A 144,179-nucleotide genomic window follows, 5' to 3' on the forward strand; every position below is an offset into this window, starting at 1 on the left:
ATGGTACTTGATAGTAAGCTGCCTTCAAATCCATAGTGGTAAAATATTTTGCCCTGCCCAGCATCGCCAGAATGTCATTATTATGTGGCAAAGGAAAACATTCTACCACAATATTCTCATTCAATAATCTGAGATTGACACACAATCTAATTTGTCCACGTTTTTCCCTTGTAATAACTATTGCAGAAATCCATTCTGCAGCATCAACAGGAGAAATTATGCCATTCGTACATAACATCTTTATCTCCTCAACTCATCCAGCACACTACAGACCTTGTATGCTACAGGAACAGGTCCTTTTTAAGGGGTCATTTTATGTTCATAGCCTTCGACTTCACCTATTTTATGAGTAAAAACATCACACAATTCATTCAAAAGAATTGCAATGTTATCTTTGTAGTTTGCACTTTAACCGCATCTATGCACACATAATGTAGGAGGATGATACACAGCAAACACATAGTATGCGTACCATTTTGAATAGGAAGAATATGCAAATAGCCACATCCGACCTCAATAACATTCACATATCATACAGAAAAAACATTCTAAACCACATAAATACAAGCTACACCCACAGCCATGTCCCCTTCTGCTTGTGCTGCAGGTTACCACAGAGTCAGACTTCCTCCACACCACTGTAGCTGCAGACCATCATGCTCAAGAGGAAGATAAATTACACAAAGGAGGAACCAGACATTGCATTCAGCCTTGTAGTTGACAGCAGTTGTGAACGCTATGGTCTGCCTTCACACTACCTCGTGGCATCTGTGATGAGAAAAGAACATAACCAATAGTGGCAATGCACTTGGGCTGGAGGTATGTAATATAGGTAAAATAACGGAAAAATGGCAAGATGGGAGAAGATATTCAAAAGGTAGATTTGCCAGGATAGAGGTGGCAGCTGTTGTTCCTGGTGTTGGACTCGTATCCCACCTCCTACTCACCCCAGGGACATACTATCTCCATAAGGAACTCAACCAACTGCTGCCGATTGTGGAGACCACAAACTTTAAGGCAGGTAAGGTCAGTCATAAGTTCCGATGCAAAATATGTCGACCCCACAAATGTATCAATGCCTCACAAAGATCATACACGTCCATCAGACTCACAAGGTGAAGCGCCACATATATGGCATGCCACACACAGACTGAACCAAAAATTGTAACACAAATAACTGCAAACCATCATGTCCACCAGGAAGCAACCCTTTTTTCCATTAAAATCATCCCCTTTATTTTTCCTGGATCCTGTTCATACACAGTGCTGGAACTAATAGCAGAGGCTACAGTAGAAGCCACCCTTAGTGGGCCAATAGCACTATCAGGACCTATCTCAATGCAAGCCTCCCTCATTCAGCCATGGAGGTTTCACATCAGTGTCACTCATAAACATACTCTAAAGACAAGTGCAACAGGTCTGTTTGTGTAGCAACATCACTTCTATTTCCCACAATCACCATGTTAGTCTCTGCACACCTTATACTAATACATTGTAGGAAACTAACACAGACTCCCATAAATTATGTTTATATCACCATTGCAGGACCTGTATTGCTAGCCCCTCAGCTGCCTTCCACCTCCATCGCTGTTGGTACTGTGGTAAATAATTTAATTACCGGGACTTAATTTGATACAGAAACATAATAAAATAGCTCAGTAAATAAGAGGCAGAATCCGTGGTATTAGAGGTTCGGAATGGGCTTTATTCCAATGGTCGATTATAATCGGTTGCTCCAAGTTCCATCACCACGGGGGTTCAGGAAGTGAAGTACATACATTATTGACAAGAAATGACTTTTATAGAACATACATTACAATGAAGCGAATGCGGTAGGCGTAACAATTGATAAGGAAAATGACGATTCACATGCGTAACCAAAAATGGGCGTAATAAGGAGTAAAAAGGAACATAATTGGTTATGATGTCATATATAGGTGGATCTATAAGATAATACTTGGCATAGATGCGCGCGCAGCAGCATGACGTGTGATTGACGCGCAACTAGGGGGTGAAGGGGACTTGACATTTAGCTCTACATGTGGAGACAAAAAGTCTGGGGGGTCAAGTCAACCTAATCCCAAATCATATCTAACATCCTATGTTTAAAGAACTATGTTATCCACAAAAGAAGGACTCTCGGACAGAATCTATTCTATACTGCCTGTGCGTGCGTGTACAAGCGTCTAAGTGTCTATATGAGATGCAAGGGGCAGAAACCTTCCATGGTAACAGGGCTATGAATTACTTGCATAAAGACAGAGAAGCCGAGCCTTTGCTCGGTAGCTGGAAGAATGTTTACTTAAACTACTAGACAGGAATGCATCGGCTGAGGAGCGAAGCAGATAACTCGAAGGTGAAATACAGTTCTTGGCAGAGAATAGGCTGATGTCAGGCTTCGTGAGCCGCGCAGAGAATGAGACAAAGTTCATGGTCACAGATGCAGGCTCAGACTGGAGTTTTCAGAGGCAGAAGGCAAGAAGAGTTTGATGACAGAATCAGGGCCTACTTGTCTGGACTGTAAAATGGCATAAGTGAACCATATAAAGCCGGTGGCCTTTCATACTTAGGAATGAAATATCCGACCTATTCATGGCGGATCTGACAGAGGACATGTTGACGGTGGACGCACATGTGTTTGCGTCTTCATAACTGGAACTGGAGGGAACATACATGTACTTGTGATTCATACATGAAACCGTTGGGGTCCAAGATAGGGGACATAACTGATCAGAAAAATCCATATTTCCACATTCCCTCCTTGTCCCCTACTTGCCCGTTAAGAGATATCAATCTTCATCAATCCATTGATCTGTTCATATAACATCATTTGTTCTTCTTTCTTCTTCCGTGACGAATGAAATCTTGGTGGTGGAATACACGATGTGGCACACAGACCACAGATCGCTGGTCCACATTGTAGACATAGACAGCAACTGAATAGTATGAGAAGGCCAATACCTAGGAAGGATAGAACTCTCCATCCCCAGGCTGACATCACACTCCAAAACCAACCGGACCAAGTCCAAGTGCCTGGGTTCTGGTGTATCTGGCTTACAATCTTATGAAGGCGAGTTATGGCTTTATATACAGATGGCGAATTTTCTGGTATGAATACGCAGCAGCTTGATCCGATGACCCTACAAGCTCCGCCCCTATCAGCCAGGATGACGTCAAGGACAAGACGATTTTGAAGCACAACAATCCGCATAGCAGACTGCTCTTCTGTTAAATTGCCTAAAGCGGAAATAGTTTCATTCACTACTGCTTCAAGGGTTCTAGTTAATCTACGTATCAGCTTACTATTAGTAACAGTACCTATATAGGGAAAGATGCCTTTATTAAAATCTACATACTTGTCCCATGCGGTCTCAGTGTAATCGACTATTGGGAGATCTCTCCGTTCTCTATTGTGTACTAAATTAGTATTTCTGTGATAATCAGGAGGAGCTAGGAAAACAGGTGGCAAAAGGAATCCGATGTAGCAGGTACCATCCCAATCTAGAGGTAAACGCATATATGCAGTCTGACCACATATAAAGTAGGAGTGGCGAGAAGCTCTAAATGAAGATTTGCCTTGATCACTGAATTCTACTATAGTAGTGCATTTACTATGGCCCATATGTATGGAACCAACTTTTCTTACACACAATTCACCCTTCGCTGGGAATACTGACATGGTGGGTAAAACTAGTTCAACTTCGGATTCGACATTTAGGATCATGAGATTAGGTGTAAAATTACCTAATCCATATACTTCATTTTCTAGATCAGTTCCTGTTCCTTTGGGGTGACCCTCCTTGTCAGGGTAACAGACTTTGAATAAAACTAGGTTCAGATTTCCCCATGCCCAATGGTCTTGATAAACTGCTGTGTCTGAGTCTATGGAATTGATTAAACTAAACCATGCTCCACAGGAGCCATTATGTGTAAACGGATGTGGAAAGAAAGGCAGGACTCCTTCATAATTCTGATAGGGAGGGAGCCGGCCACACACCCAACAATTAGTAGCATTACTAGTCTGATGGGAATGATGTAACATACTAATGAAAGTGTTATTGCGCAGCGCAAGTCTATAGGACAATTCATGCGGGGGTAGGTCACTAAAAGAATGTTCAGCAGTAACATTGTAAACATTTCTGGCAATAGGGTAATATATGTGCAACAATATACTTGCAGTAATTATTAAAAGACTTAAGAAAAACAAGATTAATAATGTCACTATGCAATGACTACGCAGTGATTTACAATACGCCTGTCGTTTCAACATTTTTCGCGATCTTCCATGATTCAGGTCTAAGGGATACATGTCGGAGACAGATTCAACCGCTTCACCTTGGAGAGGACTTAAACAATCAAATCGTCCGACGGTCTAGGCCTGAGTTTTAGTTTATAAAGTTCCTGACTGTTGGCCTCAGCCAAAGGTAGTTTGGAGTCAATGGGTGAAGACACACGAGGTGGGCTATTTACATCTGCAGGAAGTCCATGAAATTTCTTGATATGACTTGAATGAATCCAACCTTTTCTGCCCTCGATCTTCACGGCTGTTCTTGTGGTCAGCAGGACCAACTTGGGTGACTTCCACCTGGGCTCCAGCTGAGTCTTTCGGTCAAAATTCCTCACAAGAACGAGGTCTCCCGGAACTACGTCATGGGGTTTCACCTCAGTGTTGTCGGGAAAGGCTGCAGCTACCTGTGAACGACAAGATTGTAGTGCAGACATCAAGGAAGCCAAGTAATCTGTCAGCATATTACAGTCAATATCAGTTATTTTGCGTGGTATAGGCGTCCCCCACATATTTGGTGGTCTGCCGAAGATCACCTCATACGGGGATAGCCCTGTTCGAGAGTGTGCTACCATTCTCATGTAAAAGAGTGCAACTGGTAACGCTACTACCCAGTCGACACCTTTCTCTCTGCATATTTTGGACAATCTGATTTTCAGAATCTGATTATGTCTTTCTACGAGACCTGCTGCCTCGGGGTGTCGGACACAGTGGAATTTCCACTGATATCCTAACAGAAGTGAAACATGTTTCATTAATTCGGATGAGAACGGCTGGCCGTTATCTGAATGAACAACACGTGGTAAACCGTATCGTGGGAAGAATTCTCGAACCAACTGTTTGGCAGTAGTCGGGGCAGTGTAATCTGAAACCGGGTATGCCTCCGTCCAACGGGAAAGAGCGCAGACAACTACGAGAACATATTTGAATCCTCGACATCGTTCCATCTGGATATAATCCATCTGGAGTACTTCAAAAGGGTGATTAGGAGGATGAAATCCACCTTGTTCTACGGGAACGCTTTTTCCTGGGTTGAACTGGCAACAGATCATACAGGTACGAACTTTTTGTTTGGCTGCTGCTCGCAAATGTTTATTGAACCAAATGTGTTGAATGCTGTCTAGCATAGCTTTTTCTCCTAGATGTGCTGGACTATGTATAGTGTTAATTATAACTTGGACCATTGAATCAGGAAGGAACCACACAGACTTTTCCTTCATCATCCATCCTTGGTCCGTTTGGATCCCTCCTAATTCAGTCCATTTCTTTATTTCGTCTGGTGTAGCATGTGTCTGTATGTCAATTACGTCAAGAGTAGGATCTTTAACTGTCATACAATGTGTCGGCATCGGGACTATTGTCTTTGTCATGTCGGAGGTTTGAGTTTGAGCAGTCTGTTTAGCTGTTCTGTCGGCTAGATCATTGCCTTGAGAAATGATATCAGTAACCTTCGTATGAGCCTTACATTTCATAATTGATATTGCAGTGGGTAGATGTATTGCATCTAATAAGGCATGAATGAGGGGTCCGTGCTGAATGTGGGCACCGTGGGAAGTTAAATAACCTCTCTCTCGCCACAGCACGCCGAAGTCATGTACAACTCCGAATGCATAACGTGAATCAGTGTATATGTTGACTTTTTTATTTGTGGCTTGAATACAGGCTTGTGTCAGAGCGATAAGCTCTGCGGCTTGAGCTGACAAGGTATTTATGCGATCAGTTTCAATTATTTCAGTGTCTGTTGTGACTGCGTAAGCAGCCACTAACTCTCCTGTATTTGTTCTCATACATGAACCATCTACATACAATGTCAGGTCTGGGTCCGACAATGGAACATCGGTTAAGTCTTGTCTAGGTTTCGTCGTTATTGTAATAACTTCAATACAGTCATGGGCTAGTGGGTCTGTTCCGATTACAGGTAAAAGTGTGGCAGGATTCAATGTGTTACAACGTCTGATTTCTATATGTGGCTGAAACAATGTTAGTTCGTACCCAGTGAGTCGCGCAATAGTCAAGTGTTGTGTTTGCGTTCTATTTACAAGAACCTCTACTGCATGTGGTACTTGAACTGTCAATGGATGTCCTAACACTATGGCATCGCTTTGTCTGATTGCTAAAGCTGTCGCTGCCACTGATTTTAGGCATGCAGGCAAAGCCTGAGCTACGGGATCTAATGTACTAGAAAAATAAGCACATGGTTTGTGTGCTCCTGCTTGTTCCTGTGTGAGTACTGACAAGGCAGTACCTTCGCGTTCTGTAACAAAGAGTGTAAACTGTTTTCTGTAACATGGCGTTGCTAAAACAGGTGCTTGACATAAAGCTTTCTTTAGGCTTTCAAAAGCTTGTGTATGTTCCTGAGTCCAAGGGAGAACAGTCGATGTGGCTGCCTCCTGTGTTGTCAACTGAATGAGTGGTTTTGCTAAAAATGCATACTGAGGGATCCACTGCCTACAATATGAAGTGAGGCCTATGAAAGCCCGTACCTCCTTTTGTGTCTTGGGTATTGGCATGTTATCTATTAACTGAATGCGGTCGGGTGTAAGCTGCCTTCCCTCCTTGGACAGCGAGTGTCCAAGATAAACAACTCGCTGGACACAGAATTGCAGCTTAGAAGGGGACACCTTGTGCCCCTTTTCGGCTAGAAATTGTAAAACTGTCAGTGATGCTTTCTCACATTCGGGTTCGCTTCTCGCGGTGATCAGTAGATCATCGACATATTGAAGCAGAGCAGTGTTAACTGGCATGTGGATACTGTCGAGTTCTCGTTTCAGTGCTTGGCTATAGATGCTGGGGCTTTCTGTAAATCCTTGAGGTGCGCGTGAGAATTTAAAGCTACGCCCATTTAAACTAAATCCGAACAAATATTGGCTTTCCGGATCTATTGGGACGCTGAAAAAGGCATTCTTGAGATCAATTACAGTAAAGAATGTTGCTTCGGAATCAATAGCTGTCAGTAATGACGAGATATCTGGGACCACAGGAAATTGTGGCACAATGCATTTGTTTAATTCGCGCAGATCAATAACCAATCGATATACTGGCGGGGCCTTTGGATCTGTTCGTTTAAGAATCGGAATTATCGGTGAATTACATACATTGGAGTCTGTTTCCACAACCACTCCTTGGGCAATGAGCTCGTCAATGATTTGTAGTAAAGCCACTACAGCATCTGGTGGTAACTTGTATTGTCGCATTCGTGGTAGTACCACTCCTGCCTTTAGTGTGACTCGATATGGTGTAATATTCATGCAACCAACATCAGTAGGGCCTTGTGCCCATAGATGTACAGGTAAAGTCTGCAGTCGGGGATCCATGTCTCTAGACACATAGTGACCTTTAAAATCACGTAAAAACAATCTTACTCCTTCCGGAGAACAACATATTATAGCTCCTAGAGCTTTCAGTGTTTTTATTCCTAACAAGTTTTCTGGACATGATTTAGTAAGCAATAAATCTGTAGTTCGGGTCAAGGGTCCTATCGTAAGTGGAAGAGGCTGTGATACTTCATTAACAATAGGTTTTCCTGAAAAACCAAGGGAGATATTCTGTGAGCCTGAGAGGGGTGCCCCTGGAACTTCACTACGTTTTATGGTTGTTCGACTTGCCCCTGTATCGAGTAAAAATTTTCTGTCTTGGCCTAATAATTCACTATGTACATAAGGTCCTTCTTGATCTACAGGGATCTCGATAAGGGGTAAGTCAACTTCCCTCTCTAGGCTGGTTCATGCGTATCGTTGGTAATCAGGATAGTCGTACTGTGCGGTCTGGTACAGTTGTCGTGTCGTGGTTTGTGTGGTAGCAACGGGCAGCGCTGGTGCAGCTGGCACAAACTGTATAGACTGTGGTGGAGCTGGCATGGACGGTGCATGCTGCGGAGCTCCTTGTTCATTCTGATCCTGTCTAGGTGGACGTGGTCTTTCTTTTGTATTACCTATGGCGATATTATGTTTCAAAACTGGACAATCGTGTACATAATGACCTGGCTTTTTACAATAGTTGCATGTCCCTTTTACAGGTCCTGTTGAATCACTGGAATGTGTCGTACCCTTTTTATGTCCTTCAGCTGGAACTGTCTGGGAAACTAGCATTTTCATTTTCGTGTCTTTCATGCGTCTGTGTTCATGTTCTTGTTCCTCTCTAATTCTATTGTGATGGTACTGTAACATTTGTAACATTTGTGATGGAGTGTTACCTTGCCAGGTACTCTCGAATTTTAATACTCTATTCTTTACTTGGGGCAGGGCATTTTCTACTAGTTTTGTCACAAACAGATGCGGGTATGATTCGCTACTTGCTTTTATGCCACTATTTATACCAAAACATTTTTCAAATCGGGCATAGTAATCACTAGTGTCTTCATCTTGCTTCTGCTTACAGGCTGCAATTGTACCCCAATCTTCCTTTTTCGTAGTTAATAAACGTGGCAGTACCTGTACTAATAAACCTGGTAGCGCTTTAGTTTTATCCCCAAGTCCTGCTCCTGCAGTTCGGGCCTTTTCTTCCGCTTCTAATACTGACCATTCTATCTTTTGGTCTCCTACCTCCCACTCTTTTTCCCTGAGTTTCTCATAAATGCCAGCAGGCATCAATACCTTTAATATTGTCATAATGTCGGGATAGGTATACTCTCCCATGAGTAACATGTCTTTAATTTCTCGGTGAAAACCCGCTGGATCTTTGTCATGACTGGGTACCACTTTCTTCATTTCTAACAATTCTATTTTCGATATGGGCGTATATACAAATACGCGTTTAAACTCATTGTCCTCGCCTTTTATTGGGTGCACTTCTCGTAAGGGATTCTGTCTATCCATGTAATACGTGGTTCTTTCCTTGATGGGCAATGAGACACGTTCTGAACATACAAAAAGAATATACTGATTTCTTGATTCTAGAATTTCTTTGATTAATTTAGTACCTGAACCTCTCCATCTATTCATGAGCAATTCAGTCAATATGTCAGGTAAGGGACCAGGGTCCGAATGCTGACTCTGATATAGTATAAGGAGTTGTTGAATCATATAAATCCCAGCTAACCGCTGTTCATCTGGGGTGAGATTCAAAAATGTGCGTGCTACTGTATCATCACTATATTTTCCGGGACTGTCCACCCAATGGACAGCTGACCTAGCTAAATCTTGTTCATCCATAGAATCGAGAAAATGATAACCCCTTCGTTCTCGGAGTAATTTGTCGGCGGCTTGGAACGAATGCTCGTTAGACCTTATATTAATTATAGGTATTTGGAAATTCCTGTTATTATCTGGACATATCGGACGTATCGGGTCAATAAGACATCTATTACTATTACAAGATCTTCCTCTACCTACATAGGCTATGGTGTCTGACTGTCCTGCGGGCAGTCCTGACCCTTCCTCCTCGCTTTGTTCGAACTGGTCTACCGCTAATCTTTCTTCGTGTAGGCGTTCTATTTCTTTACGGATCTTTCGGCACATGGCTATTATACAATTTTGCTTATCATGTCTACCTTCTGATATATTCTGGCTCCATCTGGTAAGAATTTGCATTGCTTCCGGGTCTACCCCCGGTCGGTCTTGATTTCTGATCACACAATTTATGAGGAAACGTAACAGTTCCCCCTGTATCTCCACTTTCTGGTATTCCATAGCTCTGTTAATACATTCTGAATCTCGCCCTGTTTGGACAAAATGATATATTTTATCTAGATGCGCAGTCATTCCTGGTAACTTCCCTAAATACACTGCGGCTCGTCTGATACGCAATGATGCCAGGGTCATTTCGTCCTCTTTGCCGGGCACAGGGTCATATCTACAATCTACAAGAAGTTCCTTAAGCGTACGGGCATTTATGAGTTTGGGGGTACGTGAATGTGCTGACTCTTGAAAGGTAAGTTTATTTATTCTGGGTGGCGTAGAAAAAATATTGGTAGCACCTCCCGTAGCCCCATCTGGGGTGTCGGGTGTGAAAGGATTCGTTGAACGCGACACAGCAACTATAGGTGTGGACACAGCTATAGAAGTAGCTGTAGGAACAGATGCAGAAACAGATGTGCTTGCCGGAACTTGTGACACGATCTGTTGCTGTAGGGATACGGGTACTGGATCTTGGCGTTGAACCTCCCTGGTATGCGGTCTATGTGGGGCGGAATTAGCATATTCGGGAGCTGCGTCATCTAAATATGAGGAAAGAAAAACATCTTCTGCGGTTCTAGGATGCCCCTTAGGATGTACCTTTATTGGGAATAATGGGGGTGGCAAGTCTTTCGGTATTTCTGGAGTAGCCTTAGGTAATCCTTCGGCCAGAAGGGGATACATACCATTCATAAGGGCATTTCTTTGTCTGTCTACTTGTTCTGATTTCACTCGGATACCTTCTTCAATTAATAAATTTTCTCGAACTTTATTTGAACTCTCTTTATTCTTTTCTTCCTGTCGGAGTGCTTTTTCTGTACGTCTATGAGATTCTTTACGCCATAACTCAACGGCGTCTTTCTGTGACTGTCTGACTTTCCTTTTCCATAACTCTTCCTCTACTTTCATGATGCACTCTGCATCCCAGGTTCCCGCTGTGGGCCACCTCTGACTTTCTGGTAATTCCTTGGTGTAGTCTACCCATAAATCAAGAAATAATATAGCGTCTAAGCCATGTTTATGATACATGAAGTACCCTGGAGTGTCCCTAGGAGGAATAGGAACGGCTTCTTCGAGTACCCCTTTTCTTGTAGTGATCTGTCTTAGTTTCGAAAAGAGCGGCATATTGAGAACTGATCTGATACTTGATTTTGAACAAACTTAATACAGTAAACACGATAATGAACAGTCATTCACACCACAATATGCAGAACGTACTTAAAACATTTAACATATAACATTTACCTGAGCAATCAATAATGATGACGGTCTAAGGAAAACTTAAACACAAAAACATAATACTCGACTTTAACTGATTTATTCTGAATTTATATACTTGATATACTAGATATACTGCTAAACAGTACAGATACACTGCTGAAACAGTGCAGACCGGATTTGTGTACCCAAACCCGTCTTGACCGGCACAACCTATGTGCACGTCAGAAATGCCTCCCCAGTAATGGTACTCACCGGGTAGCTTCGGAAACGGAAGGCCTCGGAAACTGAACTGAACTTGAACCGGACTGGACTCGACTCGACTCGTCGGAAACTGGACTCGACTTCGGACTTCGGGAACTGGTGGGCCTCTGTATACCTCGGATCTTGCTCTCTCAGCTAGGCTCTGGTCGGGATACTTCGCACTTCTCACCGCCTCGTCTGGGTGTTGATCGCAGCCTCAGTCGCCCCCGCTTGACCGGAGGGAGATACAGGAAATCCTGCTGGTACGCGTTATTGTCCGTCCAGCTGTGGCAGGAGACCGGGCCTGCAACTCACCGCCGGCGCGTGAGATGAGAAAGTGTCCCTATTCGGGCGCCATTCATGTGGTAAATAATTTAATTACCGGGACTTAATTTGATACAGAAACATAATAAAATAGCTCAGTAAATAAGAGGCAGAATCCGTGGTATTAGAGGTTCGGAATGGGCTTTATTCCAATGGTCGATTATAATCGGTTGCTCCAAGTTCCATCACCACGGGGGTTCAGGAAGTGAAGTACATACATTATTGACAAGAAATGACTTTTATAGAACATACATTACAATGAAGCGAATGCGGTAGGCGTAACAATTGATAAGGAAAATGACGATTCACATGCGTAACCAAAAATGGGCGTAATAAGGAGTAAAAAGGAACATAATTGGTTATGATGTCATATATAGGTGGATCTATAAGATAATACTTGGCATAGATGCGCGCGCAGCAGCATGACGTGTGATTGACGCGCAACTAGGGGGTGAAGGGGACTTGACATTTAGCTCTACATGTGGAGACAAAAAGTCTGGGGGGTCAAGTCAACCTAATCCCAAATCATATCTAACATCCTATGTTTAAAGAACTATGTTATCCACAAAAGAAGGACTCTCGGACAGAATCTATTCTATACTGCCTGTGCGTGCGTGTACAAGCGTCTAAGTGTCTATATGAGATGCAAGGGGCAGAAACCTTCCATGGTAACAGGGCTATGAATTACTTGCATAAAGACAGAGAAGCCGAGCCTTTGCTCGGTAGCTGGAAGAATGTTTACTTAAACTACTAGACAGGAATGCATCGGCTGAGGAGCGAAGCAGATAACTCGAAGGTGAAATACAGTTCTTGGCAGAGAATAGGCTGATGTCAGGCTTCGTGAGCCGCGCAGAGAATGAGACAAAGTTCATGGTCACAGATGCAGGCTCAGACTGGAGTTTTCAGAGGCAGAAGGCAAGAAGAGTTTGATGACAGAATCAGGGCCTACTTGTCTGGACTGTAAAATGGCATAAGTGAACCATATAAAGCCGGTGGCCTTTCATACTTAGGAATGAAATATCCGACCTATTCATGGCGGATCTGACAGAGGACATGTTGACGGTGGACGCACATGTGTTTGCGTCTTCATAACTGGAACTGGAGGGAACATACATGTACTTGTGATTCATACATGAAACCGTTGGGGTCCAAGATAGGGGACATAACTGATCAGAAAAATCCATATTTCCACAGTACCTTCTTTCTGTGCCATGTAGACAGGGCTCTCAGATCTCAAATCTGACAGATGACAAAGCCTTGTAAGTATTCGGTCACAAAATAGTGCAATGCATGCTTGGTATAGCACACAGCCACCTACATGTACACATCAATGTCTGTGACTAAAACTAGCGTTTTCAAAGGGTGTTTCATATAGTTATGTTGTATATGTTCTTACAATTGCAATGTCTACATTTCCCTCAAGCAACACACATCCTGGTCATGACTCCACTGGTGTAACCAAACCTTAGTTATGCAAACAGCAAAAGCGTGTGTGCCAAGATGTCCTTAGAGTGTAATTTGGAGCATTGCGACCCCGTCTTAGACCAGTGAAAGCTCCTGGTAATGTAAATCGCTTAAAAGCCGGCATAGCCCTAATCTTACACCACAGAATGATGATATTTTAGTTGCTGTTGAAACACAGAGTGTCATGCCAGCACAAGTGTCACTGTGATATGCTATATCCATGAGGCTGAAGGAAAGTGCGTGCCTCATTTTGCCAGCATCAGTCATGATGGGCATCATGTATTAAAGGCACATGTTCTAACTATCTGTACATCTTTCCTCTTTATGTTCTATATGTTCTGTTTCACATTCATATGACATAATGTGTGTTTGCTCACAGCTGCAGTCATTCAATGTCAAATAGTCAGACCACCCCTGTCCACCCACCAGCCTGTCTCAGAAGGTCCACTGAAACAGGATATCAGTTTGCTGACATTCAGCAGTCAAGTATATCTGCAGCCTAGAACCTTAATAACACTGCGTGACCTAATGCAAACAGTAACACAGTAATTCAGTAAAATGTGAACTAACACTAACTTACACACGTTGATGTTAAGAGGGCAGGACATGAGTGATAACTTCTTCTAGGGACCCATGTCCACACCTAAATCCCAGAAATGTCAGAAGGTATGTAACGAGAAAGCCTACTCTGTGCCAGCTCATCTACACACAACACAAGAAAGGAGGAGATGATTGTTGGAGCAGCGCCAAATCTCTTGCCTACTACTGTGTCACTGCTGTGCCCCAGGGACCCTTGTCAGGATTTCTTACAGATTGCAAGTCTACGGGTACATGAATCAAGACCCCAGGTGCTTGTTATAGTTATACAGGACTCGTATTCACCAACCACTATATAGATACCCCTGATAAAACCATTTTCCACCCTTCCGCTAAGGTGCAATTCCAGTGTTGTATCCAGCATTGCAGAAACATAATTCCTATGTTGAACAGTAGTCCTTTCCCATCCAAAATTTGCCCCATCGTAGCTCCCAAATTCAGCCCATTAACTTCTGTGGAACAAGCTGACTACTTGAGACAACCACATGTGGCGCTGTTGACTTGGGAAAGGGCAGCTTTGTTGGAGAAGGGCTTTGATGCCTTGCAAGACTCCATGTACCATAGTATGTCAAAAATGGAGGATTCCATGCTCTCCTTCACCAGACATCCGTTGACTCTCAAAGAGCAACTGCACAATCTAAACCTCCTCAAATAGAGCACAATCACAGCCCACAGTACACTTGGTCTTGCACTGGGAACGTCGATGAGGTTGCGAATAAACGTAGACCTTGATTATGAGTTGCACAGTACTGGTAGGGTGTAAACTCTGCAAGTTAAATGTATATTACTGTGTTGTAACACTGCATCAGTACTGTGCAATTATGATTCAAACATCATGGAATGTGGAATAACTGTTGGACCCAGATTTACCAGGCATAAAACCACACAGAATTTCCAGTTCCATGAGGTTTAAAACACACATTTAGCACCTACTCTGGGCAGGTAGTAAATGCGTGTGGGGGCTACTGTGTGGGTTGTGAGTTGTGTGTAGGAGAGTGAAGGGCAGATTAGTTTTGGAAGGGGGAAGCATTGAATGTTCCTTCTTACCAGAAAAGAAAGCTGGGGACGAGGCTTGGCGAATTTTGCAGCCAAAGCATTATTCCATTATACAAGGCAGACTTACCCTCTGGTAGAATTAGGTCTGGGGAAAACCAGGTGCAACAACACCATCCAATTTGTGACCGGGCGGAGCAGAATTTCGTTCGGTAATACTGCCCCACCCGAGTCTTAATCAGGGCCATGGTGGCATGATGAGCTCCTCCAGCTCCTTTAGGCCCTAGCTGGGTCATGCCCTTAATACTACTGGCGACCAATAACTACCTGTACGTTCTTGAAACTCTACTCCACTGCTCCCAATGAAGAACTTGATGCCAGTTCCACCACAAGACCTGTTATGTGTTATGTTATGTTATTAAAATTTATAAAGCACACGATTACCATTCCGGTGTCCTGGCGCTAAGCATTAACTACCTAAGCAGATAACATACCTAATATGTTATGTTATTAAAACCTGTACTGTTTAACCAAGGATGTGAGCTTTCCCGCCCCTTTTGGATGTGGACACCAAACCCCTTTACCTTGAACAGCCATCACTAATCTTTCGCAAGCACAACCCCACTGACATGACCTTATCCTTTCTGTTATGTGCAAAAGTGACAAACGTATACAGGGACATGTTCTCACCACACTGTATGTCGCAATAAAATATTTGCACAAATGGTAATAAGCCTTCCCTCACTTGTTGTGCATTGGTGTTAGTACATGTACATATGTGTCGGGAGCTTTGTGACTCGCTTCCTCCTTTATCTCTGTCTCATTGGTGATGGTGGGTGCTCACTGTTGCCATGAGCATCTTCTCTTGACCGGATCCTGCTGTTATTCCCCTGTCTGTGTGCTGCCCAATGTGCAGAACGCGAAAGGAAAAGGTCATTGGTCCAGTTGTATGCATCAAATGACATTTTAGACTACATCTCAGGGTGGATGTCATGCGTGCCCCATTGTTACAGTAGTCATAGATGTTCTTCCTGTCCTGAACATGTACCTCCTTTCAGCATCAACACCTTTCAACATTAAAGATGTAAGATGTACACCCAAAAATCAAAGCTACCATGGCCTTGGTTACCCAAGCCACGTGCCACAACCAAATTGTGAATGTTACACACATATATGACTGCCTAAAACTTAATAAGTCAGTTCAGCATATTTGAGTGTCTCCTGTCTATCTCAATGTATGGCAAAAAATGTATGACACAAAATACTACAAATTTAGAAAAGCTACACATCACAGTGCATGACATGTACATTAATACATTACTTGGCATTGCATTGCATAGTTTCTCACTACTACGGTGCTGCTAATAAGTCTCTAGATGAGTATGGGTGTCTGATGACGCCGTGATCAGGACCCTCCTCTGCAGAGGAATGCACTAGGAGACGTCGTTATTTTAGCACCAAAGCGGCCTTTGCACATGCTCCCGGCCCCTTCTATTAGCAGGGTCACCTGACCAGAGACGCCTGTGATGGTTGGGTGCAGAGTGTAGGTATAGCACACTGCTGGAACACTAGAATGTGTCCAGCAGGACATTACACTCCCCAGGATGTTCAGGACCTTCATCCTGCACCATAGGAGGAAATCCACCCAGAGCTATCAGACCTCACAGCCCTTTCACTTGATAACTCTAGTTTCACTGTGGTACCTGCTGATAGCTTGCTATTACACCAGCCATGCTCTGTTGCTCATCAGGGTCCTTCAACTCCATAATGCCCGAGGACCCTATTGAAAATTACCTGCTTCACTCTTTCCACTTCTTCCTGAATGAGGTTAGGGACCCTCTCATATCTTTCCTCAACCATAATGGGGACAATAAGAGGAAAGCACCAGTAAGACAAAGTTAGATTTCGGTCAATGATGTATTAGAGACAGGATTTTATTAGTCACTTTGTGGTACCTACAGTTAGTGTAATAATATGTGAAATGGAGTCATAATTATGCTTTATTGGGTCTACTAGAAGGGTAAAAAAAGTAAACAGAAAGGACTACACACCTAAAACATCTGTCAGATTGACATAAAAATGTTTTTAAAGGTTACACCTATTTTATATAAGTGTCCATGTAGCAGGTTATTAGTCCACATATGTAAATGGAAGAAGGAGGATCTGACACAAGTTCAACACATTTGTTTCCTACAATGCAACACTTTTGTGGTACTGAGCACGTAGTGTGTGGTTATTTGTGTTGGGTATTCACATGGTTATTACTGATTGTTGCATCATGCTGAAACAGACAATGGTGTTAGGTGGACAGATTTAGAAATCACAATTTATCATTGACCAAAGACTGCCAACAAAAACCAGATTTGTGTTGAGCTTATGTGAAAATCCACAAATTTGAGACTGGGCCATCTTGGAATTATTCACTGGGCCGGAGTGTTGGGCGTTTGTCTATGCGTGTGCCCCGTCACATGGCCAAACACACAACATGCAAGATTGATTTTGCACAATATGTCAGGGAAGTACATTTGCATCCCCGGTAACATCGCGACATCTGAAGTACCACCTGAGGATACCAAATGAGTGCTCTATCGGATGAACTTGTGTGTGATATTTTATACCTGCATTTAGGAACAATGATAGGATGTCTGATGATAGGATGTCTGAAAAGGATGAGGAGGTGGGGAGGGGGCCAAAACAGAACACTTCCTTCAAAAACGGATAGGAAAAACTGGATTACAGTTATCCATTTTTCATTCACAGGTCTTCACATTTATTTATTTATTTGGCACATTAATTATTCCCAAGGGGATCTCTCGGCACCATAGCAGCGATGGGCAGTTCAAAATACAATTTTGAGGTTAGAGATTAAACAGCCAGGGTTTCAGAAGCTTTTTAAAGAGAGTGAAGTCAGGGCAGGCACGGATGGACATGGGTAGCGGATTCCAGTGATACAGAGCCAGGAAAGAAAAGGAGCTACTCCCAAATCTGGTCGTACGAATACTTTTGGGGCGTAACAGCAATAGATTACTAGATCTAAGCTGGCAAGCTGGGTTGTACGGCTGTAGTTTATTTTTAAGGTAACAAGGTCCCTTTCCATCCAAAGTTTTGTAGGGGTTTCGATGGGGAGCGCAGTGGTAGATTATGGATAAGGCGTGCTGCTGTGTTCTGCACCACCTGGAGCCTAGCAAAAAGGCTTTCATTCATTCCGACCATTTGGGCGTTTCCGTAGTCGAGGCAACTTACTATCAAAGCCTGGACTAAGGTTTCCCTGGTCTGTAGAGCGGTCAGCTGAAGCACTTTCTTAAGCATGCATATGAGACCAAAACTGGTTCGAGAGATGCTTTTGACGTGCTCATTCATGGAGAGATTTTCATCTCAGAGGACTCCTAAATTCTTTACATATTTTTTAGGTGTCGGTGGTGATCCCAACTCTAATGGCCTCCAGTCTGCAGACCAGACTGAGTGGGTATTCCTGAATAGAAGGTTCTACATCTTATTCATCTTAAGCTATAAAAAGTATGTAGTCATCCATGAGGCAATTTTTAGCATACAATCCTTAAATTTAATTTTAGTGAGTGTCGGATTCAAATCCGAGGTAATGACCAGTCGAGTATCATCAGCCAAAGAGATAGTTTCAGAACCACATGACCTAATGAGTTTTGCCAGGGGGGGCCACATAAATATCGAAAAGAGTAGGGCTCAGAATTGAACCCTGGGGCACCCCTTTATCCAGGACCATGGATTTTGATGTGTCGTCACCCATCTAAACAGAATGGGTGCGCTCAGAAAGAAAGATTTCCATCCATTTCAGAGATTTACCACCAACACAAATCTCCCCCAATCTTTGAGCTAGAATTTGATGGGAAATGGTATCAAAAGCCACTTATCCAGGAGAATTAGCACAGCTGAGGTTCCTTGGTCTAAAGCAAGTTTGATGGTATCAGTGACCTCCATTAAGGCTGATTCCGTGCTATGAGATGCACGAAAGCCTGACTGAGAAGGATCCAGCAGGCAGTTGGATTCTAAATGGGACACCATTGTTGGTTCACCAGTGACTCTAAGATTTTAGATATAATAGGGAGTAGAGATATAGGTCTGTAATTTAGCGTATCCAGGGGATCATCGGTGGGTTTTTTAAGAAGAGGTTTGATACATGCTGTCTTCCATTTAAGTGGAAGAGTTGCTAACTGTAAGAAATGATTACATAGGTCTGTGATGGGGGTGAGCAATATGGGGTTCAAAATATTCACATGAGGGGGGGGAAGGTCCAGTGTGGAACCAGTTTTTATTGTGTGTAGTTGGACCAGTACTTGTTCCGCTGTAACAGGATTGAAAAGTTCCAAGGTAGGAGATTGAGAGTTAATCTTGACTTCCAGAGATTCTAGAGTTATTGGTATCATGCTAGTTGTGAGAGTTGTAGATGTTATTAATTTTTTTTTTCGAAGTGCACTGCAAGATTGTTGCAATGTGATTAGGATGTAGTTATTATAGGATTGCAAATGATCGGGTGTGTAAGTTCACTAAGGATTTTAAAGAGCTCTGCTATGTGAGTCCTTGTAGCAATGTTACAATACTTAATGTATTTCCTTAGGGCTGTTTTGTAAGCGAGTTTCCCCTATCCTGAGTTGGATTCCTTCCATTTGCTTTCCAATTTCCTACATGCGGATTTCTCCTTTTTTTTTTAGATATTTGGAATATCAGGGTCCAGGGGGATTTTCCCTTTTCATTTTAGATACTTTTAACGTGGCAATAGTATCTAAGGCCTATATAAATGAGTCTTCAAAGGCTTGTAGTGCAAGATCGGTGTCTTCATAGCCAGATTCAATAGAAGGAACAAAGGCAGAGAGAAGGGTGGAGGGAACCACCTTTCTCTAGGATCTTGTGAATTTCATGGCATCACGGGGGCACCCTTTCTGAACATCTAGGAGGAACTCTAAGAAGTGACCGGTCCACGTCTGTTCGACTGGTGGGTCCACCACTAGATTTGTGGCATCTGTAAATACTAAATGGAGGGTGTGCTCGGCTGCATGTATAGGACCTGATACCATTTGGTGGAGCCTCAGTGATTCCATGTCTGCCAGGAGACGAATGGTATCCGGGTCGGATTGGTTATAAATAAGGTAATTAAAGTCCCCCAAGAGCAGAAAATGATCTGCTGCTAGTATATGAGGGGCTAGCCGCGAGCTTCGCACCAAAATCTTTTTTTTTCCACTAGGCGAGCGATAGACCAGCGCCCCCTTCCAGATTGGATTAGTTGAGGTTTTTAATTGGAATATTATAATTTCCAACCCAGGGGTGAAGCAGGAGTCCAGAGTATCAACTCTTAGAGGATTTTGTGTCGCAATAGCTGCTCCTCTTCCCTTTTTGAGCTGTCTGTCGCACCTAGTTACCCTATAGCCTTCAGGAAGCGTTATCGCTATGGATGGAGAGGAGTATGAATTTAGCCAAGTTTTAGTAATGAAACATAGATCTGGCTTCGTTGTTCTGAAGCGTGCTTAGGAATAGAACAAGCATTTAAATAAGTGCCCTGCAGCTGAGGGGAGCTGCGAATGGCCTTGTCCAGATTAATGCTGTTGCAGCTAATTGGAGATTTGCTGGTTACGGGATCATGTATTGAGGCCCCAAGGGCCCTGTACTTGGCTTGGGGTGGGGGTGGGGGGGGCGTGGGGGGGGGGGGGGGAAATAGGCCCAGAATAATGATGCTTTGCAAATAATCTATTCTATCGGATAGGTGAAATTTCTCACCGCAAGAAATCCTAAAGGTGTGCTTTCCTATCTCTGTACACTCCAGACTTGAGTATGATTTGTGGGACATGATTTACCCAAAAAGATGCAGCCTTCCTGGCAGCTGGCGGCATCAAGGCGCGGACGGCCGCAGACGGGCGCAGACAGGCTTGCCTTTGGCGTGCCGGCATCACGTCCGCTGCGCATGTCCGGGTCGGTCTCCTATTAAATAGGAGAGTAGAGCCCAGGAAGATCTGAATGCAAAGAGTAGAGCGCCAGTTGCCCAAAATGGCGGCAGCCGACGTCCCGAAGTTCTCTTTCCAGGGTTTGCTCGCTCCGCTCAAACAGCACTCAAACAAGCCGCGGAATGAAATCAGGGCAAGAGTTAAAACTGAAAGCTGAGAGTTCAAAGCTATTAAGATTCCGTAATTAGAGGTATTAAAAATGAATCTAAATAAGGTTTAAAATGAGAGTAATTGTGAAGTGTCTCCACCTTGCTATCAAGGTGTATCATTTTACTCACAATTTGCATCAGGGGTTATGTAGAAAAGAGTGTTGTGAAGTGTGTCAGTCACTGTGATAATGCACATGTGTGACAGGTTGTCATCTAAGATGGCTGAAATGACCCATGTGTGCAGTTAATGGCTTTCAGCACAAGGGGAAATCTGTTATTTCATAAAATAACTGTGCCACCCATTGCCTACCATGCAGTTTCTGCAGCATGGTGATGTACTGTTGCACTCGACTGGTGATACAGGCCAAGACCTGGAGTTGGCACTGGGATTGTCTTGCCTTTAACATGACAGCCACAATCCGACAGGTTCTCTGGAAACAAACAACCACTGGCCAGGAAGTGAAGTGCAGTCAGTACCTTCACAATACCATATCTAGAAGCAAGCAATATATTCCCAATAACTGTTTCTCCGACAACCAAACAGAGTGACCCTCCCCTGCATATCCTATCTCTCTTTTACAGGCCAGTGTTCCTGAGGATAATGGGCAGCACAACAAACACTGATGCTGACATCGTGGAAAAGTTGATGTGCTTGTGACTGGCTTACCTATGGTGCTGACCTGCATTTCATTGTCCAGTGGGTTGATGAGAAACAGCTGGGTAAGAGAGTCAATTACGCCACTCCGACATCCCTCTTTGATTATGTACCAAGAGTGAGTATGGATTTTAAAAAGTTCAGTTTTTGCTATATACATGTTTTGCAATGTTGTTATGTGTGTTGGCAAGTTATTTGTTTTGTGTCTTCTTGCAACCTTATATATATGATAGGTTATCTGATAATATGTTTATGCTGTATAACACTCTGTTTTGTATATCTGTTGCTATTTTACTGCCTAAGGGTGAGTGCATATAGTTGGAGCATTTACCTTTTGTTCCATTATTTTGTTTATTCCCTGCCTCGACTGGTTTGTGTGTGCTTTCATTGCAGTGCCTACCTGTGACCTGTATATGGTGTGGTAGTTCCTTCATAGCTGTGTGGCCTGTATATAGTGTGTGAGTTACTTCAAGGGTGGGTGGATGTAACTTCGAGCCTGCTTGAGTATCTTTTGTGAATTGAGCCTTACTTTTTAGTTGTGTCAGTGCAGTTGCAACCCCCCTCGCCCTGGCACCCCACTTTGATTTTCCACTTGCCATAACTGCTTCAGGTGACGTATATTCACCATTTTTGTATCCATCCCCCTGTCCACACCCACACGTACACCTTGGTAGTGAGGGATTTTTCATGAACAAAAAAGGTGCAAAATAAGAGTCCATGGCCCAATAGGGAGGCAACCAACATAACTCTGCAGTGAGAAAAGAGATGGCCTGAGTTAGATGATAACAGAAAATCCTGTGTTTGGTGGAGTGAGTGCTACATCCAGAGGAGGCCCCACTGACAGAAATTCTGCAGTCAGATACTCCTCCTGCTTTCGCACTCCATTCCCAGATTGGCAGATTTCCCAGTTCCATTCATTTTTAAATAAGGTCGTAAGCTACCCCTTTATTTCATCGGTATACTTTCCAAGTAAGCCTGGAGCTAAATGCTGACTAGTGAAATCTCTATAACTCGCAGCAAAAGACCCTCTTTTCTTTCAGGCTAAGGTTAAGGCCAAGTCTTCCTCCACTATAAAGGATCTGCTCCCTTCTGAGGCTCAAGAAAGGTGGATCCAGAGGATGACTCAGGTGTCAGTCAAATCAGTCCAAGTAGGCCCAGGGTGGAAAGTCCATAAGATCATTTTAGGTTGGCTTGTGTAGTATTTTACCAATCCAAATATGTAAAACTATCCCTTTGACATTTTCTTGCTCGGCATGGATCGCAGTGTGCTAATCATGTACCTAAACACTTTGCTAGAAAAACAGACAGTTGAAGAGAGCAGATTCAGAGTGTTGCCGCTGTTGTAGGGTGTTCTATGCAGAAGCTGCTCGCCACCTAAATTTGGGAACTACCTAGAGTTTATTGCTGCCTTTTTTCCATATTTTTGCGGCCCCCTAAACCTGAAAGGGCATTGTTTTCACTTATACCGTCAAAGCTAAACCTCTCTAAAGAGCTGTAATGACAGCAAAACATGTGCAGTGGTTGCGTTGACTCATTCCAGGTTGGCTTGTGTGGTATTTTACCAATCCAAAGATGAAATACTGTGCCTGGAGAGGTAAAAGGCCTTTGTCATTTTTCAGTTCGGCAAGGATGGCATTTGCTAATCCTATGCTTAAAGACTTTGACATGTCAAAAGACTTTGTCACTTTCTAACTTGGCATGGATGGCACTGTGCTAATCCTATGGTTAAAAACTTTGCTAAGGTGAGCAGATTCAGAGAATTGCTGGTGTTATAGGGTTCTCTATACAGGAACAACTCTCCACCTAAACTTGAGACCTACCCAGAATTCCCTGCTTCCTTTTTTGCATACTTTATGTGGCATTGTAAGCCTGAAAGTCTATTGTTTTCACGTATACTGCGTGCTCTCGAGTGTCTGGACAAAGCTCAGCCTCTCTGAAGAGCTGTAATGACATCAAAACATGTGTCATGGGTTGTTTTTACTCATTCCAGGTTGGCTGGGAGGTATTTTACCAATCCAAAGCTTTAATAGCGTGCCAAAAGTGGGAAAAGGTGTTTGTTATTTTTCAGCTCCGCACAGATGGCACTTGCTAATCCTATGCTTTAAGACATTGCTGTAAAAATGGCATAAAGACTTTGTCATTTTCTAGCTCGGCATGGATGGCACTGTGCTGATAATGTACCTAAACACTTTGCTAGAAAAACAGACAGTTGATGTGAACAGATTCAGAGTGTCACTGGTACTGTAGCGTGCTCTATACAGGAGCTGTTTTCCACCTAAACTTAGGGACTACCCAAAGTTCCATGCTGCCTTTTTTGCATAGGATCAAGGCCTATGAAACTATTGTTGTAGTGCCTTTGGTCCACATGGGCCTCTTATATAACAGGTCCTGCCTTACAAAAACCAAAGAGGATTACTGGAGTTGGACAAGGGTCCTTCTAGGGATGCCAGCTGCGGGTTACCCATTGCCATGTACTGGAGATCTGTTTGATCTTCCTTAAATCCAGTAGGGACTCAGCAGAGCTGGATTTTTGATATTAGCTCTATTACACCTGGGTACCATACCTCAAGCATCTGGGCACTCCCATCTTCTAACATCACATGCAAATGTTCTGTGATAATGACATCTCTTTGATTTCCTCAAATGGAAGGGGTGGACAGCATGCTAAGACAGTACTCTGTAGCAAGTAGGGAATACTAAGTCAAGAATGTTCTTACATGTGGAACCTTCAGTGCTTTAAGGGATTATTGGTCCTGTAGCTACAGGAGTTATAAATAGAGCAAATGGATTCATTTGGTTGCCATTCACAGTAGAGCCCCAGTATCAAACTTATGATGTCTTCCTGTTGCTTTAGATGCAGACTTCTGTGAGACCACTTTTTGCCATGAGAGATTGAATGAGAATGTTTCTGGATTAGGAGGAGGAGCTAGTAAGAATATTAGCTATAGCACAAATTGGGGATCCAGGGCTTGCAATCATCTGCAAACAACACTAAAAGCCTACCAGTGAACCAACGCATCTTACAGTGCTGTCTTCTGTAGAGAACCACATTTATTGAAGCCATCATGGACCCCTTTCCCAGGATAAATGCACTTTTAGATGTTCATCTCTTGACCTGTCGTCAGCTGAGCTTTTTCAGTAATTGGCCCCTACTTTGGAAAATCAAGTGTATGTGTATCAATTGCTGGCTCTGTTCCACAAGAACTAAAGTCAATAGTAATCACTCTGCTTGTAAAGAACTCACTTTAAATCTTGGGGGCTGATTTTGAGTTTTGTGGGAGGAGATAAGTCCATTGGTATGGTGGAATACTTTACTCCCGCCATAACCAGTGTCCTCCACACACCAAATTTAGACTTATCCACCAGCCCAGCGAAAATCTCTAAATATTGTCCGGAACCTCTATCACAGCAGGGATTGTCAATGTTATAAGCATTTGACGGGCAGCTCCATCAAACATGACATCCACACTTCAAACTTTTACTATGTTTTAAGTTTGTTTACAGGAATTTGATTTTTGAAAAAAGTAAAACTAATAGCCCCCAGGGATGTATGATGATACAACGCAAAGATTTACAACGCATGCCTTTACAACAAAGTTTTTACATCGCAACATCCATTACAACGCATGATTTTACATCGCATGCCATCACAACGCATTTTTAGAAACTATATTTACAATGTATTCCATTACAACGCATACCATTACAACGCATATTATTTTTAGGGCAACAGTAGGGTAAGTGTTGGATAGTGTAGGGGTAAAAATTACTATTCCCACTCCAGTGAGTGCAACAGTAGGGTAAGTGTTGGATAGTGTAGGGGTAAAAATTACTATTCCCACTCCAGTGAGTGCAACAGTAGGGTAAGTGTTGGATAGAGGAGGCTTAAAAATTACTATTCCCCATTACTTACCTTATATTGCGTTGTAATGGCATGTGTTGCAGTGACATGCATTGTAGTGACATGCGTTGTAGGGACATGCGTTGTAGTGATATGCAATGTAAAGGAGCGTTGTAATGGCATGCGATGTAAAGGATGTTGCATTGTAATGACTGCGTTGTAAAGGTTGTTTCCCGCCCCCACGCCATGGTAGTTGTGTCCCATGGTGCGGGGGTTATTAATTGATTCTTTTAGTGTCCTCCACTGCCAGGAATAATCCAGCGGTGATGAATAGCAAAAAAAACACATATAACACTCTAAATGGGGTAGACAATGTTACACATGAATCTCCAACAACCCATACTCTGGCAGTTGTTGTCAGATTATGTCAGCAACGGACCCAGAGTAGGCTCCTTTGCTGACATACTTAAGGTACGCGTGACTATAAGTCAGGTGGGCAGACCTTCAGTTTGGAGAAGAGAGTACTACATTGCCATTGCAACAGGATCTCCAGGAAAATATTAAAAGTCAGAACCACACCAAATAGTCACTTCTATAAGAAGCCCTGTCTCTATTCTCCCACACTTCAGAGTCTATTGCTGCACAATAGCCTCAGTAATGCTAGTGGTACACAAAGCTAGTTTGGCAGGCTACATCCAACCTCAGCAACATTTAGGACCGGAATATGATAGCGGTGAACCTGCCACCGGCACCCTGCCGGTGGCAGGTTCATCACCATCGTGGGCCTATTCTCTGCCCGCCAGATAAGGATGGAGGGCGGAGTGCTGGCTGACGGAAAGCCCGTCTGCCACGGGTATGACACAAGCATTAGTTACGATTGCCTGTTGGACCCGGCCAGCATACATAGAATGGTGGTGGTGCCTAGCAGGCACCGTCCGCCACATTAGGATGCTGCATTCCACCAGCCTTTGAATGGCGGTTCCTCTGCCATTCAAAGGTTGGCAGAGATTGACTTTGGGGACCCGTTGTGGGCCCCCCTTGTGTAGGGGGAATGTTATTGTGCACTTGGGGGGCACCTATGGTGCCCACTCTAAGTTCCCTGCACCAGGTGGCTGGTACCGCATGGTGCCTGCTAAGTAGTGCAGGGAAATGCACAACATGCATTTTTGCCATTGTGGCTGGTGCTGCAGCCAGCAGCACCCGCCACAATGGTAGACATGCACAATGCGACTGCCACAGTGGTGGTCGCATGTGCGGGACTGCCGCCATATGGTGGGCAGTCCCGATTTCCGTGACGATGGCAGACGGACTCAAGTCCGTCCGCCATCGTAATCACCCCCATAGTTAGGGGCAATCTCAAATAAATTCTGTTGCCATACACATACAGGCCACACTCTCCACTGGCATCACACTGTCATCCACCCAATTATCATGCACATTTACTTGTGATGCATACCAAATCTAGCAAAAGGAACCAGCCATGTAACTTGGGCAGAACGCTAAGGGCAAGCTTGGTAGCTACTCGCTTGCACATGGAAAAAGGCCTGTCCTGCATTTATGATCCAAAAATATATTGACACCACTGCCAAGCTTATGTCAGCTGGCCACAATGGCAATTCTCCCTTGTCCAAGGAAATGATGCTTGTTGCCCACATCTACACTACAGGCCCTGCTCTGGGTCTGCAGTAAGCCTTGGTCCCAGTTGTGTACCTCTTACATACATTCAAGCTGAAGCTGGATTACTCAAGAAGTAAGGAATGTGTCATATGAGTAAAACACACAATAAAGATGTGCCGGGGAAGGCGAAATGCAATGGTGTAATAGAAAAGTTGGCATTAGTCGTTGTCTCACTTATTCGAAACAATGTGATTTTAAATACCTATGTTATGCTGCATGATGTTAAAGTCCTGTTTACCTAGGCATCTCAAATATTCTATGCACAGAAGCCATTAATCAGCAACGTTTAACAGATGCAACTTGTCATGTAATTTAATGCATCGGTGTCAAAATGTGTAAATTCACTTATGCTGTCTGATTTAATGCCTGTAATGGTAAAAAGGACCAAATCAAAAAAGTTCAGTACACAAATTTAAACAAAAAAAAACTAAGCCTTGGTCCCAGGACACAGGTATGATTGTTATGCATGTGGTACTCAAAACAAATATCAGCAAACCATACAGATATGCAGTTAAGTAACTGAGGTAGGGGTACACAATCGCAGAACCAGGCAGAGGACATTCCTTTCCCAATATTCATAACCCTTATTCTATTAATACATGTAATCTCTCCCAAATCTGCTTTGTGCCTGCAATAATCAGATACACATGCCAATGATTCCCATCATTAGCAGTCTAAAAATACGTGAACTCTAATTTCAAATACCAAGTCAAATAGCACTTTTAGATTTTGTTGATGATGAGATGGTGGAGACCAACAACTAGTTGAACAGGGTGAGGATGACTACCAAATGCTCACCACTTTTAGACTTTACCCTTCGGCCTATCTGAACAGCCACCAGCCCACCAAGGTTATTAAAAATCTCACCGAAACTAGTGAATCTAAACTTTTTTTTTTTGTAAATCCTCATTTATACAATCTTTATGTATATGGCAACAGGGCCACCTCTTAATCGTGCACGGGGGAACGCCCAGGGAGACGAGGTGAGGCCATGTCATAAGAGTCAGCAAATTCCATTGAGTTTGGGACAACAATGTACCGCCATAAAGAAACTCGTGAACTTGCTTGATCGTGTTGTTTTAAATCATTGGACGTCCCTACCTACCCTACCAATTAGCCCTATCCCAGAGTTCCCAATATTTCGCACGTTTGCTATTACCTCTCAATTCGTCCAGATTTCTAAACTTGATCACTGCTCTAACCCAATCGTCTACTTTAGGAGGTGATGGAAGAATCCAATTTTTACACACCTCCCATCTAGCTAGTAACATAGAAGTGAATAGAAAATGATTCTGATTTTTACTTAAATTAATGCTAGAATCATTGATGTCTAAGATGCCAAATATAATAGTAAAAGCGCTTACCTTGACATTGGTGTCTAAGACTTTATCAACAATCTTACCAACTGCGTGCCAATAAGCGTCAAGGTGAACGCATGTGTAGAACATGTGAATGTCATTAGCCTTCATCTCACCATATTTAGGACACTTTTTCGTCACCTGTGTATTCATCTTTGACAATTTTTCGGGTGTCCAATACGACCTGTGCAAAGTAAAGAGATGATTTCTCCTAAGAGGTGCAGAAACAATAATGTGCCATAATAAATTGCAGGATACTTGCCAAGAATGTTGCAAGTCTTGAGCCGGAAAGGTTTTCTTCCACATGACATCGGGTATGTCATCAGGTGCCAATACCACATCGATACTTCTTTTCGAGTTGGATTCTTCTGTATATCTTCCTCTAGCTTGCCGCAAGGGTCCGGTAAAGCAACTTGTTCTCTAGCCCAGCTGGCCATCTGGTAGTATTTAAATCTCGATATTTGATTATTAGTTCTTTCCACTAAAACGTCCCATCATTTAAGATTCCCATTTTCAAGAAGGTCTCCCCACTTCTCTATTCCTGCTTTTTTCAGAGGGCCTGCTAGGGAGTCTTTCAGACAATCTGGTGTACCCGGTGAACTCCATATTGGAGCCAGAGAACTAAAATACGAAAACTTCCATATTTTCCTTATCTCGAACCAAGTTTTATATGCTGATCTTAGTACCTTCAATCTGATCTTTTTAAAGTATTTAGGGTGGCCGAACTTGTAAAGACATTGCATCATAGTCAGTTACAGCTTTCCAATAGGCAGGATAGAGCTCATGGGCACGAAAAAGAATCCTAATATCTTTTCATTATAAGGCTTTGTAGTACATGGCTAAGTCTGGGCTGGCAATCCCACCCCAGCTTTTCTTTTGGCAGAGCTTTCTCCAGGCTATTCTTACTCCTTTAGATGCCCAAATAAAGGTATTGATTTCACTCTGTATCTTTCTTATACCCACAGAATTGAACTCCAAAGGAATTGCACTGAATATAAATGTGAACTTTGGTAGAATGGCCATTTTGATGACATTTGCTCTCCCCATGAAAGTGGGAAAGTGAGACAGCTCCATGATTTTAACAATTTCCTCATTTCTTTTGATTTAAGGTCGAGATTGACTTTAGCAGTTTCTTCAATATTTCTAGTGACTTTGAGTCCCAAGTATTTGAATTTATTTTTGGATTCTATAAGGGGCATCGTTATGTTCCAATGCATAACCTCAGTTTTTTATGGTTAATTTGGTAGCCGGAAATCCTCCCAAATTCCAATAATAAGCAGTTTATGCTAGCAAGAGATTCATTCAAATTACTCGTATAGATCATTAAATCGTCAGCGTATAACGCCACTTTCAGGGCCCAACCATTAAAACTAAAAGGTTTAATTTTTTCGGAAGACCTTATCATGTTGGCTAAAGGTTCTATGTATAGGTTGAAGAGATGTGGGGAGAGTGGGCAACCCTGCCTAGTGCCTCTTCTGATCTGAAAGCCTCTTGATACTCTACCATTTACAAGTATTTTCCCCACCGGAGCTATATGTTCGCGATAACCCTTAAGAAATTCCTCCCTAGATCAAAGTGATGGATTACCTTCTGCAGGTATGACCAGTTTACGCGGTCGAATGCTTTTGCTGCATCGAATGTAAAAACCGCAAGTGGGACTTTTTCCTGGGCTGCGATATCAATGGCTCCAATAAGTTGGTGAGTCAGATCGTGTAGCTGTCTCCCCCTCATGAAGCCCTTCTGGTCTTGATGGATTCAATTATTAGAAAGAGACCCAAGCCTTTGGGCCAGAATCTGGGTAAATAGTTTATAATCATTGTTGAGGAGTGATATGGGCCTGTATGATTCGCATTTCAAAGGGTCTTTCACAGGTTTTGAGATCAGACTGATGGTTGCTTCATTCCAGATTTTTGGGATCAGGAAATCCTCTAGGTAAATAAAATAAAAAAAATCTGCTAATCTAGGGGCCAGCGATTCCTTCAGAACTAAGTAGATCTCATTGGGAATTGCATCAGGCCCAGCCGCTTTTCCTCTTTTCAAGCTCTTAATAACTTGTAAGACCTCCTCCACCGTGATGGCTGCATTTAATGATTCACGGGAGTCCACATCCAGCTTCAGAGGGTGTGTTTTCTTTAAATATGCGTCTACCAAAGAAATTGAAGGGGAGAGGTCTTCCTCATACAAAAGCTGGAAGAATTAGACGAAAGCTTCTTCTATAACGACCCTTTTTTCTACCTTTTCTTTCCCGTTAACCTTACAGACTGCCATAATCTTGTTTCTATTGGACTCAGTTTTAAGCTTCCACGCTAAGAGTTTGCAACTATTTTCTCCAAATTCATAGTTCGATAGGGAACTGGCCTGCCATCTCTTCCATACCCTATCCTTCAGATAGGAAGCTAATTCTTGTTTCTTTTTTTAATATATCTTCCTTTATTTCATTCTGATCTTCCTCATTAAGAACAGCCTCCAACCTCCCTTGTTTCCCTAATATGTCAGCCTCTAGCTATGCTAATTTAAGTTTTTTCTCCTTGTTCTTAAATGCTGCGAGGCGGATTAAGGCTCCTCTGAGGACTGATTTAAATGCGTCCCAAATTACCATCTTAGAGAGTTCCCCATTGATATTATCTATAAAGTAGTGTAACGTGATAGCTCTTAACTTATCTATTATTTGATGGTCCAGTAGAAGTGTACGATCCAAAGTCCATCTTTTCTCTCCTTGCATGTCATTTGTGGCTAATTCAAGGTGTACTAGGGAGTTATCTGAAAGATGAGCAGGCACATGGCACACCTTTTTAACATTGTTGCTTAAAGTCTTATCAATTAGGAAGAAATTAATTCTCGATGCATGACCGTACTTGTAATTCCTATAAGTAAATCATGTCTCCTTCAATTCTCAAAATATCAGTTAACCCCCAGTCATCTTGAAGTCTATTCAGACATTCTCTCATATTTGGGAGGTTGAGGGCCCTGCCAGGGGGATACCTATCCCTTTTGGGGTCTAATAAGATATTAAAATCTCCACCTAGCATAATTAGGAGAGACAAAGTTATCAGTTTACCATAGGGAGATTGAAGGGGCGCTGGGTCATCTGTGTTAGGACCATAGTACCCAACCACAGATAAAGCGATATCGCCAGACTTTATGTTGGCTATGGCCCATCTACCTCTTGAGTCCACACTCTTCCTTAGTAATGTTAAGGTCGCTGACTTTTTTTTAATGATTGCTACTCCTTTGATATTACATGATTGATTTGTACAGACACTCTCTCCAACCCATTTTTCGCGTTTTATAATTTCGAGCCACTCTTCTTTGATAATAAGATGAGTTTCTTGTAGTATAATTATGTCACAATTATTTAACTTTAGGTACTCAAAAATCTTTTGTCGCCTAGCCCTTGTTCTTAGCCCGTTCACGTTCCATGTTACTAACTTTAGATTACTCATCTAGCTAACGGTTTATCGTTCCACCTTCCACCTTCACCCTGATTGCTATTGATTTTGTATATCGGACTATTATTTTTTTGATTTTTTCCCGAATGCTCCCACCCAAAAAAGTATTTTAAGTGCACGTGAAAAAAGTGAAACCCCTAAAACCGCCCCTAGCCCTACCACTACCCTGGAGAACCCTCCCTAGCGTAATTTGGTCAGGATTGTTGCCCTATTTCAGGTCCGAAGTTGGGGAGTATTTTCCTAAAAGTTACCCGCCATGGCTCTATAATTTGTACTGTTTAATTTGTGCTATTTACTACTTTTTACTGTGTGTTCTCATTTGCTCTAGGAGCGGCTCTACTTCTTTCGGTTCTCTAATGTTGTATGCTTTATTGTTCCACATTATTCGCAAAAGAGCTGGAAATTTCAATTGAACAGTTGCACCTTCCGCCCTCAGGTCTTGCATGTATTTACCCAGGGCCCATTGCCTGTCAGCCGTAGCTTTCGAAATATCTGATCGGATCTTGTAGTTGAAACCATATTTGAGAGAGTGCCAGATTTCAAGGCCTTACTCAAGATGTTTTCCTTTAAGGTATAAGATTTAAAGTTAACAAGCACTCTCCGGGGATTTTTTCTATCCTTACTTAGCCTAAAGGGGTCTCTATGTACCCTTTGTATGTCTTCGTTCAGAGCTTTTTCATCCAAATCAGGAGTGAACTCCTTTAACAAATTGATTATGAAACCCCTTATGTTCTGTCCTTCTTGTCCTTCCGGGATATTCAACAGGCGTAGATTATTTCTTCTGCAGTTATTTTCTAGAGTCTTAACTTTGTCCCTAAGTTCCTTTTCAGCTTGTGAGAGCTTATCAATTCCTATCTGGCAGTGTTTCACTTCCTCCTTAGTCTGTTCCAGGGCGGTTTCAACTGCCACAACTCTGTCAACTAAAGCATTGACCTTAGATTCCAGCGCTTCACAGGTGGCCTGAATTTTTTCTTGATTCTTCTCCGATTTTGCGAAACTGTGCTTCATTTCCTTAAACAGTGAGCCTACCAAATCGCTGACCCCTGCCTGCGTAGATACTTCTACATCTTGCTCCTTGTTTTTTATGCACTGTAACTGGTTCCCTACTCTCTCTGGCGTCTCCTCGACTTCGGTAACTTCAGTATAATTCTCCTCATTAAGTCCTGTATCTAAACTCATAAGTGCCTGATATCTATTAGGGGATTCCATTATTGCTAGTGTTGTCAGGGAGCCTCCTGATTGACTACTCGCTGTGGCGCTCTCGCTCTCTGTGACTCTCTCAGATTTGGGTGACCCGTAACTTTGGACTGATTTCTCCTGCACCTTAAAAAAGGAGCGTAATGAAGGAGTCACTTTCAGATTGGATCCTTTCTTTAGCTGTTCTTTTTTGGCCGTCTTTGCTGCTCTTGTTGAAATTACAGCTGTTGTTTTCCCCTTGATTTTCTGGCCTCTCTGTCTCATATTCGTGGGTCTACCTCTGCCGCTGACCTGTGTCGCAGTTACCTCCCTGCCCAGCTCCCTGCCCAACTCGCCCAACTCCTGTTCTCTTATAGGTGTAGTTTCTACAGGGGGGCTAATACTGGGGGGGGAGGGGCAGGGTCCCCGATCAGGCACTTATTTCTTAAAGCACGTGCTGCTTCTTTGGGCTCAGTAGCACTATCCTCGATTACCTTAGTGTACGCGCAAGCGTGAGACAATGGTGCCAATGTTGCCAGCCTATCTTGGCAATACTCCCCCCAAGTTGCAACTGGAGTGGAGGCCCCCCTGCGTCTACCTCTGTCTTTCTTTGAAGAATTCATGCAGATGGGATTAAAGTCATTAATTCCTATGCTGTCTTTACAGTCTCTGGCATGAAAACCGCCTACCAGCGCCAGGTTCCCCCTAGTAATCCTCCTTTGCAAGTGCGTGGCTCTCCTAACTCCCCTGAGTGTGTCTAGTGTAGCAGAAATCAGCTGTGGCGAGAGAGGGGAGTTACACAAGGGGCCTCTGAAACTTACTCTCAGGATGGCCCCACGCTGATGTTGGAATTCTGCGGCGGCTGTTCCCCAAAAGCCTCCTATCCTTTCCCGCGCTTCCCGCGCTGCTAGACCCTCTGATTGCTGCCTCCAGGCCAGGCCCGCCTCCACATCCTGCCTTGGACACCACCTCCTCCGTGTACGCGCTGTCCACGCCGAGAAACACCGAGAAACACTGTCACCACCGCTGCACAGAACTTCGGGACCGCTCCCCGTAAGTTTTCTCTTTTTAGTGAATCTAAACTTACCCAAGACAAGAAGACCAGTTCTGTTTCAAGTAAACTGATGAAACACTTTTCTCCATACTTTGATTTACATCTTCAAGAAATAGTGGCTAGCCCATTTGTCCAGTCCTGTCTATACTGTTGTAATAGTATCTAACTGGGATCCATCAGCAGTGATTAATTGTATAAAAAAAATAGAAAGAAAAAAAAGAAATGCTGGAGCCCAATGTTTTGTTCAGAAGCACTATCAAAGGTTGTGATGCCTCTTTAACCCGGGAAACATCCATTACAATGCAGTCATTACATTGCGCTGCTTTTACAATGCAACTGTTACAACGCAACTGCCTTTACATCGCATGCCATTACAATGCATGCATTTACAACGCATGTCACTACAGCGCATGCCATTACAATGCATACCATTACAACACATGCCATTACAACGCATTATAAGGTAAGTAATAGAGATTTTTTTGTTTTAGGGTGGGTATGGGTTTTGGGGTGGATGGGAATAGTAATTTGTACCCCTACACTTTCCAACACTTTCTCTACTGTTGCATGCACTGAAGTGTGAATAGTACATTTTACCCCTACACTTTCCAACACTTACCCTACAGTTGCCCTTAAAGTATTATGCGTTGTAATGCTATGCGTTGTAATGGTAGTTGCAATGGTAGTTGCAATGGTAGTTTTTTTTAAAGCGTTGGAATTGCATGCGTTGTAAAATCATGCGATGTAATGGTAGTTGCGATGTAAAAACCGTGTTGTAAAAGTATGCGTTGTTATTGTTTGCGTTGTAACGTCATATATTCCTTTAACCCACGTGAAGACACTCCCTGCTTCTCTATCTCACTCTTGCAGGTTCTTTCATCCCTGCTTTCTCCCTCTGTCATAGTTTTTCCATCTTTCGCTTCCTCCTTTTTTGTTCTTCTCTCTCTTGCTTGGAATCAAAGATTGTTGAGGGGAAAAAAATGCTTGTCCCCAGAAATGAGTGTCAATGTCCTCCACCCCCACCTGCAACCACCGGCTCAAATTAAACACTGGCCATCAGCATCATCTAGTACAAAATAATGCTGGCATGGTTGCTGGTGAGCTGCATAACCTAGACCATATATCCTTAGACTTAGTCGATTACTATTGACTAAATTCCATGGGTGGCAAATACATTGGAGTTCTCAGTCAACCACCCATGGTTTTGAATGCAAAACCCTATCTACTAAAAATCTAGACAGGAGTTTTCATACAGAAACACACTTTTGACATAGGCAGTATCGTGGAGAAATGCTTATTTTTTTCCTTTCGTTTCCGACTTTGCATGTGTGCCGCACCATACAGCACACATACAAAGTAAGGAAAGATTTAAAGTTAGTCTGAGCACGCTATTTTATATTGGAAGGGACCTCTTCCAGTACACAACCTATGCTAGACTCACACAGACACCACTTCACTATGGCGCAAATTTGCATGGCATTAGGCAGTATGATTCTGCTCCAGCAATGGGGAGAGAGCAGGACAGTATCATATCTCTTTAGATATTGTGTTTACTGCTCACACAACAGCGCAGCATTGTTGGATGCTGTGCTGCATTGCATGATATTTTAGTAAATATACACCAAAGTCTTCTTGATGCCATCCATATTGTTAAATTAATGAACTGGCTTGTTCATGGAGTTCGAAGATGGGAGGTCAGAAATGGCCTGTACTTAGGTTTTTGTTATCTGAACTGATTTCTCTAGTTTCCCAAATAGGATTGTGTTTTGACCAGATCTCCAGCTCCATCATCAGTCCACAACCTAGGTATTCATAAAAAAATCATGTTTCAGTCCATAACTTATTTCTCATCATCAGACTTTGACCCAGAAGAAAAGACAGAGAAAGGCAGACAGGCCAAAAGAAAATAGAAGAGAAATGTAGGAAAGCAGTGACAAAGAGAAAAATACAGGGAAGAAAAAGAACTTGCAAGAGTGTGACAATGACATTGGAGTCAAGCTAGCCTAGCTGATGAGGGGTGATACCCCGAAACCAGTCCCAGGATGCTTGTTTCCAGCCCAGGGAGGGAGAACCTGGCCTGGCAGTTCGGGCTGGACTGTTCCCATGAGGACCCAGCTTGATTTGCATATGGCTCGGTCCAAACTGGGGTGGCGTAGTGAGCAAAAGAATGATGGAATAAACCCAGAACTCCTGACTGGGGGTGAATATATGTTTTATTCAGCATTCCGTCCATCATTTGTTTACGTAGCCCTTTTCATCCTAATTAGGATGGGTATGCCCAGACGTGGGTCCCTTGCTCACTGCAAGGGATTACAAACCGGCAGGGTTGTATACACTGTGCACTGTGCTATGGGTTACTAAGGGACCGTATTAACTTATACAAGAGTTGTTGAAGAACATAATACTCAAATTAAACCATTGTTACGTTTATAAAATTGTATTCGCTTTTCAAAATATGTGCATGAGATTTCCTCAAGGCTAATTAAGAAAACATAATTGTATCGCCAGTGTACATCATATGGCTAAATAAACATAACATATCATCATTACATCATGATGGTCACATGAAATAATATGCACAACATTTTAAAAGAAAGCCAGATGCATTTCGGAACTGATACGTCCCTTCGTCAGGGGAAACCTGTGAACAAGAATATTAGTATTACAAACAACATCAATGCTGGGTTTTTTGAAAGACAACATGTGGGTACCATTACATGAAGTCTCGAAGGGAGGTGATAGAACTGTGCTGAATTATTACATTGTTATTATACAAAATTGCATCACCATAGTGTGATTGATAATGTGCCAAGTAGTTGGAATTATAAATTTGAGAAGTGTATTGTTAGTTTGTAAAGAAAAAGAAGGAAGAGGTATGAAAAGGCTGAATGAATCAAAGACTAAAAAAGACTGAAATGAGTTGCTGAGAGAGGAGGATTTCAGTTTTTTTTTGTTTTTTTTTGCAGAGTTTTATATAGTACGAACTTGACCCTAACCCAATCAGGTATCAGAGCACTTTACATAGCACCAGTTATGTTACATGAGGACACACATTCATTTTTTGTGCGGCACAGGGAGATTAAGTGATTTGCCCAGAATCACAGGATGTTCAGCGTCATTACCGAGACTTGAACCCAGTTCCCCAGGTCCGAGGTCGAGCGCCCAAGCCGTTAGGCCAACTCCTCTCCCCAACTCATCTTGCTGTACAGGACTAATACATTTATTTCACCTTTCTTCAAGCATCCTGTGATTCGAAAAAAAATAAAAAATATTGCAATAATCAGTGCTCAGTGGGTCCTCTAGAATCCAGTGAAAATAGCAACAAGATGCTGTCAAAGTTGCTAAAATACAACATAACTCCTTTCCTTAATAATAACATAACATTGTGATGCATAAACAGGGCACCACACAACTACCATGCTTGAACATGGTAGTTGTGTGGTGCCCTGTTTATGCATCACAATGTGTCGTTTGTGTTTTCTTGGTAATAGATGTGCTGCGGTTCCTATTTTCTGTGCGTTTTGTCCTCTGTAGCATCTTATCCACATGTTGTACATTTATTGTGTAGGCTATGTTTTGTGTTATGTTATTATTAAGGAAAGGAGTTATGTTGTATCTTAGCAACTTTGACAGCATCTTGTTGCTATTTTCACTGGATTCTAGAGTGTGGACTCCAGGGGCAGTGAGCAGGCAGTTGCTGAGGGAGGAGGATTTCAGTTTTTTGTAGAGTTTTATATAGTGCGAACTTGACCCTAACCCAATCAGGTATCAGAGGACTTTACATAGCACCAGTTATGTTACATGAGGACACACATTCATTTTTTGTTCGGCACAGGGAGATTAAGTGATCTGCCCAGAATCACAGGATGTTCAGCGTCATTACCGAGACTTGAACCCAGTTCCCCAGGTCCGAGGTCGAGCGCCCAAGCCGTTAGGCCAACTCCTCTCCCCAACTCATCTTGCTGTACAGGACTAATACACTTATTTCACCTTTCTTCAAGCATCCTGTGATTCGAAAAAAAATAAAAAAATATTGCAATAATCAGTGCTCAGTGGGTCCTCTACACCTTTAGGCACCTTTGAAATGATGACCAAAGTGCCTGCAGGGACAAATGAGGAAATCCTTTATATCCAGTAATATACATGTAAAAGGCACAGTTGCAGACGGAATATATAATTATAGTGTAGCTAAACATAAACACAGAAGATTTCATAAAAAAACCCTTTAAACTTATCCAACTCTCCAAAATGAGTTGCCAAAGATGTCATAAACAAAGCATATGCTTTACACATCAAAATGAAAAACAAACATTGTTAAATATTATCACAATGTGACTGGCTCTTTCCTGTGAAAAGATCTTATCATGTGCTTGACAGTGAATTGGCCATAGACAAAGTAAATTGCCAGAGATCATCATATGTTAGGCTGACACAGACTGAAATGCGGTTTTATACTTTGTTCCTAAAAAGTCCCCAAGATGTGTTTTGCATAGCCAGACAGCTTTTCTGCCTGGTAGGCAGGACCTACAAAGGAGACATTACAGACAGTGCAAATAAGATGAGCGATAGTAAAAGAATTGAATGGGAATGATAGAAACGAAAGAGAAAACAGTGAAAAGAGAGCAAAATGAGCTAGGAAAAGTGAACAAATAAAGAAAAGACGAGGGAAGAAAAATAAAATGACAGAAAAATACATGAAAAACAAAAGGCAAAGAGGAAGGATAAAGGGAATTGAGAGAAAGGAAAGGAGGTGGAAGGGGATGAATGACGGAGTAAGATAAGGATGGAAGAATGTGGGAGAAGGCATGAGAGAGGGGCCTGTAAAGGAAACTACCAGAGAGCAAGGGCTGACTATAAAAATGGGAGAGAACCATCCAGTGCAAAGTTTAGGAGGTAACAGAAGGTATCCCTATGTCCAGCGTCGTGGGCCCTCAACATTTCACCACAGATTGCTTCTCTGAGTTTGAATATGCATTTGAAGCTGAGCCAGAATACTGAGGCTAGTTGCACCTCCATATATCTGTGTTGTGTCTTTGGCTGTAAACTATCTGAATATGGTGCTCTGTCATTGCTTTAAACCATATTAAGTGCATGTTGTAGCACTGTGGCAAAATGGTTGGAGATTACATGGCAGTATTTGTGGTATTGGGTGATGTGCAACATACTATAATAACATTTTCTATAACCAGACGGCTAAAACTGCTGCCTGAAATGCAACATTGTTAAATAAGGGTAATCTAGAAAAGACACAACGCAAGGCGCTTTGCAGAGTCCTAGGAACAATATGTTACCAAGCATAACCAGTGGTAGGTTGAACATTCCTTTCTTAATTGATCACCATCCCTTTGATCCATGAGGGTTGTTTGGCTCCTTTGTGATATTGATTATTAGATACCCTAGAGTATTGAAGCACCCTAATATTCAAGCTAAATTTATATTGAAAGTAATCTGTCACTGTATGGCTGCACACTTAGCAGGCAATGTTGCCTGCCAGTGAATAACACCACCATGTTTGCTACTATTCTATTATGAAATAGAAGTATGGTACTTTAATTTCCGGCTCATACATTTTATCAGCTTATACAGCATTTGCAGATACAAAGAAATAATGCTTCTGTAGTGGATTTCATTTGCATTTCCACATGCTTTACAGAATAACCTGCTATATACCCTTAGGATGTCTGTTGATTTATGATTCTGAAATAACTGGGACACACACTGTCAGCACATCCACCCCATTGTGAAAATGAAGAACTCTGAAACCGGTTTTTAATGTGCTCTATTGATACTCCGACTACAGTGTATGTTGGTAATCAGTATTTATTTTATGAAAGTAGTATCATAAAACTCATGAAGTTTAGTTCTGTGCAGCATGAAGTAAAACATGTACATGACTGATGTCAGAATGACGCTGTGGGGCCCCCTCAACATACCTTGCAGCCCCCCCATACTTTGTTACACCACTGTTGCAGTTTTGACTCATTCTAAAGTGGGGAGTAGGACTAATGTGATTAACTCCAGTGCATACAGTGGGGTATGCTCTGCATTGGAGTGCATTGCATATCTCTCGGTGCCCTTACATAACTATGTAAGGGTACTGAGGGGTATGTACTGAAGTGCATAACCCTCGTGCCTTTACATGCTTATGTAAACCACATCACTCACTTTTATTACATCTCTGCTTTCCATCCAAAAGTTGGTCAGGTTTGTGCATGTTTTGCACTTCAATTTGTGTTGTTATACGGATCTTCTGTGTGTGTAAATTTATAGTACATAAATGTTATATTTTACAAACTAAACACACTTTGCTGAAATGTTATTTCTATTTGTCTGCTAATACGAAAAATTCAAGGATCAAATGCAATGGATGGATCTGTCTTTCACCATTTAATCTTCAAAGTATTTGCCATGTACGTTACCAATGGTTTAGGCCTTGATGACTTGATCAACCAATACAGTAAAGAGGCAGAGTTGTGTTACAGGTAGGAAACACTTAGCGTGCCTATTTCCATTGGTTGGATGTGCTTGAATCGGGGGTTATTTTGCAAGCAGACCAGCTTGATGATTGGGCACATTTTTCACTTATTTTTAATGTTTACTTCACATTTTTCAACAATTTGCAGTAAATATGTGGTGTAAAATCCACCATTTCTTAGGTGGTTGGGGGAGACGCCCTGTACCCTCCTTTTGCGTTGCGCTCGCTCACACATTATACTCGGGTATGAAAGTTCCACCCCATCACTTTCAAAATCAACCAGCCGTCACTGTAGCCATGATCACCTCAGTGCATCAGGCAGGGTAAAACAGGCTTTGTCTGTTTGAAATGCTTTTACATAGTTAATACATAATAGCTATGGCTTTAATGCCCCTGACTCCAAGCTAATATTATTAGTAAGCTTTTAATATATTTTAAGAATTCATGCTTTTTTCTCCAAATATCATCTGACGAGTTCTTAAAATACACTCTTTTTCGTCTTGAATATACAATTTTCAATTTTGATATTCATATACTAATTGAGCCAAGCAAAGCCTTCTAATTTAGTAGGCTGGGCTGGACACATGAGAGATACTTACAGGTAGGAGGAGACCTACCAGTAGCTCACAAGCTACTTGTTGGAGAAGCCTGCTAAAGATTATCAATGAGCTTGCATTTTGCAGTCCGGGCAATTGTCAGTTATGACCTGTTATTGACAAAAGTGAATAATCTGCAATGTATGGCATATCATGTATTTCTGTAAAACTCCCAAGCAATAGACCTCTTGGGCAATAGCATTCCATCTTGTACTTTACTGGTTCATCATAAGGCCACACTAAGTCAACAGGGTTGGAAAGTGAAATCATTTTCTTTCCCTGTTTTATCTAAGCTTCTGTCCTTTCTCATGCTGTGGTTGTGTATATGCATACACAGGAGTGTCACCTAAAGATATGCTGGACAGGGAGCACCAGATGTTGTCTTCGTTCTGTCAGGGTTTAATCTCCATCACGGCTGAGCCAGTCGCCACTCGTTGTCCCAGCAACACTGATTAATTCCGTCTCCTGTACATCTATGGAGCAGGAAACTTGCCCTGATAAAACGAAATCGAGAACCAGAGGGCAGAAAGCAAAAATAAAATCGAACCGCATTAACAAATCCCCTGTTGTAATAAGGAAGAACCGGGGAACAACGAAATCAAATAAATCCGTAAAGGGCACATCTGGGAGGAAAGAGCTAGTTGCTCCTACAAGTGTTGTTGGTGAGGGCAATGTTATTTCCCCGAATCAGAACAGGGCAGGGCCACTAATTGTCAGTACGTTGGAGGGGGACTTTTGGGGCAGGCTTGAAACCATTCTGTCTACCTTATTAGACCCCATATTTAAAAAAATAAGCTTAGTAGAAGACAGGCTATCTAAATTAGAAAGGACGATGGTTTATACTTCGTCGGTTATTCCAACAGTAAGTACAAATATGCCCAAAGCTCAAATAGTCAAGGAAGGGGAAAGAGCTGGGCAGAAAGGAGCAGGGGTAGTCTCGAGTGTGAGGCAAACAGCAAATAGTGAGGCGCTAGATAAGAATAGTTCTAATGGTTTAAGGCCCACTAGTGTAGATATTTCAGCTTCTACGCAGCAGCCGTCTTTAAGAATAGAGTCCCCTATGCCTCAGCGGGATAAGAGATCTGAGGGTAGGGCCCTCCAGATGCTGACTCTTCCAACTATTGATCTCCCACCCGAATCCACTCCATATGTTGTTATTTTGGGGAGTGTTCCTGCTCTCCCCAATGGGAATAGTGAAGATTATGGTCAGCTGGTAAATAAAAAAAATCATTGATTCAAATATAATACCACCTTGGGCGATCATGTATCTAAAAACATACTTATGGCACGCAGGGTTAGCTGGATTGGGAGCTCACGTAAACAGGGGACAGGCGACTGTATTATCATAAATTTTGATAACCCTTTTACCGCAGGCCGTATTTTTTCTGGGGACTGCAGTCTCACCCCTTTAGTGGGTTCTGTCATTAAGGTTTTACCCTTGGGCTATTTTTACAGGCCACCTTCCTATGGGGACATGACCATGGATGCCCATGGGGTACCCCATCGTGGTGGCTGTTCAACAAGAATACTCCCTAGACACCAGTCCATTCCCTTGGTCCAACCACTGCTAGAATAAGATAGGCAATTTGGTACTGGCCATATAGTGGCATCAAACAATAGATTTGCTGCCTTAACAGGCATGGAGTAATGCGATTGACTGCGGGATCCCATACTTATTGGGTCTAAGCCGGTCGTACCTCTTCAGGCTCTAGGGGAGGTAGTTGTGGAGCTCCCAGTGCTGAGTTCGAATAATTTCCTATCCTGGAATATAGCAGGGTTGGCAACTAAGCTTCAGGATCCACGGTGGGTGTCTTCTGTCAAGCAATTTATGGTAATTAGCCTCCAGGAAAGGTGGTCGGTGGATTGCGACCTGTTCCTGGAGGGCTACAAGGCCTTTTTCGTCCCAGCTAGACCCTCTGTGAGTGGGAGACCAAAGGGCGGACTAGTCACATACATTTCTGTGGCTATTGATTGCAAGCTGCAGGTGATGTCCACCACACATCCAGGAATATTGGCATTATCAGCCCGAAGGGGGGACATCAGTTGGGGAATTGTTAACTTTTACAATTCTTTTTCTTCCCCGCATGAGGCTAGTAACATAGTTGCCCTGGGAGGAACCATAAAACAATCCCTAGGCCCAAGTCTTCATAACCTTTTGGTCTCTGGCGATTTTAATATACATCCCTGTGGTGAGCCAACAACATTGTGTATTTCTGAGCTGAGTTGTCCTCGTATGAAGGGTTTTCACTTTGAGCATACCGCTCAAGGAGAGTTGTTGAATACCATATTAAATGAACTAGATTTGGTGGCTACAATGATTTTAACTGACCCGCGCACTAACTTTACTGTGCCCCCCTTCAAAGGACACGGGAGGGGATCTTTTATTGACTTTATTTTAATTTCGTCCTCCTTACACTTTTTTATCAATAATTTTAATATTGCAGAAAGTGAATTTAGTGATCATAACCCCTTAACTCTTCACATGACAGGTCCACTTTCAGCAAAATTTAGGGATGCTCCAAGTAAGGGCGTACTGAAACCAACAGATGGGAAGCGTAGATTAAAATGGTCTCAGGTATCCCCAGAAATATTATAGCAAGGTTAAAATAGCATGTGCTGATGAACTGTCCCTATGCACAAAGGAGTGGTCTCTTCCAAAAGCGATCCTTGGTGCATTCAAGTCTATTTCACAAAAAGTGGCTGAACTGTTATGCGCCCCAGCCAGAAGTCAAACCTTGTCTGGTCCTAGATGGTTTTATTCCCATTGCTCTAAAGCAGCCAAGAGGTTGAGGGAAGTCATGTCATCAAAACCTAGAATTCAATCGGAGGTCTCCAACTGTCGCAGGGAATACAAGGTAGCCCTTGCTAAGAGGAGGGGAGCATTGAAGGAAGAAGCGTGGAGGGAATTGATTGATTCCAGCACTCTCAGTAATAGCTCGAGGTTCTGGAGTGTTGTGAACAGGCCCCTGTTTGACCATGAAGGGGGGGTGGGCCTCGGCTCACACATTACTGAGGAGGAGTGGGTACTTCATTTTAAAACTATGTTTGATTGCCCGTCTGAACTTAGCTGCAGGAACTCCCAGGACAGGAAGGACCCACAATTAACATTTGAGAAGGGTGAGATCCTGGAAGGTATCACAGGATTATCTGTTGGTAAAGCGCCTGATCCTGACGGGATCCCCCCAGACTTATTTAAGTCATACCCCTCCTTTTGGGCGCCGATACTGGTGGCAGTTTTTAATGCTACTGCAAAGAATGGCTGTCCCCAGTCTTGGGCAACCTCTACCATAGTTCCTGTTTTTAAAAAGGGCGATAGAAATAGTACCCACTGCTATAGACCAATTTCGCTCATTGACTCAGTGGTTAAAGTGGTGGGACGGGTCCTTTTACAGAGACTATCAACTTGGGAGGAGGACAATAAGATTTTGTCGGAAGTTGAGTATGGTTTTCGATCGGGACGTTCCACCGTCGCTCATTGTCTTAATTTATTTATGATACTGAGTAAATATACTGTTGCTCGTACTGGGACAATTCACCTTGCCTTCATGGACTTGTCATCTGCGTTTGACAGTGTCAACAGGAACAAGCTATGGCAGTCCATGAGGACAATGGGAGTGGAGAACAGTATTGTCAATTTTCTGGAGGACCTGCACATGTCAAATAAAGCTAATGTCAGGTTCTCACAGGATTTGCAGGTCACGAGGGATTTTAATATCAAAAAGGGAGTCCGGCAGGGCTGTATTTTGGCCCCTATTTTAATTAATTTTTATATTAATGAACTGGACAGTGTACTTAGGGCAACAGGAGTTGATTACCCAAGTGTAGGACGGCGAGGGATTCCCGTCCTGTTATATGCGGACGACGCCATCCTCATATCCAGGACTGAATTGGGTCTTCAATCGCTTTTAACTGCCTTCTCCAGATTCATGACTGACCGGGATTTGGCAATTAACAATTCCAAGTCGTATGTCATGCAAGTGGGGCAATTGGGGAAAAAGAACTTCCAGTTTAGTGTAGGTGATTCCAAGATCCCCCGCACAAATGTATTTTCCTATTTAGGGGTCCTCTTTGATGACCAGCTCAAATGGGGCCCCCTATTACAGAAGAAAAAAGGGGATCTGGCCAGGGTTAATTCAGCAATTTTTAATTTTGCATCCAAAATAGGGAAGAAACCAACAGGAGCTATGCTGCAAGTGTATCAGGCCAAAAGCCTGGCCATAGCTTCTTATGGCAGTGAAATTTGGGGATACACTATTGCAGAAACCTTACAGATAGCGGAGAATGATTTTTTGAAACGCTTACTATGTGTTCCCCATCGCACATCTAATTTAGCGGTCCACGAGGAACTGGGGGTTCCCTATTTAAGTGACGCACTTGCCTTGCGACCTCTGAGTTTCTGGCTAAAATGTTGGCTAAATAAAGATCTTCCTCTCACCCACCTGATCCTAAGAGAATGCATGACTCTGGACAACTCGGCTCATATTTCGTGGCTGTGATATATTTAAAAAAGTCTTGATGGGTTAGGGCGGAGGGACTTATTTGCCAACCCTGATGTTATTACAAAGAAAGATGTGGATTCAACCAAATTAGCCTTTTTGTCACTGAGAAAAATGGAAAGGGAAGCTAAGGAGGTGTTGAAACCTAGTGTGCGGACGTATATAATGCTTAAAACAACCCCCATGACGGAACCCTACCTCATGGGGTCTCTGTCCACACATGAGAAATTTTTGTTAACCAGGTCGCGGTTGAACCTTTTTCATCTTTCGCTCGCCATACCCAAGGGTTTTAATATGGGTCAAGATATAGCACCCTGCGGCAGCGATGGACAGTCTCCGCAGGATATGTTGCACTTCCTGTTTTTATGTAAAATATATGAAATTCCGCGTAAACGCTTTCTGGTTCCTATTTTAAAAAGAATGAACTTTAGACAGGCTCGACCGGCACTGGTGTACCTTCAATTATTGAAAGAGGACTGTATATTTTTTATAGTAGGGTTTTTAAAAGCCACTGTTAAATCTAGGAGTTATATGGATGTGTAAAGAGTATTTCCTCAGGCTCTTTTTATTTAGTTATTCCATGTAATTTTAATAGTTGTATTGGTTGTTATCTTAATTTATGCATTTTTATTGAAACTGTTTTATGTCAATGAAACTTTTATGGTTTGAAAGCAAAAACCGAATAAAGTTTTTCTAATGATGATATCTTCGATATTGGTGGAATGTCTCAACAACCTGCGCTGGAGTTCTACCTTTTGCTGCACTAGTTGCCTCAAACCACAAAACAAGAAATACCTGTCTGTGGAAATCATTCAAAACATCTGAGATGAGGAAGTGATCCTAAAGATTGAGACATTACTGGATCCAGGCACTGTGCTCTGATAATGGTCCTCCAATTAGTACTTAATCTGTAGAATTATGAGTGCTGGTACCCAAAGCACTGCTAAGAAGCCCCCGTCTGGCTTTATTAAATGTCAGTGCACCGAATGCCAAAGCTGAGTAGTCTTGAACCTTTCTCATGAGTCTTTTAATCCTCTCTCAAACACCCCCTCCTCCTTTATTATATTCCTGCAGGTTCCTGCTTTCTCTTTTTGTGATGGTTTTCCTGTCTTTCTCTTCCTTGTTCTTTCCCCTTTGTGTGTTTTTTCTCGCTCCTGAACTCAGAAAATGTCTGGTCATGAAAAATAAGTGCTGGTCCCCAAAAATGAGTGCCGGTGGGCTCCACTTGCTCAAATTAAGCATTGTCTCCAATCCAGGGATGAGAACTTGCTGCATTTCTCAGTTCCATGCAAATCAGACAACTGAAGGTTGCACCTCATCGGCCTAGGGACAACAGTGAAGCATTGAGGTTCATGTGGAAGCATGATAAGACCATCTGAATGGCATATGTCATCGGTGCCAATGTTTAGTGATCTATCTATTCCTTTTTGAAAAAATATCACAACATCACGGGCCTTGCTCCACCTTTAATAAGCATGGGGCAGGTAGGGGTAGATACCATTTCTCACCACTGGTTGTGGCAGCCAGCAGCCATCGATAATGAAGAAAGGTCAAAGAGACAATAACAAAACAAGCTGCCGGGGACTCTGAATTGCAAGTAGGGGATCAAGCCCTACCAGACCAGTGACACCCAAGCAACAAAATCCAACTGAACTTTGATCCATCCCTCTAAGTCATCCCTAACATGCAAAGTACTCTGCTCAAGTACGGACTGGCCTTTTATTCCATCGGGCATTTGCCTAGTGGCTGTGGCCCTTGGAGGCTGATTTTGAAAGCCCATTGCCACTGCTGGAGCCTCTGTCACGTTCACTAATGCCATAGGTTAACTGCAGGGTGGCTTAGAATGAGAAGTTGAAGGAAGGATGTAGAGAGAAAGTGATAAGAGGAAGCAGAGCCAGAGGAAAGAAGGAGAAAGAGACAATTGGATGGATGGAAACAGGTACATTGAGAAAAAAAAAGGAGTAGGACTGGTTTTAGTACATTAGTTCCCCTGTCGGGCAACAGAGCAAGCAGCAAGAAATGTATGTGTCTTTAAGAAGCTGCACTAATCAATATCGAATCCTGTTGAGAATGTGGTGTATGACTGTGAGAAGTTGGCCTGGCATATGCTGTCCACTAGTGATAATGGGCACCTTGCACCAGTCCAAACAACCCTTATTGATGATAGGTTTAAAGACAACCTTGATTGAAAGCTATCCTAATGTTAGCTATGGAGAGCAGCCTTCAGGCTAAGTCTTGAAGAGTGTAAAGCAGCTTGGTTTACCACATTATAACCTCTTGAGTTACTAAATGAAAGGAGAACCACACAAGGTATATATATAAAATATATGTATTTATTTCTAAACACTCTCTACTAACCTCTTTATGAAGTTAGAGAGCAAGGCACACAATAATACAGTTCTAGAACAACAGTAAATAGCACAATATACAATGGACCCTAGGGGCGGACCAAACCATATATTAAGAAAGTGGTATAAGAACCATGACTTGACTAGACACAAGGCCTAGAGCCTGTAGAATCACTGGGACCCCAAGGAACCACCCAAGGTAGTGACACAGGGGACCCACGGGGGACGTGTGCAGTGTGAGAACACAGCAGCGAGCTCCGTTAGCTTCAATGGGGAAAGTCGCGGTTGGAATTTTAAAGTTTAAGGACACCTAGCAGAGGACTTTGAGCAAAGCCCTTTGGACTTAGGGGGTTCTAGGGCCAACACCCACGGGAGCACTGGAGTGCTTGAGTTACCTCACCCAGGGAAGCCGGGTGCATAGGTGTCAAATGGTGTTGGGTCGCGTCGTCGTTTTCAATGGCGACCTGCTGCAAAGTGCTGCTGCCGGGAAGAAGAAAAGTGTCCGGTGTAATCCAAGCCTGGATCGAAGATCAGAAGAACCTGAAAGCAGAGGGGACAGAGTCTGGGTCACTTGCCAGTGACCAGGGGCACAATAGACGAATGCCCACCGATGTTGGGTGTTTCAGGTGTGAAGAGATGAAGCTTGACTCTGCAGCCACGAAGACCAGGAGGTGTCGATGAGGACCAGGAGCTGGATTCGAGCTGTCACACAAAGGATGTCGAGTGCTGCGGTGTTGGTGCCCGGATTGGACCCAACAAGCCTTGGCAAGAGCAACCCACGCAGGAAGAGAAAAGATGCTTTGGTGCGGACCAGGAAGGTCATGGGGACTCCCCAAGCAATGGAGAGTCAGGACACATCTGGAGCAACCAGGTAAGCCCAATTAAAGTTACAGTTACCTTCACAGGGACCCACCAATCAACGGACCAGGGATCGCGAAGGGACCGTGAGAGAAAACACAAAGAGCCAGCTCACGGAACACTCATGGAGTGTAGGTGGGCAATCTTCAGTGCAAATGCTGCTCGGGGTCACAGCTACAAGTAACCCAAAGCTCAGCTGTAGGAGTCATTGGAAAGCTGATGCTTCTGCAAATAGTTGTGGTGTCCAGGGGCTCAAGTTACACAGTCTTCCACGATGGATACAGGCCTCAGAATTGCTGAGTGCACAGATCGACCTCAAAGACCACGGAAACCCACCTCCTGTGTTGCAAAATTCTTCAGAGTCCGGCAGAAGCTTTGGAGATGCAAACCGGACAGATGCGTCTTTGGTGCCCGCTAAGCAGATGAGTAACTCCTTTTCTCCAAGGGAGATTCTCCAGTCATCTAGTTCAGTGTAGATCGTCAAAGTTCCAGGATTCAGTATCAGAGTTTCGTCCAGGTGTAATCTAAAGTCCTGTAGCCAGGGGTTTCTTCTTTATACCCAAGGGAGGGGTTGGACATACTCTGGGGACCCACCTATGGCAGGGTCAGGAAAGAGGGGTGGCTAAACCCATTTTGTTTGTCCAGTTTCGCCCCAGAGCAGGGGCTGGTAGCCCGTGCAACCGGATTGAGCTGGACTAGGCACAGGGACACAAAATGTGTCCCCAGTCATGAACTTCATAGCACTCTTGGAGTGCACCCACCCAGCCCTAATACACTAAAGCCTGTCTGTGAGGTGGTGACACCTCCCTGTGACAGGAAACCTATTGTCGAGGCCTCCCCTGTCGGAGTTTCGTCCAGCAGCAGGAGGGCAGACTCGTGTCTGTGGCTGGTAGCATCCATTTTGTGATGCCAGGGCTCTGTTAGCTGGTAGCGGGTATACCGGTGCTGTCATGTCTCTACCTCTAGAAGGGTGGGAATATAATCCCGCACCAGTTACTGGTGTGGGGGTATGATTCCAAGGTGTTTGACACCAAACACAACATGTTTCCATGCAGCCATCCCAAAGTTAGCATTTTCCGTTTGGTTATAATGCACTTAAGAGTATATGGTTTGGCTGCATCACAAACAAACCCCGGAATAAAGGTTCCGAAGGCTGCAGAGGGGCTCTGCTCATGCATGGGCACCCTCTCACATAAAAACCAGCACCCTGCCTTCAGTATTAGTAAGGCCTGCCATAGGGGTGACTGATAGGTTTATATGTGCAGTGATATGGAGAGATATAGTGAACCTATATCTCAGTAAGGGGTGCAATCATCACCCTACCCAGGCTGCAGTAGCAGTCCTGTGGTGTCATTGTGGAAGACTTCCGAGGGGTGGCATAATACCTGCTGCAGCCCCTGGTAGGCCTCTAGGGTACCTATGCCCAGGGTACATAGTATACCATATACTTATGACTTATAAGGGTACCCCAGAATCCAATCTGGAGTGTATCTAAAGTACTGGTAGTCAATTTAGAGAGGAAGCAGCTAGGATGGGGTACTGGTTAGCAGGGCCCCAGCCAGACTAAAGCCGAAAAACAGTGAAACATCAGCAAAAAGTGGGGGTAACTAAGAAGCAGATCCTACTCTCCTACAATGACTATCCACTTGAGTAGAATATAACCTTTATTGCAGACAATGGTGCATCATGATTCTGTAGAATCTTCGAAAACCCCAGTCAGAGAGCTCTGAACAAAAGAGACGTCTGCAGATTCTATAAAGGCAAAGTTTATCACTATAGCCTGTTGATGTTCCCTCCAGTTTCTTTGGCTGAGAAGGGATTTTCCTTTAGACTGCAAATCCTGTCAGATGACTGTATTAGAGCAGGGATAGCCTGAGGAGAGGGGGCAGGCATTATAACTCCTTCTGGTTCTCTTAAATGCTCTGCCTTTTATACACTTTGCAGTTCTAAAAGGCGTACAGTGTCTTTTTTTACACTGCAAGTAATTTAAGACTTTTTTCTCCATTAAAACCTCAGTTGGGGGTTATGGGGGAGCAAGATGGCAGCCGTGTGGGGATGGCCGTTTTAACCTCCTCCTAAACTGAGCCTTCACTGGATGTTTTCCTGCTCCTCCGCAGCTTTTCGCAGGGATGAATGCAGGTGTAGGTTTTGCTATCATACCACTAGCTGCCTGGTTATTTGCAGTTAAAGAATCGACCCCGCTCCATAGCATTCTAAGGCGACTGGTTTCCCAAGCGGTTCTCTGGGCGTAAGGAGGTTGGGACGCCGTGCTGCTTGGTGGACTGTGGCAATACCTCCAAAGACCCGCTAGAGGTCTGAAGGCCTGTGGTGGTGGGGGAGTGGCAAACAGAACTGAGACAGGGCTGAAGCGCCCAGATCAGCCATCAGTGAAGAAGCCTTCTGATAGATGGAACCCTGAGGCAGGGGCCTAGGGGCCTGAGAGACCAACTACATCTGCAGGCTCTGTGGCAAACTATTTTAGGAGGTCTACTCAGCCCCCAGACCGACATACAGGCCTGTGGTCAGATACTCCAGTTCCCTCACTTTATTCCTGTGTGAGGCACTCAGATGGAGTGGCTGAACTGAACATTGAGGAAGGTATGGCTGCAGCAACTTCTGTAGTGGGGCGAATCCACATGATACCCTGGCAGGGGGCCCGGCTGGGAGGGCTGCCCCGGCAGAGGCAATACTGCAGAGTCCTACAGTTGAATTAGACTCAGATGGTAAACCTATTGAGGGTGTTTTACGGCTTGCACAAAGATCTGCCAGTGACAATACCAAGGCGTGTATGGATGCAGATTCGGGGGGATCATTTCTTTTCATTCTCACACCACTCGGATTGGTCGAATGAGGAGGTTCAGGAGATAGCTGGAGGGTGCCCCAGGACAAATTCACTGGGTAGCGTGCTGAGTGCTTTAAGCAGCTTGGAGGAGGGACGGGGATTCCCATTTTATAAGGAGGACACTGATTTGACTGGCACAGTGAGGAAAAAATGGGTTCCACAATAGAAAAAGTCTAAGGTGGAAGCAAAAGATCTCATCTCGGACTAATCTGATATGCCCCGTCTGGAGGGGGAGTGCTGCTCATAGGGTCTTAAATGTGGTATAATTTGAAGCAATCTATCAGAGCATAATGGCTCCTCTGGAGCAAACACGGACAGAAAGCTGCAGAACGCAGTTTGCCTGACTCAAACTACAAGGTGCCATTTATCTGGTTGCTAAGGCTTGCTCTGAATTCTCTGAGAGGATGGGGGAAGCCAAGAACAGGATTTTTACCTTAACGGGTGAATCAAAGTGCATAAGAAAGTGGAAGAGACTCTGGAGGCTCAAAAGGTAGATACCCAGTGGAAACTGGAAGACATCAAAAATAGAATCAGACAGAACAATCTTAGAGTTTTGGGCATCCCCGAAGTCAGGGATTGGGGCAGCCTCACAGCTTCAGTTATCATCAACATAAGCTGAGGCAAACTGAGATCCGGGGCCTTTATAATCAATTGTCCTTAGCTGAGGAGGAATTGACCCAGAGGCGGTCTAAGGTGATGGATGTTCGGGAACCCTAGCAAAAAACAGTTATCTTGATATCAAAGATTAACTAGTACTTTAGTAGGGAGGTGGCTGCTAAATTTCATCAGTACAAGTCAGAATGTTATGAATACGGAGAGAGCACCAGACAGTTATTAGTCAAATGGATTAGGCAGAAAGAGTCTGAGAATGGGATATCTGCTATAACAGAACAAGAAGAGAGGACCTTTGAGTCACCATCTGATATTCTTACGGAATTAAGGTATTTTTATGAAGCTCTTTATATGGAAGAACTTGAATGTCCAACAGATGGGAATGAGGACTTTTTTTGGGGCGTGGATAGGGTTAAATTGAATAATGAGGATCATGCCACTGTGGATGCTTGTGCATGTTTGGAAGAGATATCCAAGGCAATAAAGTCCCTAGCCACTGGGAAAGCTACTCTTCCACTGGAACTTTTCTAAGCTTTTTTTTAAGAGCTTTGGCAGGATATGCTTCAGACCTTCCTGTAGGCGCAAATTTGTTGTCTCCCACCATGGGAGACAACTAATATAATTGTGTTTAAAAAATAAAACGCAAGCCAGCATCATACAGGCAGGTCTCCTTAATAAATTGTGATGGTAAGATTTTATGCCAGAGTACTGGCAAATTGGCTGGGAGGGTCATCTCGCCATTAGTTTCACCCCGACAACAAGGCTTTATTCCTGGAAGTGGCACAGTTGACCACGTTAGAAGGCTAATCACCCTGTTTGACATAGGTGAAGCTTCAAGGTCACCATTGGGCTTAGCCTTATTAAATGCCAAGAAGGCTTTTGACTGAGTTTCATGGGATTTTTGTGGTCGAAGTTAGAATGGAAAGGCTTTGGATATACTTTTATCCAGGCAATTAAGGCCTTTTACAGGGCCCGAGGGCTGCATACGAATATTGGGACGGGAGTCTAATGGTATTCAAAGTACGAGGTACCAGGCAGGGCTGCCCTTGCTTATCTTTATTATTTGTATTATATATTGATACGTTTATAGGGAAGCTCGAGAATAATCCATGTATTAAACCAGCTGTTGCCAATCAGGTAGAATATAAGGTCCTTGCATACTCAGGTTAATGTTTTTAGCTACACTACTGCTACTCATGAGATATATGCGTTGGCAGGGATTGGCACTGCATGGCAATGCTACTAAATGTGCTGCTCATAAGTATATTAAAATGATCATGCATTTGCAGTCTATACATTCATTGGTTTTGATGTGGTGATAGAAATGCTGTTTTTATATAAATGCACTTATGTTGTTATATTTGTTGCACTTTATGTGTTAGGGTTTTTTGTTTAAGAAATTATTTTGCTCTTGGTATTAGAATCAGCACCTGCGCTCTCAGATCAAGATTGAGAACCTGTTTCTAGTGCTATGGGTATTATGACTTTCAAGTGTTAATCATTTGTTTGAGCTTTCGCCGAGGATAGTGTTTTATCTATGCTGCTGTTGGTTATGAATTGTATATTCTTAGCAGGAACTGGCACTTTATGGCAAAGTTTCTGAGTGTGTGCATAATATCCATAATGTCCATTTGTCGTTTTACAACTCCCAACCTCTGATTGCCATGGTGCACGAAGGTTGTCAAATGGGTCTGGTTGAATGGTAATGAGTGTTTGATACATTTATGCTATTTTATGGTCCCCTAGGTCTCCCAAAATAAGTTTACCCTCCAATGGATTCAATTCATGGGGTGTAGTCAGTGTGGCAATGTATGGGGACAGTGCGTGCTGGAGTTGGAGATATCTATGGAATTGGCTATGATGGAGCTGTTATTCCCTCTACAGGGTTTGATATAATTTGAGGACTGTACCTTGCATAACATCTCCCGGGGATATCCCGATGAGGTCCCATTTTCAGAACTCCACCAGGGCAGCCCCCTGTGGAAGCATGTTTCCCTGCCATAGTGGCATCTGCTCTGTCAGCCTGCCCCACCATTTCAGTTGCCCGAGTTAAGAACGCCATAGATTTAGTACTAACCGTGTTGCAGGGTAAGGCCGTCCCCCAACCCCACTATACAAATGCATGGCTAGTGGGGAGTACCCCGTTGCCCACTTATCTAGGGCATGCGCTGGGTCGCGCTGTGTGTCATACCACCAGTCGTTATAATTAGGAGGTGTGCTGCCATGCAATAGGATTCAATATCTGCTATGGCGATACCGGCACAGAAGGAGGACTGAAAGCACTGGTTAAGTGTGATGCAGGATGTGCCCATGTCCATTAGAATGAATTAAGAATGGTATTCAATTTGCAGACCAATTGTAGTGGGGTAGGATATGGGAAATTCTGCAGTTGGTAAAGAAATCTGAGCAGAGACACCATCTTAACGATAGCTGACCGCCTGGTCAGAAGCAGGGGAAGCGCCGACCAGATTTTTATGTCCTCTCCAAGGTCCTTTCGATACTCTGGCACCCTTGGAATTGCATGCGCAATTTGCGAGTACTTATTAATACTCGCAAATTGCGCATGCAATTTCCCTTTAATTCCTTTGGGCCTGTAGGCCCAAAGGAATGAATGGGAAGCCATTCCTTAATTGCGACTCGCAATTTGCGAGTCGCAATTAAGGAATGTTTAGGAAGGGCTATTTTAATAGCGATTCCTACATGCATTGGCTTTTGCGAGTCCTTAATTGCGATTCCTTAATAATCGCAATTAAGGACTCGCAAAAGCATAGCTTGATGCATGTGCCAGCTAGAACACTATAATTGATTCATTGAAAAGCTACAAATTCAAGTCATAGAAAGAGAAGGAGGAACCCGAACTTGATCCCACTGAGGTGTAAACAAAAAATACAAGTGCTTTCCTGGACGAAAGTCTATTTCAGAAGCCCCAGACCTGACAGGAGAAGCTTTAGACATCAAGGAAGAAAGGAGAGAGAGAGTCTAGGAGTATACTAAGAAAGGATGGAGGCAGGCACAAGAAATGTCATCGGAGTACACAACTCTGCACGTATGACCAGCACCAAGAAGCTGTAGGACTCGCATCGACCAGGCATCTCAGATAAGAACAGCGCCATCACATTAAGGAGTGGGTATTCAATACTGAGCATTACTGAAGTAGCCTCCGCTCAGCCACTGCACACCCTGTTGCACGCTAGAAGCTGAGAACTTGGTGTACTATGTAGATGGCTATAAGATTTAATTGGTGCCATGAACGCAGTGAAGCCAGATAAATGCATGTAGGTAAAAGATTCATGAAATGGTGGAAATAGTGAAAGGGCCAGTAACTCAAAAACCGAAAAAATATTACTTCATTCACAGTTTATATGTATTAAATAAGAGATAACATGTCAATTCAACTTTACATTCTGTGACTCGTCTTTATTCAACTACTGTACGATGATACAGGTAAGCCACAATCACTGACATGCTAGCCACTATTAGTGAATGTTACAATGTCACAACTTGGTGTAGCCATGTTTTATCTGTTCTGGGACACCTTCCTCATCGGGTGATACATTTATTTTGCGAAGAATAGAATTACATTTCTTAAGCAGAGTTGGCACATTGTAAATCATTGTTCATCAAATGTTCATGTCTTCACCTGATTATTAGGGGTCGATAAACCCTTCTTATAAGTATCAGTCATGTCATCCAATGAAAAATCTGTTAGATTTCTGGTCGCCTTTATGCTCTCCTAATGGTCGGGATTGACCTATCTTGAAGGAGTTCACAAGCCACCCCAGTGGTTACTGGGTACGCTCATCCAAACTGCATGCAGTATCCCTACAAACTCAACATAAAACGTGAATTCTAATTATACAGGATGCACAGACATCAATCATCACTCATTCTGGCTGGTGTGGCTCTTACTCTGGAGTGTTTTACTGAACATACTGTTCATCAGTTGTAGATTGAGGCAGGTTTGACCCTCCTTTGTATAAACTCAGGAGCGTCTCTTACCTTCCCTGGGGGCTGCAACAGCATCTACCACACATTCCCTTTGGGTAATAGGCAATAAGTAAAGGGGCAAAGTGGGAACATATCCTTTATCCTAAGCCCCCTAAGGATGCACTAAGATTTTGGTATGGTTAAAATCCCATGCAAGAAGCATGTGACTTGTGAAGTTGTTGCTGATTGACACTGGAGCAGGGTTTACCTTTGGAAAGCATTGTCCCACCGGGGCCATATTATACAAGGGCCCTGGGGGCGAACTACAGAAGGAGCTGCGGACACTTGTGTGGCCCCTTCTGTAATACCAATAGCACTGGTGCACATAAAGTGCCAGCGATTTCTTTAGAGGGCATTCCCTCATTTGCTTGAGGGTGAGAAACATGCAAATGAGGGAATCCCTTTGCAGCTGCACCCGTACATACAAATGAGGGAATCCCTTTGCAGCTGCACCCGTGTCGTATTACGGGTGCAGCGGCAAAGAAACTCTCAGGACGGGCACTGACAGTACACCACCTCTGCTGCCTAATGACAGCCCTCTGGAGTGGGTTTAAGGGGTCCTATAGACCCCTAGACATCCCCTTGCAGGTGGGCTCAGTCACTCACTGCACCCGCCTGCAAGGGTATCTCTATTCCCCCTTCAAAGTGCAGGCGGATTGCCACCTGCACTGTGAAATCATGGAGCGGCTTCAAAGCAGCTGGTCTGTTTTTCACATGAATGCGCTGCCCCCAGGGCAGCGCGAGTTTGCATTGCGAGATTGCGGTGTATTTTCCTTCATTGTGCCAGGCGCACCTTTTAAACAGTGCGTACAGCGCAATGAAGGAAAAAGTGCCGCATGTATACTGCAGCCCCTGGTGCCTATCACATTCAACAGGCGGAAGCGCTATTAACTAGTGGTTGTCTGGCCCAATCTCATTCCAACTGGTGTATGTCTCTCACAACTAAATCTTCAATGGAGATGACTTTTAGAATCAAGACGGCCATTGTTAATTGGTTCCCCTCTTGTAAGCCTGATCTGAACAAAATGGAACTTTCCAATCAATCAATCAAATCAATCAATCAATGGGATTTGTAAATCTTTCAGCTGCTTCAAAGAAGCGTCCCAGCACTTAAAGCAAAGACTGAGTACAGGTCCGGACATTCAAATCTACTTTTGATCGAGAGCCAAGATTTTGAATCTTTCCTTAAGTGGTGCTCAGACTTGCCTACGCGGAGTTTGGTAGGCATTGAGTTCCAGAGTTTCACAGTTAGTATTGCGAAAGATCTACCTTCTGTCGGACTTTGGAGAACCTGATGACGTCCATGATTCAGTGATCTCTCCTGCTGGTACAGGCCAAGTCTGTTTCTCAGATAACAAGGGCCCATGTCTGGCAAAGATCTGAACGCCAAGGCCAGAGCCTTCAACTTGATCCTTTTTGCTTCAGGAAGCCAAACAAGCAATCTCAGATGCACTGAGCTAGGATGGCGGAAAGGGACCCGCCGAACCAGCCTAACCGCCGCATTCTGCATGATCTTGAGCCTATTGATCAGATAGGTGGGTAGACCCATAAACAAGCGGTCCCCGTAATCCAAGCGAGATGTCACAAGGGCGTGGATTGCTATTTTTTGGGACTCAGCTGAAAGTAGAGGTATCAGCTTCCTGACTGAACAGGGCTTCAGGAATCAGATCGGCAAGAGTTGCCTAATGTGGGAGGTGAAAGAAAGAGTCAAACAGGAGCAGCAGGTTTCTGGCCGATGAGGCAGGAAATGGGGGTAAGTTCATTTCAGCCAGCCACCAAAGGCTAGCAGGAGAAGGGGCCTTCTGGTTGAAGAAATTAGCCTCAGTTTTATCTGTATTCAGTTTAAGAACATTTTAATCCATCTATTTGACAATGTCTTTTAGACAATCTTTGAATTTAAGAAAGGCTGCTATTGAATGCTCTCAGAACAAGAAAAGTTGTTGCATATCGCCTGCATAGGAAACTACCTTCACTCTCCAAGATTCAACAAGAGTGGCCAAGGAACTAGGTAGAGATTAAGTAGCAGTGGGCTAAGTGCAGAGCCCTGGTGTACCCCACAGACAAGTGGTTTGGCAAAGGAGTCAAAAAGGTGAAGAAGAACCCTCTGGGAATGCTCTTCCAAAAAGGATCTTCACCATGATAAAGCCAAGTAGACTTAGCCTGTTCAACAAGGTGGAGTGTGCCACTGTGTCGAATGCTGCTGATAGGTCTAAGAAAACCACCCTAGCCGAAGAGCCACAGTCTACAATTTCTCTGACAAACTCCAACACTTTCAGAAAGACAGTCTCAATGCTGTACCTAGCACGGAAGCCAAACTAAGTGTCATGTAGCAGACCATTTGCCTCAGGTAAGCTTGCAAACGTTTCTGGGGCCTGCCTTGTATGGCTATTTAGCCTCTGCATCATAGGACTTTCTCCAGCTGTTTTCAAGCTTATTTGCAGCGACTTTTCTCTGCTCTTAGAGCAGGACAAAACCAAGGTGCTGACAGTTTGGCTCTTTTTGCTGAATACAATTTCAGAGGGGCAATAGGGTTCAATGCTGAAGACATCCATTTTTTATGTAGGATTGCATCACTATCTGGTTTGCCTGTAAATGTGGCAAGTGTGGATTGGCGCCTTGCACGATGTTCTACCAATTTCTCTTCATTTTGGCAGCACACTTGGCTTCAAACTGGTTATGTAGACCACGAAGGAAAATGGAATTAGATGATCCATCCACACCAGGTGGGTAGGGGAGCTGGTCTGGAGACAGGAGATGTTGGAAAAGATAAATTCCATTTTACAGCCTGCGTTATGGTTTGGGGCAGTGACATGTTGAGTCAGATTAAGGCCAGCCATGGTCTGGTGTAACCGAAAGGCTTGGGGCAGTTATGTGCAGATTAAAATCTGCCAAAACTGTGAGGTTGGCGCTTTGTAAGGATAGATGGGCAATGGAATATAATAGCTGTGGGAGACAGGTATTAGTGTAGTGAGGGGATTAGAGATTAGCACACCAGCGAAGGAGAATGTGGTGGTAGGTTTGATGCAAAAGATGAGACTATCAATATTAAAAATGTGAAGGTTGAAGCTTCCCAGGTACCCCTTCAATGAGCAAACTTATCTCATTCTCTCTCTCAAATACTCCTCTGCAAGCAGTTATTCAACCACACTTCTGAAGGTTGTATCACTTATCCAGACTTCGCCCTATGTATAATGGGGACCTCATCATTCAATCCTGTCAAACAGAAATTATTGTAACCCAGAGCTTTGTGGGCACATTATCTGGGACAGTTATCAAAAGGGTCATCAGCAGCCTGCATTGGATTTACATTCAAAGGCACCACGTATGAGGCCTATTCTTCTTGCACACTCCTTTCATATTCTTCTCAATAGAATGGAAGATATCCCTACATTCTGGCTTGAATGATTGAAAGATCAATATGGGAAAATAATTAATCCTGAACGAAAATAAAAATCAAATGTTGCCCATGACTGTAATATCCTCTTATTTGCAATTACTCATAAATCTTTTGGGTCTCGAAAGGTACAAAATGATGACAGCTACAACAAAATGTGATGATCAGTCAACTGTGTGGTGTACAAACAGTGAATGACATACAGCTAACACAAAGCTTTCGGTGTGCTCTGCAATGACCATCTCCCATCTGACCCACAGGTGACCAAGAACTCACTGCAGAGGACAACACCAGCAACCTGCACAGCCAGTTCCCCCACCCCCCCCGGTACATGGACTCTCGGATGTTGACTCCCGGGATTCTCTAGACGATGAGCTCGAAGCTGGACCATCTGAGGTCCCAGGACCCCATCCTCCCCCTCACCACATCTGCTGCACCAACAACGTCACTGCAGAGCACTGCTGTTACGGCTTGTGCATCCCATTCCACTGCCACCACCACCACCAGTGTTGCCTGCAACACCCTCCCTGTCCCAGAGGATGACTACCCCACACCACTGACTGACGAGGGCAGGCAGAGGATGCGGGTGCCTACAGGGGTGAGGCAACAGATCCGTGGCAGCAGGGAAGGTGGGATGGTCAGGGTCACCCACAGACAACTAGAGGCTGGGACCCAATCCCTGGACCACATCACCAGAGTCCTTGGGGCATATGAACGGACCCAGGGATGAACGGGCCGGTCGGACGAACTGTTCCGCGAGCTCATCCTACTGATGAGGTCCATCGACACAGCATGAGACAAATTGTGGACCTCTTGGGCCAGCAAGTGGCGGTACTGAGGGACAGGCCTGCACCATAACCAACACCTCCACCCCCCTTTGGTGGTCAGAAGGATGACAGTTCACCATCTTCCCCTGCGGCCACAGAGAGGGGTGAGTCCTCAGATCCCACTGGCCCTACAGCGGGGACCCCCTGCCAAGCGGCGATGGGGTCGTGCGAAGAAAACCCTGGGAGTAACAGGAGGCAAAGCACCTGCCAAATGCCCGTCACAGAGCCAGCCATGATGGCAACCCTCTTCACCACTTTATTGACTTCATTGATTGTCCTTCCCCACACTGCCTTGTGAATGGCATCCATCTGTTGGACTGGGTCACCACATCAATGTTGTGACTACTCGACTATCTCATTTACCACAACTGTCAACTCACTGCTCCACTAATCACCCCAATGTAAATGTTCACCCCCCCTCACATGTCACCATTGTAAATAAAAAATCCTTACACACAAGTTGTTGTGTCTGCTCCGTCTTTATTCCAGGATGTACAGTCTTCACCATGATTACAAAGTACCAGGAGACTGGAGTGTATGTAGGCAAGGAGAGGTTGAAGGCACCTAGGAAAACACAGCAGAACAACATTCACAAGTCTGGGTGTAGCATCACAAACATCACACAACACTTCGCAACAAGATAATCCCATATGCACACATCACAATGGGTAACAAGTGTCAACATACACCTCCTGTAGATGTTCCTAAATTAACTGTCCCAGAAACATTGTCAGCCACCACTGAGACTACAACCGGCTGCTGTCACAAATCTCACATACACCTTCACAACAACTGCTACATCATCAGACAATGGGTACATTGTACATTGTCACCCACCTTCAAGTGAAGTAGCGGGTGATGATCTGTTGACGCAGGTCAACACCTTCCTCCTCTCCACTGTGCTCATCACTGCACACGGGTTGGTTTGCCTAGGGTCCTCATCATCATCCAGAATCAGGAGAATCTCGGTGCGAATGGCTAGGTTGTGGAGCATGCAGCATGCCACTACAATCTGACACACCTTCCCAAGCGAGTACATTAGTGCACCTCCGGTCTTGTCCAGGCAGCGGAAACGTGCCTTCAGCAGACCAAAAGTACGCGCCACCACATGACGTGTTCTCCCGTGGACCTCATTGTAGCGGACTTCACCCGGGGTCCTGGGATTCCGCAGTGGGCTCAGCAACCAGGGACGGTTGGGATATGCAGAGTCACCTAGGTGTGACAAACACAAATAAACATTGCTATGTCGCGGAGGCAGAGGGCAGCAGGTCACACACCCAGCACGCCATATTACTAGGCATACTCACCCACAATCCATGCACGCTCGGGAAGCAGATTAGCCATCAGCTGGGGTACAATGCTGTTCCGAAGAATGTAGGAGTCATGGGCTGAGGCTGGGAATTTGGCACACACATGGGAGATGATCATATCTGCCAGGCACACCACTTGCACATTTATGAAGTGGTAATGTTTACGATTCCTGTAGATGTGCTCAAGTGTCTGTGGTGGCACAAGCCCAACATGGGTGCAATCAATGGCACCAACAACATGGGGGATGTGTCCGAGGGGATAGAAATCTCCCTTCACAGCTGCCAATTCAGGATCCCTGGGGAAATGGATATATCTGTCCTTGTAGATCATCATAGCGGACAGTACATCACGCAGCACCATGCTGAACATCGGTTGTGACATCCCACCAGCGCTGGCCACTGTCTGCTGGAACGATCCAGTGGCAAACAAAATGCAGGGCCGCCATCACCTTATACGTTGGGGAGAAAGCTGTTGGATATGTTCTGCGAGGCTGCAGGAGGGGCTCCAACATATCACAAAGGGTCTTTAGGGTGGCTCTATCCAGATGGCATTTCCGGATGATCGCCTCATCCTCCATGTCTTCCAGCACTGTCAAGTGATGAAGCAGATTTGGTCTCCTCCTAGTTGAGATGTCAATGCAATACATCATGAGATGGGCACAGCATCTCACGTTCTGGATGACACAACGCCAACACCCTGACTGTCATCAAAATTGATTTACAGACCAGCCTACATGTAGGGACACCTTCAGCTACACAAATGGCACACTTGTAAATTTACACAAAGCAAGTCCCTCAAACACCACCTTGATCAATGTGAATGCACATAGGGATATGACCACAATTACGATGAGCATGCCTGGGAGTATAGCATCCAGCATATGTGTAACAAATCAACCCCACTGTCTCATACCTAGCTGCTGTACCTGACACACCTTCATGCGTCATTTGAACCTGGCACACATCAACAACACAATGAACACAGTCGGAGTAGAAATGACGATTGTGTGCATGACCAGACATACGAGGACATGCGAAAAAGAACATCATTCATTGAGACAAACATTGCTGTGATTGTCACAGCACCTCAACACTTTGACATGTGTACACATTGTAGAGTCCATAACAAGACTGTCCTGTGTACAGGACCATCAATATCACAAGTGACATGTGGGGAGTACATGCCAATCTATGAAATCACATACACAAACATGGCATGTGTAGCTACTGCCTGTCCCCAGCAGTGTGTCACCAGCACTCCCCATATACACAAGTGCTGTAGTGATAGCCATGGAGACATGTCCACATGACGGTTGGCATGCCCCGCCACCCAAATCGCGCTGCCTCATGTGGATGTATGGCACCCAAATTGCAGTAGCTACTTTCTGTCCCCAGCAGTGTGTCACCAGCACTCCCCATATACACAAGTGCGGTAGTGATACATATCGATGTATTGCCAAATGGAGGTTGGCATGCCCCGCCACCCAAATCGCAGTAGCTACCGCCTGGCCCCAGCGGTGTGTCACCAGCACCCCCCTTATACACAAGTGCGGCAGTGATAGCCATGGAGACATGCCCAATTGACGGTTGGCATGCCCTGCCACCCAAATCGCGGTAGCTACCGCCTGGCCCCAGAGGTGTGTCACCAGCACCCCCCATATACACAAGTGCGGTAGTTATAGCCATGGAGACATGTCCAGATGGTGGTTGGAATGCCCCGCCACCCAAATCACGCTGCCTCATGTGGATGTATGGCACCCAAATTGCGGTAGCTACTGCCTGTCACCAGCGGTGTGTCACCAGCACTCCCCATATACACAAGTGCGATAGTGATACATCTCCATGTATTGCCAAATGGAGGTTGGCATGCCCCGCCACCCAAATCGCAGTAGCTACTACCTGGCCCCAGCGGTGTGTCACCAGCACCCCCATATACACAAGTGCGGTAGTGATAGCCATGGAGACATGCCCAAATGGCGGTTGACATGCCCCGCCACCCAAATCGCGGTAGCTACCGCCTGGCCCCAGCAGTGTGTCACCAGCACCCCCATATACATAACTGCGGTAGTGATAGCCATGGAGACATGCCCAAATGGCGGTTGGCATGCCCTGCCACCCAAATCACGGTAGCTACCGCCTGATCCCAGCGGTGTGTCACCAGCACCCCCCATATACACAAGTGCAGTAGTGATAGCCATGGAGACATGCCCAAATGGCGGTTGGCATGCCCCGCCACCCAAATCGCGGTAGCTACCGCCTGGCCCAAGCGGTGTGTCACCAGCACCCCCCATATACATAAGTGCGGTAGTGATAGCCATGGAGACATGCCCAAATGGTGGTTGGCATGCCCTGCCACCCAAATCGCGGTAGCTACCGCCTGGCCCCAGCGGTGTGTCACCAGCACCCCCCATATACACAAGTGCGGTAGTGATAGCCATGGAGACATGCCTAAATGGCGGTTGGCATGCCCCGCCACCTAAATCGCGGTGCCTCATGTGGATGTATGGCACCCAAATCGCGGTAGCTACCGCCTGGCCCCAGCGGTGTGTCACCAGCACCCCCCCATATGCACAAGTGGGGTAGTTATAGCCATGGAGACATGCCCAAATGGCGGTTGGCATGCCCCGCCACCCAAATCGTGGTAGATACCGCCTGGCCCAGAGGTTTGTCACCACCATGGAGCATGCCCTTACAGCCAATGGGAACCTTGATTGTGGTGGCATGATGCAATTTTGAAAATCGCGGTAGGCGTGCTCCGCCACCACGGAGCCGGTCATTGGATGCAATTGAAAGATGCACCATCGCGGTAGCACCCGCCGGGCCCCTGCGGTGTGTCACCGCCATGGAGCATGCCCTTACAGCCAATGGGAACCTTGATTGCGGTAGCATGATGCAATTTTGAAAATCGCGGTAGGTCTTTGGATGCATTTGAAAAAGGCAGACCTGGACCGCCAATTGCTGCAGCTTGGCACCTTTGAAACGACCACAGGGGGCTATATAAGTGTGGGAGGGATCCTCACATTTCCCCTGATCCCAGAGCCTGCTGCCAGAGACCCCTCACCTGCTGCTGCCTCTAGGGACTGCTGCCAGAGACCCCTTACCTGCTGCTGCCTCCAGGGACTGCTGCCAGATACCCCTCACCTGCTGCTGCCTCCAGGGACTGCTGCCAGTGACCACCCACCTGCTGCTGCCTCCAGTGACTGCTGCCAGTGACCACCCACCTGCTGCTGCCTCCAGGCAATGCTGCCAGAGACCCCTCACCACCCAATTCCGCAGCTGTTGTCTCATGTCCACAGTGATGGTAAGGACAGAGAAGATCGGTGCTAGTCCCTTCACGAGCGAGGAGCTGGAGGTCCTGGTGGACGAGGTGCTCACACAGTACCCAAGGCTATATGGTGCCCCAAATGTCGTGGTAAGTCCTCAACAGTGGGGAGGAGGGCAGGGGGGCACACATGTAGTTGGACTGATGCAGTATGTGCCTGAGAGTGTGTGGTTGTGTCATGCACTGCCTAACATGCTGTCTCCAGGGGGAAGGTGTGTGTACCCAATGCCACAGGTTTCCCTGCCTGCACATGTATGTTTGAGTGACCTGTGTTGTCAGCCATACAGTGACGCAGGAAGTTGTTCATGCAGGAGTCAGGACAGTGATTGCTTGGCAGAATGGCTGTGTCTGCCCCTGTTGTCCATCTGTGTGAGCCCAGCTGGCCTGCACAGTCCCCGCCCAAGAAGACAAGGACACATCACTTCACTTACAGATTATTACATCAGTCTTTTCTCATTGCACTCCAGCTATGAGCCATCTCAGCACTGTAGATTGCACATGACCGGCCTTGTGATGTGGATTTTGGATTTGTGAGATCATGTCCCTCAATATGACATCCATGACACAGTTATCTATTCACAGGGCAGGGACATTGAGTGCTGTGCAGTCTTGGACACAGTGAGGCTACCCCCAAACACAGGTTGATATGTGATGTATGTGTTGCTCAACCTAAAAATGGACTGGAGATGTGGGCAGGCTACGTAGGGGTTTCAGTGCTGGCATCCTGCATGTGTGTGAGATGTGCAGGGACTGTTTTGCCCCTCATACCTGCATGCATTTACATCAGTGTTTCCCAAGCAGATGTACCATGTGAGATGTATTCTTGTCTCTGTTAGACATATCTTTGGAGTTGTGATAAGTTTGTATCTAGCTGCTGTACTGAGAGATGTATGTACATAACACTGTGTCACTGATCATTTCCCCCTCTTGTCGCCCATGCCTGAAGATCAAGGTACACCAGCGCAAGGCCGTGTGGAGTGCCATTGCGGCCAAGGTGGGAGCTCTGTGTGTCTCAAAGCGACGGCGCACCCACTGCCACAAGAGGTGGGACGACATCAGCCGGCTGGCAAAGAACGTGGCGGAGATGACCTTGGGGCTGCTTCCTCGCACTGGGCGTTTGGCACGGCGCAGCATGATGCCACTAATGGGCCGCATCTTGGCGGTGACACAGCCTGAGCTGGATGCACGTTTGAAGGAGCATCAGCAGCAAGCCAGGGGTGAGCATTCTGGGAAGGGTGACTTTGGCTGGGAGTGGCTGCATTCTTACAGAGCCTATGCCAGCGCTGGCCTATGTGATGTAGGTAGTGTGATGCAGTGGCATGTAAGTGGCTGCTGGGCTGGGTGCAGGTGTTACGCATTTGCCCTACCTGTACTTACAAAAGTAATTTGTGTGCTGTGCATTCCCATTGCATTCTGAGTCATGGTCTTCAGGTATCGTCTGCATTGGGGTAGTCTGGGGATTCCATGGGAGGGAACAGCAGTGTGCCCGATCTGAGTGTGCCTTCATCAATGCGTCCATTGCATCCGCTTAGATTTGGGAGGCCTAGACATCTTACAATAATGTGCGCTTGTTTTTGGGCCCTAAAGTACAACATGGTGGGTGGCATGGGCTCATGGCCATTGTGGAATTCATGTTGTAGTCTGTGTCTGTGTTGTCCACTCCTGTTCCATCCAGATCTGTCAGTGGCAACAAGTAGTGTGCCCCCATCATGTCCCTAGGTGTGCTCAGAGCTATTTGTGTGTTTGGTTGAACGGAGCCACTAGCAGGGTGTGTGCTGTGTGGTCATAACATGGCTCACTTATGCCTGAATTTCCAGTTTCCACACACTGTTTGAGTCAATATAGTGAGTTAGCATGATGTGATTGCACAGGGTGGTGTGCAACATGTAGATTTAGTCATCAATTGTTATGCAATGCTTGCCTATGTTTGTTCTGTTGCTGCCACTGAACTGACCCTACATCTCTCTCTCTCATGCAGCATCTCCTGTGGTCGCGGAGGGACAGGAGACGGACACCAGTGGTGGTGAAACAATCACAACAGCTGCACAGGAGCCCAGTGACACAGATGTCACCAGCGCCTCAGAGGGGGACAGGAGTCTGCTGGAGGAATCGTAGCCTGAGACGCAAAGTAACACATCATCTGATGCCAGCGGGGATGCATCCATGTTGGCGGGCACAGGGAACGGGGACTCTGCATCATCTTCCACCACAGAGCGACCAGTGCCCACCCTCCCAGCCACTTCCTCTGGTGCTGCCAGTGTCCGCCTCAGTAAGAGGGGAAGAGTGTCCTTCACCCCTGGCACACCTGCTCCTGTCCCTGTTCTCCATGCTGCCATCAGTGCTGAGTCTGTGGACCTTTTACGCCAGCTGTATGTTGGCCAGACAGCTCGCCTCAATGCCTTCATTGACCACGACAAAAATAGGCACAGGTGGTTGCTTTCATGGAGGGCATACATTCAGACGTGGGTGGGCTGCACCAGACTGTCCAGGCTTTGTCCTCCACAGTGACGTCAGCCCTTCAACAGGCACATACTCACAGTCCAGCTCCGGTCCCTTTGTCCACCCCCCTGACATTGGCCTTGTCTGACGATAGTGACCACGGTCCACATACCTCAAAGTCACGATACAGCACACAGCAGCAGCAACCCAAGCAGTCCCGGGCGTAGACACCATACCCACAGAAGACCAAAGCCACCCCAGAGTGCAGAGAGAAAACCCATCAGCTGACACCAGGGGCCAAAATGCAAAGAAGCAGACCTCAGGATCACATACCTCAGAGGCATCCCCATCCAAGGACTCTCCTGTCCCTAAAGCATCTTGCAAAGAGAAGCATACAGTTTCTGTGCCCACCGAGAAGGTGGTGCATGCCAAGGGTACACCTAGGAAGGGCTCCATGGCAGATTCACTCACCACCTCGACTCCCATTCCAAGCCCAGTGAAGCAGGGGAGGAGGGCACTAAAGGGGTAACACCTAGTAAACAGGGGAAGGAGGGGCAAAGGCGAAGCCAGGCAAAGCATTCTGCTGGATCCAGCACATCACCAGAGGGAGTGCCAGCGTCTGCACCTGATGCAGCTTTGGTGGTGAGTGTGCCTGTTGTGTCCACACCACTTCCCATTGATCCAAAGTCAGTAAAGCCAGGTAGGATCCCCAAGAAGTGGAAAGGCACCCCTCCACAATCTCCCAGCCACAACGTGTCTCCCGTCTGCATGACTCCGCCTCCATGTGCCACTACACCACCTGGTCCAAGCAGCCCTCCGGCTTGCCAAGTCACTGATAGCTCTACCTCAGCTGTTCTGCTCTCTCCCCGGTCCAGTGCCCCAACAGTCCCCAAGACACAGCCAGCTCCCAGTCCGCCTGACAGCCAAGTCTGAGTGGTAGTCACCCTCTCTCACACAGGTGGGTCTGTACTGCACATTGTTACCCCCTGACTGTGTTGCTGACCATGGAAAGGTACAGTCGCACACATTGCCTATGCAGCTTCTCATGGACATACTCTGCACTTTGCCCTAGCCACTGGCCTTGTCATTCACTGCTGTGTGCCCCTTGCCTGTGCCGCTTCTCATGGACATACTCTACACTTCGTATTTGCCACTGGCCTTGTTGCTCTTTGCTGTGTTCAAGTATTCCCTGTGCAGCTTCTCATGGACATACTCTGCACTTCGTTTTTGCCACTTGCCTTGTTGCTCTTTGCTGTGTTCAAGTCTTCCCTGTGAAGCTTCTCATGGACATACTCTGCACCCTGAACTGGCCACAGGCATTGTTGCTTAGCCCTTGCCTGTGCAGCTTCTCATGGACATACTCTGCACTTTGCCCTGGCCACTGGCCTTGCTGTTTAACCCTTGCTTGTGCAGATTCTCATGGACATGATGTGCACTTTACCCTGGCCACTGGCTTTGTCATTCACTGCTGTGTGCCCCTTGCCTGTGCAGCTTCTCATGGACATACTCTGCACTTTGCCCTGGCCACTGGACTTGCTGTTTTGCCCTTGCCTGTGCAGCTTCTCATGGACATACTCTGCATTTTGTGCCTTGCTCTTCTCTACTCATGGTGCCTATCTGTGCATATGTGAATAAAGACAGTTGCTCCTGTTGTCTGTTTTGTCAGTGTCCTTACTGAATAAAGTTCTTTTGCTGTGTGTATATGGTTTACTGTGCCACATGCTCTGTGTGCTACTTCAACATGGCCAATGTCTTGGCTCACTTACTCTATTTTTTACAGGGGTGACAGGAACTTCAGTTCTTCCTGACCCTGATACTTGTGGGGGCAATGATGTCAATTTTAAATGGAGAGCAGTGGTCAGTTTCTTAATTTGTTCATGTTGGCTATATTGTACACATGTCAGGTTGGGGGGCACTGCCAGCACAGAGTGGGATACTATCCACAGTATTGCAGGCATGCTGGCCAGGGTCATCATGTATGTGTATTCTTCCTTTATGTGTGCCCAGTGGTGTATGTGTGTGGTCATCTTGTGATGGCCAGTCATCCTAGGCCCATGGCTTACTTGTAATGTGTGCTCTCGGGTGGTCAAGAAGTGTGCAGTGTGAAGGGGGTGACTTTGTCGGGAGTGTTGATGTGTGTATGCCCCTGCATTCTCAACTACACACATGTCACCCAGGAGTTGTTTGCCTGTTGTTTTTATTGTTCAGCCCTGTGGATGTGGTTGTATGCACATATGTGAATTGTATGTTGTGCACTGTGCAGTGTGTTGGTGTGTCCTTGCAGTTCTGGCTGACTCCTACTTGTTGTTTTTGTCACTTGTGAGTATGCAGAGTGTGTGACTGGCCAGTCAGTGTTGTGTTTTATTGATCATCCGTGTGTCTTGTTACTGTTTGTGGAGACTGTGCAGACCTGCTGCTCCACACATCCATTGTGGTTGTGTTTTCTCATGCATTGCTGTCACATGGTGCTTTATTGCCTCCAGTATATCATGTTAAGTGTGGTGTCATTCCATCCCCTATCTGTGCTTCAGATGCCTACCAATTGTGAGTCTGCCCTCCCTCTCTTTGTGTATGTACACTCCTGCCATGTCCCCTACTGACATGCAGCACACTTCACTTTGATGTCAGCTGTCCCCTTGGTTTACATGTGTGTGCGCCTCCCCATCACTTCATTTGTGACACTGTGCTTTGTGGTGCAGTTCTCTGGCCATGAGGAATGTGTCACTCGGGGCATTTCCCCAATGGGTTATATGTGATGTTATTGTGCTGTTTGGCAGTCATGGTTGCTCATATGCAGTTCAACTGTGTGTGCTGCCCAGTCCTCTGGTCAAGTTGTTTCCACCTTTCTGTCCCAGACTTGTGCATATGTTGGTGTTGTGTTGGGTTGGCTGTGGTACTGCTTCATTTCCTGGGTGTGCTGTTGTCTTTGTGCTGTGCTGATTGATGTTGTGTGGGTTAATGTTATGTCACTCATGTCTGTGTGGGGTTGGTATGCCTGGTGTGCACACACTGCTTGTTGTGCATGCAGTGCTGTGTGTGTATGTTGCCTTGTCATTGCCTGGTGTGCATCCCCTGATGTCCTGCTGTGTTTGCTATGTGATTTATTTGCCTGTGCATCTGTTGTTTGTTTGATGTGGCTGTGTTGTTCTGTGATGGTGCACTTCTTGTCTGTGTTGTGGTATGTTGTCTGTGCATTGCTCCTGAGTGATGAGGTTGTGCACTCCTGTTGTGTCTGTGCTCCCATTGCCTTTCCACTGTTTAGCTGCACAGGGCATATCTGGTCTTGTCGTGGTTCTGTGTGTGTTTCTGTTGGATTATGTGTTTGTCTGTTGTCTTTGGCAGACATTTGTTCTGGTGTGTGTGTGTGTGCGCGTGTGCCTGTGAGTTTGCTTGTGCGTGTGTGTGTGTGTGTGTGTGAGAGATGTTTGTGGCTACCCCCAGGGTGTTTGATTGTTTGTCTGTGCATTGACTGGCAAGTATTGCCAGCCTTCAGTGTGTTTGACACTGGGGTTGTGTGCTGCTGGTGTGAGGGGGGTATGTGTGTAGATTCCTACTAGTGTTTGGCAGTCATGGAGTGTGTCAATGGTCCCTGTGTGTTGTGCTGCTGGCGTACTCCTGTGAAGTAGTTGAATATATGCGTGGCTGTTCACAGTTTGACTACAGGGCCTTCCTTTCATCCATGTGCCTATACATGGTTTGCCTTGATTTTTTTGTAAAATATGTTTATTGATTAATCTCATGTAATACTCAGAAACACTTCAATCGGGAGCCTCCACTCACTTACTATGGTCGTAATATACAATACTCCTTGTACAATTGTTTCTATTCCTAACCGATGGCGTACAATCAGAATTGTCCTTACTCATTGACATATCCTGTGATGTACCCCCCTCTAGATTCACCATCATCCTGTCGTAACAAGGTGTAGCGTGACAATGCTAATAACAGTGAGTACATTCAGAAGCTCCATATTGTAATAAAGGAAGAGTACACAAAACCTTAAACCTATCCCACATTACCTCCCCTCCTTCCCACAACTCCCCTAGCATGACTTATTGATTGGATACAGAACAAGGCCTCCAGTTCTTTGCTCACAATTGCTTCTTCTACGACTATAAAGTGCATTTCAAACTTTCTCAGTTCAGGACCGCTGACAGACTAGCTGGAAAAGTTGTCTACTCTTTCCATCACCGTTCTAACCAGGCCCAGAGGAGGGTATGCTGTGTGTTTCACTAATCTCCGAGCCCACATCAACATCAGCATCTATGGATTTCAGGAGTTCTGCTAATGCTCTCCAGGCTCGGGCCGAGTCCATTGCCCTATCGCTATGAGCACGGGTAGCCGTTTGCAGCCGAAGAAACGTTTCGCACTCCACCCACCGAATAAATTCCGCCTTCTACTTTTGTAATCTCGGCCCACGCTACGCCTTCCAATTAGCCGTAATCTCCCGCTTGGCCAGTACCAGCCCCAGGTCTATAAATTTACTGGTTATTTTAGTCTTCGAGGTGTGGGGAAACCAGTGTAGTAAACAGGGACCTATACTCAATTCAATCTCCCGGTCCGTAACTTCGCATAGTAGGATCCACACTTCCTTCCAATAGGCCCCAATCCGAGGGCAGCTCCACAGCATATGACGGAAGTCAGCCCCCTCTGCGTGACACCGGGGCAGAGTGCCGCAAGTGTGTGAAAATAGTGTTGAATTTTGACTGGAGTAAGATAAGCCCTGTGCAAAATAAAAAATTGGATCTGTTGGAATCGGGCGTTCCTCGAACATTTCCAGGGCCGCTCCAGCAATTCAGCCCATATTTTATCAGGTATGTCCCCCTCAATATCCTCCTCCCACTGTTGCTTCAACCTTATAAGGGGGGCCAGCTTTTCGCAGGTCATCCGCCGATATAAACACGTGACGGCTTTAATGGTTCCAGCCGCCAGCACCACATATTGGCAAGCCATGAATGTTCCAGGCTCAGATAGCTCCCCCCTCCACCGGTGCTGCATAGCCGACACCAGAGCCGCATGCAGCAAATAATCCCCACGAGGGAGATCAAAACGTTCACGGAGTGTCTCATAGGGCAACAGAACATTATCTTCGTATAAATCTCCCACAGTTGTCAATCCAGAATCATTCCACCTCGCAAGTGCCGACCAGTTGCCCCCATGAGGCAGCTGCTGACACATTAACAGCGGAATCTCTGGAGCATATGGACGAGTGATCCGCGCCCTCTGTTGACTCCTATTCCAGCATAACCGAAAGGTCCGCACGTCACTAGGGACACCCCCGAGGCGCATCGGCTGTTGTAAGATAATCCTAGATAACAGGCAGGCAGAAATCCGGCCCCCCGAATCTTCCCCTACTCCCCGAAACTCTCTGGCCACCGCCTGGGTCAACCACTGCAGCTGAGCGGCATGGTTTGCCTTGATGTCCCCCTGTGTTGTTGCACTGAGCTGTCTGTGGTGTGACTTCACTAACTGTGCCAGCCACGTGTGATTTGATGGGCTGAGGGTGTTGTTCTCTGTCCCTTGTCTTACATGTGATGCGCACATGCTTGTTGGTTGTCTCCATGGCCTTCCATTTGTGTGCACCCCACTTTGGCTTTCCTATTTGTTGTGCTCCATTGCTGTTGGCATGTGGTGTGTGTGTGTGTCTGTGTGTCAGTATGGGGTGTGTATGTGTGACTTGGCAGGATGTGTGTCCAGCTGGATGTTTGTTCCTTGTATGTGTGTGTGTTCATTTGGTGCTTGTACTCATTTTTGTTGCCATGAGTGTGGTGTTGTTGTGGTGTGTGTGTTTCCCTGGTTCTGTGCTTCTGTGCTGTGTGTTCCTCTGCAGCCACTCCTGCTGTGGCTGTCTCCCTGGTTGTTTGTTGTGTGGTGCAGGGTGTTGATTCACCTGGCTTGTTGTTGTGCATGGGGGTGCATAGGAGGGGCACATGGCATGTGCCTTCAGGGGGGGTGCTAGTGTGTGGGGGTGGAGGTGTGGCCCTGTGCTCTTTGTGCCCTGCCCATGCCTGGTGCTGGCCCTGCCTTCTGCATTGTGCCTATGTATTCCCTTGTCTTCACCGCTACGGTGACATGACCGTGACATTGCTGCATGATCATGGAAAATGTGTGTCCAGGATGCAGAGGGGTGATTGGTGGCAGGTGGAAAATGTGTGGGTGCACTTGTGGATGTGTTCCTGTCCCCACCAGGGTGTCTGATGTTGATTTGGACCCTGTATTAGCCCATGAGTTGAGTGCTGTGTTTGTGTTATTGCGTACCTGCGGCAGCGTCTTCGGCAGGCCATGAGTTGCTGGTGATGTAGCAGGTACAGCACCGGAAAAACGTGTAGGGCTGGGTCAATTGCGCTCGTGTACGGGTGGTGTCAATCGGAACTCTGGTTTCGCACTCCGGTGTCGAGCGTCCGCCTTCTCTGGTTGGGCAGTTTCTCCGCTGCAGTGCGACTGCTTGTTTGGGGCATCCTAATTTGTGGAGTGGGGCGGACTTCATTCCACACGGCGGTGAGTCTCCACGTCACACCGTGGCGGACGGGAAATGGGCTATGTTTGGCCATACTAATATGGCGGGTGTCTCTCACACAGGTGGGTCTGTACTGCACATTGTTACCCCCTGACTGTGTTGCTGACCATGGAAAGGTACAGTCGCACACATTGCCTATGCAGCTTCTCATGGACATACTCTGCACTTTGCCCTAGCCACTGGCCTTGTCATTCACTGCTGTGTGCCCCTTGCCTGTGCCGCTTCTCATGGACATACTCTGCACTTCGTATTTGCCACTGGCCTTGTTGCTCTTTGCTGTGTTCAAGTATTCCCTGTGCAGCTTCTCATGGACATACTCTGCACTTCGTTTTTGCCACTGACCTTGTTGCTCTTTGCTGTGTTCAAGTCTTCCCTGTGAAGCTTCTCATGGACATACTCTGCACCCTGAACTGGCCACAGGCATTGTTGCTTAGCCCTTGCCTGTGCAGCTTCTCATGGACATACTCTGCACTTTGCCCTGGCCACTGGCCTTGCTGTTTAACCCTTGCTTGTGCAGATTCTCATGGACATGATGTGCACTTTACCCTGGCCACTGGCTTTGTCATTCACTGCTGTGTGCCCCTTGCCTGTGCAGCTTCTCATGGACATACTCTGCATTTTGTGCCTTGCTCTTCTCTACTCATGGTGCCTATCTGTGCATATGTGAATAAAGACAGTTGCTCCTGTTGTCTGTTTTGTCAGTGTCCTTACTGAATAAAGTTCTTTTGCTGTGTGTATATGGTTTACTGTGCCACATGCTCTGTGTGCTACTTCAACATGTCCAATGTCTTGGCTCACTTACTCTATTTTTTACAGGGGTGACAGGAACTTCAGTTCTTCCTGACCCTGATACTTGTGGGGGCAATGATGTCAATTTTAAATGGAGAGCAGTGGTCAGTTTCTTAATTTGTTCATGTTGGCTATATTGTACACATGTCAGGTTGGGGGGCACTGCCAGCACAGAGTGGGATTCTATCCACAGTATTGCAGGCATGCTGGCCAGGGTCATCATGTATGTGTATTCTTCCTTTATGTGTGCCCAGTGGTGTATGTGTGTGGTCATCTTGTGATGGCCAGTCATCCTAGGCCCATGGCTTACTTGTAATGTGTGCTCTTGGGTGGTCAAGAAGTGTGCAGTGTGAAGGGGGTGACTTTGTCGGGAGTGTTGATGTGTGTATGCCCCTGCATTCTCAACTACACACATGTCACCCAGGAGTTGTTTGCCTGTTGTTTTCATTGTTCAGCCCTGTAGATGTGGTTGTATGCACATATGTGAATTGTATGTTGTGCACTGTGCAGTGTGTTGGTGTGTCCTTGCAGTTCTGGCTGACTCCTACTTGTTGTTTTTGTCACTTGTGAGTATGCAGAGTGTGTGACTGGCCAGTCAGTGTTGTGTTTTGTTGATCATCCGTGTGTCTTGTTACTGTTTGTGGAGACTGTGCAGACCTGCTGCTCCACACTGCCATTGTGGTTGTGTTTTCTCATGCATTGCTGTCACATGGTGCTTTATTGCCTCCAGTATGTCATGTTAAGTGTGGTGTCATTCCATCCCCTATCTGTGCTTCAGATGCCTACCAATTGTGAGTCTGCACTCCCTCTCTTTGTGTATGTACACTCCTGCCATGTCCCCTACTGACATGCAGTACACTTCACTTTGATGTCAGCTGTCCCCTTGGTTTACATGTGTGTGTGCCTCCCCATCACTTCATTTGTGACACTGTGCTTTGTGGTGCAGTTCTTTGGCCATGAGGAATGTGTCACTCGGGCATTTCCCCAATGGGTTATATGTGATGTTATTGTGCTGTTTGGCGGTCATGGTTGCTCATATGCAGTTCAACTGTGTGTGCTGCCCAGTCCTCTGGTCAAGTTGTTTCCACCTTTCTGTCCCAGACTTGTGCATATGTTGGTGTTGTGTTGGGTTGGCTGTGGTACTGCTTCACTTCCTCGGTGTGCTGTTGTCTTTGTGCTGTGCTGATTGATGTTGTGTGGGTTAATGTTATGTCACTCATGTCTGTGTGGGGTTGGTATGCCTGGTGTGCACACACTGCTTGTTGTGCATGCAGTGCTGTGTGTGTATGTTGCCTTGTCATTGCCTGGTGTGCATCCCCTGATGTCCTGCTGTGTTTGCTATGTGATTTATTTGCCTGTGCATCTGTTGTTTGTTTGATGTGGCTGCGTTGTTCTGTGATGGTGCACTTCTTGTCTGTGTTGTGGTATGTTGTCTGTGCATTGCTCCTGAGTGATGAGGTTGTGCACTCCTGTTGTGTCTGTGCTCCCATTGCCTTTCCACTGTTTAGCTGCACAGGGCATATCTGGTCTTGTCGTGGTTCTGTGTGTGTTTCTGTTGGATTATGTGTTTGTCTGTTGTCTTTGTGCAGACATTTGTTCTGGTGTGTGTGTGTGTGCGCGTGTGCCTGTGAGTTTGCTTGTGCGTGTGTGTGTGTGTGTGTGAGATGTTTGTGGCTACCCCCAGGGTGTTTGATTGTTTGTCTGTGCATTGACTGGCAAGTATTGCCAGCCTTCAGTGTGTTTGACACTGGGGTTGTGTGCTGCTGGTGTGAGGGGGGTATGTGTGTAGATTCCTACTAGTGTTTGGCAGTCATGGAGTGTGTCAATGATCCCTGTGTGTTGTGCTGCTGGCGTACTCCTGTGAAGTAGTTGAATACATGCGTGGCTGTTCACAGTTTGACTACAGGGCCTTCATTTCATCCATGTGCCTATACATGGTTTGCCTTGATTTTTTTGTAAAATATGTTTATTGATTAATCTCATGTAATACTCAGAAACACTTCAATCGGGAGCCTCCACTCACTTACTATGGTCGTAATATACAATACTCCTTGTACAATTGTTTCTATTCCTAACCGATGGCGTACAATCAGAATTGTCCTTACTCATTGACATATCCTGTGATGTACCCCCCTCTAGATTCACCATCATCCTGTCGTAAAAAGGTGTAGCGTGACAATGCTAATAACAGTGAGTACATTCAGAAGCTCCATATTGTAATAAAGGAAGAGTACACAAAACCTTAAACCTATCCCACATTACCTCCCCCCCCTTCCCACAACTCCCCTGGCATGACTTATTGATTGGATACAGAACAAGGCCTCCAGTTCTTTGCTCACAATTGCTTCTTCTACGACTATAAAGTGCATTTCAAACTTTCTCAGTTCAGGACCGCTGACAGACTAGCTGGAAAAGTTGTCTACTCTTTCCATCACCGTTCTAACCAGGCCCAGAGGAAGGTATGCTGTGTGTTTCACTAATCTCCGAGCCCACATCAACATCAGCATCTATGGATTTCAGGAGTTCTGCTAATGCTCTCCAGGCTCGGGCCGAGTCCATTGCCCTATCGCTATGAGCACGGGTAGCCGTTTGCAGCCGAAGAAACGTTTCGCACTCCACCCACCGAATAAATTCCGCCTTCTACTTTTGTAATCTCGGCCCACGCTGCGCCTTCCAATTAGCCGTAATCTCCCGCTTGGCCAGTACCAGCCCCAGGTCTATAAATTTACTGGTTATTTTAGTCTTCGAGGTGTGGGGAAACCAGTGTAGTAAACAGGGACCTATACCCAATTCAATCTCCCGGTCCGTAACTTCGCATAGTAGGGTCCACACTTCCTTCCAATAGGCCCCAATCTGAGGGCAGCTCCACAGCATATGATGGAAGTCAGCCCCCTCTGCGTGACACCGGGGCAGAGTGCCGCAAGTGTGTGAAAATAGTGTTGAATTTTGACTGGAGTAAGATAAGCCCTGTGCAAAATAAAAAATTGGATCTGTTGGAATCGGGCGTTCCTCGAACATTTCCAGGGCCGCTGCAGCAATTCAGCCCATATTTTATCCGGTATGTCCCCCTCAATATCCTCCTCCCACTGTTGCTTCAACCTTATAAGGGGGGCCAGCTTTTCGCAGGTCATCCGCCGATATAAACACGTGACGGCTTTAATGGTTCCAGCCGCCAGCACCACATATTGGCAAGCCATGAATGTTCCAGGCTCAGATAGCCCCCCCCTCCACCGGCGCTGCATAGCCGACACCAGAGCCGCATGCAGCAAATAATCCCCACGAGGGAGATCAAAACGTTCACGGAGTGTCTCATAGGGCAACAGAACATTATCTTCGTATAAATCTCCCACAGTTGTCAATCCAGAATCATTCCACCTCGCAAGTGCCGACCAGTTGCCCCCATGAGGCAGCTGCTGACACATTAACAGCGGAATCTCTGGAGCATATGGACGAGTGATCCGCGCCCTCTGTTGACTCCTATTCCAGCATAACCGAAAGGTCCGCACGTCACTAGGGACACCCCCGAGGCGCATCAGCTGTTGTAAGATAATCCTAGATAACAGGCAGGCAGAAATCCGGCCCCCCGAATCTTCCCCTACTCCCCGAAACTCTCTGGCCACCGCCTGGGTCAACCACTGCAGCTGAGCGGCATGGTTTGCCTTGATGTCCCCCTGTGTTGTTGCACTGAGCTGTCTGTGGTGTGACTTCACTAACTGTGCCAGCCATGTGTGATTTGATGGGCTGAGGGTGTTGTTCTCTGTTCCTTGTCTTACATGTGATGCGCACATGCTTGTTGGTTGTGTCCATGGCCTTCCATTTGTGTGCACCCCACTTTGGCTTTCCTATTTGTTGTGCTCCATTGCTGTTGGCATGTGGTGTGTGTGTGTGTCTGTGTGTCAGTATGGGGTGTGTATGTGTGACTTGGCAGGATGTGTGTCCAGCTGGATGTTTGTTCCTTGTATGTGTGTGTGTTCATTTGGTGCTTGTACTCATTTTTGTTGCCATGAGTGTGGTGTTGTTGTGGTGTGTGTGTTTCCCTGGCCCTGTGCTTCTGTGCTGTGTGTTCCTCTGCAGCCACTCCTGCTGTGGCTGTCTCCCTGGTTGTTTGTTGTGTGGTGCAGGGTGTTGATTCACCTGGCTTGTTGTTGTGCATGGGGGTGCATAGGAGGGGCACATGGCATGTGCCTTCAGGGGGGTGCTAGTGTGTGGGGGTGGAGGTGTGGCCCTGTGCTCTTTGTGCCCTGCCCATGCCTGGTGCTGGCCCTGCCTTCTGCATTGTGCCTATGTATTCCCTTGTCTTCACCGCTGTGGTGACATGACCGTGACATTGCTGCATGATCATGGAAAATGTGTGTCCAGGATGCGGAGGGGTGATTGGTGGCAGGTGGAAAATGTGTGGGTGCACTTGTGGATGTGTTCCTGTCCCCACCAGGGTGTCTGATGTTGATTTGGACCTTGTATTAGCCCATGAGTTGAGTGCTGTGTTTGTGTTATTGCGTACCTGCGGCAGCGTCCTCGGCAGGCCATGAGTTGCTGGTGATGTAGCAGGTACAGCACCGGAAAAACGTGTAGGGCTGGGTCAATTGCGCTCGTGTACGGGTGGTGTCAACCGGAACTCTGGTTTCGCACTCCGGTGTCGAGCGTCCGCCTTCTCTGGTTGGGCAGTTTCTCCGCTGCAGTGCGACTGCTTGTTTGGGGCATCCTAATTTGTGGAGTGGGGCGGACTTCATTCCACACGGCGGTGAGTCTCCACGTCACACCGTGGCGGACGGGAAATGGGCTATGTTTGGCCATACTAATATGGCGGGTGTGGGGTCCGCAGCTCGCGGGCAGTAAAATGCATTATTCCGCACCGCCAGCACTGCGGTGGTGCCACCGCCCACCATCCTAATCGGCCCCTAAGTGTTTCAGATCAGCAGAAGTGGAAGAACATGTCAAACAGGTATCAGGGATGTCATAATGTTTTTTATGTAAAATACCCGGATGTAATAAAAGTCTATTATAAATAAAAAATATTCTTTGTGCGGTGTTTGCTGCTCTGGAGGATTTTTTTATTCTAGACCATATTTTGTTCCATAAGGAAATTGGGCAGTCTACCTCAAGATCCTCCTCCAAAGATAATTCTACTTTAGTCTTTTCTCTGTCAGTATGTAAGTTACGTAGGTGAGTGTAAATAATAGAAGCTCTGGGGCATGAGTATAAGAGAGTGTGTAAACCATTAACAGGGTTAGGAATGGGCAGCTGTGAGATAAAACTTGAGCATGTGCAATAGAGAGGGCTTGCTTTAGAAGAGTGTCCTTGGACTGAGAAGAGGGGGAAGGTCAAAAGCCAACTAGCCTGCGAGAAGGATATGACTTCATTTTGAAAAAAAAGTTGGTGTGTCCAAATTAAACCTTTGTGTCTCCAAGATTTCCAATAAAAAGGTTTACCATGGATCAATATAAACTTATTGTGCCATAATGTTGAATTAGGAAAAGATTTTGAATCCGTAAGGGGTATTGTTGGACTAGATTCTAGAAGTTTGCAGGTGTGTTTGAGGATAGGAGTATATATAGATTGTGGTTTGCGGGTGAAAAAATACATTCTTTAAAAGAGAAAGTAGAGAGATGTGAACTTTCAAGGTCCACCCACAAAGGAAATTCCAACTAAGATTCAGAAAGCCATCTCGAAGATTGACGAAGTAGGAAAGATGTTTGATAAGTGGGAAAGTCAGGAAAGTTAACACCACCTTCTGACTTTGGCCTTGTTAATCTCGATAATGACATGCAAGACTTTTTATTTTTCCACAATAAAGATGATAATATAGAGTTAATTTGTTTAATTGTTTTTAAGGGAATGGGTATTGGAAAATTAGAGATTGTGTATAATACTGCAGGAGGGAGCATAATTTTAATGGTAAAAATATAGCCATAAGTATTGATGTGCTTAAAATTCCAAGTAAAATTTGAGGTAATGAAATCTTCTTTGAAAGTATACTTGGTCAAAGGTAGTATTTCGCATTTATCTTTATTTAGTTTGTAGCCAGAAACATAGGCAAAGAACTCCACCTCTTGTAAAAAGCTTGGGATAGAGAATTGAGGTCTTAAGGTAAATAATAGTATATCATCGGCGGAAGCCGCGAATTTAATTCGTTTGTTATTAACGTCAAATCCATGTATATCTTTGTTTTGATGAATTCTAGACAGAAAAGGTTCCAAAGCTAAGTTGTAAAGGAATGGGGACAACGGACAGCCTTGACGACCACCTCTTCCCAAATCAAAGTAGGGGGATGTGTTACCGTTTACAAATAGGCTGCCCGTGGATCAGAGTATTGAACCAAAATCAAGGATATAATCTTTGGGCCAAAACCAAACCATTTAAGCGTTTGAAAGAGATAAGACCAGTTAACTCTCTCAAACGCCTTCTCCGCCTCGTTGCATGTAGGTGAGGGGAAAAAGATCCTCATCCCTTACTCATCATTTAATAAGCATGTATCCTTCTTATACTGGTTCTGGCCCAGAAACAGGGGGAGAGGCCCCTATCCCCCTAATTTGAAGTAGGATTTTGTAGGTGTATCTGGGCAAGAGTATAAATTTCCGTTAATTAGGATAAAATATCCAATTGATGCCATCAGGCCTGGGGCTTCCTCAGGGCGGGTATTCGCGTAAAGAGGTATCTTTGTAAGAGGGTTTGTGAACCCGAAGATTCTCCGGTCTCGGCTAAATGCCCGGTTCTGTGGGTATCTGCGGCTTTGGTAGTGGTCCACTACCAAAGCCGCAGATACCCACAGAACCGGGCATTTAGCCGAGACCGGAGAATCTTCGGGTTCACAAACCCTCTTACAAAGATACCTCTTTACGCGAATACCCGCCCTGAGGAAGCCCCAGGCCTGATGGCCAATTAGGGGGCGAAACACGTGTTGGCTGTGCCATCCCTTCTTCTTTTCCAGCAGACGAATAAAAACACGAATTTCTTACCCTCATCATCTGATCTACTTGCATCAATTGGATATTTTATCCTAATTAACGGAAATTTATACTCTTGCCCAGATACACCTACAAAAGCCTTCTCCGCCTCCAAGGCCACAGCTTCTAGTGGATGAGGTAAGTGAGAGGAATTGGATAAAATATCGAAAAACAGACGAGTATTATCCGGGATAAGGCATCCTTTAATAAATCCAGATTATTCTGCGCCTAGTAATTGAGGGAGATAATATTCCGAACGCATGGCTAAGGCCTTAGAAAAACTTTTGTCATCAATATTGACCAATGAAATAAGTCTGTAATTTTTAAAATATTTTAAATCCTTTCCTTCTTTAGGGATTAAACAAATTCTGGCTTCTAAAAAAGAGCGAGAGGATTCACACGATTAAGAAAAAGGTTTTAAAAGGTTATGTAACTTGGGAAGAAGTAGTGGTGCAAAATGTGTGAAAGATTTCACTGTAAACCTGTCTGGACCTGGGGCCTTGTCTTTCTTGAGTGTTTGTAAAGCGATGAGGAGTTCCTGTTGTGAGATGTCAAATTCTAAAGGAGTGAAATCTTCGGGTGTCAAAGTAACATTGAATGCCTGAAAGGAACTGAGAAATATCAAATTCCAAGGGTATTGTTTGAGGCGTGTATAATGCTGTATAAAAAAATTAATTCATTCAATATTTCTGGATCCTTAAACCTTAATGTATTTTGTTCATCCATAATAGACTCAACATCAAGCTTGTTGTGTTTAACTTTTAAATAATTTGCCAAGAGTTTACCAGCTTTGTTCTGGCTGCCGTAAAACTTTGCACTGGACTTTAACAAAGTGAGGCATTATCTGTCAATTCCTTAGTGAATTGGAGCTTTGCCTTAATAAGCTGGAACAAACAGTCCTTGGATTTTGAAGAATAAAAGGAATGCTCCAATATCTTGATCCCCACCAAAAGATCTATGGTAATTTCACGAGAAATTTTGTATTTTTTCGACATAAAGCCAATAATAAAATCTCTGGCGGCTGCTTTAAATGCATCCCAAATGGCGTAGAATGGCAAAGTATCAAATTGGTTTAAGGAGAAATATTCATTATAAAAGGATACAAAAGAGGAGTAAATATTTGCATCTAAAAGGAGTGAGTTATTAAATCGCCATCTCCTGGGTATATTAGATGTTGTCAGTATATCCAATTGAATAGAAATGGGAGCATGGTCAGGTATTAGAATTGACCCATCTGCATCTCGTAAAGATAGGGATATATTTTGTGATACGAAAAAGTTGTCGATTCGGGATTGGGTTTGATGAGCCCACGTGACAGGATTGCAAATTCTCCAGGCATCTATAAACTTATATTGCTGAATGGTATCAAGAAATATTTTATGTGCTTTATGGGGTTTAAAGGAGACCGATGAATTGCGATCTATAAAAGGATCATCTACTTGATTGCAGTCTCGGTCAAGAATAAAATCATCATTAATGCAAGAGGAGATTTGTTGAGCTAGGGAAAGACAAAAAGAGGGGTCTCCATTTGTGGGAGCATAGATATTAAGCAAAGAAGCTGGAGCATTCCCAATTTGTAATTTAGTATATAACCATCTTTCATCATCATCAGATACCTCAGAGAGTTACTTAACAGAAATCGATTTATAACAGAGAGTCAATACTCCATTTCTTTTGCCATCCCATGGTGAGAAAAAAACTTCTCCTACCCTGCCTTTTTTCAGTTTTAAAGATTCAGTTGCCACTAAATGAGACTCTTGTATAAGAGCTATATCAACCTTCAATTGAGATAAATGTGTTAAAACACGTTGTCGTTTAATGGGAGAATTCAGACCTCTGAAATTCCTTGACACCATTTTTAAAGACATGGAGACAACAACGAGACCATAAAAGAAGAAGAATGGCCTAGGCAAACCATCAAAAAGCATAAAACAAATCTTATATCAGTTCAACCAGGTATGTATATAATATGACCATATCTAGAATATAAAAAGAATTAATTCAAGTACAAATATGAAACATTGAAACGAGTAAAGAGGAAAAGAAGAGAGAGAAGACAGGAAGGAAAGAAAGACAAAGAAATAATAGAAAAAAGAAAGGAACAACAATAAAATAAAGTACAACATACCTAAGAATATCATAAGGGGAAATGAAAACGAAATAAGGGACAGAGATAAGACAAGTAATGCAAGAAGAACAAAAAAAAGGAACATACCTAAGAATCCAAATAGAGATGGGGGAGGGAGAGACCACATGGGACAGATGACACGCCCAAGCACATTGAAAGGGAAAGAGATACATATCTTAGTTCAGCGACGCTATCCGGCCCGCCGCATCAATCATATGCTACATGACACAGCGTTGCAAATCAAGCAGTAGTTTAAAAAGGTAGGGAGAACACAAAATAGTGCCATTGTAGTTTAAATCAATCAATCAATCAATCAATCAATCAAAGCATTTGTAAAGCAAACTACTTACCCGTGAGGGTCTCAAGGCGCTAAGGGGTGGGGGAATGCTGCTACTGTTCGAAGAGCTAGGTCTTGAGGAGTCATCTGAAGGTCAGTAGGTCTAGGGTCTGCCGTAGGCAGAAGGGGAGCTTGTTCCATGTTTTGGCGGCGAAGTGGGAGAATTTGCTGCCGCCGGTGGTCACTCTTTGGATGCGGGGGACAGTGGCGAGGGTGTGGTCGGCGGAGCGGAGCAGACGAGTGGGGGTGTAGAAGCTGAGTCGGCTGTTGAGGTACGCTAGTCCGGTGTTGTGGAGTGCTTTGTGTGCATGGGTGAGGAGCTTGAAGTTTATCCTCTTGTTGACGGGGAGCCAGTGCAGGTCTCTCAGGTGGGGTGGGGTGTGATGTGACTGTGGCGAGGGATGTCGAGGATCAGGCGTGCGGAGGCGTTCTGGATGCGTTGGAGCCGTTTCAGGAGTTTGTCCGAGGCTCCTGCGCAGAGGGTGTTTCCGTAGTCCAGTCTGCTGCTGACGAGGGCCTGGGTGACCGTCCTTCTCGTTTCCGTGGGGATCCACTTGTAGACCCTGCGGAGCATACGGAGGGTGTAGAAGCAGGAGGAAGAGACGGCGTTGACCTGCTTCGTCATGGAGAGGGTGGAGTCGAGGATGACCCCTAGGTTGCGTGCGTGGTAGGTGGGCGTAGGAGCTGTTCCTAGTGCGGTCGGCCACCAGGAGTCATCCCAGGCCGAGGGGGTTGGATCCGAGGATGAGGACCTCTGTCTTGTCCGAGTTCAGCTTCAGTCGGCTGTTTCTTATCCAGTCGGCGACAGCTTTCATTCCCTCGTGGAGGTTGGCTTTGGCGGTGTGGGGGTCTTTGGTGAGGGAGAGGATCAGCTGGGTGTCATCGGCATAAGAGATGATGTTGAGGTCGTGCAGTCGGGCGACGTGGGCAAGCAGTGCCATGTGGGGAGACAAAAAATCGTTCGGCGACGCAACCCATGTGCTGCACAACATGGCATTTCAAGATACAACAATACTCCATTAGGAGGGGGGCACAGAGTAATAGCATCCCGATTTAGGAGCAGGGAAACATACCTTTATTTAGTGACGCCCTCTGGCCTGCCGCTTCTATGTCTACGTGAGTCAAACTTTCTCAATTCCCTGAAGTCGCCTTTATAGGGAGCGGCTTGCCCCCTATACAACACTAGACAAAGTGCAGCATGCTTTAAAAGGTCAAATTGTGTAATTATGATAGACCATGTGAAGCTCCCTACTTTTCAATAGCAGGATAGGCATAGCAGTACAGGTGTAGCATCAGAAGTACCCACCAGGTGCATTTGCACCAGGTCATTCACATATTGATAATCTGGTGAACACTCTTGTCCACCAAAATCGATTGTCTCGTAAATTAACACAGAGCAGTTAACACTATTCATGTGCCCGGACCATTGTCTGCAACAGTAATCTACACATGCAGAGTAATATTTGATATTCAAAATTGAAAGCCATGACCAGTAATTAAGCAGAGAAAAATTATCTTTAGTGACAAACCACGTTGGTCGAAAGGGATGAAAAGTAATTCAACACACACACACAAAATATCTATAATAACTCAGTGTTCTTAATGTTGCTGAAAACGGTTAGGATACAACCGAATATAGTGGAAAGGCAAGAACAGAGTAAGGACAGGCCATAAGACAGACAGATAACTACATTAAAGGGGAATAGAATGACTACAGAAAATGTTGTAGTTCATGCTCAGCATTTAGTCCCAGCTTCACGGTACGCAAAGTGCACATCCACCTTGCTTCTAACTGTCTAAAGTGTTGTTTTCTGTCCCCGCCCCTTTTATCAGGTAAGGCTAAGTCAACAGATGCATGACAAACATTGCCGACTGGATGAAGAACAACTTCCTGCAGCTGAACACAGACAAGACAGTAATACTAATCTTTGGCAATTGCAGTAACACATGGAACAACTTCTGGTGGCCATCAGACCTAGGACATGCACCCACTCCCTTCAACCACAGAAGAAACCTTGGAATCATCATTGAAAACAAGCTCACCATGAAATCACAGATCAACGCTGTCTCCTCCACCCACTTTCTCACTCTGCGCATGCTATGCAAGATCTTCAAGTGGCTACCCCTACACATGAGCAGCACCGTGACAGAAGCCCTTATCACCAGCCGACTGGACTACAGCAATGCGCTCTATGTATGAATTGGCGCACACCTTCTATTGAGACTTCAGACCATACAGAATGCCACAGCCAGACTCATCCTCTGCCTTTCCCGATGAACCCACAGCACAGCCCACCTCAGGAAACTCCACTGGCTCCCCGTACAGAAGAGATGCCGATTCAAGCTGCTGACCCATGCCCACAAGGCTCTACACAACCAAAGAACCGCCTACCTTAACCACCACCTGAACTTTCACCAACCATCTAGAAGCCTACGCTCTGCCTCCCTTTTACTAGCCCATACTCCCTGCATCTACCGAAGCAGAGGTGGAGGACGGTCCTTCGCCCACATCACAGCAAATACCTAAAACAAGTTCCCAAAGCATGTCCGGACCATCACCTTACTTCTGAATTTCGAAAGGCCTGCAGGCACCTTGATACCCTATTAGGTGATTAGTCGCGCTTTATAAAGCTTCATTGATTGTTTTTGTTGTAATTGTATGTGGCTGTATAAACCTATTCTATTTAACTAACTTGCTAATAAATCATTTTGTATGGTTGATCTAATGTATTTTCTAAGAACTTTGTATGTTTTTCGGACATCTCTTTCATTGAATATTCACATATTGAATATTTGTTCTTTGTAAAACCAAAGGAACCACCATGCACATATAATTATGATATTACCCAGGTTCGTATGAATACTGCCACGCCTTGTTTAATTGTTTTCACACTGTTTTTAACACTGGTAATCCTACTAATAAAGATTTACTGAACACTTTAGATTGGAAAAGGTTGAGTAAAAAAGGTCTCATTCAGGCCAAGTAGACATGGTGTGAGAGTGATGCCCCTAAAAGTTGGCACCGTAGGCAGCCACTTACGTCTCCTTTTTTAGTGATGAGCCTGCTTGCGCTACTTCTGCATGTGTTGTTACTGTTGTGTTAATCTGAATAATGTTTTCATTGCTTCTACGCATACTGTTTGATTTTCCGTAACAGAGTGTGATGTGTGCTGCTGCACATAAGCAAGATGCACTTCTGACAGCACATGCATTTATAAAGAAAAACAAGGAGGACCCACCACTAGACTCACACCTCAGGACCAGCATGGGGCTCCACAAGATCATCTCAGAATTCAGAAACCCTAAAGCCACCTCTCTAGACATCGCTCACTCACACCTGCTCTGCTACACCATGACTTACCACTACAACCTCAACATGCAGCTAATGTCAGCCTACTCTGATGACCATCATGTGAAACAATTCAGTGATAGTCCTTTGCAAATTAATTTCCCTCTGCATCTTTAGTAGCCCTGGGCAGAGTCCGCAGAGTTCTTCTATTATCTATTTTTGGCTCATTCACGCTGGTTGGATCATTGACAACCCTCTTCATGGCCAGTCTAGATCTGGGCCCAACCTTGGAGCAAACAGTGTTTCTCAGCACCAGAGAATCAGAAAGACTAGTGGTGTAAACCAGCCTGCTGCATCTGGTGTGAGGTGCAGTGGATTGTGTGCTTATGGTGATTTTTTGGTTTACTGCCCTTTAGTCCTGTTCTCTGTCAGGTGGCACTAGGCTGGGATCGTAACAGCCATCAGCTACTTCACGTCAACACTGCACTCACTGAGGGAGCAAATAACGCCGCTCTGCACTGCTCAATGGCACCTGGTCTGACCACCAGAGAAGCAGAAAGACTTGTGGTGTGACTAAGCCGTCCACCCACGATGTGTGGTGTAGCTAATCTGTCAGCACCATTCGGGCATATGGTGCTGATGGGTGCTTGTGTTTACTGCACTGCCTGTGCTGCATGAGACAGGTATTTGAAACTGCTGGCAGCAGCTCAACAAGGACACTGCAATCACAGTGGGAGCCACAATGCCTATCTTTACTTTACATAATTGGCACATGCTGAAACAGGCAAAGGCCTGTGCAGCTGGGCTAAGCCTATGCACTTTAAAAGGTTAAAGCGCTTGATGAATCTGACCAGATTAAACAGGTATTTTCCTTTAACCCCCTCCCCCCCCCACTCCCCGTATCTCTCAGGCTGGGGGGTAACTGGCTGGACAGCCTGTACTGTCTCAAAAATAAAAAACAGGAGGCAAACAAACAGGTTATTTTAAAACTCTAGATAGTCTGGAACTGTCCCAAAAACTGAAGTAAGGGAGGTCCTTGAATAGTTGGAGCCCTGTGCCAGAGTCCACTGGACAGGGCCCCAATTGCTCACTTTGCCAATTTGCTCACAATATTAGTTTTGCTCATTGTCCTGGGGCACTGGCATATCTCGTGTGCATGGTATAGTGCAGGTGTGGTTTGCGCTGCCCCCCGCTGGTCTAAGCCCCAGTAGGTAAAATGATATGTGTGGCGAATCACCCACAGTCCAATTACAGCGAAGAAATGTAAGTGTAAGGCTGAGTATGCTGGTGTCAGAGACTTATAAAAAATAAAAATAAAAGTGTGTGTCCTTTTACTGTGTTTACACACTCTTGACCTCTATTCTGGTTACTGTGCTCTGTGGCAACTGGAAGGTCTTCATTCCGTTCACCTTAACCGGATTCTCAATGCAGAGGTGTTTTTTCTGCTGCTCATGCAAAGGATGGGTTTCTCCTATGCGTCTGCTTGTCATAACTTTAAAATAGTTGTGTATTTTCAGTGGGAAACAACGCTAAATGATATCCTGTGCAGTCTTTGCACTCTCCGGGAGTGAATTAAAGTGTCCCTACGCCCAGCATAACTCAAAACACACCACCGAAGTAACTCCACCTCCAGATGATTGTCAGGTCAGACTTGCCAAGTCACTATGCCTGCTGTGTAGATGGAAAAAGTATTTATGCACCATTAGGCTGGCGCAAGGCCTTTATGGAAAGAGACAGAGAGAGAGAAAGAAACAAACAAACAAAGTGAGTGAGTGAGTGAGTGAGTGAGTGTGTGTGCCCATAAGTATGGTTCTGCACGCATGATTAAATAAAGCTTTATTTGCAAATTTGAAGCAGGATCATGTATCATGAAAGCTTTCTTTAACATGTTTCTGTAATTATTATATTTTAAGGACATTGGAGAAGGATGGTAACGCGTATGTGTTTGCCTGTGTGTATGAGATGCACTAAAGAGTTACCAACAGATGTCTGGGGAGGTGCGGCACTGCACGCTTCCTATTGGTAATTGCAGGCACGGGTTTTCCGAGATAATCCACTCATTCATACTACAAGAGCCTCTCAGGTTGCAACAGGCAGCTCCATCGTCGTACCAAGCAGGCCTGCTCGTTCTTGACTGATGTCCTTGCCAATTTGGACATGTTTCACAAGATATACAAGCTTCCTGCCAACTTTACAACTAATGTGTTCATGGGAAACGTGTTACAGGTATAAATAACGACAGCCACCCATACCAGTGCCGGAAAAGATCATTTGTAGGTGTCTCACGTCCCTATCACAATCCTGATCATTCATGGTGCTCACACTCTAGACTGGCACCCTGCTGCCGCCCAGAATTAAGAGTTAACACTTCACCATCTGAAAGGGGCGCCCGCCCAGGAAGCCTCCCTCAGGGCAAGTCACCGGTGGTTCGTCCACTGCCCGGAGGACATTTAGTTCTGTTTTATTGGGTATGCGATTTGGTAACTCGACATTAATTTTTAGGTTGAAGTCTACTTGTTAACGACATCTTTGGGACCTTTGGGAAGCTTCCCTGGGAATGCATTCTGTCTGTTGCTTAGCATTGGCTTTGTGGTTTGTAATTTACATGTGTTTGCTTTCTATTTTCTGGCTTAGTTTTTTTTAGGCTGTCTAGATGGAGTTTATCCCTTCCCTGCCCCAAAACTGTATTCTTCGACCACAACTGAATTTCTATAAATAGGCCTTTAAATCTTGTTCTTATCTTGTCATATTTGCTGTGCATTCAAAGACAGAGGTCTTCTGTCTTCCAGAGAGCTTGATGTTTACTTTTCTTTCTCTGACTTCAAAGACAGAGGATTCATGTGACAATCCTGCTGGGTTCCTATGTGAGACAGAAAGGCTGTTGGATGTTATTTTTTCTAGCTGGCTACTCGGGGTGTGCTGTAATATGTTATTTTTTCTTTCTAGCACAAAACAAAATTGATATGTCTGCAAATGAACTGTGCAGATATTTCAAAATATGTAAAGCACAAATGAAGCATATTTTTGGATTAAGTGTGGTGGAAACAAATATTTGAAAACAACCAAAACACTAGGTGATGACATTTTTACACAGTATTGTTTGTGTGCTGTAGACTTTTATCAGTAAAACTGTACATCTGTGCAAATGTAATGGTCATTTCAGTTGAAGATGTGTTGTCTGTAAAGGCAGTGCACTACTACACCATGCATACACCACTTAACCCCACTCCACCACACTGAACTGTACTCTGCACCACTCCACACTGCGTCACTGTCCTTTAATCTGCAGCACATCACTCTACGCCACTTTACTCGAAGCCTCTCTCCTCTACACCACTATTCGCCAATGCATTCTACCCCACACTACTCTACTACGCACTTCTGCACTCTTACCCACTGTACTCTATGCCTCTCTAATCTACTCTGCACCACTGCAGTCTATGACACTCCATACCACTGCACGCTACGCTACTTCACTCTACTCTGAAACAATCTACTCTATGCCATTCTATGCGGCTCTGTGCCATTCCACTCTACACCACTCCAATCTAGCCTGCTCCACACCACCCCACTGCATTCTACACCACTCTATGCTGCTGCACTCTACGCCATAACACTATACACCACTTTACTCAAAACCAATACACTCTATGCCAATCTACTCTGCACCACTGCACTCTTTACGCTTTTATGCTCTACAACACTCTACTGCACTGCACTCCATCCCACTGCACTCTGCGTCACTTTACTTGGCACCACTCTATTCCAGGGCACTGTACACCAATGCACTTTAGACCATTACACACTACTCTGCAACACTGCACTCTCTGCCACTGAACTCTATGCACTCTACTCTGCGCCAGTCTACTCTATGCCAATACACTCTACACTAATGCACTCTATGCCACTCTGATGTAATGTGCACCACTGCACTCTATGACACTGTACTCTACACCACTCTACTATATGCCAGTGTCCTCTGCCCCACACTACTATGCACCACTCCATTAATTGCCAATGCACCACTGTACTCCGCACCACTTTACTATATGCCAATACACTCTACGCCACTGCACTCTATGGCACACTTCTCTGCAAGACTGCATTCTCCTCCACAGAACTAAATGCCATTCTACTGTATGTCACTCTACTCTATGTAGCTGCAATCCATGCCACTGCACTCTATTCCGCACCACTCTACACCACTCTACTACACACGACACCTCTACACTCTATGCCACTCTACTCTGCATCACTCCATGCCAATCTAATCTATTCTGCACCACTTCACTCTACGCCACTGCACTCTACTCTATGCCAGTGTACTCTGCGCCACTCTACACATCTGCACTCTACCCTGCACCAATCCACTCTACACTACTTCTCTCTACTCTGAATCTATTTACTCTGCGTCACTGCACTCTATGCCACTGCACTCTACACCATTGCACTCTATACCACTTCAATCTATTCAGCATCACTCTACGTCACTGCACTCTACTCTAATGTACTTCAATGGACTATCCACCACTATACTCAAAGCCAATGCTCTCTATGCAATCTACTCTGCACCAATGCACTTTATGCCACTCCACTATAGTCCACTATATGACAATCCACTAAACTCCACTCTCAGACTTTCTACTCTATTAAACTCTACTCCACTCTACTCTACTCCACTCTATGCTACTCGACTCTATGCCACTCCACTCTACAACACACTCTGCTATGATAATCGACGCAAATCCCTCTATGCGACTCCATGCAACTATACTGTACTTTGTTCTATGACACACTATGCCACTCTGCTCCACTGCTCTACTGTACGCCACTCCACTCTATGCCACTCCATTCTGACACTTTATGCCACTCCACTCCACCCCACTTGACTCTACAACACTGTACTCCACTCTATGCCATTCCACACTCCTACACTACTCCACTCTAAGCCACTACGCTCTGCTCTACACTGTTATGCCACTCCACTCTACAACATTCTACTCCAATGTGACACTCTACTCCATGCTACGCCACTCAACTCTATTCCACTCTACTTCCTCCACAACACTTGACACCACTTCACTCTATTTTACTCCATGACACTCCACTTCGAGCCAATCAACTCTACTCTACAGCACTCTACGCCACACCACGCCACTCCATGCCACTCTATGCCGCTCCCCATTACTCCATAGCACAACACTCCACTCCACTCCACTTTCCTTCACCACACTAACTGTTAGCCAGGTTGAACAACAGCCACGCTGGTGGACAACATGGCTAAAACATATTGGCAAACCAATAGCTCTTGCACAGCTGAGAGCTATTGGATTTGCTTATGGTTGTTTATTGCAATTGAACAATAAAGTATCTGGTTTCTAAATTCTCTATCCCTTCTCCTTGACTTACTCCCCAATAGGCAAACAAACAGTTAACACCGCAGACACTGCTTGGTACACACTGCCTGCCCCAGTAAGAAGGCCTCACAGTCAGAGCGGTTTCTCCATTAGGGCTCTTGGGCTGTGCCGTCCTGAAATTCCTACAAATTCCTGTACAAATATTAAATCGATTTATTTATTTAGCGATACGATCATATCTCTAAGCAAATCTATGTATTGAAGTCTGGGCTGTCTGTCCCAGACTGCCTAACCCACCTTGCTCCGAAGCAGCAGACAGAATCCAGGCAGTAAATCAACTTTCAGAATGGTGAAGCACGACGCAGGGCTTACTGTTCTAAAGCCCTTCATTGCCATTGTACTCAATGGCAGTATCCACCACAGGCCAGAAACGCTTTCAGTGTCATGGTTTCGGGCACTGGAGTCTTCATCGCTGCGTGAGAGCAGCCGTCCGTCATTCACAGGCATAGATCCCACCCTTTCCCATTCGACACACTTAGGAGTGTTTGCAAGCATGTGTATCATTGTGCCTTGTTCTCAGTAATGGTAAGTGTTTAGAGGCTAATCTTCCCTTTATGTATATTGTGCCGAGACCCCTCGCCACGCTAACAACCTCTACTGTGACATCCCAGGCCCTGGCTGCACATCGCTGGCAACGTTAGAATTGGAGCTGCTGTATTTGTTACTCCCGCAAAATTGATCCAAAAGATGAGCAGGCCAGGGTTCCTGTTCCCTTGTGATGTTGATCCAAATATCCGAGTCAAGCGCAAAGCAAGAGATATGTGCTTACAGTAGACAGTTATCTGCTGTATGGCATTAAAACAGGCACTATCTTCATGGCATTAACAACATTAATGTCAAAAACAACTTGTGTTCAAAACGTTAAGGCAATACACATCAGCGATTTCACGCTTTACTTAATCTTGCCCTCCTCAAGGGTTAGCTATTTAACCATGTTGTGTTTCTCTATTTTTTTTTCCGTGCATACTTTGAACCATGCCAGGTGTTTATGAAGGGCTTTGAATGAGAGTTCTGACGCTGACTTTGAAGCCAAAACAAAGTGCCTGTCAGTGTGTTGACCTCTCTGCAGAGCACACAGAACAGTAGTCTTGTATTCCATTAGTAATTGCACTTCTGTGGAAATGTGTTAGAAGAGGGTGCACAGACGGCAAAATATTTACAGGGCTAAAGTAAATAGATTGCTTAAATGTAAGTGAGTGCAATGTATGTTTGGAAGTGGTGAAGTGAGGGAGATGCGAGGAAGTGTATTCAGGGAAGAGTGAAAAGAAGGTGCTAAAGAGGTAAGAGAGGTGGTTAAAGGTGTGCATATGGATGAGATGTGCAGAGAAAAAGGACATACATATCTAACATAAAGCACACATAACTGAAGGCCAAAACTCGTTCAACAGGCCTCAATACTATGGAAATTTCAGAATCTAAACATTTTGAAGGTTAATTATTTATAACAAATCCTTGTTGTTACTCATTTATCTTAAACAGCTAACAGCCAATCACACTGACAGGTTTTAGGTGTAGGTCAATTGTTATGTTATATATCTGGATGCAATTACATCTCAGAGAGAAACCAGAGAATGTCCCTTCTTTTTCTATAGTCATTCTCTGTTTCTAAGAAGGTCATTGCTAGCCATGTACTTGTGATCAATGTACTCGCTAGTTTTTTCCCCAGTTTGAGGCAGTGAATGGTCTCTGTGCACTGCAGCCAAGTCAATGTGCATCAAAGACATGTGACAACTCAGTACAAGTAAGTGAAATACCAGAATCCGTGGTATTTGCCAGAAGTGACATCACTCAAACCCTAAACCAAGATGACAACACATGGTTGACATCTTGTCTGACCCTAACCCCTTCAGCAGCCACATATTGATGAGCCAATTGGGGAAGGGCTAGGAGTGGACACTACATAAAGTTTTCAGCATGTATTGTATTGTATTGTATTGCAGTTACATTTATATACCACTTACTACCCTTAACGAGGTGATGAAGTGTTTTACGCCAGACAGCACACTGCTCCGGGAACCCAAGCTAAGATTAGTTCAGTGGTTATTGGTTATGCTTGTGTTGGTTCAGTCTTGCTCTTTCAAGGAGACCATTCCATGCATTTACTCCAGTGCCTTTGAGGTGGATTAAAATTGCTATCACTTAGGAATGATCATTAGTGGAGGGTATGTGAGTTAATTTAAATGGACAGTGGGATTAGTAGATAAATTAGAGCAGATTGAGTATTGCTAGGTTGCAAGAGTGAATTTCGAAGAAAGACAGGTTGTAATGTTTGTGATGAGGTGTGGGAATTGTATTCACATACAGATACAGATATTAAGGCAAACATACACACAACTTAGAGTAGGCTTTCCCCAGAGAAAAGGGATGTAGTGGAAAGAAAGTGAGAGAGTGTCATCATAAGAAAAAAATAATCAGATGTTTTAAAACAAGATCAACATTTTAATGCAGGGATTTAGGCACATAACGTAGACTTTTGAGGTAGGATGTACACTGAGGATGCAAAAATGTAGACAGGAACATCTTTACTTGCATGTGAGGTAGTGCTATATTAGGCCCTTTTGATTAGCCATAGAATCAGTAGAACAGTCTGTCTGTTGCTACGCTACTACTAAACTACTGCATCAACATGGACAGCTGATCAGCTCCAGGAGTGGAAGCAAAAAGTAATGGCTGAGGACATATATAAGGACATATCAGGAGCTTTAGGCTGTGCTCCAATGACACAGTAACCTCATGATCAAAGGAACATGAGAGAATATACCTGGAAAGATGCGAATGCTGGAGCAATGTCTTCTAATGTTTACCCTTAACAGTTGCCTCACAAATGCTGCGCCAAAGTATGAAAAGCAAAGCATTTGGATGTCCCTGGTTTAGCATAACCAGGGGAAGAGGATACCTTTCCAACCTGTGGACGGGCCTTATCTGCTTTCTTGTAGCTGGAGGGAGGAGACCCACACACTGAGGTGCGGAGGGAGAGACCAGGCTACCGCTAGAAATTCTAAGAAGCCTTTTGTTTAGTAGGTAGATTAGTCACCCTGAACACTGCCATTTGGTGGATGGCAAGGGGAAGCAGTGTGGCTGCACTGAGGTTTTCAAGGTCAGGAGAGTTTTTAGGTCAGCTCTGTCCTTTGTCTCCTTTTATTTCCTGCTACTGTAAAAATAATAGTCAGGTGGTGAGATCTCACACTTCTTTGTGTCCATAGTGTGGGGGCTTCAGCCCCAGTGCTTTCTGCTGTGAAAAGGATGTTTCATGAGGGCAGCCTGAAACAGACAGTTGAAGTCCCATCCTAGTGCAAGGCTTATTCAAGGAAAGGAACAATGCATCAAGTGGACAAGGCAGGAGGTTCAAGGTGCAGCATTTCATTTTTACTCCTAGGAGTGAAATCATGTACACGGTCCTGTGCAGGTAAATGTGCTCCCTGTGTGCTGAAGGTGGAGTGCTGAAAACTTTCTGTGTTACCAACCCTCTTGTGAAAAACCTCCTCGTGCTGCTCCTGATCTGTAGCCAGCCCCCTGCCTCGCCTGATTGCATGGTACATTGTTCAGGGATTACAGACACTAGTGGAACAGCAGGGCTGATAGTGTGGGGCTGCGGCACTGCCTCCTTTGCACTTCTGATTCTGAAGTCACCATTTCATAGGGTAGAGGAATTAGACTGCTTTTAAATACGACCCCCCCATGGAAACATGGACTATGGAAAATTAAGGATGAAACTTAGAACATGATCTGACAGGAAAAGGTGGCTGCAGCCCCTAGACTTTCTGGATCAGAGGGTTTTACTGCTGTTAGCCTTGAAGATCGCCCCACAGGGTAACATAAAGATATGTTTCTAACCACTAACTCTAAAATCTTAAAGTATCAGGTTGACTCAGCATTTTGTCCTTGTCAGGGTATTAAAAAGAGTACCCTGAGTTTGAGATGCTAACATCTCTTCTTAGAACCAAACACATTCCATTTTTAGTATGCACTGCATGGTCAGTATTATTATCAACATGGCAGCTCCAGCAGAAACCCTATAAACATTTGTAATCCATTCACTTCAGCTGCACCCTGGTCTCACATGAAATGCATGATGTTTTTATTATGTTTGGTTGGTTGTTATTTGCTTAGCTTGTAGTGAATGTAGCCTACAAAACAACTCTTGGTACAACCGGTATGAGGAGCTTGAGCCCTTTGGACATACTATCCTGACTAGTGCATGAGGACAGTATTGCCAAGGTTGCACTACTCCTCTTGCATGTGGAAACACATTTCATGAGATTTTTTCAAATTAAATCATTTTAGGAATAGCACAAGTCACAGCATGGTGTGTATTCCTACAAGTCAGTCAGTAAACATTTAAGAATTCCAACCTGCATCTGCTTGTTTTAAAATAAAATATTATTAACAATATGGTAGAGCAGTGGCTTTACAAAGCCATTAGCCCAAGAAAACCTGAACTGTTAAATCTTCTCAGCAAAAGTTGAAGCAGCCTACATTTCAGTAAAGCACACACATAGAGAAATTTGCACACTACTGGTAATAATGTTCCCTCTCTCAACATAAACATGGTGTGTTTTAATGATCTAAAGAAGGGAACAGTCAAATGCTTAAAAATCAAAATCAAAAGATAAGTCGTGATTGTAAATTTTAATGTTGAAAACTCACACCCCATGCTGTAGTGAGTCTTGGTACTGCTTTCCCAGACATGGGAAATGCCAACCCCCTGCCCTGGGCCCTTTTGGCACCAGGACAGGTGGGAAATTAGATATGCAGGGAGGTGTGGTGCTCTGAAAGGCCAGTCATACCCCTATGGTGAGCTTACTGATGTGCCCCTCTTTAGGAAAACTCTACCATCTTGGTTATGGCAGAATGAGGAAATCTGGAACAGGGTTATGCCCACTTCCCACGGGAATTGGTCATATAGGGGGTGTGGTCACCCCAAGGGTAGGTAGCCCATGGACTACCACCTTTCTCTACCCTTACCACCCCTCAATTTGGTATTTACGGGAGCCCCTAGGAGCAGAAAATCAGATTCTACCAACCTGAAAAGAAGAAGGGCACCGAAGAGCCACGAAAAGCAAGAACTGAGGATCAGCAACTGCCTGCTGTTCCCGACAATTGCGGCTGCTCTACCTGCAAAGGCCCGGGAGGACTGCCAGCGCTTCCGGAAAGCCACCAGGATGTCCTGTGAAGTAGTGGAGCTGCTCCTCTGCACTCTGCAGGCATCCAAGAAGAACCGTGAGGACTCCGGATCTCCAAAAACCCACCACCAGAAAGCACCAATACACCTGTGCCCCTCCGCCCAAAGTGAGGCAACAGTGCGGGTGAAGTCCTGCAACCTTCCAAAGTTGAACCCCACCTTAGGTTTATGCGGACCGGACTCCCAGTCACCGCCTGCAGCCTCTTTGTGCAGGACCCCTCTGCCGCGAGTGTCTTCTTCAGTGAAAACCGAATGCCTCAAGACACCACTGCACCCGAGTCCCACAGCCTGAGGAGATGTGGACCGGAAGTGGCCTTACGTGCCCGAGCATCGTGAGATCTTAACCTCCATGTTGGTTTAGCCGGACTGGCCTTCCAGTCTTTTTGTGCAGCCTCTTTGTCCCAGGAACGTTTCCTAATGAAAGCAACTTGGTCACCTCTGCACTCTAACCCCGTCAGAGTGTCCCGAGGAGATCTGTTGGTGCTGCCTTGGACCTTGCCTCGTACTTACCTTAACTCCAGAAGATTGGTCCTGTAAGTTGCTGCTAAGCACTCATATGCAGAATATGTGTTTTTACCCATATGATAACATTACCTTATTAGAGACAATACAAATATATATTACCTGTTTTCTTAAAAACTGTTATTCTAAAAAGTACTTATCCAATAACAAAGTTCTTACTGCTAAAACAATATTAAAATGTATGTTATTTTTCTACGTTGGTGTGGATATCCTTATTGAGTGAGTGTGTGTGTGTGTGTGTGTGCGTCTGTGTGTGTGCGTGTGTGTGTGTATCATTTATTGGCTGTGTGTATGCAACAAATGTTTAACACTTTTCCTTGATAAGCTAAAGGCTGCTCTACCACACTACCACAAAAAGATCACCTTGGAATGTTGGGATACCTGGACTCTCCATATACCTCTTTTTGGTATATTATATAAAGAGCCAGCTTCTTACAGATGTCATGGCTTTATCCTTCGTATGATGCAGGATGCAACTTAATCATATATTTACTATTTAGTTTTCCTGTCTGTACTGGAATGGCTACATTTCAATAAGTAAATAAATAAAGGTTGCATAAAAATTGACTGATCACTGACATGGATTGCTTTCAGGAGTTTAAAAGGCTTCTAAAGGTAAAAAGTACATCTACATACCAATGTGCTTCAAAGTAGAAGTAGAGCAGGAGACAGGAGATTGTAAACAGCAGTCTGCTCCCGAAGACACACTCTACTTTTCCAGCAACCCCCGTCAAAGCCTTTGTGAGGCAGGAGTATTGCTCCTATAATAGCAGGAGCCTCTGTTGCATGCGCCAAGAAAACGCTTTCTTTCGTGCTATTACTTTAAAAAATACAGGGGAAGTTTGCTCTTGATGCACGTTCCAGCAGAGGTCTTGTGCACTAAAAAAGAGTGGGCAGGCGTGCGCCACACAGGGAACATAGCTTGTGAGTGCATAATACCCTTTCTTTCTTCTCCCAATAGGGGCCTATTCTAATTTGTTCCACCCTTGGATTACCCCCTCTATGCTAATTTCACCATCTGTCTCAGTTAATTAGCTGCTCCTGTTCCTGTTAATGTAATGTTTTGTGCAGTGCTCTGTAATTGTACCATCATACGCTTATTCTGAGCTTGTTTTTTTTAGCCTTCTACAGAGCACTAACGCCTGGATAGACAGGGTTTGCTATATACAACTAATATATAAATAAAATACATTAAATAAATAAATACCGTCTGGAAAAATATTTTACAGGTGCTAGCACGTAGAACGTTCATGGGTTAGTCTAAGCCAGTGTTTCCCAAACTGTGGACTGCGACCCACTCGAGGGTCGTGAGTCGATTTTTGGTGAGTCAGAAACGTCCAAGCAATACATAAAGAAGCCTTTAAATTCTGTATTTATCTTGTCACATTTGCTGCATTTCAAAGACAGAGGTCAAATGTTAAGCTGTCTTCTGACAAATTGCTGCTTATATTTTTTAGGTCTCGGCTCTAGACGGCACGCATGCGCCGTCTTGAACCAAGACATGTTGTATCTACATCGTGGGCTTACAGCCCGCCCATAGGCTTCCCATTTGCTGGCACTATTGTAGCTCCATTTTACATTCTCCCCATTTGTCATGCCTCTTTCGGTATTTAGCCTTCGCCGAGTGCACCACCTAAGCACTGTTAAACGTACACAGCGGACATTGTAGGGCATTTTTTCAGGACTACTTTTTTTTCTTTGTTTCTCTGCCAGCTTAGCTCTTTTTCCTTCAAATGGTATCTGTTGACTGCCTCCTTTCGCCATGTATCCTCCCAAATGGAATGTGTTGGGCACACCTTCCTTCCTTTTCTTCGCCTCTGTACCCCTCAGATATGCCACCCCGTACACTGATGCTCCATTCATGTGTGAGGTATCTTAAAGGCTTCACCCCTCATCATTTCCTTGTGTACTCCGCCTCAGGACCCAGCAGAGCTTGAAGGGAAAGGAGAAGTGTAGGCGCCCGCTCCTCCAGTGCACCCGTTGTTATTGAAAAGTGCAGGTATCCTCCAGCAGCGGCCTGTGCAGGTAAGAGCGGTGGTGTGGGGGTATTTCGAATGACAACCCAGAGGGAAAATTAATTATTTATTTAATTTTCCCTTGTCGTCTGTCGAATCCCCCCTCAACCCGGCTCACCGCTCTTACCTGCACGAGCCGCTCCTGGTGCCCTCATATTAAAAGTATTGTTCTTGACTGAGAATACTGGTGCTTTAACTTTTATCCTGATTTCGGAAGCATAAAAGTTAAAGCTCGCATAGGCTTTCTTGGAACCTAAACATCTTTTTTTAATGGTGATGCTCTAAGCAGTGATGTTGAAATTGCGCATTTACTTCACAACAGTCGTACTAATACTGTGCAAACCATTTTCTACAATATGTTAATAGGTGATAAGAAGCTGCAGCTTCTTAATTACCCATGTATATTTTATTAAACATAGCCGTTTCTTGTTTATCCTGAGACATGTCCCCCATTTTGTGAGTAGCCTTCTTAGGAAAATATTCATTCTAACAAAGGCGATTGCGAAGAAATGTCTTATGTTTTGTGATCGTACATCTACGACATGTAATTATCTGGATGAACTTTGCCCTCAGTTCTAATGTTTTAATGCCACTCTTCCAGATCATCATTTACACATTTTTTCATTTAAATACCGAATACTTGATGTTTTTGATTTCACCCACAAGGACAGCTAGACAGTCATGCATTAGAGAACTCTATAGAGACATCTAGTGGCAAAAATGAAAAATACAGCATATAAGTGTTTTTATGTCTCACGCAGGCTAATATGCCATCCTCCTGGAACAGCACAGGCTGACAATAGTTTGAAAGCTGTAAATCATGGGTACTCGCAAACATTTTTCCGGGGCCGAAAAGTTTTGGTCTTTGGTGTGACCGTGGGCCGCACTAATGCCAGCAGGGTGGTGGAAGGGGGGAGAGGGTAAAGCAGTGCTTTAAATGGGCCGGTACTGAGTACCAGCACTTTTTTTATTTGGAGAGTGAGTGTACCGGCACTTCTCAAGAGTGGCGTAATACTTTTAATTGGAGAGTACCGGCACTTCTCAGAAACAAGCAGGTACTCAGCTATTTTTTCATTTAAAGCACTGAGGTAAAGTAGGTGTAGGGGAAACAAAGCACTTACATCTAGTGGCTGAACTGAATTGCGCATTGTGGAACTGTACAACCTGTGTTGCAGTACAACATTTTTTTTATGTTAGTGCTTAGTTCAGTAAACAGCAGCCCAGTGCTGCTGTTGCCCAGGGGGCCGCATGTAAATATCAGGAGGGCCGCAGTCCGTACTTTGAGTATCACTGCTCTAAATGGATGAATGCATATGAAAGGCCACATTTTAGTTTTATCGCTGCTAAACAATGACTGTTATTAGACAATTAAATCACCTCCCCTCTGTATGTTACAATCATTTATACAAACATGGGTTGGCTTATAAGCAAAGGTGCTTCTTCATTGATTTTCGCCATTTGTGTTTGCGATTATGTTGAGAGTGCGTGGGTAAATACGAGAGGAAGTCATTGGTTTAAGAAATATCTGGTTATTCTCATGTTCACTTCAAAGCAATGCTGTTTAAAGACTACAGACCCAACCCCTGATCCTAGCTCTCTTATCTGATTCACTTGCACTTTTTGTTTGTAGTTTTATATAGCGCGAACTTCACCCGAAGAGCTCTTCAGACGAGCACCAGTTACATTACACAAGGGTACATTCATATTGTTTTTGGTAGGCATGGGGAGATTAAGTAATTTGCCCAGAATCACAGGATGTTGAGCCCACACCAAGACTCGAACCTGGTTTCAAAGTAGGCAGCTCTGACCATTACGCCACATCCTCCCCTTATATAACTAGGTAAACACGCAATCCATTTCCCTGTTAGGCTTGGCGATTTAATCCTACAAAAAACAAGCATTGGCATAGCCAATAGGTCTCGCCTTTGGGATCTTATAAGTGTTTAGCCACGCAGCAGTTAATGTTGTTGCAGTAAGGATATTGTGCTGCATAACTAAATACTTATAAGGTCCCAAAAGCGAGATCTATTGGCTATGCCAATGCTTGTCTCTACTGGGCAGAGGTGATGCACTCGTGTGCGCACTATGACAAGATCATAGCATGGCTCAGCAACACTGCTATGCTTTTAGTGTCAATACCGGCAGCAGACATCTGCATTTAATCTGCAAAACCATGGCGTTTTTAACAGTTTCGCAGTTCCAACGCCGGGACTCCCCTTTGCCGGGTCAGCTGTGTGCTTTATTAAATCAGCTAACATAACATATTCCACAGATAAGTACCCTGCACTGTGTTTCCATAGTGTTTTAAGCAGACAACTGACAGACAACCATTAAAGAAAGAGGGTGGAAGAATTGTCAGAGGTCTGCTGTTGGATATGTGGCAGAACACATCGCTCCAATCACCCTGAACATCAACGCGCCTCGATTGGTTTACTGTCTCGGATTAGATAATGTTTTCTGCCAAATTATAGTGGTGAATAGCTATCAGATGTCAGATTGTGCTGCGGGTGGTTCACATAAGCGTATGTGGTCTAGTCGTCATTTCTCACAGACGCTCTGCTTTGAAATGCATAATGCTCGATGAGAAAATAGGAGTGGGCCTAGGCGTCATTCCTCACAGACGCGCCGTTTCTGAGTGAATGCTGCTCGATGTGCTGGTGTTGTGAGTAGGCACGGTCACTTCAACATGCAGCTAGCGCATCCATATCTCGCTTGCCTACCTTTAGCAGTTCAGACTTGCACTGTATTCTATGGTGATTCTTGATAGCTTCATTACAAGGGGAATTTTCATAACGCGTTCAGCCTCTGACGCACGGCTATAATGTGCTTACTTTAACACAGTATGACTTGTAAACCGAGTTCTTGACTGGGTAAAGAAGATGGGGTGATGGTGTCCCTGTCACTACACAGCTTGTAATCTCGTCGCCAGTGTTATATTGAAGGCCAAGAGCATGCAAAAGTCTAGTAGGTATTTATTCACATTATCTCAGTACGGTCAGCTATAAGGAATGACAGTGTGAATGTTGACAAAATGACCATAATCAGCAAAACTACTTTTGAAATGCTCCAATAAACAGAGAAGGACAGGGTGAAGGAAAAGCTGATAGAGAAGAAATTAGACAAGCATTGGCCTAGCGGCCCAGAAAGTGACGCGGCCGCGAAAGTGTTCTGCTTAATGAGGAAGAGAGGGGGGCGGGTTGGCGCAGCCCTGAAAGTGACGCGGGAACTGCTTGATGAGGAAGAGAGAGGGGGCGGATTACCGCGGCCCTGAAAGTGAGGCGGGAAAGCGAAAGTGTTCTGCTCAATGAGGAAGACAATTGTGTGCGCGCGCGCGATAAACCGAATTTTTTTTAAAAAAAACACACGAGTGGTAACGCGATCTGTTGTGGGGGAGGGAATTGAAGTACAAGCAAAGCGTAGAGAGACACACAAGGCTTGATGAACCATGACACAAACCCACATGGCGGCTGCGCGTGTGAACTCAAGCTTGAGGCCAGCAAAAGCCTCTGGTAGCACTTTGAAAACCCCCTTACTAAATGTCTCGTAGAGTAGTGCATGCGCTGGCTCAGGCGAGACCTAAAAACGGAATCAGCTAAATCTGCCTTTTTTTTTTTTTTTTTACCTGTGCAGCGAAATCAGAGAACCTTCTTAGGCAAAAAAGAGTTATCCAAAGACAGATGCTCACATCTGTGGAAGGGGAGAAATGGCAGACGTTCCATTGAGGAGCACTGTCAGGGGATGGGCAATATACCTGAATGAGAATTGCATGAAGGCTGCCTGGCTCCTGACGCTGTTCCTGAAAGCAACTTCCCCAGCAAAGGAGCCTTCTGGAATATCCGAAGCACAAGGAAGGTCTTGTTAACACATAAAATACTGTTTTTGTTGAACTCTATCCCAATTATGCACTTGTAACCATCTCAGAATAATTAAGCTGAGCCCCACAGTATGCTTGTCGAGAGTAACCCTAGATGAAAGCAATTGGAAGCAACAGGCACTTACATTGCCTAACTTGCAAAAATCCTAAATGCAGGTGCTCTTTAGGTCTTGTTGGGCCTACAGCTAATGCAGCCGAATGCCGTGGCAGGCAGGGCACTTTGCCTATTAATGAATTGATCTGTGGTCTCCCCCACAGTAGAGAGCTCCGCGTGCATCTTGTAGGGTACAATAGAGAGAGAGATCTGCTCGGCTATCCATTATGCTACCCATATGCAGCTGATAACTACGGGCAGACCTGCATTCTCTCTCGGAGGTATAAACTGGCAGAGAATGACTACAAACACATTTTCTGTTTGTGAAAAAGGCCTTTGTTTTGGAAGCAAGTTGAGTGCACTTATACAACATCCTTCGGTTAAGCCACACATTCTAAACTGATGTAACTACATCCTAACACCAGCAAACTATCCCATCTCTTTTCCCCTGATACACCACTCACCCTCATAAGGTTCTAAAATCCATCTTTTAACGTCAAATTCATAAACATATCTACCTTTTAGCTCGCTGTTTAGTTGCTCAATCTTGAATCCCTTGCAAATTCCTGTCTAGCCAGCCTACTCTAGTCCCACACTGCATCATCTTGTTTTTAGGTTTCGCCAGCACAGTGCTTGTGCTGTCCTTGTGAAATCTATTGTTTTTAATATAAACTTAAAAGCAGCTTCCATCCCCGATCCTGTCTTTCCAGACTTTTCATTGGTTCCTGTGAAAGCCACTTACTTTTGCTCCCTTTCTATTGGCTGTAGCATATTTTCCTGCATTTACCAAGGCTTGTTCCTTGCCTGCTTCTCTTATCATTTGCACATAGCGGAAATACTGTTAACATCTGCTTTGGGGGAACTGAATTTCATAAAGTTTTGCCTTTTTAGATCTTGCGCCTCTGTTGCACTGCTCAGCAGTGCTCGCGCAGCGCGAGACCTTTAGTGAGTGAAAAACGGGGTTTTAGCACTGACCTAGGAATCGCACACGCTCGTGCGATTCCTTTTGTGTTCCCCCATTGGCCTTTGCGTGCGTCTTTTTTATAAAAGACTGCACGCAATTGGCCAAAGGCGGGCGCGTTGCTCCGCCCACGGCCTATTGGTGTCTATTACGCGCTTGGTGCGCGTAATAAACACCAATAGGCCATGTGGTTTCAATTATCTTGCCCAGACAGGGGCGCGATAATTGAAACCACAGCTCGCTGTGGCGGGCGCGCACCACTCGCGGGCTTTTTATTTTTTTTGATCCATTTCACGGGGAAGCAAGTAAATGAAAGAAGCCGTGGTTTATTCGGTGCCACTTTCACCTGGCTTGTTTTTATTGTAGTTATCAACCTCAAAATGATGAAAGGCTACCTCAGCCCTGTCAGAATCTCCACTGGAACATGTGGCTTCACGCAGATATCAGGCGCTTTACTCACTGAGCTATCCTACCAGCTATGCATAATCCGATCAAATGCAAGCCTTTCTCAGATAAGAAATGGTCACAACGAAAAACTCTTAACGTAACTGCGAAATAAATAAAAGAGGTGAATATAATATTATCATCACATCAGTGTATGTGATAATAGACACTGCAACCGAAGGGCCGCTACTACAGGTTGCTGATTCGTACGCACGTGCACATGATATATTAATATTACCCCCAAGTTAACTGTGTGCACTTTATCGACATCAGAAGGATAAAAGACTTTTGTCTCGCGATTTGACTCTGTTGGTTTCGCACAGATCTCTGCAGCATGCTCCTGACTCTCTGAGCTACTTTAGCAGGTATGCATGAGCTATTGCGACCCCCAAAGTAGTTTAGTTACCATAGCAGATCAGACCTTGATCTAAGTAAAACGAGAAAAGCGGCATTCAGAATCATCATAACCTACCGGGGGGCGTTGTATCCGGGGACCCCTCACCAGCGCCACGTTGCGCAGCTCTCCTCCTGCAGCGAGTGGTGCACACGTCCCTCTGCCCCGGGTGTGAACCTGCCCTCCCGCGGGGAGCGGTGCGCCCCACCCTCCGCCCCCGGGCCGCGGCTCTCACGCCCAGTCCGGGCGGCTGAACACAGAGCCCTGCAGACAATGGCTTTCTGTCTGCCTGCGTCTGCCTGCCCGGGGGCTTTTTTTCTAACTCTAGCAACAACAAAACGCGACTTCCTGCCCGTGTCACTACTTCCTGAAAGACTCGGAAGGAAGACAGTTAACTACAATTTACTAACACAATGAACTCTACTATTGGCAACCTTCTCCTCCAACTCATGGGCGCAGTTATCAATGGTGCAGCAGGTGCAGTGGCGCCGGGGCCCAAGGGTGTATACATGTCAACATTTAAGAAGAGCCAAGCGGAAGATTTCAAACAAGCATTTGCAATGCAATAGGTCTCGAATTACTGAAAGTTTGAGCTATTGGCGTTGCATTATTGTTTGCAACAGCAATAGCTCAAACTTTCAGTAATGCGAGACCTATTGCATTGCAAATGCTTTTTTGTATCTTTGGCAGTACCTCTTTTGTACCATGTGCCTATCTCTCCGAAAGGCATGTAGTTCTGAACTTGTAATAAAGTTCCTTGGCAATCCAAAGTATGACCAAACCAGGACTTTGCATTGAAATGGCTAGACTGGATTAATATTGTTCAGAGACGCATAATTAGTATTTTTTTTAAACACTGTAATTGATACGCAGTGGTCGAAGTGGGGGGAAAAAAGTAGGGGAACTGTGGGGGAAGAATCAGAGGGAGGGAATAACCCGTGGATTGGGTCAGTGGGCGGAGTCAGAGGTGTGGCAGAAAAAGTTAAATATCCCAATTTTAAGTATTTGTTTCCCATTTCACTAACAAGTTACAGCTTATTACGTTATTTAATTTAACCAATGGATACACATGTTTATTTAAGGTTTGATGTGAATTATTGACATTAAAATACATTCCCAAAGTGGGATACGTTTCAAATCACAGAATGTTCCAAATATCCTGAAAAGTGGAATCTCAAGCCATTTGTCTCCCAGCCATGGAGTTTCTGTGATCAGCACTTCTCCCTTTTTCCACAAGAGTAGTTCAAACATGAATGGCAAAATATCCTAGTTGTAACTGCAATCACTGAAGTGCACCAAGAGGAGAAACTGCCCTCCCTATTCTTTCTGTAAATGCAGTCACAAAAGTGCATCTATACGACAAACTGCCTTTCTTTTTGTAAATGCAATCACAGAAGTGCATCTCAAGGACAAACTGCCCTTTTCATTTTAGGTCGAGCCTAGAGCCAGAGTGCATGTGCGGCCCTGCAAGACTTGTTGTGGTGGAGTAACAAATAGAAGCCCCGTCCACTGTCCGCCCATTTTTGCCATTGGCTTGTGTCATTGTTTGGCCATTGTAGCGACTGGCTTCTTTACTTCGGTTGTTATACGGTACGTGTTATTTAGACTTTGAGCACCATTTTCTTTAATGAGGTTCTCCTACATCAAGCAGGACATGCTTTGGTGCCTTCTTTACCCCCGCCCTCCCTCCTGTTGTCCGTGCCTTCTTCTCCCCTCCCGCCCTCCCTCCCGTTGTCCGTGCCTTCTCCCCAACCCCCCGAACCTGTCCGTGCTTTCTCCCCGCCCTCCCTCCCGTTGTCCATGCCTTCTCCCCCCGTCCTCCTGTTCTCCGTGATACCAACCATTTGCAATGCAATAGGTCTTGCGTAAATGCGAGACCTGTTGCATTGCAAATGCTTGTTTTGTCTTGCAGAAGATTTATATAGCAGCTTATCACCCGTAGAGATTAATTGATTTGCAAGAATCACAGAATGTTGAGCTGCCACAATTAGAACCGGTATCCTCAGCTCTCAAGTCAGCAGCTCTGGCCGCTGCGCCACATCCTCTCCACTCTTGTGTTACTTGTTACCTTCTGTCACTCCTCTCCACATCCATTTAATAATTGGTCCAGTCGTAATAAAATTAAAATAAAAAGTAGACGGGCAAAATGCAGAACATACAATAGTTTGATGCGATGTGAATATTGCAACAGGATGACTGTATTCCTTGTAATGCTAAGGCGAGTGCGTTTCCTCGTAACTCAAGTATGCTACAAAGGCTAGCTGTGCTGTTAAAAGAGTGTGTTTTCACTGGCACATTTAGCTGCTTTCATACAGTTTCACAAAGTACGTGCCCTTTCGAAAAAAAAGTACTGTATAATCTAGGCTACTTATCGATTTAAATGGTGATTTCTAATATCCGTGGCACTTCGTCTTCCTCTGCATTAGCCACACTCCTCGAAAGACTATGAATCTCGCGAACCCTAGGTTAGTCGTCCCTGGTGTTGGGATGATTCTTGTTGAAGTAGGAGAAAGACAGCATACATTGGAGGGACTCTTTAGGTCAGTTGCACTGCTCGAGGGTGTGGAGATGTTAAGAAGAGATGCTCTAGCCCTCCTAATGGCCCCATCCAAAATTTATTTTAAAAGTACCAAAAAACACAATTCTTCCAACCTTGTTAAGCACTTAAAAGTGAATTATTTACTCCTCAAAACATCTAAATGTTTATCTTTAACTAACATTATGTCAATTAAAGTAAAGTAGAATTTATTATGTGCTTCAAAACAAAAGCCAGTGAATTATTAATATCATGTTCATGGTGCTAAAGTAGAATTTAATGAAGTACATCCATTGCCAAGATAGTGTTACCAAGTTTAAAAATGACGAAATAATGTACTAATACTGCTACAAAATGTGCCACATAATTTGCCTTTTCTCGCCGCTTATTTCACTCAACCTTGCTCCATAATTTGCCCCTCTCCTGCTGGATAATTCTGGTGGCCCTAACAATACCTTAGCTCCTAAGTGATCATAGGCGTGACCTATTGGCTTTGTCAATGCCTGTTGTTACGGTCTCACCTCTACTTCTCTGTTTCTAATCCTCTCTGCTCTCCCCTTGCTCACTCTGGGCTCTCTCTTCCCTTTTGCCTCTTGGGACAAAACTTAATATGCCAATAACCCCCTCGCCCAACCAATTTCTAACAGAGCCTGGTACTTGGTGCCAGAGTCGGAGTTTGCCTTTGCTCCTCTGAGGGATTGTGCATATGTTATGCGGGCTTCAACAATGACGCAGTTTCCTTACAACCCCTGTGCCATATACACCTGTGTCTTTGTGCCCTCCCCTCACATTTCTGTGCTGAGATGGCCATTCCTTCCTCCTGCAAAAGGGACCTGCCTTTAGTGAGAACAACTACAGACACTTTTGGTGTTTCTAAAACAAGCATTGGCAAAGCCAATAGGTCTCAGCAATCCGAGCGCTATAGGCATTGGCAGTGTTAATACATTTGTATATATCAATAAAAACAGCCCCAGAGCCAAACAACAAATGCACTTACATTGCCAACGCCTATAGCTATCGAACTGCCGAGACATATTGGCTTTGCCAATGCTTGTTTAACTCGGGGATTGGTGTGTACAATCTGCTCTCACTTTGCAGTCAGAGAAAAAAAGTAGCATGAATTATGTGCCAATCTTGCTGGAGTACAGGGAATGTGTGAAAGGGACAGCTGTAGGATGTAATTTTTTCTAACACAAAACAAAATGTAAATACCTGTAAATGATCTGTGCACATTCAGCAGTTAGGAAAGCAAAATGAAGCACATTTTTTGTATTTTCGAAGTGTGATGGAAACAAAGATTTTAATAGGATCAAAATAAATCAAGTTACTTTACTTGGTGATGCACAAATGATAAAAAATTCACTAAAACCCTGATTTCCGCAGATTATCATTTGTGTGCAATATGGTTTTATCAGTAAAACTGTATGTTTGTGCAGTTTTTGTGGGCACTTCAAAGGAAAATGTGCTGTCTATATATGACAGTGCGCTGTCACACAACACTTTAGTTAGCGCCTGGATACCCCACGGGGTGATTAGCACGCTCTACAAATGCCGATTGATTGAGTCACATTGAAAAAAATCGCCCGTCTCATGTCCATTAAAGGCAGGTGCAACAGGTGACCGTCCATATGGGCCGAAGGGCCACGCCCCCACCTTTTTCCCAGCAAGAAGAATGTCTGTCAAGCTGAGCAAAGATCACCCTGACAGACACTCTTCTTGTTCAGGTGAGGCAGCCAGGAGCTAGACATGCGATGTGCATGTACCTGGCTGCCTGAGCGGACCTTTCCCAGGCTGAGGACTTCCCAGTCGTATGGGCTTGACCTTCTCAGCCCGGCAAAAGTGCCTAGAGGCCCTCCCCCACATGATGGGGGGAACGTCACTGATTGCCTCAGACCTGGGCACATCACTTTTAAGCCCTGAAGTGCCCAGGACCGAGTGTCAATCAATGATACCTCGTCACAGAGTTGGGTGGGTTCAGCAGTCTCACTGACTGTTCTGCTTGGGTTTTCGGATCAGATAGAACCCGCTCATTAGAGCCTCTCTAGCCCAGCCAGAACGTTACCCTCTCCCTAGGGCCTATTCACAACAAGTAACCACAGATACCACCTAAGGACAGGGAATTCCTACTATATATATATATATATATATATATATATATATATATATATATATATATATATATATATATATATATATATATATATATATATATATATATATATCTAGACCTCTTATAATACAAGTGGCGGCCTCGCGATCCCAGACGGACCCAGGACTTCCTACCCAGACGGCGGCCTTAGCCTCGCGGTCCCAGACGGACCCAGGACTTCCTACCCAGACGGCAGCCTTAGCCTCGCGGTCCCAGACGGACCCAGGACTTCCTACCCAGACGGCAGCCTTAGCCTTGCGGTCCCAGATGGACCCAGGACTTCCTACCCAGACGGCAGCCTTAGCCTCGCGGTCCCAGACGGACCCAGGACTTCCTACCCAGACGGCAGCCTTAGCCTCGCGGTCCCAGACGGACCCAGGACTTCCTACCCAGACGGCAGCCTTAGCCTCGCGGTCCCAGACGGACCCAGGACTTCCTACCCAGACGGCAGCCTTAGCCTCGCGGTCCCAGACGGACCCAGGACTTCCTACCCAGGCGGCAGCCTTAGCCTCGCGGTCCCAGACGGACCCAGGACTTCCTACCCAGACGGCAGCCTTAGCCTCGCGGTCCCAGACGGACCCAGGACTTCCTACCCAGACGGCAGCCTTAGCCTCGCGGTCCCAGACGGACCCAGGACTTCCTACCCAGACGGCAGCCTCAATACAAGTTCATCCTATGATTACCATAACATACAACAGGGGAATCAGTTTTACTATTTATCAGATCACACAAGAACTGCCAGTTTGAGCACAACCTGTTCTCTGGTTAGAGGGGTTCCTCTCTCCCTTATTCAGTTACCACTTACCTGATCAGGGTTAACATCTGTTCATGTCAAGTCACAGCTGACTAGAAGAATAGGCTACCCTCTTATACAAGAACACGCAGCACATGTTGATTCACTACAAACTGGATACTTTATTATTTATTATATACGCAATCACATAACATTACTGTGTAACACATAACCTGCAAAGAAAAGTAAAAGATTAGGTTGTACACTCTGATAAGAAAGGGGTCGACATCACCTTAGTCGTGTGTAGCCTGCACTCAATGGTCATCTAGGTTCCCTTCTCGTCTGTGCCTCGGCTCGCCTGGAGGTCACACCTCCGTAGTCACAGCTCCCTTCTCCGAGTCACTGGGACCTCTTCCTCATCGGCTACTCTCTCCTCTCTCGCAATTCTGCTAGAAGAGTATCTGTCTCTGGGCTTTTCTCCGCCTTCAAGTTTGTCATCTGTCTTCCCTGGAATAAGTAGTAGCTTTACTGCTAACGGCTAGATGCCGCCTACGGACTGAAGTAAGTGCCTCGTAATTGCCTCAGACTTTCACTAATATAGAGGTGCATTTCCTCATGGAAAATTCCGGCCCGTAACCTGCCGCCCACCAAATTCTTGTACCTCCCCGTACCAAGGACACTTTCCCAGCCGGCCGGCCTGATGTAGTGTCTTCGGTATGAAGAAAAATACAATCCTTCGATAAGGGCCGGTCTGAACCGGTTCTCTCCAAGCGAATAACACCTCATAACTAAAACATCCCCTTTAACCTAGAAGCATCTCAAGCTGCCAGAGCAGAAAGAAAGATGGAGTCTCTCCCGTTTGAGGCCTACCAGGCCTGAATTCAGCACGGCTCCATGAAATACCCTCACTACAGGGCAGGTTATCCCTAATACTAACGAATCTATCCCCTAGGATATGTGTGCAAGCCCTAATCTATGGGGAAGAACACAGGATCATGTCGAAGTGCCTAGTAAATAGACTTCATTCACTACTCTAACCCTTAGGCTTGAATGGTAAGAGACTGAAGTCACCCTAATCACCCATCAACACAATAGGGCCGGGAAAATCGAGCAGTACACTGACCCCATCCCAATCTGTGAGGATGAGAGACTGCTGCCTTCCCACATTAGCCCAACCCTCCTGGGAACTCGGAGTCTTCCCTCTCTACAGTGAAGATATGTTTTTGGTGTGTGTTTGGTTCGTGTGTGCAGTGCTTTAAATGGGCCGGCACTTCTGAATTTTTGGGCTGTCAGTACCAGAACTTCTCTGTATTTTTTTTTTTTTAAAAACATTTTATTGATTTTCAAGATCTCGCAATACAAATAACATCATAATACACGTTTGTAGCAACCTTATTCTTTACATATCACTCCTTGGCTGAGACATAATACAATTTCGTCGACCGGCACTTCTCTGTAGACCGGGAGAGTACCAGTACCCTGATCGACGGCAGACTCAGGTTAGACATCTCCTCCAGGGCAGGGCAGGGCTTCCGAGCAGCTTGCAAGTAAATGAACCGTGAAGTAGCCGCCCTTTTGTAGAGTTGCTGCTGAAGCTTAGCACCGTCCATTTCAGTGTTCACAAACTGCAGGGGTTTGAGTGGGCTCTTGTCACACTGTGATTAACAGGGCAGGGTCTCTAGACAGACCCTGCACTGTCAATCTGGTGTGCAGCGATGAAAGTGCTTTAGCTCCACTACCCCCACCCCTCCCTCAGGTGTGTGAAATGAGTTGGGGCGTCCAGTCACTAATCCAGTCCCATTTACGGTATGGCACTGGCCGTAGTAAAGTGAGTGGCAGCGCATGACAGTCCTCCACCTTCGGCAAAGTCGGGGATTTTTCTTTTTTTAAGTTTAAAAGAATTTTATTAGGCAATGAAAAAGGAAAATGCAATACAGAATATCAATAGGAAAGGGGGAAGGAGGGAAAGGGGGAAGGAGAGAGAGGGGGTAGAGAGGGTGGGGAGGGGATTGCAAAATACAATATGTAGGGGAGAGTGTACAATAAAACAATAGTCATGGGCATTTAAAAAGAAACAGAAAAATTACATCAACCATAACTAAATAACTAACTGCAAAGAGCATGAAAATAAAACAGCATGTTGAAAAATTCTGAATGTGAAAAGGGTATCATGGGGGCTTAGGAACTTCCTGTTGAGCGGGTGATGGACAGAAGGAACGAGAAACACAATTGTCTAAGTATAGCGTAATGGGGAGCCATAGGTCCGCACGTCTAGCTGCTAATTGAACAGGAAAGACAAAGGCATTATCAAGTCTATGGTTATGACAGACATTGTACCACCACGCTTTAAAAGAAATATTGGAAGTGTTTTTCCAATTAACGGTAATCTGTTGAAAGGCAACAGCCAGTAGCAAATCAACAATGCGAGCATACATATCTACGTTATCCCAATCAGGGGATAAACTGCCCAAGAAAAGGTGGGTGAGGGAGAAAGGAATACAAGTATGAAAAATAACATTGACTTGAGCCCACACCTGTAACCAAAAAGCATGTACATGTTTACAAAGAAATATCATGTGAAGTAGGGTGGCATTGGGAGAATCACACGACCAACATTTGTCTGGGGCAGTAGGAAATCGTTTGTGTAGTGTGGAAGGAGTGAGAAGTAATCTGTTGTAGATAAAAAATAGTGATTGTGTCAAGGAAGCCGCTCTAGAAGTTTTACGTAGCTTTGTCCAGATTTTGTCCCATAGAGATATCGGCCAATCCAATCCGAGGTCAGCTTCCCATTGAAGCTCAACTTTGGATTTAGGTCTAATTGACTCATGTGTGTGGAGGTATTTATAGATAAGAGACGCTTTGGGAGTATTACGTAGGAGAGAATGAAGTTGAAAGGTAGGGGTGCGTAAAACAGGGGGAGATGGAAAAACCGAGAGTCGCTCATGACTCTCCAATACAGCCGCTTTAAGTAGAAGATATTTGGAGAGAAAGGATGGGGTTAGGCCAAAGGAAGAACAGATATCAGGGAAAGAGATAAAGGTGGAACCAGAAAAGAGCTGCGAGATCCAGATCAAACCCCGGACTCTCCAAGATTTCCAGTAGAAGGGCTTACCACCAATTAGGAGATATTTATTATGCCAGATGGGGGAAGAAAGGAAATCAGCAATGGTCGTAGGGGAATCAGGAGTAGCAGACAATAAAAGCTTAAGAGTATACTTGTGAATAGAAGTAGGAATCAAAGAGGGCTTACGGGAGAAAGCAAGATATTCTGCAAAAGAAAACGGAGAGAGAAGAGTACGTTCGACCTTAACCCATAGAGGGCAAGGAGAAGTGGGATCTAGTAACCAGAGGGAGGCTTGACGTAATAAAAAGGCCTTCTGATATGCAGGGAAGTCAGGAAAATTGACACCACCCTCCGAAGCAGGACGGATGAGCCTGGCAAGAGACATTCTGGGTTTTTTGGAGTTCCATAAAAATGAGGATAACGTTGAGTTAATTTTTGTAAAGAATTTCGTTGGGATGGACACTGGAATATTGGAGAGTGTATAAAGAATAATAGGAGAAATCATCATTTTAATAGTGTCAAGACGGCCCCACCAGGATAGGTATAAGGGATGCCATCTTACAGTGAGATCTACAATCTTTTGTGTGCATTTGGACATACATAAAGAAACAGTGTCTGAAATAGAGGGGGTAATGTATAAACCAAGATACTTAATATGTGAAGGACACCAAGTAAACCGAGAATCACTAAATTCTTGTTTAAAAGTAAATTTGGTCAGGGGAAGGATCTCACATTTGTCATGATTAAGCTTATACCCAGAGATAGAGGAAAAATGCCTAACTTCATTCAGAAAAGCAGGAACGGATTCTGTAGGATTGGAAAGAAAGAGTAAAATATCATCTGCATAAGCAGCGAGTTTAATATGAGTGTCTGCAAATTGGAAACCATGGATGGCAGGATTCTGACGCAGCCTGGACAGAAAAGGCTCTAAAGCGAGGTTAAAGAGAAAGGGAGACAGAGGACAACCCTGGCGGACGCCTCTGCCAAGATCAAAATAAGAGGAAATTTGACTATTCGCAAAAACTGCCGCTCTGGGGTGTGAGTATAGTAGGGAAACTAAAGAAATAAATCTAGGGCCAAAACCGAACCAAGTAAGAGTGTGAAAGAGATAGCGCCATTCAACCCGGTCGAAAGCCTTTTCGGCGTCAAGGGCAATCGCAGCAAGTGAGTACTGACAACGGGAAGACTTTGACAGGATGTTGAATAAGAGTCTAGTGTTGTCCGTAATATGTCGGCCCTTAACAAACCCAGATTGCTCCTCGCCTAGGAGATCGGGAAGAAGGTGATCTAATCGTATCGCCAACGCTTTGGCTAAAAGTTTATAGTCAATATTGACTAAGGATATGGGCCTGTAATTTTTGCAGTATTGTGCGTCCTTCCCAGGCTTAGGTATGAGGCATATATGGGCGTCCGAAAATGTCCCTGAAGAAGCACCGTGGGTAATAAAATTGTGGAGAAGGGAATGCAATCGTGGAATCAACAATTTAGAAAAGTGAAGGTAGAATTTGACGGTAAAACCATCAGGGCCAGGGGCTTTGTTGGGTTTGAGATGTTGCAATGCATTGAGTAATTCTTTTTGTGTAACGTCGGATTCTAAAGAGGAGAGATCAAAGGGGAAGTCGGGTGGTGTGTGAATGGTAGAGAAAAAACGAGCAAGGGAATTAGGAGAGGAATGAGTTTCAGATGTATACAAAGTCTCATAAAAACGTGAAAATTCAGCGAGAATGTCAGCATCCATGTATTTTAAATTATCATCAGAGTCATAAATAGATTCAATATTTAACTTATTATGTTTAACCTTCAAATAATTAGCTAAGAGCTTTCCCACTTTGTTCCGACCCCCATAAAATTTAGCAGTAGATTTCAATAAGTACAAGGAGGCATCCTCCGTAGATTTCTCATTAAATTTCATTTTTGCTGCAACAAGGGCTGCCAAGCTATCAGCAGAATGAGAGTGGAAATACGCATGTTCCAATTTCTTAATGTCAGAAAGGAGAATTTTAGTGAATCTTCGTGCATTCTCACGTTTGTCCGCAACGTAACTAATAATAAAGTCACGTGCTGCTGCCTTAAAAGCATCCCAAATAATGTGGTTAGGGAGAGTAGCGTCATCATTAATCAGGAAAAATTCATCAAAGAAGGAAGTGAAGGTGGACGTAAACTTGGGATCGAGAAGGAGGGAGTTGTTAAAACGCCATCTCCTAGGGCCAGCATTTTTAGGGAATACATCAACACTTGTAAGAACAGGAGCGTGATCAGAAAGCAGTGTCGGGCCTATCTCGGAATGTAAGAGTGATTGAGTGAGGTTGTGTGAAACAAAGATGTAATCAAGTCGTGATTGAGAGTGGTGACAGGGAGAATAAAAAGTATACTCCCGCAACTTTGGATTACAAAGGCGCCAAGAATCTACTAACTTATGCTGTGAAATAGCATGGCAAAACAGCTTGTGGGATTTGTTGGGAATATGGGGGGCCATGGACATCCTATCGATAAAAGGGTCGAGAGGATGATTACAGTCCCCCGCCAGAATAAAATTGTGGTCCACAAATTTAGTTAAGAGTGGGGAGAAATCAGCCCAAAAAGAAGGTTCACCCATGGTAGGACCGTAGACATTGAGGAGAGAAATTGGAACACCTCTGAGTGATAGCTTGGCATAAACCCATCGACCAGAAGCATCCGATTCATGGGCAAGGACCTGGAAGGGAAGAGACTTGCGACAGAGGATTGCCACACCATTGCGTTTGCCATCACCCTGCGAATAAAACAATTCACCCACCCAACCACGTTTAAGCTTAACAGAGTCTACTTCAGTTAAATGCGTTTCTTGGAGGAATGCAATATCAACATTCAATTTGGCAAGGTGTGATAAAATCCGTTGACGCTTAATCGGAGAATTAATACCCCTCACATTCCATGATAATATGTTCAACGACATAACAGTAATTTATCTACAAAACATGTGAATACTGTATCTAGTAAAAGGAACACCCATGAAAAGGAGAGAAGACAGAAAGAAAAATGAAAAACCAGTGTAAATACGCAGAAGTAAAAGGAAGGAAGCAAGTGATCAGGAACGTGAGCCATAGCAGGAAAGGAAGAAGAAAATGCAACAGCGTCGAAGATAACGCAAAAAGCCGGAATTAAGGAAAAAGTGGAAAGAGAAATGTAACCAAAACGACAAAGAGTACAACTCTCACCAAAAACGAGAGCAAGAGCATTAGCACAAAAAGGAGAGTAAAGGGAAACATTAAAGGCACTTGAATAGGAAACCAGAGAGAGGAAAAAAATTGTAAAATAGGTGTGCCAAGAAGAACAAAGAATGTAACCCTTATATAGGCAAAAAGGTCCGGTCAGAGATATTAAATCATAATCTAGACATATGGACAAGAACAGGAACAAGGGAAGAGGGATACGGGAAAGAGAGGAGGAAAAACCAACAGATGCACTAGGAAGATAAGGAAGGAAATAGGGAAAAAACATACCTACGAAGGAGAGATACGAGAGAGGGTGGAGGGAGGAAGGAACCACATGGGTGGGGTAGCACATCCAGGAACAACGAGGCAGGGATCGAGAGACATCATCAAATACGGGAACAAATTCCTGTAAGACGAAAAAAGGTGAAAAAAAGGATTAAAACATACCAGGAAAGCCTGTTGAAACCATGACTAACAGGGAAAACAAGGAACAACCATCATACATAGACAGTAAAGAGTCAGCACAGTGGGCAACCGGAAAATCAGAGGAATTCAGATGAACTACAACCAAGAGAAAGTTCCTGAAGAGGTATAGAAGAAAATACAATAGCCATATGAGAAATATACAAGCAATAGTCAGCCATGAGCAGAAGATGTTGGACCTGAGGCATCCATGGCAGATGATTTGTGCGCATTGATAAAACTTTGTAAGCGCACTGGATCTTCATAAGTTGTAGTCTTATTGTTGTAAGTAACTTTGAATAGGCATGGGTGGTAAAGGCCATATCGCGCCCCCATTGCCCGCAGATCCGCTCTTGAATTCAGAAAAGCCTTTTCGCCGAGAAGAAGTGGAAGAAGCCGTCTGTGAAAGGATCAAAGCGTCATTCATGTGATATTATATGGCCGAAAGGTGGTACCCACTCATTGCGCGACAAAAAATGAGCTCAGGTAAATTGGTGAAAAGAAAAGTCCCATCGCGCACCTCACAAGAATCCACAGTGAGCAATGATGCTGAACGCAGGGAGCCACCTGGTATGCTTCAACACAACAAATTGCCACTAGCAAAAAGAGTCAGAGAGGGGTCCATACAGGCGACGATGAAGTCATGGCTTGAAAGATAGCACAGAAACCGCAATGTGAAACAAGGGCAGTTCATGTGGGAACGTTATCTGTGCGCTCTTAGGAAGAACATGCGTTCCATTAGTTCAATGGCTCCGTGTGAGCAAGAGGAAACAACAAAGCAGGCGAATTGCAAAACATTAGAAATGCATGGATTTAGGCATAGAAAGCGCTGGGCTGACGTTAGAGAACCGCAACATAGTGCGTGTCGCTCGGCGGACCCAAGATGGCGGCCGCAACCGAGTGAATCCTGTCAGAACTTACGACAGGTAATTGCAGTGTCACGGAGCTTCAAAATGCTTCCACCGAATACAAGGGAGGTCAGGGCATCTTCCGACCCTCCTTCAGTCAGTCGTCCTCAGGAAAGTCGAACGGGAACCGGCTAATCTCTCTACGCTGCCCCGGAGCTTCACTGGAGCGCCGCCATCACCTGCGGGCGCCAAGCCACGCCCCAGGGAGGGAGGGGGGTTCTTTTCATGTTTTTGTTCAGCACTGTAGCTGCTTCCCTTTGTGTGCCCCTCCAACACTAATCACTGCATTTACATGAAAACAGCGACTGCCATGGGTAATGGGTTCATGGTGTGAAGTTAGCCCTGCCTTTAGGGCAATGAATAGCAGGTAAACTGCAGCGCTCCAGGAATGAGCTCCCATGACAACTGGTCATGTATTTGGTTTGGGGAAAGACAAGGTGAACATAGAAAGAAGGGGGAGGGAGGAATGTAAAGAAGTGAGGCGACAGGTGAAGTTAGCATTGCCACTTTTTCAGATAAAAAAGGCCAGATTTTTGTTGAGTTCTGAAATCATAAATGGGCTTAGAAATGGTATTTTAACACACCATTGTGTAAAGTCAAAACTCTGGTGCATTTCTTATATATATATATATATATATGTATATAGATAGATATATGTACACACACACACAAAAATAATAAAATATAGCAGAACAAAATAGTGGCCAGGTGGCAAACTTGGGGGATGAGTACAGCATGGAGGGGAGAACTGGAGGCAAGTCAAGTAGGGAAAAAAACAGTGAGAAAATGTAAGAGACTTGTAGAGAGAGTAAGGCAGAAGTGGGAGTAAGAGAGACAGAAATAGCGAGAGAAGGTTGGAGGCTGGGTAAAGATGAGAGGCAAGTAGAGCAGGCATGTGGATGTAAAAACACGGAACCAGCAAGAGACAGGAAGAGCCTGGTCGTAGGGAAAAGGGCATTGGCAGTGCAAGTACTGGTGAGCAACAGGCTGTCAGCGTTGGAACCTATCTGACAGCCAAGGCCCACTGTATTCCTGACCTGAGCTGCAGCTCAACTATTCAGGGTGGGCTTTTTTGCATGATGTCCCTTGTTCACCATCACATTCTGTTTGACAGTGGAGGCCCCATTTAGGCCCTGTGCTGTTAATCACATTCATACTATTGTGTGGATTTGTGCAAACACAGGTATGGAGGCAGCAGGCTGACGGCAGCTATAAAAAGCCATGGCAGGTAAGGAGTTTAAAATGGCTTTAATCCCACCTCAGACTTTGTGTGGCTGTTTCCATATGGCTGTGTGCTTGCCTGCTTGTGTGTGCCTGTTCTTTTCTGAGCGAAAGAGGGAGAGAATCAGGACACTCTCACGAGATCTTTTAAGGGGACTGTCTGGAATGCTTTTGTGTACATGTGTGCTTGTTTCTTTCTGTGTGTGTACGCACGCTTGAGAAATTACAGTATTGTGCCAAACAGCAAGAAATAACAGGATGGCATTAAGAAGCAGCAAATATTACAAAACAAGGAAATGTTAACATATCACTGTTTGGCTTTTATTTTGTGTAACGAGTTAATCTGTTTTGATGACAAACACATTTTTCATGTGTTTTGATATGTGCTGCAACTGGTACAGAAGTCGTTATGCATGATCATATCTTCTCGTAGCCCCGCACCCTGGCCCGCCCACTTGACACACCTTTAGCTCAATTTAATGAGTACGTGCACTTATTTTTTTCCATTTAAAGCTCTGCGTGCGTGTATGTATGAATGCATGTGTATTTGTTAGGTAGTGTTGTGTTTGTGTGCGTATGTGATTGCATGTGTGTGTGTGTGTGTACGTGTGCTACCCTTGCACACTTTCGCGGGGCGCGAAAACGTGTTCGAAAAATTGGGCCGTGGTTCTTTCTACAAGGTATGGTAAGTACTAGTCTAAAAAAATGTAAATGCCATTCCAGAGTAAAACCACAAGATGGCGGAAAAGCACAAGCTTGGGGATTCTGAGCTGCCCACCATCCAAAATAGTTGATCAACTTCAAACCGAGGAACTGTTAGTTTAGCCATAAAGCTGTGACTCTTATTTGGTTATGTGTCTACAAGGGCATTCTAAAGATTAACGAAGAATACCGATATAGTGAACACAGTCATGTTCTCTTTTATCAGCTACACGTGTGTGGCATTTCCATGGGAGGTTGAAGTAGTTAGCCCGATGAAAGGGTGACTAATAGTAGGTCATTATTTTGATCATTGCTTTGGTTTGATGAGAGCAGCGATTTAATGACACGCTGGCTTTTGTCTGACGGTATGAATTCAAAGGAATTCCGACCAGCCCTCTGGGAATACGGGCCCGGCACTAACCAAGAGGCGTTCAGTCTTTCCCCGGAGAAATTATGGGACAAGAAACTTTAAAATACAGAGCCACAGTGTAAATTTGAAAGCATCTGCTTCCGAGTAGATTAACTAAATTGCCAGTACTAGTTGATACAGGGAGCTCTGGAATATTCTTACAATTAACTCTCTGCCTAGGAGACATAGAATTACTCCACCACGGCGACGAAGGCATGTATGTGACCTTCAACTGTGGGCCTTGTAGACACTAGGGGGCATATTTACAAGCTCCTATCGCCACCACAACGTCACCTTTAGTGACGTTGTCATAGCGATAGGGGCTATGCATTATTTACAAGTCAGTGTTTAGTCACTTAACGCGGCTTAACTCTGCCTTGTAAATAAGGCCCCCTCTCACGCTGTACTTAGCCTGAAAAGGGTGGGCAGTGGGTGTTGCAGTGGGCCTTCCACCACAACACCCATTAATTGTTATACTGCCCCCTATTTACAAGGGTGGTGTAAATAGGAGGCAGCGCCAAAATTAAGACCAGGAAAAACCTGCTCGGAAACATGCTGAACAAGGAGAAATGCTTTATTTCTCCTCATTTTTGCTGTTTCCATGTGTGCTGCTTTGTGCAGCACACATGGAAACAGGAACACGCCAATGATTGTTTATGTGCAGGAAGGTCTCCCTTCCTAACATAAACAATCATTAAAAAAATGATATTTTGTAACTTCTATGTGTGCTGCATTAAGCAGCACAGAAAAAAGTAACAAAACGCCATTTAAAGATTGTTTATGTGCCGGAAGGGAGATCTTCCTGCACATAAACAATCTTCCCCTCAATGCAGACACCTTTGCACTATGGTGGAAGGGTGCCTGTATTGGCGCTAGGCAGCAACATTTAGCGCCAGCACAGGGGGAGATGCAGGCTGCACCATATTGTTGTAAATAGTGACGGAGCGTGTTGTTCGCCTTCTTGGCTTAACGACACGCTTTGCCACTTTGTTGTGAATATGCCCCTTTGTTCTTACAGCAGATGCGTCTTTATTAATCCTGTGATATATCAAAAAACACTTGGAAATAAATACTGTACCACAAGACATGCAGAAATTGGTTGATGGGTCGCTATGCAATTGCCATGGCAGCCACTAACCCCTCCTTCGTTGATGGCTGACCGTCTGCCCTTTTCAGAGGTGAGAGAGGTACTGACATGTAAGCTGCCTCTACAAGAAATGTTTCCAATATTTAAATGGTACTCCTGCCATGGCATGGAGTAATATCAATATGTGGAGCAAAATTTAAGGGAGGGCCACACTCAGCCCAAGGCCAATGAATATCTGTGAGATACGGGAGGCTCAGGAAATGAGCAACACCTGCTAAGTCAGAGGAGGACAATGTGAGTCAGCATTCAGGAGAGGATGAATGCTTTGTCCACAGTACTGAGCACACAGGATGAGGTCAGAAATGAATGATGTTCTCTTTTGCATCAGCATCTCCCTTGATATCCAGGTCCTCTGTTAAATCAAGGCACCTTTCCAATGCACTGTTGTGTATAATGATGCAAGGTACCATCATTCTGGAGACCTTTCCTGGGGTTACAAGAGGTCAGCCCCACTATTGTCCAATAATTTGAAGTGTACCTTGAAGAGACTTTGTCACTCTGTGTGTATTGTGCGTCACCTCCTTATGCATTTTTTGTGTTCCTTGACCGGTTCTGACTGGGCGCCCTGGGTGCAGTGTAAAATAGGAAACAAGTTATTATGAACTAAATCTGATTGTCATCCCCCGATATGCACATTCCACCACAATTGTTCACTTGCAAGCTGTGCATCCCCCAACCCCCAAAACCTCCCATGGTCATAGGCTGCCACAATTTGTTGGATGCTGGGCTGCTGTTTCTCAGCGTAATGTGTGAACCCTGGAAACTGCATAGACTTCGACTTTGCACAGATCGGCTTTAGACACAGGCTGAACATTGTTGCTGTGCAAACGTGTCCTGTGGTGGTACACCCACTCACATTATCTGAGTGGCATGAGTGCCACATGGGTGCAGTCAATTGCTACAGTTATACAGGATATACCAGCCAACTTATAAAACCTTCACTGATGATGTCTGCATCCATTTGGAAGTCATGCTGCAATTGTCTTGCTGCATCACAGTTTCCAGAGTTTGAGTGAAGATGGCAGAAAAAGCTGGTTGTAGCGTTCCACTTCATAGACCCACAGAAAAGCTGCACTTAATGTTTCTCTATCAATGGTGGTATTGCCATCATGATGCTCATTTGATCTTCTGATTACAGCGTATTGATGACCTTCACATGTCTATTCTAAGCTCTGCATCTGCATGTTTGCCTGTGCCTCCTTTGCTAGGCTCTGTGGTTCTCCGTGACACTGTGTTTAGGTGGAAGGGTGGCAGTCAGACCAGTGTCAGACCTATGGCAAATGTCATGATAGTTTCAGTGAGCACGTGGTACACAAAGAATTTCCTAAAAGCCAAGTTTCATGGCAATGCATTTTGTGTCCATAATCCTATAGTGTGCACTGCTTCCTTTGCAATGAACCTCTTGATTTGTGATCAGTCATATTAATTTTTTTCTTTCACAAAGGCAGACCTGTACATTTAACAAGCTGTGTCCATTGATATTTCTGTCCCATTGACTGGGGCTTACAAGACCATCTCTCCCTGAATTCTTAGGCATGCAGTTATGAGATCATGACAATACCCTACGTTCGGATTATGGTCTTGACAATTTAATGCTGGATGGGCATGGTAGACAGTCATTGTGACCGTCCATGACGGAGTGCCCATTGTGGCTGCGACCCAAGGTGGGCTCTCTCTTAACTGGACTGTCATGTTTCCCCCATCCAATGTATGGCTGTGACCAGCAATGATGGGACAAATCCATGGTACCCAACCATTGTTGTCATTCTCCCATGCCTTGGTGCCATGTTTCCTCTTTCAATTGATGGTAACTATTGTAGCGATGGTGAACCCATCTTCTCAGGCGGCCACCCACCGTGGACAGTTTCCCATGTCTGGCTGTCATTTTTCCCCATTCAAATATAGTGTTGACGAAGGTCAGTCATAATGGACCACCCACTATACTTGCTGACCATGATCAACATTCCCCACAACTGGTTGTTTTGTTTTTCCCATTTGTATGGTGGTTGGCCAGGATAGCCTACTGTGGTGCCCAAATATTGTGGACGCTCATTCCCATCTTGCGGTCATGCTTCCTCCATTTATTATATAGTGAAAATGGAGCTAGCCATGACAGGCAGCTTACCATGGCTGCCTCCTAGATTGAATATTCACTCAAACCTTGCCATCAATTGGTTGTATGGTGACCCTATTGGCTAGCCTTTGTGGTAAAACCTAGCCACCATTTTTCCTCAAATGGCGGCTGGCCGTGGCCACCACAGCTGCAGTCAATTGTGGAAACTTCCCTGTAACAGACCATCATGATTTCTCAGAGTGTATGGCCACCATGGCATCCAGCAATGACTGACTGGCCACTGTGAATGCCCCCCACAGCAGGCACTCTCTTGAGGTTTACCATAAAGGTTCTGCCATTCATTTTATGGTGTACTTTCAGAGTTTCTGATATTATATATACTGCTTCCTCTGTTCTATACCATAAAATCTAATGTGATATATCCAATCATTGGTATTAGTGGTTCTTTTTCTTCCGACAGCACATTAACCCTTCACATTGCTATTACGGAAAGTATTAATATCATAAGAGATAATACCAGTCCACAGGAAGCATTGTTTCTGAAAGTACTTTATCTACCCTGGTTCCTTAGTGAGTAGGGTTCCCCTGTTTTTGTTCTGGATTCATTTTATGATGGCCAGTTATGATGGACCGTGCTCCCTGGCTGTTGTCCATTGTGAACACTCCACAGGGCCTCATTTTCACATTTTTTTGCTTTGGCTTAGCAGGCCATTCACCATAAACACCATGAAAGCCTGCTTTATTCCCCAATGGCAACTTCATTTCTGTTTATTTGCTTTGCAAGATAGCTGGAATCAGACAATGGCGGTGATCACCATGGAAGGCCCACCAGCGTACGTCTCACCACATAATGTCCCTACACCAAATCACAGTACTCTAGGTACCTATTTCTGAGCCATCGTTCGATTTGCATAGACTTCCAACATCATAAGTACATCCTGCTACGTGACCAACATCCTACATTGTTTGAGACTGATCATGCTAAGACAAGTATCTTCACACAGTAGAAGGAGGACGGAGGTGGGATATGGGGGGGGTAGCTGTGGACGGAACCCTGAAAAACATAGCCTCAGCTGTTGGTAAGGTGTATCGGCACCTTGCTGTTCTGCCAAGCCCAAGATCTAGTAGGCAAAAGAAAACAGGCATTTTTCATCCTGACCTTTGAGTTGTACTAACAGTAACAATAGGGTGCTAAGAATGCTACAAACCAGTCACAGAATGTCTGGCTCTTATATGAGGAAGATCTGAATGGCCTACGCTGGAACGCCAGAATCGGTGCACTCATATACCTTGATATTTTATAATAGCTAGTATTTATTCAATTAAATGAAAAAATTATTTATAAAACGCACTAATACCCGGCGGTGTCTAGGCGCTAATCCACTAAAGGAATAGAGAAAGCCTACCTGATGGAAATTTCTCTCTCTGCTCTACCCAATTATCAAGGGTTTTTCTACTTTTTCCACTTAACACATCTATGGAGCAAGTGAGGGCCTATTGGCTTGGAATCCAATCTTGCAACACGATGCTAAAGGCAATATTCTTTGTTAAGAAGTTAAAGCATCAGGAAGCGTGGAAGAATTGGCCATTTGTTAATTTTAAGCTCTGGTCGCATGAAACTGTACAAGGTCATTTTGTAGAAGTCCTGCAGCTGCAGTCACGTGTAACCCTCAGCAAGAATGTAAATAAGCTGAAGCAACATAAAACATTAGACTTCGAAATTTTCCACACACGCACAAATGTTCTGTCAGCTTTCAGAACAGAAAGCAAGTAAACTCATGTTGATTCTGAAGCCTGATTTTCAGGGCTAGTTAGTGAACAATACATCCAACACTATTTAATGCATAGACACAGGTTATGTTTACATAGCATATGCCCCAATTATGTATCAAGAAACACAGAGAATGCTAGCCTAAGCTAGGGTGACCCTAAGAATTAGGCAAATGTTACTGACTATCAGTCCCCTTCTAAAATCGGTCTTAATTATTATGGGGACTGTTCTTCTCACCGCTCAAATACAACTCAACTCAGAAGCAAATGATCATGTGTTATTGTTGGAATATATGTTGGTAGATGTTCCCTTGTATACTTTAGAATATGTACATTGATCTCACAGGATTAAAGGCAGGTAAGGGTTATGTCTGATAAACCTGCAGTCAAGAACTGGCAGATGGCTAAGGAGTAATGCTGTAACACTGCATGAATAAACAGCTGTTTCAAGGACATTAGAAAGGCTCCAGATGTTTGCCTGCTTATCTCGTTGATATCATACATAAGGAAATGAGTTTTGACTCACCAGCAAATCCAGCCTTTAACATTGGAACAGTAACCTGAACGCCGACACATCGAGTTCTCTAAAGCAGGCACTGGTTTGAAGGCAAGGAAGAGTTGTGCTACTACTACGGCAGATTGCTGCAGAGGGCACTCTCTGTCGATGGTATAAGTAAACGAAGTCTGCCTGGAAACTCCAATATTATGTGTATGAGCACCTGCTACGTATCACGATCTCAGGTGAGACAGTAGGTGGCGATCATTGAAGTCAGGCAAAATCAGAGACACTCATAGAAAACAATTGGGAGCCCCATCTTTAAGTCAGGCAAACCAGTGAAACTCCGAAATCATCCATGATGACAAGTAATGTCCTGAATCCACAGGCCCATAGAAGTCCACTGCAAATGGCAACAGATTGCGCATGGTAATTCAGACATTTTGAGTTTTTCTGTAAATATTTTCTTTGTTGTGCAGTGACAAAGATGCAAGCTTGAATGATTATCTCAACACATCTGTCTAGCCTAGGAAACACATTCGTGCCAAATGTTTTGTTATTGCAGTCAACACTCTGTGGCTTTCAAAGACAATATCAACTACACATCTTTGTAATGCATGAGGTATTACTATTTTTGTTCATGTTAAAAGTATGCCAGATGACAACTCCAAGTTGATCATATATACTTTTAAAATCAAGCATGGTTTTATTATCAACTCCTAACGGCACACATATTGTGTTATCTATATGTCTCTATCTGTTCATGTTAGATATGTTTTGACTTCCTGCATTGTCTAATTAGCTGTTAAAGCTTAGAGTAGTTCTATTTACTGAGATTCTTTCTGGGTTAGCCTTTTTTATTAAACAACAAATGTATTCTTTTTTTATGTTCAGAAACAGGATAACTGGATAAAAAAATCAACTGGATTAAAGCATTTTTACATGGTTCAAGAATAATCTTGAAATTATAGTCAATTAACCTCATAACCCACCTTTCAATGCGTTGTAGCATTTTTGATTTTGGATTTCTGAATATTGCCAATAATGCTTGGTGATCAGTAACCACTACAAAAGGTTTTCCGTGCAAAAAGGTATTGTATGTTCACATGCCCAGCAACTGCCAGACTTTCCTCAGGAGTATTTTGATTAATTTTTAGAACAGTGTGAGAAGTTGGCCTGGTATATGATGTTCACTAGTTAAAGTGACCACCTTGAACCATGCCAAGCAACCCTTATGGTGTGGTTGTAAGTCAACCTTTTCGGACTAGCTGCCCTAGTGGTAGCGTAGGCTAAGCAGTCTTTGAGGCTAAACTCGTGAAAGCGTGTTAAGCAGGCTTTTTTACCAAATGTAACCCCCCTTTATACCAATGAAAGGACACCACACAGATATATATTGAAAATATATATGTATTTATTTCTCAAAGTATCCCCTAGACTCTTTATGAGCACAGGAGCACAAATCGTTAAACAAGAATACGTTAGAATACACAGAAGTTGCACTTTATATGGATAGGCCCTGGTGGCCACTCGAACCATATACTAAAATAATGGTATAAGTACCACGAACAGAAAAGGGAAAAGGCCTAGGGCCTCTAGAATCGCTGGGCCTACAAGGAGCTAACTTTAGTTAGTGACCAGGAGGTCCACGGGTTGCGTGTGCAGAGCAAATAGTCACACGCGAGCTCCCATAGGTTTTCAATGGGTGCGTAAAAGTTACAAAGTTACTGCAAAAAGGATCTTCCGGATGGACTATGAACTCAAGATTGGAAACACAGACACTAGAGATGATACTCTACACTTGGGCACCGGAGTGCCAGCTTTACCTCACCCACAGGAAGCGGGTGCATAGGTCTCGAAGTGCGTCGGGTTTCTTCTATCTGTTCAATGGAGCCTGAAGACAAAGATGCTGCAGGCGGTCGGTCCAGAAGAGATGCGGTGGATCCAAGAGTGGATCGGAGTTGTAGAAGACCTGTAAGCAGAGGGGACAGTGTTCACAGTCACTAGCCAGTGACCAGCGTGGCACCAGATGGGTACCAGGCGATGTCGGGTGCAAACAGGAGGAAAGGTGCAGCTTGTCTCTGCAGCCACGTGGTCCCTGAAGGTCGACGACGTCCAGGAGTCGGTTCACGAGCTGTCCCACGCAGGCTCTCGGTGTCGGCGGTGTCGGCGACTTGGTCAAAGCAAACAAGCCTTGGCAAAAGCAATTGTTGTGGAGAACGAAATAAGCTGATGGTTCTGACCAGCAAGGTCGGAGGGACTGCTCCTTTGGAGGGGAGCAAGGGCTAGTCTGGAGCAACCAGACCAGCGGTGTAGTTCTTGAAGTTCGTCGCCAAGATGGCCACTAGCCAACGGGCCAGCAACCGGTTAGGCGCGTCGAGTGGCAAAATGCAGAAGGGCCCCACGCAGATCGTGGAGATGCTGGAGGGCTCACCTTTGGTGCAGATGCTGCTCGAGGGTTGGGCTTCTCAGATCCCAAAGCACAACTTGGAGGGAGCCTCGGTTGTCGCGCTTGCAGCTTGTCGTGGTCTTTTCAAGATGGCTGGCTCCACGTGTCTCGGTGCCTCCACGGGTTCCTTCTTTTCAGGGACTGTGGATCGGGCGGTGAGAGGTCTGGAGGTCCAGGTCTTGTCAGTCTCTGGGCTCGGGCTCCGGCAGGAGGCGGCGGCAAAGTAGACGTTGATTCGCTGGATGGTGCTTGCGTTAGCAAGGTGGTCACTCCCTGACCACAGGGGAGATTGGCTTCAGTCCTCTGTGCGGCAGAGCGTCGAAGTTCCCGTCTTCTTCTTGTAGTTAAGTTGATTCCAGGATGTCTAAAGTCTTAGGACACAGCTCCTACCTTTATTCGGATTCTAGGGGCCGGACTACCTGCTAGGTCCCTCCCTAAGGGTGGGACCAGGAAGGGGGGTGGTTACACCCCCAATCCTTTGTCCAGCTCGCCCCAGGTCCAGGGCTGGTGTGCCCCAGGACCGGTTTGAACTGGCATATGCACCGAGGCTCCTTGTGAGCCTCAGGCATGTCTGGTTTCTTTCAAGCCCTACCTGACCAATACACAAAATCCTGTCTGGGGTGGTGCACGCACCTCCCCTGGCAGGAAACCCTTTGTCCACACCTCCCAAGCTGGAAAGACTCCCAGCAGCAGGAGGGCAGACTTGTGTCTGTGGTGGCAGCATCCATTTTGTGGAGCTGAGGCTATGTCTGATTTTACCCGGGTTTAAGGTACTGTACATGTCGTGTTCCTCTAGAAGGGTGGAATGCTAACCCCGTCACCAGAATTGGCGAGGGGTTAGTATTCCAATTCGTATGACACCTTACTCGACATGTTTTGATAAAGCCAAACCAAAGATAGCATTTAACCGCGAGGTTCATAATGCACTTAAGAGTATATGGTATGACGATATCTGGAAACAGTAGAAGGAAGTTGTTCCGACCACTGCAGACAGGCTCAGCTCATGCCCGAGCACCATCTCACATGGACACAAGCACTCTGCCTTCAGGATTGTTAAGGCCTGCCATAGGAGTGACTTATAGGTTAACATGTGTCCCATTTAAGGTTAGGTGTAGGTATAATACACCTAAGTAAGAGCTGGTTACACCAACTTACCCCAGCTGAGTGATCAGCCAGTTGTGTCAAATTTGTTAGGCCAGGCCAGGGGTGGCACAATACATGCTTCAGCCCCTGGTAGGCCTTAGATACACCAATGCCATGGGTACCTAGTGTACACTGGTACAGGGGCTCACAGGGTGATCCACTTCCAATTGGTTATGCACCTAGGGTGCATAGTGTAAATTTAGTAGAGAGAACAGCAGGCTGGGGGTCTGATTGGCAGGCCCACAGCCTCAATATGTCAAAAACCAGTGAAGCAAAAAGCAAAAATTTGGGGTGACCATAGGATAGCAGACCCTACTCTCCTACAATAAGCTTAGTATTTAAGGTTAGTATGAGATGCTACATGTCAGACAGTTTCTTTCTCAGGGTTATCAGTTCTATACAGAGTGTGGGATCTAAAAATAGCAAGTGGGCTGGTGAAGTAATGTCCTTTTTAGGTCTCACCTTAGTCAGCACACTTGCACCGTTTCTTCGAGATTTACTGCATCTTAAACATAGGTCAGCAGCATCTAGGCTGGCTTCATTTTGCTAGCCTGTCTTGCTGCAGATGTCTGAGAGGATTTGGGTTTCAATTTTATACATGCGACACACAGATTTCGATTTCATTGTTTTGTTTTTTAAACACACACACGCACACTGATAGATCGCAGCTTCAGACCGGCACATACCACATGAATCACTCCACTCCACACAATGCCACTTTACAACACTGTTCGACACTCCACTTTACTCTGCTCCACTCCACGCAGATACACTCCACAACACTTTACTCTATTCCACTGTACACCACTCTACGCTACTCCACAGTACAACACCCTACCATACTTCACCCGCACTACTCTCCTCTACACCCTTAACAGGTGCCACAATCGTGTACAACATGGCTAAAACACATTGGCAAACCCAATGGCTCTCGAGTAGGCGAGACCAATTGGCTTTGCCAATTCTTGTTGATTTCTGTGAAAGGATAGTAACTGGTTACTGCTCATCAGTTTTCTACTCTTTAAATTACTGTCAAAGATCAATTCAGTGCTTAATTTAAATGAGTTCAGGTGTTAACAAGTACTGAAGACAATTTGGATGTTGAGGTTAGTTGCTTGTGGTGCGTATCAGGAGTAGAGACAGCTTTTACACACTGATCTATTCTGAATCACTGAGGCAGGCAGATCTGCTTTATTTATGCAGTAATAAAAGGACATACTCGTACTACTTTTGCTGCTAAGCATTGCGGCAGCAGTATCACACAGCTTTCTCCACTCCATGGCACTGCTCATGCTGTGCTCCCAAAGTTTGATTGAAGATGGAGCAGGCTGGAATGCACTTGCTCTCTTGCCGAGTATGTCTTGTTGGCTCAGGAAGCAGGGCATATGGGGCCTATGCTGCCTCCATACTCTAACCATCATTTATAAAAGGTACGACTGTGGCTTGGTCTTGTGGCAAGTCTAGCAGCCAAAGTCCACCTCATATATGCAAGGTTTTGGTGATTGTGTGGAAGAAGATGCAACATTCACCATAGAGCTGAATGGAGTGTCTCTCGACTTCCCCAAGGAGTTGGTCATGGAGTTGGCCAAAGATAGATAACATGAGATCATCAGAGAATAGCAACACAGATCATGTGTGGGAAAGTGATGTGCCCGCACAAAGGCCATCAGAAAAGAGGAAAAAAACATCTAAAAAGGATTCAGGGCATGGGTGTAGGAGCACCTCTCCATCATACCAAGAACCACACAAGTAAAATCCTACTAGAAATTTTATCAGGCGCCTCAAGAAAATAGAACAGTGAGATGAGGAACCTCTCAACCCCACAGCAGCAGAAATAAGGATGGAATGGGGACTACAAGGAATCACCCAGATCCCCCTAGTGGCTGTGGGAACTCCCGACGGAGTATTCCACCCATGCGTTCTAAGCAGGAGGCAATATAAGAAGAATGCAACTTCTTGCACTGGAGAAGGCAGCAGCATTTAAAAGTACATCTGTCAACATGAAAGACCCCCCCCCCCCCCCCAGACCAGTCATGATTTGCTCTTTGAATCCGGAAAAAAACATGATGTTTTACAAAAACAACAACCACAATTGCTATCATCAGTTTTGTTAATCATAATCGTAGGCAATTTGGTCATTTGCTAATCTTGGACTGAAATTGCTAAGGGACATCTAATGACATAACATTTAAAAATTGTGGTATATCCATAAATTCTAAATGGATACTTGTCATGTGAAACATTCAGTAATCAGATTGCTGCGATTAAATGACACCATACTTACTATGATAAAAGCGAGTCTACAGGTCCCTGAATAGAACATACTGCTTGTTAAAAAGTCAGGATCAGCTAAAGATATCACGCATGAAATTGAGGCTACATATTATGCAAAATAAGTATTCTATAAATTAAATTATTCAGATATTTACTTTCCCTGTTGTGAGGCAGGCTTTAGAGAGCTGAAAGTATGATGATGCATCAAAATGGGCCTTGGACCAATTTTGGTTAATGTTGTCCTATAAGATATGAAAAGGTTTAAACAGTAGTGTGTACTATTGGCACAACAGTCAAAGCTAAAAAATGAAGGCACACACCCCTTTCTCTTACCTCAACCAAGTGTTTTAAGTCGCTGTGATGCGAAGAGAAAAAGGAATGGGTGGACTTAGTGGTGGAACTGGGTGGTGTCACATTATCAGTAGATGGCAGTCTCCTAACTAGGAGTTGGTTCCAGGCACTTATTTGTTGCCCCCTCCCGCACCTGTGCATTGGCTTAGAACTTGATCATGATGTGGTTCCAGAATTCAGAGACATAGTTTATTGGCTTTTCTGGGGAAAAGGCCACATACAGATCACGTTTGCCTTAGAAAATGTCTTTGCAATATAGATTCATTATAGATTCCATTATCCTACTTAGCAGTTTTGCTGCATTCTTGCAGCATCTAGAAAGACGTTCTCAAGTTACTCATTTGTGATTTCCCAAGAAAGTACTATAGCTAATGAAGACTGTCCAATAAGTTCTTCTAAATGGACATTTAAAGTACGAGAAACGTATAATGCCACAGAAAATAAACTGTGTTGTGACCTGCTCAACACGATTGTAGTCACATGAGATAGTTGCTGCCTGCGGCCCTCAACTAGCGGTACTGCTACAGAGCTGATAATGCTGCAAGCTGTTGCTTCTCTAAAAATCTTGGATCTGAGTTACAGACAGATCATTGGTTTTTTGATTTGAGTTCAACTCACTGCATCGCTTTCTGGGAGTTGACCTGCTGTTGTCACCTTAATGGTGTGTAGCGCCAATATACTCTTAGGTCTAAACCCAATGCCTATTCAGTCTTTTGCTGTCTCCCATAGATCTCTCATAATACTGTTCTTATGACACTGGATACAGAGCTCTCTTGGTCTCAACTCAGCCACCCTAGATAATCAGATATCCGTCTCCAACTCATCAACAGCCATTTTGGCTCTTATGCAGGCTCTACTAACAGCGCAGGAAAAGCAGATAATAAGATGTTCATCTCCAGCTCACCAACAGCCATCCAGGCTCTTATGCAGGCTCTACTAACAGCACAGTGCAATAATCTCAAGATCCTTTGCGAGTAGCTTGGGGTCCAACAAAGGTTTACTTGCACATTGGAGAGGATTCCATGTTGCAAGTTACAACCTGACAACAAACAGGCACTCTTTTGCAGTGTTGCTAGTTTGTGCTAAATGTAGGGATTAGTAGACCAGTTAGAGCCTCTCATTTCAGGATCTCCAAAGCGGATCACTGCCACACCTACTGTGGGAGAAGACTTCCCAGCGAGTGATATAAATCTTTCACATGTTTTTTGTGTACTTTGTGACCGATCCCCGACACATTTTTCATTCCTTCATGAAATAAGTAAGGAAAGAGACTCAAACTGAGTTGCTTTATGAGTGTCAGGGTGAATTATATTACTTTCATCTGACAAACATCTAAGGGGCTATGATCTTTTCCAGAGAAATGATCCACCCACACATTGATCTAGTATGTATAAAATCCTCTTGACATTCTGGTAAAATTGTTCAGGGTCTAGATGGTCTTAACTTGTCTAAGGTTTTCCAGAATGCAACCGTTTCACTTGCTCGGCCCAACACAGTCCAGCACATCACACTGAAGGCACAGGATTGAATTGCCAGCACTGCTTCAATCTATATTCCATTTGTAAAAGAGTGACCTAACAGCTTCTGAAATTGGTTACATTTACTGTTGTAGAAATGACAGCCAAGGTGCTAAGATCTGCAGAGCCGATTCGGCTGCACTTTGTGTGCAGAAAAATCTACACGTATCAATCAATCAGGGGTTTGTAAAGCGCACTACTCACCTGCAAGGGTCTCAAGGTGCTGGGTGGGGGAGGAGGACGGACAGCTCTGGATCAGTCGAAGAGCCAGGTCTTAAGGTCCTTCCTGAACGCGTGCAGGGTCGGGGAGCGTCTGATGCTCACCGGAAGCTCATTCCAGGTCTTGGCCGCGATGTAGGAGAAGGCTCTCCTGCCTGTTTTGTTCCTGCGGATGCAGGGGTGCTCTGCCAGGGCGAGGTCAGCGGAACAGAGGTTCCTCTTGGGTACGAGGAAGGATACTCTCTCGTTGACGTATTTGGGTCCGATGTTGTTGAGGGATTAGAAGGCGTGGGTGAGGAGTTTGAAGGGGATCCTTTTCTCAACGGGGTGCCAGTGGAGGTCTCGAAGGTGTTGGGTCATGTGTTCATGATGCGGTGTCCCGAGGACGAGTCTGGCTGCGGCATTCTGGATGGTCTGGAGCCTGTGTAGGAGAGTCCTGTTGATTCCGGCGTATAGGGCATTGCCGTAGTCCAGTCTGCTGGTTATGAGTGCGTGGGTGACGGTCCTTCTGCAGTCGAGGGGAATCCATTTGAAGGTCGTGCGGAGGATGCGCAGGCAGTTGAAGCTAGTGGAGGCAACGGCGTTGATCTGGCGGTTCATGGAGAGGGAGTCGTCGAGGATGATGCCGAGGTTTCATGCGGGGTCTGTAGGGATGGGTGGGTTCCCGAGGGCGGAGGGCCACCAGGTGTTGTCCCAGGCAGAGGTGCAGGGTCCAAGGATGAGGACCTCGGTCTTCTCTGAGTTGAGCTTCAAACAGCTGTCATTCATCCAGGCTGCCACGTTCTTCATTCCTTCCTGGAAGCAGAGTCTGGTGTCTTCTTCAATTCTTCGTGAGTGAGAGGATAAGCTGGGTGTCGTCGAGATAGGACACAATGCGGAGCCCATGCTGTCCGACGATGGTGGCGAGGGGGCCATGTAGATGTTGAAGAGCGTGGGGCTGAGTGATGATCCTTGGGGTACTCCGCAGTAGATATCGGTGGGTTCACAGAGGAAGGGAGGGATTCTGATCCTCTGGGTTCTGAATGAGAGAAAGAATTGGATTCAGTCGAGGGCGGCTCCTTGTATCCCTGCGTCGTGCAGTCTGGTTACGAGAGTGTGATGTGAAACGTGTCGAAGGCTGTGGAGAGGTCTAGAAGGATGAGGGCCGCAGTGTGTCCCTGGTCGAGTAGCATGCGGATGTCGTCGGTGGCGGCGAGGAGGGCGGTCTCGGTGATGTGGTTGCAGCAGAATCCGGACTGGGAGGTGTCTAGGATGGAGTTCTCTTCGATGAAGGTGGTCAGCTGGGCATAGGCACATTTGGTCATAGTGGTAAGAGCAAGATGAAAAGAGCAACAAATGTGTTGCCAAAGGAGGAGGTAGTCCAGGAAGTGGTTATAGTTTTATAGAGAAGTTCCTCTTTCTCTTCCTGACACTATTACTGGCCTTTCTTCAAGGCTCCCTCTTTACAAGCCCTTTTTCCCGGTGCCCTTCCACAGTATGCTGTGTCCCCTGAGCTTTGGCAGGACTCCTGGATCATCTTTTCTCTTCAGTAACTCTTAAAATCCACTCTGGTACTGCTCTGGAGTTTTTACTTGATTTCAAGCCACTGCTGTTTTCACACGGGCTACAGCATAACATTTACTAGGTTCTCCATTTGATAGGGCTATGTCCGCAAAAAGCCATTTCTTATTTATGTTCTCTTTTAATGGCTAACACAATGTCTTTACAAACTCTCTCACATAATTCAATCTGGGTTTCTCACGAGGAAACCTGAAATGATTTATTTACTCCAAAAGTAACTCCCAACTACTCCAATCAAAAGATATTCAGTTTAAAAATTGTAGTGGGATTATTCTTAATTCAAAGTACAACCAGTTATGTGCAAATTCTCGGTGCTTGGGCACAGATTACCAGAAACCGGTCAGACCGTCCATCACTTCTGGGTAAAAAAAATCTAGCAGACAAAATTCCACCTGTGAGAAAGTGGCTCTGTATATACTGTTCCTTAATAGGTACAGGGTGTACAGAGTCCACAGACCCCAAGGGTTTAACAGAGGTTAAAGTTAGATATAACCTTACTCTCCAAAGTGGTAGCCTGGTTGAGCAGTAAGGCAGTATCAGAGGACGTGTAAAGCACTTGTTGTACACACTCAGTCAGCAAATAGTTCCACACACTCAATGACTGAACTCTAGGCCAAAGGTTTGTATATAAAAAATATATGCTTGTTTTATTTTAGAACCAACACTTGGAATTAAAATATACTTTCTCGACAGGAGATGTTTCATAAAAATACTTTTGTATAAGCAATTGACTTTTTAGTAAACAGTTACAAATAGTTGCAGTAGGCAACTCTATTTCTAAACACAATACATTGAGCTCAATGATAAATTCAGATTATATGCAACAGATTACTTTGTAGATTACTTTTGTAATTCCAGGCTTGGATCCTAGATCCAGTCCTGGGTCAGTTCTCAGAATCAGCTGTTAAAAGTCGACTTTGGTACTGTAATGATTTTTAACTAATATTTAGCTATTTCAAAAGTGAGCACACAGAAAATATTTCAGAGCAAACAATCAATGATTCCCTATGGAAGGAAAAGTAGGTTACAAGTACAGTAGGTTATCGTTACTTTTGTAATCCAGTACTGGGTGTCTGCACTCAGTACTGGGACATTTATCCAAAACAGGTAAGTAATTACGATTTCAGATGTTATACGATTTTTGAGGAATATTTAGAAATTGCAGAAATCAACACTTAGAAGAAATTTCACAGAAAAGCAGTCAATGGTTTCCTATGGAAGAAAAATGAGTTAAAGGTAAGTATAGTTGTGGGTACTTTTCAGAGTCAGTGCTGGGCACCAAGATCCAGCACTAGGAGCTCACCTAAGAGCAGATGAGTAAATTCGTTTTTGGTACTCGGCTGATTTTTGGTGAATATTTTGAGTTTTGAAAAGTTCACACTTAGAAGAATTTCCAAGAAGAAGCCAGTCAATGTTACCCTATGAGGAAAATGAAGTTAGCGGTTTAAGGGTAAGTACTCGACTGGCAGAGTTGAGGTTCTGGGCATAGACTCAGGGGTCCCCCAGTGTCAGGTAGGTACAGTCAGTTCACCCTCAGCGGTTTCAGGACGGCCGGGTGCAGAGAGAGTTAGGCCCAATGTTATCCTATGAGGGATAGGGGGGCCTGGGTTGGTGGCTGCTGTCGGGCAAGCCACGCGGTTGTGGGAGCTGGGCTCCTGGTCACTTACTCAAGGCAAGTGGGGAAGTGGGTTAGAGTAGAGTTTTCACTGCCAGGGCCACTCGGGCGGCTGGCTGCAGGGTGCTTTTGAGCCGTCGGGCGCTCAATTGATTTCTATGGAAAATCTCCGGTTTGGAAAAAGACTGCAGGCTCGGGGACGAGGACTCTTCGGGTGCCACCACCACTTCGAGGGGTAAGTTGGATAGTTGAAGGATAGGTAGGTACCCCGGGATTGGGCACAGAGGGCCGTGGGGCGCCGGGTGCAGGGGTGCCTTTTGATGTCGGAAATCTTACCCTCTTGTTGATCTCGGTTGGGGTGGCACTCTGTTCTGAGGCTGCAAGCTTCTTCAGGATAGTCGAGGGGGGTCCTTGGGTGCCTTTTGATGTCGGAAATCTTACCCTCTTGTTGATCGCGGTTGGGGTGGCACTCTGTTCTGAGGCTGCAAGCTTCTTCAAGATAGTCGAGGGGGGTCCTTGGGTGCCGGACTCGGGGTCACAGTCGCCGTGGGGTCGTCCTCGTGGGTTTAGTTCACTCCGGCACCGGCCAGGCTTGGCGGGTGCAGAGTGGGCTGGGATTGCGATTCCGGGATGCTGCCAGGGGTGAAAGGTAGAGCCTCTACTCATGGGAGTCCCAGGGGATTAGAGTTCAAAGGTAGCCAGGTCCTCCGGGGTTTCTGAGGTTGCTGGCCACAAGAGATGCCGGGTTTGGAGCAGGAGCAAGTCCGAGGTCGACAGGCCGGTAGGGCTGGGGCCAAAGCAGTTGGTGTCTCCCTCTCCTTTGCAGCTGCAGGGCAGGTCTTCTTTTCTTCTCGCTCTTCGTGTAGTTTTCAGAATCTGGAATCTGGCGAAGAAAGGTTCAGGGTGCCCCTAAATACTAGATTTAGGGGCGTTACAGGTAGGTGAAGGCCAGGGAACAATGGGTCCTCGTCCTGGGGTGGGTACACCCCCTATCCTGCCCCTCTCCTGTGGGAGGGAGGCAGTAGCCTAATCCTGATAGGGTAGGGCCTCCCATCTTCAAGATGGCGAGAGCCCGGAGATGTGCTTCACCTCGCCTCCCCCACCTGAGGGGTGGGGTGGGCAGGCTGGCACATCCCCTGTCCTTGTAGTATGGGGTTTCCGGCCAAGCTTCCCGCCAGAGTGGGGGGTTGCAGTGGCCTGGGGAAACTCCTAGAGGCGGCAGGCCTTTGAAGCTTCCCTTTGCTCATCCTGGGGGAGGAGATCTATCACCTCACCCAGGATGTGCATTGTTGCAGGCCCGGGAGAGCAGGGGCTCTCCCGCCCAGGGGTCCAGCAACGTGTCTGCTGTGTGGCAGCCTGGGCAGCCTCAGAGCAGACGTGGATTGAAGGTTAGTTGTAGAAGGGCATCTCTAAGACGCCCTCTGGGGTGCTTGGTACATTAAATCTCACACTGGCATCAGTGTGGGTTTAATGTGCTGAGAAGTTTGATACCAAACTTCCCAGTCTTTAGTGTTGCCGTTATGGTGCTGTGGAGCTCGTGTTTGACGAGCTCTCAGCACCATGTACTCTTAAATGGCAGCACTGCACTTACAGTGCCCGGGAATGGACCTGGGTACAGTAGGGGCACAGGGCTCCTGCTCCTGTGCCCGCACCATGGGCATAAGGCACCCAGCCAGAGGGGTGACTGACATATGTCTTGGCAGTGTGGGTGGTGGCCTTGGCACACAGGGATGTGTGCCATGTCGACTCTTCATTTTGTCCTGCACCCAGACACTCAGCCTGCAAAGGCAGTGTGTGTGTGTAAGGGTACAGGGCCCCTAAGGGTGGCACAATGAGTGCTGCAGCCCTTAGGGGTCTCCCCTGGTCACAAGGCCCTGGGTACCTAGGGGCTGACATGTGGCCAGGGTTTGCCAATTGGGAGTTTGTGTGTTAAAGGAAGGAACATAGGCCCTGGGCACCTGATTGGCAGGAGTCCAGGGTACACTCAATCAAAGTACATTCAGCATCTCAGCAAAAAGTGGGGTCATACCATGCAAGAAAGAGGGCACTTTCTCACACCACCACAAACCTTACTCTTCTTCAAATCACAGTCAAGTCATGTTCAGACTTACAGTTCAAAGATCATAAAATACAACAACAAAAAAACCTGTGATCTCCAGTAGCGTATAGTTTCTTACCCGTCGGTGTAGTTTTGCAGCTTAAACTTTTCTGGATTCACAAGCTGTGCATTATTCCGCCATCTAGTGGTTGGGTCCGGAATTGTTGTATTTGTCCTTTTTTTTTTTTCTTTTGGTGGGCGCCGACATTCCACCATTTGATGTCCTCCTTGAAGTTAACGTGCTTCCTCCGGAAGCTCCCACCTTTAATCGCCATCTTTGGATTCTTTTTTTTTTGTCTAATCCTTCCTGGTGGAGGAGGGTGGGTTCGCTAGTGAATCCAAAAATTCTTCAAGCTGCAAAACTGCACCGACAGGTAAGAAACTATACGTTTTGCAGCGTGAATCTTTTTTGGATTCACATGTTGTGTATAGACTTTGTAGCGGTTTGCTAGTCTTGGGGTGGCTGGGTGGAAGATGAGCGCTGGTTTGTGAAAAGATGTTGTAAGACCTTTTGTCCTACCTGTGCTTCTTTATTCATCTGAATGTCCACACGGTAATGTTTTGTGAACGTGTGCACTGAAGACCATATTGCTGCTTCTGGGCAAATGTCTTGAATTGGGGTATTGGCTCCTTTCTTTCTTGTTTAGTGAGCCCGCGGGGCTCCTTGCAATGTCTGTCCCGCTTGTTTGTGGCATAACTGTATGGCTTGTGCAATCCATCTCGCAATTGTGTTTTTGGTTACGGGTCTTCCGAGAAAACTGTTCGCAAAAGATACAAAGAATTGGTTTGTTTTTCTGTATTCTTTGGTTCTTTCTATGTAATACATGACTGCTCTTCTAACAGATTACAGAGGCGGACAACGGCGGACACACTGACCACACTTCCCCTGCTGTGTTCCCTTTGTGTAAAGATCAATACTCAATCGGGTTGGACAAGACACGACAGAGCTGATGGCTGCTCTTCACTCACTCGAACAGATTCTGCCGCATACTAGCCCTTATCAAGGAGGCCCTCGCAGCTGCTCTGTACATGTTCAATACAACTCAGACGCCACTTATACTTATGCCCTGAAGAAGTTCATTGCTATGAATAAAACGCATTGGCTGACAATTTCCTATATTCAGATTTTTGCAATAAAGGACTGCCTAAAGACAACTCTACAAGGACTATAATACTTATTGAAAACAACTTTCTTTACATAAACAGGTAGTGCACCACTCCACTCTTGGGTTCATGACTGCTCTTCTAGTGTCAGAAGTGTGCAACGCTTTCTTTGCTTGTGTCTTTGGAAGAAACTTGGTATTTGTATAGCTTGGTTTATGTGGAATTTTGATACCACTTTTGGCATCATATGCGGTTCTGTTCTCATGACAATCCTGTCATTATGTATTTGGAAGTGGGTTCCTGTAGTGTTAGTGCTTGCAATTCACTAACTCTGCGTACTGATGTTATTGCTACTAAAAAGGACGTCTTCAGTGGGAGCATTTGTGGCGTAGCCTTGTGTAGTGGCTCGCATGGTGCTTTCATCAGCTGAGCGAGCACTACATTTAGGTTCCATGTGGGTGCAGGCACCGTTTTTTGGAGGTGCAATTCTTTTTGCTCCTTCTAGGAACCTTTTAATCACGTGAAAAGTGAAGAAACTCTTCCCGGTTTGCCCTCTTGTATATGCTACAATTGCTACTAAGTGAACCTTCAGTGATGTGTAGGTTAGTTCACTATGTAGTAGATGTGTCAAGTACTTCAGAAGTTTTTTCCCTTGTGACCTTTTTTGAAAGACGTTCTTTGAGGCACCACTGAGTGCATCTTTTCTATTTTGCTGTGTAACTTTTTCTTATGGTTGCTTCTCTAAGAACTGCCATTGTGCTATCTGGGAGTCTTAGGAGTACAAGTTCTATGTCCTCAGGAGCCATGCAGCAAGGCTTAGGCTCTCAGGTTCTGGATGAAGTACTTTTTCTTTTTGCAGTGTTAGTAGGTCTTGCCTTTTTTGGGAATTTGTGCATTGTTCCCTGAGATGTTTCCATTATCACTGAGAACCAAGTCTATCTCGTCCACTGTGGTGCATTGAGAATCATGGTCATGCAGCTGATTTTGAATTTGTTGATCACTCTGTGGAGAAGTGGAATCGGGGGGAAAAGCGTAAGCAAATATCCCTGACCAGTCTATCCATAGCACATTCCCCAGGGACTGATTGCAAGGTTGCCTGGATGCGAAGCGTTGGCATTTTGCATTGTGGGGTGTTGCAAAGAGGTCGATTTGCAGTGTTCCCCATTTGTTGAAAATTTTGTGTAGTTCCGTTTGTTTCAATTCCCATTTGTGGGATGACGACGTTTGTCTGCTCGGTCTGTCTACTTCTACATTGTCCTTCACTAGCAGGTGTATTGCTATTATGTTTATGTTCCTTTGAATTGATCATCATCTAAAGTTGCTGAGCTAGAGCCGAGAGTGCTAAATACTGTGTTCCTCCTTGCTTGTTTCAATCAATCAATCAATCAATCAATCAATCAATCAATCACACGTTTGTTAAGGGCTACTACTCACCTGTGAGGGTCTCAAGGCACTGTGGGAGGTGGGTTTCGCAGGTTCCAGTCCATGAAGGATGGGCTCTGTCGAAGAGCCAGGTTTTGAGGTTTCTTGTGAAGATGGGGAGAGATGTCTGTCTGAGGTGGAGAGGGAGGGCGTTCCAGGCTCTGGAAGGAGAAGCGGCCACCTGATCTGGTCTTTCTTGTGCAGGGGACCACGGCGTAGGAGAGCTGGGCTGATCGTTGGGTCCTTTGGGGTTTGTGGAATTTGAGTCAGCTGTTCAGGTATGCTGGTCTGGTGTCGTGGAGGGCCTTGTGGGTGTGGGTGAGCATCTTGAAGGTGACTCTAGCTTCGATGGGGAGCCAGTGGGGTGTGCGCATGTGCTGGGAGATGTAGCAGTGTCTTGGCAGGTCAAAGACCAGTCTTGCGGCGGCGTTCTGGATGTTCTGTAGCTTGCAGGTGAGGTTTTGTTTATTCCGGCGTAGAGAGCATTGCCGTAGTCGAGTCTGCTGGTGACCAGGGCGTGAGTGACGGTCTTTCTGTGTTCGAGGGGGATCCATTTGAAAGTCTTACGTAGGAGGCGGAGTGTGTGGAAGTAGGACGACGAGACGGACTTGATCTGGCGGTCATTTTGAGCTCGGAGTCCAGGTTGATTCCCAGGTTGCGTGCTTGGTCCGTGGGGGTGGGCGGGCTTCCAAGGACGGGGGGCCACCAGATGTCGTTCCATGCGTTGGGGTTTGGGCCCATGATGAGTACTTCTGTTTCGTTGGTGTTTTAGTTGAAGGCAGCTGTTTTTCATTCAACTGGCGATGGCTTCCATGCCTTCTCGATCATTGTGTCTGGCGGTGTTAGGTTCGTTAGATAGGGAGAGGATGAGTTGGGTGTTGTCTGCGTATGACACAATGTTGAGTCCATAGGTTCTGACGATGGAGGCGAGCGAAGCCATGTAGACGTTGAAGAGCGCAGGGCTGATGGATGACCCCTGGGCGACTCCACAGGTGGTTGGTGTAGGGTCCGAGAGGAAAGGGGGAGTGTCACCCGCTGCATTCTGCCGGAGAGGAAGGAGCGGATCCTGTCGAGGGGCTTGTCCCTGC

The sequence above is a fragment of the Triturus cristatus genome, chromosome 3_2, assembly GCF_964204655.1.
Source record: "Triturus cristatus chromosome 3_2, aTriCri1.1, whole genome shotgun sequence".
In the NCBI taxonomy this organism is placed as follows: domain Eukaryota; kingdom Metazoa; phylum Chordata; class Amphibia; order Caudata; family Salamandridae; genus Triturus; species Triturus cristatus.